At 39.8% G+C, this 102,351-nt stretch overlaps 4 protein-coding genes across 5 annotated transcripts; 2 read left to right on the top strand and 2 right to left on the bottom strand.

Moving 5' to 3' along the window:
* Positions 1 to 20,464: 20,464 nt before the first annotated feature.
* Positions 20,465 to 49,546, top strand: ACBD5 (acyl-CoA binding domain containing 5). 2 transcript variants are annotated; one of them, XM_014962062.1, is made up of 14 exons: positions 20,465 to 20,521; positions 20,729 to 20,886; positions 22,010 to 22,130; positions 23,646 to 23,718; positions 27,370 to 27,481; positions 27,614 to 27,646; positions 37,983 to 38,120; positions 38,884 to 39,084; positions 39,764 to 39,870; positions 42,751 to 43,027; positions 44,354 to 44,553; positions 46,107 to 46,157; positions 46,458 to 46,567; positions 47,556 to 49,546. In XM_014962062.1, exons 2-14 carry the CDS (start codon positions 20,811 to 20,813, stop codon positions 47,566 to 47,568), a joined length of 1,512 nt encoding a protein of 503 aa, XP_014817548.1. In that variant the 5' UTR covers positions 20,465 to 20,521; positions 20,729 to 20,810; the 3' UTR covers positions 47,569 to 49,546. The 2 variants fall into 2 exon arrangements, with proteins under 2 accessions (XP_014817548.1, XP_014817549.1); XM_014962063.1 differs by lacking the exon at positions 27,614 to 27,646.
* A 151-nt stretch (positions 49,547 to 49,697) lies between these two features.
* On the bottom strand, positions 49,698 to 69,882 carry MASTL (microtubule associated serine/threonine kinase like). Its single transcript, XM_014962061.1, has 12 exons — positions 69,635 to 69,882; positions 67,487 to 67,624; positions 65,901 to 66,040; positions 65,013 to 65,101; positions 63,568 to 63,674; positions 63,064 to 63,196; positions 62,321 to 62,493; positions 59,934 to 61,181; positions 58,112 to 58,250; positions 54,981 to 55,094; positions 54,790 to 54,891; positions 49,698 to 52,310 (listed from the first exon to the last, which is right to left on the bottom strand). The coding sequence occupies exons 1-12, from the start codon at positions 69,851 to 69,853 to the stop codon at positions 52,153 to 52,155; spliced, it is 2,760 nt and encodes a 919-aa protein (XP_014817547.1). The 5' UTR covers positions 69,854 to 69,882; the 3' UTR covers positions 49,698 to 52,152.
* Positions 69,883 to 73,534: 3,652 nt separating this feature from the next.
* YME1L1 (YME1 like 1 ATPase) lies at positions 73,535 to 93,939 on the top strand. The gene is made up of 19 exons (XM_014962064.1): positions 73,535 to 73,766; positions 76,168 to 76,299; positions 77,215 to 77,377; positions 79,180 to 79,278; positions 81,172 to 81,281; positions 82,454 to 82,604; positions 82,696 to 82,803; positions 83,610 to 83,692; positions 84,533 to 84,623; positions 86,568 to 86,720; positions 88,050 to 88,182; positions 88,690 to 88,752; positions 89,259 to 89,371; positions 89,716 to 89,871; positions 90,562 to 90,713; positions 91,565 to 91,691; positions 91,791 to 91,864; positions 92,500 to 92,586; positions 93,654 to 93,939. Exons 1-19 carry the CDS (start codon positions 73,737 to 73,739, stop codon positions 93,795 to 93,797), a joined length of 2,169 nt encoding a protein of 722 aa, XP_014817550.1. The 5' UTR covers positions 73,535 to 73,736; the 3' UTR covers positions 93,798 to 93,939.
* Positions 93,940 to 99,004: 5,065 nt separating this feature from the next.
* PTCHD3 (patched domain containing 3) lies at positions 99,005 to 100,904 on the bottom strand (the record flags this gene model as incomplete). The annotated part of the gene is made up of 2 exons (XM_014962043.1): positions 99,005 to 99,605; positions 99,661 to 100,904. Coding segments are annotated over 2 exons (1,601 nt in total), but the record flags the coding sequence as incomplete, so codon positions are not given.
* Between the last annotated feature and the right edge of the window lie 1,447 nt (positions 100,905 to 102,351).

Below are 102,351 nucleotides of genomic sequence, written 5' to 3'. Positions count from 1 at the left end.
AAAAAAAAATATTCCCCACCCCCGCTTTGCAAAGCGAGCCGGGAGCTGTAGGCAGCGCCGCGCCCACACCGCGCATGCGCAGAGCTGAGGTGAGGTGAGGCGGGGCGGGGCGGGCGCCCGTCATGGCCGCCGCCCGCGGACGCTTGTGGGGAGATGGCGGGGCCCGGCAGCCACTGCCCCGCCTGGCCCCTGCGGCGGCCGAGGGCGGCCTGGGAGGTGGCGGATCAGACTCCTGGGCTTCTATCTTTCCCCCGTCCCCCTCAAGAACGGCCCCTGCCCCACCAGGGCTGGTCTGAGGCAGCGCCTCAGAGGGAGGAGGAGGCGGGAGAGGCCGTAAGGGTCTGGGTGGGAAGCGCTGCCCGGGTTATCCGGGCTCCCGGCGGGCTAGGCCTTCGTAAGGTGACAACAAAACTGGTAAAACGATAGGAGCGTCGCGAGTGGGGTTAATTAATCCCTTCCCTGGGGGCTATCCCAAGTGGGAGGGAGAAATACTAGATGTTTGTGTAGGCCTGCCCTGAAGTAGTAACTGACAAATAGCATTTTTCTCGGTTGAGTTGCATAAGAACTTAAATATTTGGCTGAGGTAAATACATTATTCCTACGGCTCTTTCACCTCGGTTGTTAGTCATAGTTCGGGGGCTCCTCTGGTTGTTGGAAAGGTGTGGAAGATAAGGGTCTGGTGATTATTTAGTACAATCTTTCTTGCATGTGGTTTTGGGATTTTAGTGGGGTTTTTTTTGTAAGCAGAATCCCGTTTCTGTGATCGTACCAGAAGAAAAGCCAATAACGGCAGGTGGCTTCTGTGCTGGGATGTCCAAGCCTGCCTTTGCAATGAGTAAGAGGGCCAGAAGAAGCTGTCTCCAAGGCCAGTTATTCACGCCTTGGCTTGCTGTGCTGTGTGTTCACAGTTACAAACGCAGCCGGTATCAGTCCTTGCATTTTACTCGTTGTCCCAGAGAAACCCACAGCGGTGAAAAGTTAGCATGTTTTGGAAAAAAAATATTCTTAAATTATAGTCAGCGCAGACTGCCTCATCTCTGCATAATCGTGTGGTATTTTGCGTTTCTTCTGGCATCTGTTGGGAGCACTGAAAACTGTTTTCGTCAGGATCCTGTGGTATACATTCTGATGTCCCTACGTCAAGGTGGAGAGAGAAAAATAGATCTCCCTTTCCATCTGAGGTCAGCAAAGTCCAGCATCTTAGTCTAGAACCTGAGGATGAATGGTAGGGAGCCTGGGGAGGTCTTTGCAGCTGGAGTTACAAAAAAAAAAAACCCTGGCTAGGAACAGCTAGACAAGTGCTGGGAGAGAGGTTTGAGTGCTGCCTGGGACAGCAGAGGAAGGAGCTGGTACGTTCACAGCATGTTGTGGGATACAAGTGCATCTACATTGCTACTTCTGATGTTTAATTCATTTGGCAGCTTAGCAAAATGGTTTCCAAAGTGGCTTCAATAACTCTCTTTAGGACAGCATGTAATTTCCAATAAAACATTTTATTTTGGGTTCCAAGTATCCTTTTAATGTAAAATAATTAAATTTTATCGGCAACAGTATTGAGATATAGACAAGCTTTTAATGGGTCCCAGGGCAAGTGCGATCAGAGACCATCTTGGGCACTGTCTTCTCCTTGTTTCCAGCTATCATAATACAAAGAGAAATTTGATTTCTCTAGTCAATCTGGCTGCAAATTGCTTAACACCCATTGGCTTGGATGAGTCTGTAATTGCCTGAAGATCACAGATTGACTTCATGGAAGCTGTTAACATCCTCAAATGTGACACGACTGTTGTCGGTTTTTCTTAAAATGTTATTGCTGCCCCGGTGCAAAGAGACAGCAGATGTGTGGGGCCTGGCACATCAGCTTTTTTCAGTATGAGAAAAATCGGTGGTGCGTGTTTTGCTAGATGTATTGAGCTTCACTTTGGTGGGCAACCAAGCCCTACAAGCAGATGGCAGGACAGCAGCAGAGCAGGGCAGTGCTGGCTCCCGGGAAACGCACCCACCTCAAGCAATAGAGCAGAGGCTCCAGGAGGGCTCACAGCCCCTTTCCCTCCAGCGGATGTCGACCCAAAAGGCCTGGCACAAACCAAAAATCCTACCCGATTCTACCTCAAATTGCGCTCGCGACTCAAGACCTTGGAAGACCGCGTCAAAGGGCGCCACCTTGTGACATCTGCGTTGTCACTTCTCTTCAGCCTTCCTGGCACAGCCGGGGGTTACCCCGGTGCCTGGCGAGTAGACCTGGGCTAGATATGGAAAGACCCAAACTGGCTCCACGCTGAGCTAGGTTGATTCCAGCAAGACTTTTTCACTTCGTGCCGTACAACCAGGGCAGTACTGCTGCAAGAAGCACTGGGAGTTGTGGTGTGGACCTGCTCAACTGATTAGATCAGCAGGCCTTATTGGCTCCTGCCCCACGCTAACCCTCCGGCTCTCAAAATGACTCTCTGCAGGGTCAGTTGAGTGTCTTTGCAGTGTGCTCCTCATGTCTGAGGTCCTTGGAGGGTTTGACTCAGATGCAATAGACCCACGAGTGTGCATGGTGTGTACACCGAGTGATTCCAAAGTACCCGAAAGCACAGTGGGCATTTGGGTAGCTCTGCAAGTGCCAGCCAAATGTAGCAGAGCCAGCACTGAGCCAGAGCAAATAAACCTTGGACCTTTGCTCCAGATACTAGTGTGCGTCTGGACTGTATTCACTGGGTTTTTCTTTAGAAACTATTTTATTCTGTTTTGGTTTTTTAGTTGTCACACTTTTCCATTGCTCCAGACAATAAACTACTGGTTAGAAGGAAAAGTTAACTAACTTTCTAAAGATACTTCAAGTGCACGAGCTGAGAATGAAAATTTTCCTGTCTGGGGCAGCTGGACTAGTAAAGGAAAACATTTAATGCTGCTCTTCAAGCTGCACCCAAATGATCGCCTGAATGAGTTCCCATCCAGAGGAAAATGTGCTTATATTATACCTCTTAGTGTCCCAACTGTCCAACCAAGATTTGCTCCTACTCAGTGGGGCACGATGATCTGCAGGGGCAATACTGTCCTTCGGGGACATAACCCGTTTTTGACCAGGAGAGAAAAATGTGACTATATTCTACACACATTCATTTAGAACAGCGTCAAAGTAGCAGCATCAAAGCAGCTTCTCCTGCATTGTAATTTGTGTAGCTCTGTGACCATCTATTCCCTTTTCTAGGCATAGATTGACACGTGTCTTTGTTTTTCCCTTGGGAAGAGTATTTGCTTCGGTAGTGCTGATTGGAAAATAACTATTTTTTGTTGGACTGTTTCTCATCTGCATCAATTCCTGACTCGGTTGGTTCGCTGCACAAACGCTTTTGACAGCGCAAGGGATGAGGGGGCAGCTGGGAGCACAGAGGACATAGGGGCTGTTCAGATCAGCCACATCAGCTCTGCTGCCAAATGCCAAGTCCTATGTTCTTGTAAGAAAATTTTGTTGGTTACAGTGATACACTTACAAAAGTGTGGCTGTAATGGGAAAATCTTGCATGAATACTTAATGCTTTTTTTTTTTTGCTTTTTTTTTTTCCTGGGAACAAAAGCCACCTTTTTGGTATTTCTATACCAAATTAGAAGTAGTCACTTGAGAAGCTACATAACTCTGTTGGTTTGCCTTCCTCTGCTTTAGATCTAGCCCCCAGAGCCTTACTTAAAAACTGGAATAATTAGTCATATTGATATTTCAGTTATCATCACGGGGTGTCTGAGTGTTGCGGAGATGAATGGGGCTGTTCCCGCTTCCCGGGCTCTCCGCACTCTCGTGGGCACCTCCGGGTGCCCTTTTTTCCAATTAACACGATTAAGGTTTTCATCACGGCTGTAGCAGCTGGGGATGCTCCCTCCTGCCTCGCCGAGGGAGCAGGGTTTGGGGAAGGGCTGCATCCCCGAGCCTGGTGCGGGGACCCCATGGCAGCCCCCTGCCAGTTGCTAGGCAGCCGGCGAGCTCCGCGCGGCACAGCCAGGCAGGCATTGCTAGGCAGCCCGAGCTGCCGGAGAGCACAGCAATAATAAGATTCAAAATTGCAGCTTCAAGAATGCACAAGATAAGAGCGGCACAAGAATAAATAGTTTTACTGTATTTTGACATGACCTTTCTCCTCTAATGTATTTTCACTCGGAGGATTTGCCTCCCGTCTCCGCCTCATTTTTCATAAAACTCTCTCCTCTTCGTCCTTCCTGTGTGTTTATCTCTGCGCCTCAGCAGTGCTGTGGTGTCAACAGTCCTTCCTCTTCTCTCACCTCCACTACCATTTTCTCAATTTGTCATCTCGCTGGTTCCCCTCCCATGTTCTGCTGGATCCCCTGCCCCTTTGGCCTCCTTCAGTTTGGTCTTTATTCTTTCATGTTTCTCAGCTCAGCCTTCAGCCACCAGACTTGCCTCCTGACTTTGCCTTTCCATTTTCACCGCATCAAAGAATTCCTCCTGTATCTTCTGTTCCCAGCTCCCCATCTAGGTCCCTTCTGCTGCCGTCCCTTCCAGCTGCCCATCACAAGGTCGGGTTATCTTCTTAATCCCTCAAAACACTGGCAAGGCAGAGATGGCATCCACTGCCCTAAGAGCATGGGAAAAGTGGAGTATCCGGACTGTGATGCTGGAGACATACATGGACAGAACCTCAAGAAAGTCTATTTCTTTCTTCTTAGACCTAAACCAGGTAACATGGGTATTATGTGACAAATGCCAAGATGGCTTGCTTCTTACACCAGCAACAAATGAGGCTATAAAAACATTTTGTTATAAAAACATTTTGAGGAAGGGCTGGTTTTGAAGCAACCACTTCAAGCATGAGGTGGATTTCTGGCAGTAATCCTTTTTATTAGCAAATGTTTTATGGCTGCCTTTTATTTAATGGCTTTGGGGGGTAGTTTAAATATGAAAAGAATCAATCCTGTTGCAAGGTGTAGGCACTGAGTGAAAGTCAGCTTTCTGAATAGACCCGTGCAGGTTTGGCCCACTCATTAGAAGGCAGGTTGGAATTTCCTGATGAAATAGCTGTTTGTTGGAGGATGCCAATCCTTTAAAATGGAAGACTTTCTTGATAAGTTTATATGAAATAAAACCTTCCCTGGGAAAGGTTTCTCACCCTGTATAGAACTTCTGGTCAAAAGCAGAAAGAGAGAAGATTGCCCAGAAAAAAGCAATATTGCGATAATGAGCAGTGAAAGGGATTGTAGCAAATCCAAAGGCAAGTCTCAAGTCTCCCATGTCCCTGACTTGGACGTGGGCACTGAAAGGTGGATGCCCCGTGCCAGCAGCGTCCTACTCATGTAGCTTTTTGGCGTGAGTGTCTCTAGCAGGAAAAAAAAACACTGCTCAAGCTCTTGCGAAATGTTTTGAAGTTTGAAAACACCATTAACACCATTTCTGTTCCGTTTTGCACTGCTTGATAAAGGCTGTGAACAAAATGTTCCGGAGTGAATGCATGTACCTGTGGAGCCACCTCAGGCTTAGCGGGGCTTATTGGCTCAGACATTATTCACAGGGTCATCAGGAATATAACTGCTTCCTTGAGATATAGAGCCTAAGATGGCTTTGCAAATCCATGCAACACTGCAAAAGATGCCTTGAGGCCACTGGCTAGTGCCGAACCCAGAGATAATAAGCTTTTCTGGACTACATTTACTGTATACGGAACTGAAGTGTCTCTCTTTGGTGTTCCTTGGAGCATCTCTAATATCCAGGTTTTTCTCTTCTCCATCAGTTCGTAGTCTCCTGTGATCCCAGATAATGGAGAGTTGACTGTAATAAATCCATCATCTAGTTTATATGCACCTCAAAATTGATTAGTCCACACTTACGGCTATACCTAACTGCAATCTCTAGCCCCATTTATTTCCTATCTTCAGTACTAAATTTCTGAACATTAATTGGATGGGTAAAAACCAGAAAGCAGTGAACATTTATGTTTCAGTTCTCAGTGTTTCAGAGCTAACATTTGATCTATCTATATGAATTTTTGAATTTTATTATCAATTGAAATTATTTATGCATGTCCATTTTTATACTAAATAAAAAGAAATCAAAGACTCGTCAAAATGTGCTTAGCATAATTCAAAGCCTTCAAAGAATATATTACTGTGAAGATAATTTAATTGCACAATTGCAGTTTTTCATTGTATTTGAGCAAATGTGAGCATGGATAGGAATTACTTTTATATACTTTCTATTTAAAAGATTGGTGTCTTTCCAAGCCCCACAGTGTTTTTGATGCAGATTAAAAGCATTTGTATTCTGTACTGATTAATTGGTGTGCCTCTTTTGCATTTAAATATATACTTCATTGAATTGCAGCTTTCCATCATAAAGCAGAAAAGAAAAAATAATTAAATGATAACATCATGCTACTACAGAAAGAGTGCTATTTTCCCAATAAAAATAAATATTTGACAGCAATTCTGCAGTGATAATATTTCTCAGCACAATGTTTGGATGGCAAAATAAGGCACAGCATAATAGTATTTCTTTTTCAACAAGTGAAAACACATCACAGTTATTGGGTCTGTTCCAGCTCCCAGTGAAACAGTAAAGCTTCAACTGGAAGCAATATTGAGGCTGTGGGGTTCAGCAGTGTTTGAAAAGGAGTCTCTTCAATAGGTATTGAAGGCAAAAGGAATGGGACTGGATGCCCAGCAACCTTCAGATGCAGTTGTCTACTAGGAAATGATTTCCACACTAAGATAACATTGACATCCTCCTTGGTATTGTCCCAGCCAGAGCCCAAACACAGACTGTGCAGATAATGAGGGTAAAAAGTCATTAGGCACAGACTAAGGCTATTCTCTGTTGGGAATATTTAAAAATAAATCAGGCTATTTAGTGCAATCCAATGGAATTTAAAGGGTAAGCATTGGCTAGTCAGAATAAATAGGGGGTTTCTTTCCTGTTACTTTTCATTGCATAACAGGAACAATCTCTTGTGCCTATGAGATTGATTACATGTCTCAAACTTAGTTTAGATACTAATCAATCTCACCAACTACTTATTGTTTCCTGTAGCATAATGCAGTAAAAATTGTCCTTTAATTACCACCAACGAATGTTACCTGCAGTGAAAGCGAATATGTGCCACTGGAAAATGACTTGGTTCAGAGGGCAGCAAATGCAAATCTGAACTATCTTTATGATGCACAGGCACAATTATCAGTGAATATGTAAATTACCGATGGCAGCTTCCTGCTATGCTCAACTATTTGATGTCAACATTAGCTGCGAATGTTTCAATTTATTTGGTCATAACCATAATAATCCCACATTATTTTTTCTGGCCAGTGTGTTTCCTAAAGCGTTGGGATTTTTAAACGCTGTCATGTAATAAATACATACTTACTTCATATTAAAAATGTTTCTAACATTCTTTAAATTAATTCTGAGCGTGAAGTGGGTTAATTATGCTTGCCAGCACTTCTCTTTAAATGTCTGAACCTTCACTCTGTACATGATATGTTTGTACTTCTTAAAATGTCTTTGGTGAGCCTATCTAAATTTTTACATCAATTGGAAGATGTCTCATAACTAGGTATCTTTGCTTATACACTAAGGAAAAAAAAATATATTTAATACAGTTCCGACTGCAAAAGAGATCAAGATGCTGTTTTACATGGAAGATGTAGTATAGACACCTCATTGTGCTGTATGTGAAATTTGTAGTTAAGTTTCCCCTTGTAATGCTTTGCTTTTAGTTGCTTATACCTTTGTCAGTCTTAATTTAGCCTAATAGCACATATTTCTATTTCAGACTTTTTTTCCCCCTTCAGGGAATTTGTGAGAAGGAAACAAGAAGAAATGCATTCTGTTGAATCCATTACAAATCTTTCAGCCAAGAAATGAAAGCCCCAGCAGCTCTGTATTTTGAATGAGGACGTTCAAATTTGGCACAAGGCCATATTCAGGGACATACCTCCTGCTCCTCCTGAGAAAACTTGACATTTGGGTAATTACTAAGTTTCTAAAAGCAATATATTTCCAGTAGAGTTTTTAAGAGTTAAGAGACATCCACTGAGGAACTGGGTTATGCTGATGATGTTTCACTGTGCATTGCAAGGGCCAAGGCATTTTCTCTGCATTTATTCATTTGAATACACAGTATCACTGTGATGGGTGATGGTACAGAGGGATTGTGTCCCCTGGCACCTGGAACATAACAGGAGGACAAGTTCTGGGAGAAGAGAGTGGAGAGGTTTGCAGGAGCCAGGAAGAAGGGGCACGTACGGGTGTGAAAGGGGAGGAGAAGAAGAACAGGTCAGAGGAACAGTGATGAGATGCAGGTTGTTTAGGCACGTGGTGTAACAGGATGAGCTGATCCTGGCTGAGGAGAGCACTAAAAAAATAGAGACACTTCCCACACAGGATGTAGACTTGGATGCAGGAATTTATTTTCTCTCATTTTCTCACAATAGTTGACAGAGAACTGTGGACCACAGGCTACAGGCACTGCCAGTTATTCCCGCTACCTAAATGGCATTTGCTGTAGAGCTGAAAAGCCAAATCTTGATGTTAACTGCACACTTAACTCTTAGTAGGTTGAAATGATATATTGACCAGTTAATTATCTGGTGAGTGCCATCATCCTATAGCCTCATAGACAATATGATATTTGGCTGGATATCATCATACGGGCCTTCCTTATCCTAGAAATTTGTTCAAACGGACTCTCTTTTGAAACCTCTTTTGGTTTCCAGTGGAAGAAAAAATGTTTTGTCAAAAAGAATTGGGCTTAATATCTTTGCTGAAATGGCTAATATGCATAATTTTTAATTATTTTTATTGTGTGGCCTGAAAGGTTCCTTATCTCATTTCAGATACAAGAATTCAGTATTCAAATCCTTTCTCCTTCTGCATTAGGGGAAGAGCACCAAATCTGATACATGGTACTTTATTCAAAGGCATTATGTCTTCATAACTGAAAAAGCCTCATTTCAGTTAACTCTTGGTGTTATTTACAATAGCCTCATGCTACAATAGTCTATTAGAACATGAAAATTGCTATGAAGTGATTTTCCAATTACAATTCTGTGGTGGATATACACTACATTAACCTGTAGGACAAGCCTGTAGCTTAAGTCATTCTGTTGCTACAGTTTAACTGGAAGCCAGGTGGTGTTGGCTGAAGTAGCAGTGAGACAGTCTCAACCCTGCTGGCCTCCAGCGTGGCCACCACTAGCCATGATGCTGGTAGGTACTAACCCTTCCCGTGGTGTATGGCAGACACCTGCGCTTTCTGGCTCGGACTATCACTTATTTTACCCCTCAGGCAATATTAGTAAGAGTTAGCAAATGGCAATGAGAATATTGTGTATAGCAGTAAAAGATATGAATAGGAAGGCCTAGCAGGCCATCCAGTCCTTCTCTTGAATATGGCAAAATTGTCCTCTGTAACTTCACAGTCCAGCTTTTTGTGCTCTCTAATTTTAAGTGTCCCCACTGAAAACGGCCTGGAGCTTCCAATACATCAGCTGCCAGACTGTGCCACAGCCTGCCATGGTACTGCACAGTTTGTACAAGGCTGAGGGTGACATTGCCATACGACTTCTCACAGATTTGCATACAAATGTACTTTTCAAAGGTTTAGTAAAGCCACGGGGGAATATATTTATTTATAAGTGCCCAAGAATAAGGGTCACAGCAACAACCTAACAATTCATGTTTAATCCATTGCTAAGGCTTATTCACAAGATAGATTGTATAAATTATGCTGGCCAATGCATAACCATTTCTGTGTGAAAGTTTTTAATCAAATAAAAGGAAGCATTTTGTCTCAAAATAGCTCACAAGTTACAAAAGGTAAAATAACCAAAAAGGTTATTTGTTGTGAAATACAAGGGTTTGCCTTGTGCAGGGTAATACCAAAACAACTATATCAATTTCTAATTCATGTCTTAATGTATGTCAGAAATCTCACAATGGCAGGTTGGTTTTGTGTGCTTGCCCCCTGCAAATTTGTGTAGGAAAACTTCAAAACAATGAAAGAACATGTATTGCCCTCAATTGGCATGTATTTATTTATTAAAGTGATATGCCAGTTGTTTTACATAGTAGTGGCTAAAAGTGTAAACTGTATTTGATATAACTCACATTTCTTAACCTTCTCTGTTGGTTTGTAGGAAGAGATTTTGTCACATGAGTGTGTTTTCATATAAATCAGTAATCTGAAAGTTAATTTCGGGACACAAAGGCACTATATTAGTCTCTGATTCTAGCTGGAGGGTTGGTATGAATGATATTTTTTCCTTCTCGCTATTCCTGACATTTAGAAATCTTCTTTGATATTTGATTATATTACTCTGTAATTAATCCAGGATAATTTAGCATATCTTCTACCAATTAAAGTTATTTAGTTTTGCTCAACCATTTCTCAACATCATACCTGTAGAAAGGAAAGGACTGTTTACTATAAAATCTGTTTACTATAAAACATACTGCCACGTCTATTATTCAGGGAGGGACACGTGTCATGAATGAAATTCCGTCACAGCGGGATGAAAGGATTGATCCTATCTACCTAACCCAGATGTTTAGGACACACCTGATGTCTGTGTGGGTGTGAATGAATGAGGGTGTCTACCTCATTAAATAGAAAAGCACCAATAAAACAAAAAATGTGCTCCAGCAGGACAGAAATGCCTGTTACTGTATTGCCAAAGCGCTTCCGTTCAGCTGGAGGAGCCTGGTTCCTCACTACGGGATGGTGTAACTAACCCTGGTGACACCACCAGCTGTGCCATCACCATGGAGGTTTGCATCCGTGCAAGAGGTTTGTGCTGGCACGCTTTTGTAGCCAAAGCTTGGCCATCTTCACGCAGCCCCACCGAGACAAATCTGTGCTGAAGACTTGGGCAGCACCTGTTTAACTGCCCCTGGTTTTACTCCGGCTGAAAGGAGCAGAGGAGCATTTAGGAGAGCAGCTCCCGGGGCAGATCAGGGGGCAGCCAACAGCAGCCTGTGTTCACGGAAAGAGGTTTGAAAACGTGTTTACTTTATTAAAATGTAATTTAACACTGTCAATTAAAAGAAGGTAAAACTTGAAAGTTGGTAATTTGTGTCTATTTTAATTCCCAGCCTTTGTCTAAACGGGGAATTCAGGGCGAGTTGAGACCCTTGTTCTACCACCGTTCTGCTCTTTTGAATAGTGTCTGATCTGTGAGCTAATCTGATAAATGAAGACGTTTTGTGCACACATGGTATGCATTTTAAAGAGCTTCAGGGTGTTAACAAACTGCTCCGAATATGGTGGGCCCCACAAGGAAGCACGTTACTTGAGGCACACGAGAAGGAGATGCTGGAGGAAGTAAAGATGGTCCATTTGGAGTGACTGATCAGGCACCACAGAGCTGCTTTCTAGGGTGGGCGTGAGCCTTCATTTACTTTTAACACAACTGTTTTAAATGTGTTTTCTCAAGTCATTCCCAAACCCTCTTCTATACCTCTTTTCAGTAATGTAAAATAACTAAATCTATTGATGTGGGGATTTTTCCTGCTTCTTTGTGCCCCCAAATTTCCCATTCCAAGACATGCAAGACAACTTCAGATTTTCAATATCTGCAGGCAAACATAATTGTTTTATAATTTTTGTGCCTATTTATGGTGTTACCATCAATTCCTTATACCAGTTATGCCACAGAGGTTCTTTAATGAAACACACCGCATGATGTTTTAGTGAGGCAGACGACAGCATCCAGCAAACATGAAACTCCTTCACAATGATTCAGAAAATACCCATCTGTGAGTTCTGCTGCGAATGCAAATCTGGGTCAAGAAATAATGGTAATGGCAGGTGGCAGAAGAAAAACACAAGGCCAGAATTCCTGACAGCCGAGGGCTCCACCTTGTCAATGGACACAGGACTTAACTTTACTATCACAAAATCTGTGGGATGCTCAGGAGGCTGTGCCTGAACATGTGCATCATCACAGACTTAGCACATCTGCTATTTTGTCTTTAAAAGACAGGTATTTGGGCTGTGGTTACAGTAGTTTAATCTCTGTATTGTGAATATCTCTCATGCCTTCCTCTGCCCCTCACGCAGTTTTGGATTTGTTTATGCAGAAGAAAGGGGGAGCTGTGGTGGGAGTGGGGTCAGGAGGTTTGTGCAGCCAGGAGAGCACCCCCTGCCACGGGAGCCATGGCACAGCTCACCTCATCAAGGGAGAAACAAGCTCTCTAGTCTCTTCCTTTGATCTGGTTAATATATTGCTTTTACCTACAGCTCATCATGTATCCATCCATTTTATACATAACATCACTACTTTATATATTATATATGTACAAATAAATGTGTATAGAGTTGGTTATTGCATTGGTTCCTCCATTATAAAACAGAAATACGTTTGTGTACTTTCTCCAAAGATGTAAATATTTTTAAAACTTCTTGAAAAAAGACGTCAGTAAATAGTGTCCACAGTACATTTAGCATGACATAGAAATTTAGACTTCGGGATAGACAACCCTACTAATCAAAAACTGTAGTTTTTTAAGACTTACTTTTTTTTTTTCACAACTACCATGCAAAAGAATGAGAGCACCCCAAAAGTTAAGTGACAAACAAGCAACAGCCCCCTCCTGCAAAGGTTAGAATCAGACTGAGCTGCCTATAATGCATGATTTGCTAAGGTAGCTGACAGACATTCATCTCAAGGGTTCATACAAGTCAAAGGTAATCTGCAAAGAAATGCGTAGCGCCCTTTTAAAAAAAAAAAAATCTTTAGAAATTCAGAGCCCCTTCCACCTGTAGGACTTTGAACAGACAGTGAAACTGTAAAATACCAGGAGAGTGAACAGAGCAACAAAAAGAGATCTTTAATCACAGTGTTTAAAACCCAATTTTTTAATTTGCATTGAAAGGAAAATCAAGGGAGATCTACTTATGTGCCGGTTATTAATTTAGATCTACTTAAATCAGCATGTACAGATTAATCACATCCAAGAGTTTTAAATGAGCCAACAAAGATCATTATGGACTGTTAATATTCATTCTCAGTCAGTTTCCAAACATTGGACAAGTTCCAGAGCACTGGAAGAAAGCAAAAGTTGTGCCAATACTGAAAAAAGATATATAGGCATTGTAGTCCTATCAACTTAATATTGATCCCAAGTATACAACAGAATGACTCAATGATAGGAGATTCCATTAAGAAAGAATTAAAGAAGGATAATTTAATTAATGCAAATCAATAGGAATGTATAGAGAAGTATACATATATTCAGGATAATGCAATATCCTTTTCTGTGAGAATACAAATTTGATAGATAAATATAACTGTGTTGTAGTAATGTATTTATACTTCTGTAAAATATCTGACTGCATAAAATTTTGATTGAGAAACTACAATAAAAATTAAAAAAAAATATTGTAAAAGAAAAACATTATGATGTGTATTAAATTAAAAAATTACTTCAAATGTGGTCATAAAGTATGTACTAACCTTGACTCCATGTTTTAACTTATTTTGAATAACCTACAAGAAAACAATACAATCACTGCTGATAAAGTTTGCAGAGAGCACAGTGATTAGGAGAATGACAAATAATTAAAAGAACAGTCTGGCATGCTCGAATAATCTGATAAGCTATTTGCAAAAACAGCATCACTGAATACAACCAAATACCATTCCATAACTCTGACCAAAAGCTTTAAGAGTAGACACTTACAATGTGGGTCCTCAACTACAAGCAGGGCATGAGGATCCTGTGCTTTGAGGCCTTCATCTATCTCTACATCCAAAAGGCTCAATGAATTCTGAACATACAAATGAGAATATTGAGTTTGGAGAAGGCAATACCTCAGTCTTCTATTACCTCTAATGTTAATTACTGCATAGTAGTATTACTGGTATTACTGTATAGTATTATCTGTGATTTACATATTACTGTATAGTAGTATCTGATTCAAGAAAGATGTTAAAATATTGGAAAGATATAAGAATGAAAGAATAAATTCACTGGAGTGAAAGCATCACTGAATTCAATTCTAAATAAACGAAATCAGGGGGTTGCTTGATTTTTATTTATAAGGATTTGTAGGATTGTTGGAGAACCCTTCAGGAGGATAACAGTGAGCTCTCTAATCCAGCAAACAAAGCTACAGAAAGATTAAAAACTGGTAAGAAAAGCTACGCAAACAAATAGAAGAAATATGGCGTATTTTGTTGTTCTGTTTCTTTTACATGGCAAATTTCTAGTGCTAACTTAGGATTTCAGGATGTTTTAAAGTCATCTGTATGACACTGCAGACTTGGGCTTTTTAACGGGTACATCTTTGGTTGCAGACTTACAATGCCTCCCGAAAGTGCCCTCTGCCCCCTGTCAGATCCCTCAGTGTGACAAACAGGCTGCACCGTAACTGTTGTCACAGTGACGTGGCTGCCCAGCTCCCTGCTCAGTTTAGGGCTGCTTTTCTATCTTTATCTGCAGCAGAGTGACTTGACCTTTAAACACCTCTGGTTAGCTGCATTCAAAGACTTCTGGGGATTCAATGATCATTTTTGTTTCATACAGCTCACTTGTCTCTGTTTCTTGGGTTTTTTTAGAAACGAACAATAATTTACTTAGAAAACTATTCAGCAAGTTATTTGATTTATTTTTCTTTTAATACTTTGGGGGGAACAAAAACTGGCAGCTGTCTTTTCTCATTAACCTTTCTGGCTTTTACAGAAGCTTTGATATTAAGCTTCTCACGCTGAACATATGTTATAGTAACCAGAACATTCTAGTGCAAGGGAAAGTAAAAAAACACTTAAGACAATAAATTTCCTAAGTTTTCATCCATCCCGTTTATTCATCCAATAATCTTCTGCTTAAGAATTCCCAGCCTAAGAATTAATTCTCTGTTTTAAATAGCAAAACCCAGGAGGTTCTGATCTTGAGATGCTGTACGTTGCTGTGGTTCAGCCCTCTCCCTCACCTCAGTGAAACGGACAGGCCTCATCACCCCAAAACTCTGAGGCAGAGATGACTCCTTTATTTCAGTTGAGCAGAAATGATCTAACAGTATAAACTGAAACAGTTCCTGAATGTCAGATTTCTTTCTCAATAAAGCTTCCCAGATAAACTTCCTTGGATAACGCCCTGCACCAGACCTGACGTGAATATGAGAGTGAGGAAGCTGTGGTTTATAGCTGGATAAAGTCTATATGTCTGGATGGCACTGACTTCTGTGCAAGTCTGTTTTCATGCTAGGACTCACAGCAACAGAGCTGGGTGCCCCCGGGGATTGTAATGAAGTGGTGGTCCTGTGCTGAGATGCCCAGTTTAACTCGGTCTTAAATCCTCCTGAGAGCTTGTTTGTTGGAGTAAATCACTCCAGCAAATCACCCCTAATCTGTTAGATTAGGTTGTGGAAACCCATTGACCAAAACCCCAGTGGTGTATTTTCTGCCTGATCAAATATCCCGAATGATAGGCACGGGCCTAAAAATGCTTGAGTTCAGTGATCTCTGTCAGTCGTATTCCAGGTTTTGCACACTGGGAAACGTGTGCCATGAAAACATTTCCACAAAGCCATTTTTCAGATTCGCTAGAAAGAATAATAACCTTCCTTTTCTCAAATTTTAAAAGAAAACATAAAAACATGCATAAACTAAGGGTGTTTGCTTTTTCCCTTACAGATATTAAAAAAAAATAAATAAATCACAAGAGCTGTCTGGCTATAAATATGCCATTGCATAAGCACATTAATATGATACAGTCACAGTATTTTGTTTGCTATTCCCAAGAGGCAAATTACACAAGGATAGGCTTCTAAAACTTTAGCAGCAGTAGTTGTGAAGATAAGAGGCACAAATGTCAAAACAGAAATAATATACCAGACATAGTTTGATTTTTCAGAGCCAAATTCTACTCATTTGCATTATGGAAATGGATAACACCATAAATAGCCCCAAATCAACCAAGTAGCTCCAAATTTATATCCCAGTAAATGACAGCACAATTTGACCTCCGGATTTTGTATTTTTTACTGAAGGGAAAAGAACATGTATTTGTTGGGAGCCGTCTGCTCCTCTTGTTTATAATAAGACACAGTTTGTCGTTGCTGCAAGATGAAACCACATGCTTTTCAAAGCTCAGTTCATGGCTGTGTAAGGGAACAGTTCTTTCTAAAATATGCAAAATCTGAACAATTCTGTTATAACTATCTGCTGGCTCTACAAGAATAATACCTTGAGGCAATGAGCAAAACTGAACTTTATTAAAAAATTCATAAAAGAAAGGAATAGTGAGCTTGGATAAAAAAAGAGGGGCTTAAGACACAATATGGCACTGCATTATACTTTAGACCTGCAAAGATATAAACCTGTAAAAGGTTTTGACTTCATAAATACTGTGTAGTTCAACGCAAAGTCAAATGCTGTTAGATGTCTTTGGAAGTATGATTGTATTTTGTTCTTCAAAGAGCATTTTATGGAACGGATCTAAGGATATACTTTTGTTACTGCATCCACTTCTTTGAAATACAAGAGAAGTGGGAAGGCATGGGAGAAACAAAAATGCAGCTCAGAATATTGATTACTGAAAGACATGAGATACCTGAAATGAATTGCTCAATAGAGACTTGAAATGGGATATATTACCTTTCATGCCTTTGACAAGATGGGGCCTAATCCTTAGGCAAAGCAGCTGCCGTTAATAATGGTTAAAAATAATTCCATTACTTAATCCCCAACTGTGAAATGAATTGGTATTTCTAGTCGAGTTATTAAGGGGTGTATCTGAACCTCGCAAGGAAACTCCCATCCCCAAAAGCTTTCTTTCTTGTGTCAAACTAGTCCTTTGCCCAAAGGGCTTTTGTGAAGAACAGGGATTGGCCTACTTCAAACTTCAACTGCTGTTTTTGCCATATTCCTGGTAGGCAAATAGTTCTCTTCCTCCAAAGCTGTCGATTTGGACACAAATATTCTTCATTATTTCATTAAAAAATCCTGTAAGTAAATGTCATTTGATACATTACCCTTTCTAATGTAAACAATTCCTTATGAAATGCTCTACCCTTCGTAGACAACATCTTTCCATTCTTCATCAGCATGTAGATTTGACTGAGAAATTGTAATGCTAATTTAGTTCTTCATAATTATGACTATTAGGTTTTAAATAATTCATTCTCCCTTCTCGCTGGATTAGATACTTCAAAAAGTAAGCTTTTCTAAAATTACACGCTCTTGGATCTGGTAGCTTACAGAACTTGCTCATAATGCATATAAGACTATGGTCTACTTTCTTAAGAAACATTTTAAAATACTTCTGTAAAATACACTGCTATGATTCAGACCCTTGAGGGAGCAATAGGCATAATTGGTTCCAGTTTCGGCTTTAACTGATTCGTTGTCCCTCAAGTAAAATGAAGGTGCTCCTCAAGCTGGACTGGCGTGTAGCTTGGCACTGGAAGCAACTGCTAGAAAACTAAGACAGAGTGGGTCAGAGATGAGAACAACATGAAGGGACAGTGGCAGCTACACACAGCACACAATGAGGATTGTAAGGTAGCTCAAAACATCAGACTTTGATAGACGATCCACAGCCATGACACCACTGGACTCAATAACCATCCCTAATCCATCTGTGAAGGGTAGGTCCAAGGCTACACTCAGGATCACGCTTGTGTGCCTTTTCTCCAGGCACCCCATAAATCTACTCCTTCAGGGGCTACAGCAGCATGCTTCCATACAAGATGTTATGTGCCTCAACATTGCCAGGACTGCCTCATATTAGTGATTCACAGGCTCTCCATAAGTAGATGGTGAAACCGCAAGTGAAGAGAAGTGTGAGGACAGCAAAGCACCCATGGTGTGTTGTCACACATAGCGCTCATCACCAAATCACACTGGTAGCAGAGGACCATGGCCTCGCCTCTCTTGCACCTCAACTGATGGGCATCACCAGTCAGTCATTCTATCACAGTTCCCAGTGTTTAGCTTCTCACACATTGGATCAAAAAAAGAACAAGAGCTGGTCATACTTCTGATTGCCTCAGAGACCCGGTGAAAGACAGTCCAGTTCAACACATAGATTATAATTAGATTTTACAAGCATGTGATCACTCCCAATAGGTACTCAGCAGAAAACAGAGAAATATCATATAATTTTATTCCTTAAAGAATGGGGTCTAGATCCTCAGCTTGAGATAAAGCTGCAGATCCCTTCCTGGATGTCTGCAACAGATGAGAGGGTCTCCTTTACTACCTGTACTCCACATTTGATTACAGTTAACCCTACATGGAAGTCTCTGCAATGAGAATGCAAAAAGTCTACATAGGGACAGGTAAGAGCACTGCTAATTAGTATTATATATGAGCATTTAAATTAACTAGTCCTCTGTGATATGTTCTCACAGGCTCACCAGTGCTCAAAATTTGCCTCTCATTTACTATTTCATCCTTGTCTCAGGGCATGATGGTACTGATTATTTTGGGTTACTTCAAGTGCCTCATTCTGGATCTGCAGATCTCACATTCTCACACATCTTCAGTGCAAAGAGGGCAGCTTCTGTTTCTGTGCAGAGCCATTAAATAGGTTGGCATTTGCATCTCTTTTAAAGCCTACTTTCACTGGAACTCTGGTAACATTCATTACAAAAATGCAGCCTGCATTTCTTTTAAATCAATTAAAATGGCAAATGTCGTCATAGATTTTCTCAGGTACATAGAATTTACACATCAGCTAGCCTCACAGGAGGCCCTTAATTTTTTTATTACTTTTTTGCAATTAACTCCTTGCATGCTCAAGGAATCCATATTTATACAGAGACCCACTTATCTTCAAACAAACACTTCCCTTTGATCTGAGCTTCTGTCATTCCTACCTTCACGGATAAAAAAAGATGATAGATCTTAGTATGTAGCTCACAAGAGCTTTAGAAATCTAGCACTCGAAAATGAAAAATTCAGAGAAATTTATCTGTAACATTCACGTGAGTGTTCGTAACAGGGGATGATCAGCACAGGGAACCCCCACACGGGTTTGCCCGGTGCGGGGAATCCTATTTGAACACCTCTGGAAGCGTCAGCTTCTCCCCAGCAAAGCTGTGGTCTGGCCAGCTGGCTGCTGACCTTGTGAAATGCGTGAGTTCAGCAGAGCAGGGGCTGATCTGCTCTAATTCCCTCTCTCCGGAGCTTTTCTTTCCCACCAGAGGGCATACACTGTGAGCACACAACTGCCTCCAGAGGAATTTAAAATATATATTGTGTACCAGATAAATGAACTGACTCGAATGCCAAGATTTTGTACTCGATTCTATTCAAACCCTGTTGCTCGCTGGGTAAATTATTCCACTTGCTACAAAAGCAGTTGGTTTAGCATACTTTTGTTTGACTTTGTGGAGCGCCGGGCGCGCAGTGCTGTTGAATAAGGCCATTCATTTATTCAGCTACTGGGCTGGCTGGTGGTTCTGTACTGGTATTCACCCTTGCCTCCCTCCAAATACCGGGGGAAGAAGTTACTCCCCGCGTTCTAGGCTTTTAAAATCTCGTGCCTAAAATTTTAATGTCAACAGAAGTCATTAAAGCTATAACAAAAATATATACAAAAATACAGTGGTAGTTGAGGTGAATGAGCTTAGGTGCGGGCAGGAGGATGGCTGGGAGGAGGAGGGGAAGCAGCAAAGCAGGGGGTGGCCGAGGGGGGAAAGATCTGGGGATACTAAAAGGGTGGGTGTCAGGAGGATGGGTCCAGTCTTTTTACAGTGGTGCCCAGTGACAGGACAAGAGGTAACGGGCACAAACTTCAACGTAAGAAGTTCCATCTAAACATGAGGTGGAACTTCTTTCCTGTGAGGGTGGCAGAGCCCTGGCAGAGGCTGCCCAGAGAAGCTGTGGAGTCTCCTTCTCTGGAGACATTCAAACCCCACCTGGACACGTTCCTGTGGGACCTGCTCTGGGTGGCCCTGCTCTGGCAGGGGGTTGGACTAGATGATCTCCAGAGGTCCCTTCCAACCCCATATCATTCTGTGATTCTGTGATAACCGAGGCCCATAAAATGGGTGGAATGTGGCACGTTTTAAAACGTTCATCACCACGTAACTGTGGGTGTGCAAGCAGGGAAGAGAAGGGGTAGGATGAGGAGGGGAGCAGAAAAGAAATAAAGAACCAAGGAGGGGAAAAAAACCTGACAAACACGAAGCAGGTGAGCGTTTCCTCGCTGCGCACCGAGAGGCTCCCCGGGATCCGCGCCTCAGCGGCTGCTCGGGCCTCAGGACGGCACCTGCCATCACCCGCAGCAGCTCTCGGAGGCCCCTGGGACCAGGCCGGACCAGGCCTTCTCCTGGGCCCCAGCCCTGCCTCCGGGGCCGGCCGGCCGCCTCCGCTCTTCGCTGCCAGGGGCTGGCGGGGGGCCCGCGGCCCGCGGCGGGAGGAAGGGAAGGCGCTGAGGGGTAGGCGGGCGGCGGGAATGAGCGGTGAGGGGCCCGGACTACATTTCCCAGCGTGCCCCTGGCGGCCTCGGGGCGGTGCCGGGGGAGGGGAAGGGAAGGGCAGGGCGGTGGGAGACATAACATGGGGGCCTAAAGCCGGGACGAAGGTAGGGACGGGCTGTTGGCTGGGTCGGGGCGGGGGGGTGTTGTGGGTCGTGCTTGGTTTGCGGGGTGAGGGGCAGGGCGCGCTGTGGCCGGCCCTGCTGGAGGGACAAGGGCCCGGAGGTCGGGGCGGGGGCCGGGCACCCCGCCCCGCCGCTAGCGGGGGGTGGCCGCCTGTGGCCCGGCGCCTCTCAGCCCCTCTCCCGCCCCAGTCGGCTGCAGGCGCCGCGCCGGGGGAACGCTGAGCTGAGACCGCGCCGGCAGCCGAGCGGGAGGCGGTGAGGGGACGGGGACATGGCGGAGACCGGCTCCGTGCACGCCACCAGGTTCGAGGCAGCCGTGAAGGTGATCCAGAGCCTGCCCAAAAATGGTGAGTGCGGCCTGGGGAGGGGGGCACCGGCGGCGGCGGGTGTGTGTGTGTGTGTGGGGGGCAATCCCGGTGGCATCGGTGCGGGGCCTGGCCGGTACCCGCGGCCCGGCCGGGGCAGTAGGGCCGCCTTCCCTCAGCCGGCGGCTGGAGAACCGCTAGAAAACCTCGGTCTCGGTGCCGCCCACCGCTGCTCCTTGAAGACACGGCGGTTCGGGGGCTCCCGGGGTTCCTCAGCCCGGCGGGGAAGGGCCTCGGCCGCCCCGCACTCCCGGGGCTGGTGTGACGGCCGTGAGTTCCCTCTGCTGAAACACCTCATGGAAAAGAGAAAACCAAAACCAAACAAAACCAACCCAGAATGTATCTTTTTGGTAAGAGTAATAAAAGTAAGGAAGTTGGTTGTTACGTACTTCATAATTTCGGTCTGTCGAAGGACTAAGATAAATGTCACTGTCAACTTTTCCTAATAACTAGAATCCAACCTCAAAGTGTTTGATATGACAGGTTTGTTATGAGTCTGCCCTGCCAGCTGTTACAGTTTTGTAAGCATTTCCTACCTCTGCAAAAGTGTGTTCCGCAAGGAAGAAAAGAAAAACAGGAGAAACAGTGAAACTGCTATTGAAAGTGCTGTCAGATATCCAAAGTAAACAAAAACACTGCTGAAGGGCTGTGTTTTGGGTTTGTTGTGTTTGTTTTGTGAGGGCTTTTTTTGTTTGTCTTTTTTTTTTTTTCTGTGTAATTCTGGAGTCTTTCAATAAGTTACTGTTTGTAACAGTGAAGTGACTTCCAAGGTATTTTGTTTACTAGGAGCTAAACCTGTCCCCTTAAAACTGAGTGAAAGGACACTCACTTTATTACTTATTACTTTTTTTTTTAATTCGATTTGTGGATTCTGACCTGAGTAGTAGCAAAGGTTATAGTCCCTTGAACTCTGTCAAAAGTAAATGTTGTCAGTGGTGCTGGGTCATGGTAGATGAAATGAAAATGTTCTTTGAGTTAAATTGTACTGCTGTCAATTGGGCCATAACAAACTGCAGGCTATTTTCTCACCGAAATACTAAGCTTGTAAAATGCTCATTAATAGTCTCAATTATAATTTAATTGTATTTTAAAATGCTTTCACTAGGTTCATTCCAGCCAACGAATGAAATGATGCTCAAGTTCTATAGCTTTTATAAGCAAGCAACCCAAGGACCCTGTAACATTCCACGACCTGGATTTTGGGATCCAATTGGTAGATATAAATGGTAACTTTTAATGAGTTGTTGTTTTAGGTTTTTTTGTTTGCTTGGTTTTTTTTCATGCTCGGAGGGAAGATGTTTAGAAGAGTGGCACATGCAGAAATAGTTTAGTGGGTTTATTTCTTTTTTTTAAAAAGAAAAGCTTGAATTCATTTTCAGTCTTGTGTTCCAACTTTCTATCTCAGATAATCTGTAACTTCTCAGAGGTGCAGGTGAAGACATTCCCTTGGGTTTTGCAGGTGGGCAGGTTTTTCTTGGGCAACCACCATCATGGTACCTCTGCACTGTTTATCCCGTGTTATAGAATGAGATTGTAGGTGCTCTGCAGAGTGAGCGATGTGGAGCAGTGTCTGGAATTCTTCCAGATCGAGTTCTCAGGTATGATGTGAGCCTGAGGTAGATCAGTGCTCACTGACAGCCAGTGATACAGCTTCAAGCTCTTGGGGAGAGGTCTGGTTTATGTGTCTTTCTGGTTTGTCTGCTCAGTGGCAGAACTTCCCACTGTCTGTATTTTCCTTGTGCTGGGAAGATTTCTGATTCACCAAATAGCTAAGATCTGTTTGAGAAGCCATGTGAAATGCTTTGCTTAATATATTTTAATAATGACTTGGCCTGAAGAACAAGTATTATTGCTGTCTTTATGGTCATGGCCTTCTTGGGATCTGTGAAATTATTATTCCTATGGCTTTTTTTTTTTCCCCTTCCTCCCCAGTCTCCCCAAGTCAGGGTGAAGGGAGTATCTTTGCAGAGGACTAGGGCAGTAAGCTTCCACCCAACCTGGCTGGTTGTAGCTGAAACATGAGCCACCAGCCTTGGGGTTTTGCTGTAAGTGGGACAAATACTCTGGCAAGGGACAGCGTCAAATCAAGTGCAAGACTGTGTAAGGAAACTTCTTGTTACACTCTGTGTTCTGACAGATTCCTTGTGCAATGCTGATAAATTTGATAGGACTTTTCTGTCTTGCAGAGTTGTAGCTGGGGAGATTTTTTTAGGTCAGAAGTAGCTGCTGTGGTAACTGGGGATGATGGCTGAGCTACTGGCCTAGCAGACTGACATGTCTCCCCCCAGTTGCTAAACTTGAAAAAGACAGACTTTTCTTGTAGCCTATTCTAACTTGATGAAAACTGTAAGTGCTGGCTGGAGTGCCAGTGCCTGCTCTTTTTCTGGAGCAGAAGGTCATTAAAAAAATCAGCCTAATCAAAAGGGAAATATGCATGTCTCATATCTGGGCTTGTTAACAACTTACCAGGTACAGGTTCATAGCTGGGCAGTGAGGAACCCTTCAGGCCCCAGGCTATCCAGTTTGTTGCTCCTTTGTTGATGTACCACTATGTGATTATCCTAGCAAATTATGTATTTGGAGTTAAAAAACCAAAAAGTTGTGAACTGTTGTTGCATTTTATTTGTATCAGAGAAACTTTGGGCATTACATAACTGACCTACTTAGGGCCAGGCTGAAAAAAATCAAGTAGGCCTTGAAGATACTGAAAATGTATGAACGTACGTGACTTTCTTTCCTAGGGATGCTTGGAGTGCCTTGGGAGACATGTCCAAAGAAGAAGCTATGATAGCCTATGTTGAAGAAATGAAGAAGGTAAGTTTACTAATGAGTGGAGGGCTTCTTCTAAAACAACTGTTTCAGAAATAAATTAAGGAACCTGAGGAGGTTCTTGCTGACTACTGCTGTTAAAGCTTCAAAGGAGTTATTCCATATGTGAACTGTTAGATTTCAGTACTATTCCAATTGGCCAGGGGGGAGAAGAAAATTGTGTAGTTTCTTCCAAAGCTATAGAATTTGAGTTGTTTTAAGAGAAACACGAGGGCTCTAGCTGGTATGAAGCTTGAATGACAGAGCTTAAAGAGAGCAAAGTATTGAAATCATGGTAAAAGGGGCAGTGGGGAAAACAGTGGAAGTTAACAACAAAAGAAAAGCTGATCTACTTCAAACTGCCTCAGTTCTCAGAGTTCAAAGAGGTACGTGATCCTTATCTTGGAAAGGGGAAAACCCCAACTTCCCAGAAGGGCTTCAGGAGCAAGAGTCTCACTCTCATGATGAGAGACATGAGTATAATCAAATATATAAACTTAATTATCTTTGATTTTTCAAGAAGAACTCAGCAACCTGAATTTTCTGTACTTGTCATTAAAATATTCCTTGTACGTTACAGTTGCAGTGAAACAGTTAGAATTGAGTAATTTGATCTGCCTTTTTTGGAATAGATGTGTAACTTGTAAACAGTCATAGTTGCTGCAATTCCTGCTTAATACTGTATTAACTAAAGTAAGAATTCAGAATTAAAGTTTCTTTTCTTTTATTAACTAACCCTTTTCACTGCGGTCTTTTCACTGAAGCCCTTCTAGGTGGCCTTTCTAGTTGAAAAATTATTTACTGTCAATCCAGATATTATAGATTACAATTATACTTCTAAGGTTAGCATCGAGGAGAAAACATAAGTTTATTCCAAATACACTTGCTTTTTTCCTAGGCCACTATCTTGACATTAAACTCTTAACAAGTTTAATGATTGATACAACAAAAACTTTTACTAGGCAGGGAGCTGGAGTCTGACTACTGTTCTTTTTCCTATCTGCAATTTTGGTAATTTAGTTCCTGTTGGTATTACTGTAGCTGCTTTAAAATGAAAAATAAACAACTACAAAAGCCACAGGAGGCCAAATATTCATTTGGTCAAAAATCCCACTAAAATTTAATATTCTTTTTGAGTGCATACCATAAGATTTAGCTCTTCATTTCAAGTCTCAGATTCAAAAAGTATTAATACTTCAGTAGTATCTTATTTTTTTCAATGCAGTAATTGGTTTGGTCAGGACACTAAAACTAAGTGAAACTGCAATGTTTGTTCTAAAAAAAACTCTAGTAAGTCTCCTGTGAGGAAATCTAATTACTTGACCCTAATGAAGCACAAATGTTCTGCCTCTGTACATATTATATGGGGGGGATTGGAGAGCAAGACTTCTTTCCCTTCTCAGCTTTGAAACTGGGGAGTCTGTTTACCACGCTTTGGTGCTGTTTCAGCTCTCACATTTGAAATATTAGCTTCAGCTTTTCCAACCTGATTGAGTCTAATTGAAATGTCAATTGGAAGTGCATTTCAAATGGCTCCACTGGGTTGTTGTATCAGCAGGCACTGCGCTAATCCTTGTGGTGTTCCTGGGGGCATCTGCTGTTGCTGCATGGGTGTCTGTGACTTGGGGGGAAAAGAAACCTGCTCGTATATTGATACGACAGGACTGTGTTTAAGGGTCTATAAGACTGCCATATTCCTACCCCAGCCCTGGGGCGTGTCCCTAACATTTGCTTATTATGTTTGGGCTGTGCGTGCATCAAATGACCCAGTCACAGGATACTTTTACTGTGAACTTGTTTGGTGGTTTTTTCCCTTCGTGTGGAAGCCTTGAAAATCATGGCTGTTGAGGAACATGTCTAGATGAGATTTTGAGGTGCTTGTGTGAGATGACCAAAGGTGTTTTAGCTAAGATGAATCTGACCCCAGGTGCATTTCGTTAAGGTTAATTTATCTTCCAAGTAGCCTTTCTGAATTCTTATGTTGCAATACTGTTTAAACTACTTTATTTGCATTTCAGATGTATTGTGGTGTTATGTATTAGAAATGAGTGATATTTTAGCATAGAGGTGTTAACACTACATGGTGTTTCTAATTTAAGATAAGAGTCTTCATATATGAATTGTGTGATATCCAAAAAAACCAGTAATTCAGGATACGTAATAACTTACTTTGCACTTTCAAATTTTAAGACTGCATATTGTGCCTTGTGTATAAGTAAGCATTTCATTTTGTTTGTGGAAGTATTTGCTCTTGCTCACCTAAAAACTAGCAGTTACAAAACTTTAACAGAAACTGCAGTAAGATTATAAGAATTGCTTGAAGTTGCAGAGAGTACGTTGAAGTCTGTTTAGAGCAGGTGAGGAGCAGTTATGTGCAGACATCATACAAATGGATGTATGAAACAGTTTAGTGTAGAGTATAGAAGTAAATACATAGCAAATGCAAGTGTTATCCTAGAAAAGGATTCTTGTTTCTCTCAATGCTATTGAAGTTAAAGAAAAAACATGGAAAAAAAAGACACAGTTGTCCTGTTTCTGTTTCATATCCAGCTCCATGTCTGAGCACTGAGCATTGCTCTCTAACAAATATGAAATGAATTATATACACAGAATAGATCAAACTGCAATGAAACTGCAGTTTGATAGGATTGTTGTCTCTGGGTATCCTTGATTGGTTTTTAAGTGTTGACTTGTTACCTGTCTGGAGCTCCTGCTTTGTGAAGTAATGCTGTAGCTTTTGCTTCTACTGCTTAGTGATGTGTTTGGGGCTTTTGAGCAGCATGTTCTGTGGCAACCTGTGCCTCCCATCTGTTGCTTTCTTGGCGCTCTTCTGCTGGAGGAGGTGTGCTGTAGCTATTAGTTTGCTTCTACCTGAATCTTTTCCTATAGCTATTACCCCCTTTAAAAAATAATAATCTATTATCTATCAATCTATTCAATCTATTTTAGGTTTAAGATTTTGCATTCCTATTAGATGATCAAAAGTATTGGTTTTGTAACTTAAAATGAAGACACTTTTATCAGTAGAAGAGCTCTAAATGACTTCAAGACCAGAATTAGGTTCTAGTTTGCTCTGCAAAGTATGTCTTTTGTGCTGTCCCAGTTTTGCTGTATTCTGTCCACTTTGTGCTTGGGTTTAGATAGACCTGGTGGGGCACTTCTGATCTGTTCCTTGCATTCCATTGAAGATGACAAGGTTTGACAAATATACAGAATCCTCTAAGGAAAAAAAAAGTCTTCCAGTTTCATTTTCTCTGTGGGAAGGCTTGTCTATAAAATAAATTGCATCAGATAACAGCAGCCTGTTGAACTTTGAGTTGGTTTAGTTTGAAACTGCTGAAATAATGTAATTGAAGTCTATTAATACTGTACTGAGGTGGTCCTTTAGTGATGGCAAATGCATTAGCTCTTTTATCTTCTCTTCACCTAAAAAAATGTTAATACAGCTAGTTAAGAATTTTATGTGGTGAATGAAGTTTGTTGTTTTCATTTAATTAAAAAAAAACCAACCAAAAAACAACAAAGCAGAATAATGTGTGAAGTGACTTAGAGAAATGTTACTAAGTTTTACAATGACCAGCAACTTCTAATCATTTGAAATGAATGAATTGTTGAAATGCTGTTTCATAAGATGCTTCATATTTTGGACTTGTGCAGATTCTTGAGAGTATGCCAATGACGGACAAAGTTGAAGAATTACTACAAGTAATAGGCCCGTTCTATGAAATAGTAGAAGATAAAAAGAACAGAGGATCTGACCTAACCTCAGGTTCGGACAAATAACTTACTTTATACTATTAATAATCACAACTCTAGATTTTTTTTGGCGGCTTGTTGTCTGTAAATGATTTTTAAAGCTAAATGTTGCATCTTTCTGTTCATTTTCTTTACCGTATGGCAGTTCGAATGGAGAAAGTCTCTAAGTATTTGGAAGGTAGGAATAATAAATTATGTGTAAGTCCATCTTTTCCATTGTGTTGGTGCTGTAGTAACGTCCACTTCTGGGCTTGCCACCTCATTTGTCTGGATTTTGGGGTTTTTTTGCTTTTGAGGTATAAAATAAAGTTAGGCCCAAGAAGCTGCATGTTTAGTCCCTGTCTACAGGCTTTTTGAGCTGCTTAAGGAAGCCTCTTCCTGAAAAAAGGAGAATATTTGAAATGACCAACCAACTCTCCCAACCAAATCTAGTTTCTGCTGTTCTGTCAATAAAAGGGACAGCTATTTGAAATGCATACTGCTACATCCTGGTGTAGCTGTGGGTTATCAAACTGCATGCAGAGCTGGTAATCCAACTCTGTCACCTGATCTAAAATAAAATGTAAAAAAAATCCACAAACAAAATCCATGGTTTTTTAATTGTGGTTTCTCTAAATCATACAGAATCTAAGATGGGTTTGTGAAACTTCCAAATTAAGTTTTCTGAGGCTTAAGTTTATCAGAAGAATATCTATTTAAACATTTTAAATCTCTGGCAAGTGGCAAACCTAGTGGTGTCATAGCTACATAAAAATCAGTGTGCTGATTTTTATTTAGCAATACCATTGTGAGAATGTTTTGATAGTAACAGTTATTATGTTACAGGTAATGTGTTCGTTAGGTTGTAATATAAAGCTTACAGTTGTTTAAATCTGGCTTAAAATTACAGTTTTGTCCTATTGCATTTCAATTTTTGAAACCACTTTAAAAAAAAAGTAAACCATAGCACAAATTAATTGGTTTAATGTGTTTAAGAAATAGGAATCAGCTGTGTAAGTTGCCTTTTGTGTATGGCTTTCCCCCCCAAGTCCTTAAAGGATCATAGTTTTGATTTTGGTTTTGGTATCAACTGCTAGAGAAACAGAAATAGTTTTTTATTGTTTTTGAGGAAAGGTAATGGTAGAAGTTTTTAAATGGCCATTTTGAAAGCTGTATGGCTCCTTTTCTTGACTAAAACAGTGTATGCTTCGTATCTGGGATTTAATGAGTTTGGCTGCAGCTGGATTGAAGGGCAAGATTGTAAGAGTATCAGTAGATTCAGGTCAGTGATCTGTGTAATACGGATTTACTTGGACTTGGTGTCTGTGGCACAGTGCCAAAAGCCACTTCTTAAAAAAAAAGTGACTTATCTAGGTGAACAGAGAATCATGGAAGTTAAACTGTACCTGTTTCAATAACGGATTTAGGGTATTTGTTTTAAAGAGGCAGCTTACACATAAGGCAGTAAATAAAACAATATCAGATTTCAGCTTTGTGTTGTTCTGTCAGTGTTGTAATAAATCTGGTGATGTGTTGTCATTTGTGTAGTTTAAAGCTGCAACATCTAATTATGCCACAATGGATTAAGACATAATTTTCGCAAAGTCTATTGTATGTTATAACTTCACCGTTGCATTTAAGACTTCGAAACCCTTTCTTCAGTGCTCTCACCACTTTCCCAATTAAAAGTGAAGCTGGAAATAATTATTACTATTTACAGTACAGGTCTCAAAATATTTCACAGGAAGCATGAGTACCTTTGGTCTTCTAGATACATGCTAAAGAATAGAACCAATCTGCCCAACTCTGTGTAGGCACTGGTGAGAATACTGATAAAAATTGATATGTGGTTATGTTTTGATTGCATTAGTTCCTCCAGTCCTGTTTCTTACCCTGCCCCCAAACTGTAGTTTCTGTTGCAGAAGTTGTCTTTTCATGGGCAGGCAATTGGTATGTTCTGGAAACTGGGACCCTTCTCTTGCGTCTCTTACTTCATGCTGTGCTCTCCCTGTCTTCTTGCCTATTCCATTTTAAATTTGCCTTCCATCAGATTTTAATCTGTATGAAAAGAACTGTCTAATTGTGTAAGAATTGCACGCCAGTTCCTCAAAATCAACAGTATTCTTGAATTAGTCAAAGAGATTGTCTGGATGTTTAGCGTACCTCAGCTGTGGCTGGTGTATCGTCTCCAGCAGACTGGCCTCAACAGAAACCTGTAGCCTTTTAAAATGGAATTTCTGCTCCTTGCGGTTTCATTGAAAATGTTAAATACAAACAATTGAAATACTGTCTCCCTGAATCAATAGAGCTTGTTCAGTCAGTAGTCTATTTCTGACAGGTATGAAGTACTTGTTTAATAGAGAAAATTGATGGGTTATTTTCAGGTACATAAAATACTAGACATCAAAGAAGAAAGCGGGCTCTTAGCTGTGATAGTGCTGCAGAACAGAGCAGGTAACTGGCAGTGTTACAGAAGGACCCTTTTGTCTACAGCTGCTGGAAGAGTAGAGGGAGGACAGTCCAGTAGGGTGGAGGTGCTTTAGAAGAGCAACTTTTTAACTTTTTGCACTTGCTAATAAATGTGCAAGAAATCTGACATCCAAGGCAAAAAAACAACAAAGCTTCAAAATACTATTGCTCAGTGAATTTTACATTTTCAGAATGGGCATTCAAGCTTTCTTGTTATGTTATACCTGAAGAAAGCAACGGTGGGCTAGAATTGGCACCCTACTGATTTGATTCTGGGTGAACTCATCCTTCTGCATGTCTCCTTGAGGATGTTTGTGGATGTCGTCTTTTTTCTGAATGTGAGTAAATCCAAAGAGGGGAAAGAAAATCCTTACCTGACAGGCCCACACTAAGTTATCGTGACAACTAAGCAAAGTATCTGGAAATTGTTCACAAGTTATTCAGTAGAATTTTCCTGTGTATACCTTCTGCTTTGTGACAAGGCATTTATCAAAGGATCATAGAAAGGTTTGGGTTGGAAGGGACCTTAAAGATCATCAAGTTCCAACCCCCTGCCCTGGGCAGGGACACCTCCCACCAGACCAGGTTGCTCAAAGCCCCATCCAGCCTGGCCTTGAACCCCTCCAGGGATGGGGGATCCACAACTTCCCTAGGCAACCTGTTCCAGTGTCTCACCACCCTCACAGTAAAATATATTTAATATATTTTAAAATCCTACTAAGTAAATATGACCCTTTGCCTTTATGCTGAGCCGCAGCACTCCTTGTAAGCCTTTGTGAGGACTAAACGTTGCCTCCAGTAGTGACAAGCTGGGCATTGTGGAGGCTGTGGAAAGCTTCAGCATTGCAATACTCCCAAATTTTGTCATCGTAATGGGTGTTTCTCTCCTGAAAACCTTGCTCCCAGCTGTATTGCAGTTGCAGCAGGTGAAGCCCTGTTGAAGCGAGGTGAGGGCACTGCCTCAGCAGCAGCTTGTGTGGATGGCAGAGCCTGGCCTGGCTCACAGGCAGGTGCAGCTATTGAACAGTGTCTGCCTGCATTGGACATGGGAGCTAGGTTTAAAAGACAATATTCACTGAGGTCTGTGTGCTTTTAGAACAAGCAAATACATGTAAACGTTTCTATTTCAAAGGCAGTAGTTAGTACAGGACATAGGTAAGCTTGGAGTGGATTGCACTTAAAAGAAAAACAAAACCAACCAGTGAGTCTGTTCTTAATTATTACTTTCCTGGTAGAAACATTTATTCCTGCCCTTAAAATGTAGTATATTTTCCAACTGCTTCTGTAGATCGCGTATGATTAGTTTCTCTTTTCAAATAGTTTTATTTTCCCAATGAGCTTACGTTACTTTAACATTTTTGCTTTGTAATGGAGCATTTGGTGGCACACTCTTTCTGCTTGTGTATGGGCCTTTTCTGTGAAATACCCTGTGTTTACTTGATAAGCTCACTTTTTTGTTTTGGCTTCAGATGTACTTGCTAAACTCATTTCTTTTCTTCCTAGGCTTTTTATTGAATTCAATGGCTGTGAATTTCTTTTTTTTTTTTTTTTTTTGTAAGAAGAGGGAAAAGAGCTAAAATCCCTATTACTCCAAGTGCTGTGGTTTAGTAGGTTATGTTGAATGGGTGGCAGCAGCACAGCTAGGGGTGCATTAAGGCAGAGCACACATGGGGAAGAGGAGCTGGTGGGTGGGTGAGGGAAGTTTTTAAAATTTCATCCTTTAAATGTTTTCTCCTCTTCTAGTTTCCAATGATAAGCTAATAGCCGTAATTAAGGTTAGAGATTATATTCAGGGAGGTCAGTGTGAAACTTATTGACAAAAAATATTTGTATAGTGTCTCAGTAATATAATAGCTTACCTTCAGAAACATCTAGAACATTCTCTGCAGCATTTGTTACAGGATTAAGGGCTGGGCCAGCAAGTGCCAAAGTCAGTGGAGAGTCTCAATGAGATGTGGATCAGTCTCTCAACAAGCTGTGGCTTGTTCTGTTGCAATATATACGTGCTTTAGGCTTTCCAGTTCAAATCTGAGCCTACTTTGTGAATCCACTTCAAACGGATGGTTTTATGCCAGTGCTGTCTAGCAATCTTGGAAATTAGGGCAGAGCATCAGTATAGCTCAAGCTTGAGGATCTCAACAGCTCTTCTGTCATACAGAGTAGCAGAGAGTATCTCACCACAGGGTGAGCAGCAGAGTATCCAAATGTGAAAGTGAAAAAAAAATAAAATTGGTTTCTTTCAAAGTGGAAAGAGCTAAGAGAAGCTTTCTTCCATGAAAAGAAAAGCCTGTCTGTATTCCATTTCATGCTGGATAGAGTCAACAGTAAGAGTGTTTGTGCATAATTGGTTGTTCAACCTGGATTTTTTTCTTCCAGCCAGTCAACAGTTCCCTGCAAAAGGGAAAACAAGGTGTCAAAAGCTCTTCAGGTTTTGAGAATCTGGCAGATGTACCCGCTTGCTATAAAATGTTGGTGTCTTATATTTTAGAGGGCTCACTTGTAGTTAAGATCTTGTGATGAGAGAACTGAAATCCCCATTTCTCTCAGCTCTCTTCTACAAAGTAGCAGCAGACAGAGGTATGGGAGACTGGGGAAGAACAGATGTTAGTAGTTGTACCTTGATTGCTCTCAGAAAAGTGCCCAGTGGGCATGGGCTGGTGTATCATAACTTTGTTTTAGCAAAAATAATGACTTTTATCATAGCTTCTAAGATGTATGGAGAAGCCATCTGTCTTATCTGTGAGGCTGTGTTTAATATGGGCATTGTGAAAGGCTGTTCAACTGGTAGGTTTGGAGTAGGTGGCAGGAGAATATAATCTTAATGTTGTTTTGTGGTTGTTTCTTTCTTGTACTGGGCAAAACAATTTTTTGATTCAGGCTACAGTATTATAGACCAGAGTTTCTGGGCTGCAGATGACCCAGCAATAAGGTTTTCTGTTGCTTTCAAGCATAATTCAGTTTTCTTTATGGGGTTCTGAGTTTACTACGTTCATGTTTTGTATTTTCTGGGACAAAACTCAAGACTCTAATGCTCCTCTCTACTTGCCACACGAAGCAAAAGTTCTAAATGTTGATTATCTCTTCCACACAGAAGAGACCTTAGCAAGTCCTGCTCATTCTCCCAGAGGGAAGTAGTACCAGACACGGGGACATCCTGGATCCTGGAATGACCTTACTGTTCTTGCAAGTTTCTATAAATATCTAAGAAGCAGCTATTCTTCATGTTCATTTTCACACGTGATCATTGGCTAAGGTGTTGACAGTAAGTTGGCAAAGCTGGATCCATTGGTCTCACAGCACACACACCACGTAACTGAGCTGTGTGTGCTTGGTGGCCCTGTACTCTGATGTCCAGTGTCCTTCATGGAGCTACCTGCCAGTGCTGGGAATGCCCGTGGGGCAGCTGCTCTTCTCCCTGGGCTGCTCTCTGTCAGGAGATTCCAGGCAGGTTGTCGCTACTGGCAGAAAGCTGAGGGGTGACAGGGAAGGGGGAAATGTATCTAAGTCAACCCAAAAACTTGGTAACCTTATTTATACAGAAAGTATTCTGAAAATTCAAGGAACAGGTGCTGATGATATGGATGGAGATGAGGAACTCCATAGATACTGAAGAGAAAAGTGTAAAGGTCCAGGATGACTAGTCACTAATCCTAAATGCTGTATTTGCAAGTTAATATAAATGTCTGAGAAGCTGCTGTTTTCTGTGTCCTTATCTACAAACGATTGTTTTGATGTTTATAAATGGTAAATAAAGACATGAGTATTATTGATAAATGTTGTATGAAATACAGTGTTATCTCTTAAAGCTTGAAAAGCACATAAACAGAGAGAGGAATGCTGACAAAACAAGGCTGTAGTCTTTTGGAGTACATTGAAAGAAAAATAAAAAGGAGGACAGTCTTTTTCTGTTATAGTAAAGTTTAGGAAGCCTAAACAACAAAAAAGGAAAACTGTGTAGAGGAAGATCTGGCTGTCACAATCTGTGTGCTTGTGCTTAGGGAATACATTTTTCAGAGAACTTAATGCACTTAAAAGTGATGAAACAGTGGTAAAGTAAAGAATTTTATATTTTCTGTCTCTATTTTTGACAGACCTTTCTAAAAATCTTCTTATTTGTGATGGCAGCTCATCTGAGTATTGGAGAACAGATGTTACAGAGCAGCCTGGGCCCCTGGAAATTTTCTTTGTAGTGTGCTATATTAAGAGGAATGGAAGGAAATGAGGGTTATAGAAACCCTTGCTCTTCTAGCTGAAGAGCTTATTGCTCCCAGATGCTTGCATCTATCCCTCCTTTCTCACTGCAATTGCTCCTTGCAATTCACTAATTCCTTGCAGTATTGGGTACATCAGTTTCAAAAAGCAGTTGGAGATTTGTGTAACTGTGTTGGAAACAGCAGGACATGGTTGCATAAACTTGGAATTGAAGCAGGGAGCCTACTTGGATCTGTAACAAGCATGAAACATCAGGTAATGAGGGCAAGGAAAGAATTCTAGTTACCTGATTATCAAAACAATTTTGTACAGCAAAAAGGTCTGAGACATAACAAATTTTGACAAAGCTTGAGTCTACTTGCATATAGGAGTGCAAAGAGATCTCTAGAGAAGGTGACATTATACATATAGGTCATGGAAATAATCTTTCAGTGGCTAAGATTTTGCTGCTGTTGAGCAGATAGTAAAGCTATGGTATTTTACAAAAGCATATCATTTTTATTAAATGATGAGGGCCTACACAGCTAGTTAAATGTTTTATGATGTTTCACCTGCTGCTGTAGACTCTCTCCTCATCATTTGCGAAGGCTTTTGTGAGAATACTGCGCTGTGCTGAGCCAACCATCACTACAGCTCCAGCAGTGCTTGTTAATTTTGTATAAGAATTATGTACCTGTTCAGAAAATCAAAAATACGAAAAACATGCCAGGCTGGCTTTTCTTTGTAAAATGACCCTTCAGTTGGGGCAGATCCGCATTTACGTTCCGAACTCCCATCTGGGTAACCAATTTCCTTGAAATATGTGGGGAGTTAGGAATCAAATACTTATTTTTGAGAAACCTGGCCCCAATATACAGGTCACTGAGAAGGACTGCAGTGCTGCCTTTAAAGAAATATACATAGAATTGCTCTTAGGAAATCTCTTAATAGAGCTGGCACAAAAAACCAAACATCTAGTGAGAGTTTGTAGAGATCTGCATGTCTGTTCTTCACACTTCCATCTTGCCATTTTCTTTTGTTAAATCCTTCTTCCCTCTGTTTGCATGTTGTTAACTGTTAAACAGGTCTCACTATATAACATTAATTAAAAAAAAAATAATCCAGGCTTTTACAGAATGTAACTCCTTGTATGGCTACAGAGCAGTATGGCTTTGATTTAGAAAACTCAAATCTCCCAGTTCGGTGTTGTAGGCAGTGAGATGAAAATAATAAACCAAGAGGGATTTTATAGTACCTAAACAGAAAAAGCTACTACTATTTTGCCTGCAGCTGAAGTGGGTAAAGGGGAAAAAATAAAGGGGTGGGTGAAGCAAATAAGTTTTTAAAAGCTTGCTGGACTTGTTTCATTGGTGTTAGATGATAAGTTCCTCAGGGAGTAGCCATCAGCCTGCCACCAGGGACTGTAGAAGTCACTACCAGTTGGCTTTTTAGCCCTATCACCCCCAGTATTAGTCATCATCACTGGTTTCTTATCAGACAGAGTAACGAGAATGGAAGCAAACCGGTTTTACCATGTAGTAAGAGCAATTGGGGATGGGCCTGAGGAGGATAGCAGTTTTAGGGTTCTGAGGAAAGGTACACAATTAAACATAGTATTTAAAGTGGCCAAAACTCTGTACAGTGCTGTGTGCTTCAGCCCACATCAAAGCCATGCCGCGCTATGGTCTTTAGTGCTTCAGCCTGCATCAAAGCCAGGCCGTGCTATGGTCTTTAGGAGTGCTGTTGCTAAGAATGACTTTGTGGAAGAAATACAATCCTGATGGATTTCAGTTTTTCAGGTGTCCCATGGCATGGTACCAGAAACCTGTTACCAGTGATACTTTCTCTCAGTTCCACCTCTTTGGTTAAATGTATACAACGTATCGCTCAGAAGTTCCCCAATTAATACTCTCTTTATGGAAATTAAGTGAAGAGAGAACATGCTTGAATGTTCCAAGACCTTCCCTTCAAAAGGAAAAAAAGTAAATCTTGACAGGAAAAAAAAGCTTATAGTCTAGCTGGAGCTTTTTACAATATCCTGGGTAAGGTGAGGAGGTTTACAGTTTGAATTCGCCTGCCTTGGCAGCTCAATGTTCCTCCTAGTCTTGTCTTTCCTGTTTACTCCCACACTGGGTAGGACACGTTGGATGATTGTGCCCCCACTCCCTTTTTGTTTCCAAGGGAAGGTGATGCCTGCCTTGCCCTGCCAAGGGAGATGTCTGGGCTTAATGCTCACACTGTGAGGACTTAGCTGCTACCTGTTCCTCCTCACACTGCTGCTTCTCAGAAAAACATCTGGAGAATTGGGTATCCCAGTAAATGAAACATGCTTATGAGAAATAAACTGAGAATATGTTGAGAGTTTTCTTTTGTGAAAGAAATTTTCTTGCAAATAAGGAGTGTTATTCAGGAAGGAGAAAATGAACATGTGATTGTTTATATTCTTGTAGTCTACAAGACAGAAAATAGCTTTTCCAGTTGTCTTTTCACAATAAAGAAGCACAATTTAATCTTCAGAGAAAAGTTAAATTAAATCAATCCAAAACAGTGATGCAGGGTGCCCACCGAAACCTGACCTTGCAGTAAAACTAAGATGGATAGGTTATTTAACATATTCATTATTTCTATGCAAGAAGTTATTTTGCCTTTTTTTTTTAAGCACTATAGATAAGCTTTGAAACTAGAGGAATGTGGGAAGGCTCTTCGTTGCCAGATTAAAACAGAATACCCTTAGCTCTAAATTACCATGCAGCAAAGAAACTAGTGGAGCTGGTTTGTCAACTGCAGTTAATTGGATATTATTTTGATGATTAATGTTAAGCCTAAATATAAGAATTAATCTTTCAAGGTTCTGGCAGGGGAACATAGAAATTATGCAAATGGAATACTGTGGTGACAATTAAAACACTCAGAATTCAGCCTTGGAGTCAACATGTAAGCTGTGCCAGTGTCTCGCAGAAACTGTCCCGTGTTTTTACCTTAGTCACTCTGTCCTAACGTAGGAGGCTTAAATGATCATCGGGATGTATTTAACCATATATTTTTTACAGGAGGTGATAGGACCGTCCCTTAAACTCTCAGTATTTTCTAAGAATCTTTACCTTTCAATTCTTTGTACAGTTAGAGTAAATTGTTTATAATCCTTAGAGTGGTCAAAGATGTGTAAAACAAGGATTTATTGTTTTATCTATTTTAAGATATGTATTTTTTTAATATTTATGTAATTAGACATGCAAACAAATGCTCAGTGTATTTATTTCATCATCTTTTTCACTGCAATCAGAGAATGTATGTCCATATGTCCTTTGCTAGATAAAGGCCTGTGTTAACTTGAGTCTTCTTACCGCATTGTGCATCTGTCTAAGTTACTGCAGGGATATTGTACAATATTTACAGTATCTTCAGAATCCTGTTGCTCACATAATCAAATAGAATGTTTCAAAATTTGCCTTTGAATTGAGAGCAGTTTTGAAGCATTTCAGCCAAAAGGGGAACTTCTATAAAAACGCTGACTTCTGGGTTTAAAAGAACGTGGCCACATCAGTTTTAGATAAAAGATGACTGCAGCTACACCATAACTATGGGTAACAGCCTTGATCTGACCTGGGTAGTGAAAGTGGCCTGCTGTCTCCTTCCAGTAGCTTTCTCAGAATCCCAGAACCTCCTCACCAGTAGTCAGGCACCCTCTGGTGAGCCACAACAGAGAAGCATTAAACCAATTAAAGAAAAGCTTAGAGAAATAAAGCTGGCATTATTTGATACATCTTCTAATATGGAGATGCTCTCCTAGAACTGCGCATAACAGGGGGGCGGGGAGGGTTGTATGTTTGTTTCTTTTAAAATACATCTTTTTTTCCGCTTTTAATTTTTCTTAGACCTTAGTAATGTCATGAATTCCACTCCAAATATAAAGGCTGTGAATGGAAAAGCTGAAAGTAGCGATAGTGGAGCAGAATCAGAAGAAGAAGGGCTTCGTGAAGAGGAGGAAAAAGAACTGCAGCTAAATGGAAAGGGTATGTTTTCCCCACTTGGTCCATTGTATCTTCCTAAGTCATTCTTGACCAGCTAAGTGACAGTAAATCTCAAGGGATGATGAATGCTTTACTTCTTAGGGAAAATTAGATGCAAATACATGTGGATGTGCTTGTTAAAAACGGCACTTTCTCAGCCTGGGTTATCAGATTTAGAACCAGTACAGATCCGTGAGCTTCGCCACGCAATTCCTGACTGGGCTAGAAACTTCTGTCGGTAGGTTTGCTAAAAGTCTATATCCTGTATTGTTTTGGGGTTTTGTTGCCAGTGCTGTTTGTAAGAGCTGTGAATGGCTGTGGGGGCTGTAACAATAGAATTGAAAATAACTTTTTTTCTCTGAAGAGAAAAAAACCCAGAACTTTCAGTGAGATTCCATTAGGGGTTCCATAAAGGGTTTTGAGAAATACCAGCTTCAAGTGAAAACAAAATGAAATAACATGTTTAGAATTCTATGCAGGTTTTTTTCTCCAAGGACTTTAGGATAATTATTTAATTTATCAGAGACCTACTTTGGATTTGCTTATTTACATTTTAAATATCATCTGCTCTTTATGCAAATTACATTTTATATTTACACTTTTTACAAGAACAGAACAATCCCTGCAAATGTGGATCTTTTATGTATTTTGTTCTGCAGATGCATTATATGTATAGTCCATTAGAAAGTTAGCTACTTGAAGAAATATGTTTTGAGCTATTAGGTGCGTACATTTCTATTTTCAAAGTTTTCTTGTTCTTTTACAGACTATAAGAATGTGAAACCAGAATCAGCAGCTGCTAAGGATTTGGGAAGTATTGTTGCTAATGGCTGTTACACGGATGGCCTTACCCCGGAGATGCAGAATGGTGTCCAGACCAAATCTGCCCTGAATGGCTTGAACCCAGAGGATGAAGTAAAGAAAACAGAGCCCAGCATAGAAACAGCTAATAACAATGCTCACCAAGGTATTGTCCTTGCAAGACCATGCTTTCATTTGCACATGTTTTTCATGGAAAATATTTCTTTCCTTGAAAGCTTAATCCTGGGATTCAGAGACTAGCAATGGTGTCTTTCAGTTGTAGAAACCTGAAGAAAGAATACTCATAAATAATCAAATTTAATACCAGTTTAAAATAAGAAAGAAAGATGAATTCAGAGTCAGAGAGGCCCAAAATCACAGAAATACAATTGTTTTCTTTTAAAATCATTGTACCACCTATGCAACCACTATTTGCCTTCGAAAGCTAATTCGTAGTGAAGTGAAAATTGCTAATACCTTATTTGTCATTCTCAAAGGCTGAACATATTATAGATACCAGTTTGTTGAAACTGATGTCTTAAATATATAATTTTAAAACTACTAGATAACTTTGAGCTTTGAGAGTGGAATGAACAAGGTAAAATGAAAATTATCAACTTCTAATGCAGAAATGTCAATATAGTGCATAGTTTTCCCATTAGTAAAAGTTTTATATAATTCCTAGATTAATATAACCTCGTTATTCAGAATCTAACTTTAGGATGACAATTGTAGATAAAAGGGGCATGAGTTGAAGCTCACCTAGACATTTTAACTCACTGCTTTACCCTTTCGTAGGATTGGCTCACATTTAAAAAACCTCTGTGTGTCTCCTTTCTGTACAGGTGCAAATGAAGAGAATACTGAGGAGTTCTCAGCAACTCAGCACTTAACCAGTGATTCAGACAGTGAAGTTTATTGTGACTCTATGGAGCAACTTGGACTAGAAGAGGTAGAGGCTTAGTATTCCTTGGTGTATTTTGAAACTGTTAGGCTTATTTTTAAGTAGGTTCCTATCTGTCAGGTGAACCTGGACATGCAGAGGTGAATGGAGAAGCTCATGCACACCTGTCTCCTGTTTGGACTACTGTTTTTTGCTCTTCTTGTTGTTGGTCTTTTCACCACTTGGTTACTAGTGACCTAAAAGCCTTGAAAGTTTTGCCTCCTATCTGTCAGGTGAACCTGGACATGCAGAAGTGAATGGATAAGCTCATGCATACCTGTCTCCTATTTGGACTACTGTTTTTCGTTGTTATTCTTGTTGTTCTTTCACCACTTGGTTAGTAGTGACCTAAAAGCCTTGAAATTTTTGCCCCCAGAGAATTTATGTGAGGGGAAAGTATCGACAACAACATTGCAAAGAAACAGCTGTCAAAAACAGTATAAAGAAACTAAAGGCTGTGTTCACAAATGGTCTCTCCCTCATGTAGGGACCAGAATCCAGCTATCTCTAAGACACTTCTAAGAGGGTGTCTTTGTCACAATGAGCTTTTTGTGTGCCCTTCTGGCCTGATGAATCCTGCATTTGTTTCTTAAAAAAAATTAAGAGCGACCCTTGGCAGGTGGCCTGTAGGTTAAGTGGGGCTGTGTTCACAAATGGTCTCTCCCTCATGTAGGGACCAGAATCCAGCTATCTCTAAGACACTTCTAAGAGGGTGTCTTTGTCACAATGAGCTTTTTGTGTGCTCTTCTTCTGGCCTGATGAATCCTGTATTTGTTTCTTAAAAAAAATTAAGAGCGAGCCTTGGCAGATGGCCTGTAGGTTAAGTGAAGGCCTGAAAAGTGGCTTAGGTCTAAAAAAAGTGGGAGATGACAATGAATTCTGGCTTCTTTTGTACTCTCTTCAGCTCCAATGTACATCTCTGACTTGGAGATGACAATGAATTCTGGCTTCTTTTGTATTCTGTTCAGCTCAATGTACATCTCTGACTTTGATATAAAAGGTGGGCACTAACTGTGCCAGCTTAATTTTGACTGAATTTGTACTCCTGCTCATTGTCTTAGTTCACTTACTGGCTTGGGCCTCCTTCAGAGATCGGGCTAAGTGTGGACTTTGTAGATTGTACTCAAACACCTGGTTTCCTGATTCTGGGGAAGAATAGATGAATGATAACATGGGGTCAGAAAGACTAGTAAGCACTTGAACTTTTGACTGAATTTGTACTCCTGCTCATTGTGTTAGTTGACTTACAGGCTTGGGCCTCCTTCAGAGATCTGGCTAAGTGTGGGCTTTGTAGATTGTACTCAAACACCTCGTTTGGGAAGAATAGATGAATAATGCATGGGATCAGAAAGACTAGTAAGCACTTGAATATTGCATCATTCTCTTGACTAGCTGTTTCTTGAGGATCCTAGAGAATTCCTTTTAGCAAATCAAAATTTTAGCCAGTAATGAAGCACGTTGGGAAAGGTGATCTGGTAGAAGTGCTGCAAGGTCTCTTATCTAGGTGATTTCCCAATCATCTTGTGTATTGTTCAAGCTTGTTTGAGATTCTTTAATTGAAGTGGGTGGATAATTTGTCAGAATTTCCCAACCTGCATGAGAAAAGTTCTAGTTTTGAACAAAATAACAAATGTTCAGGTATATGTAAATAAATATACAAGTAGAACTACAGATGGATCAATTAAAAGTAGAAGAGGTTCGTTTAAAGAATTAAATACAGCTTTTTATTGGGAAAGATGTAACAGACACAGTCTTCAGTTCTGATGATCGGGGTTTATGAACTGGTATTTGACAAACAGCATTTTGGCAGCAGTTTCCATTTCTTTAACCCCTCTTTTTGGTTATTTTGGTTTCTTCATGGAGTTATTTTTCAGCTGAGGTCCCCCGTCGGCTTCAGCATATACTTGTGCAAGTGCTTGTCCTTGCACTGAACAAAGAGTTGCTTGAGCCACCTTAGGGCAGTCCTGTTTCAGGACATGTAATTGTGACCTGACCAGTATCAGTATCTTCCTGCAGCACGGATTTTGAGTGAGAGGTTGATGGGACACTGTGCCTTTCTTTTGTTTGGTGAGAGGTACAGGGTGCGGCCCAGCTGTTTGGAACAGGTTGATAATAAACAAGGTGATGTCTTTGCCGTGAGCGTAAACGCTGCCTACTCGAGGGTGCTCCTGGCACCTGACTGCTGACAGTGTGGCTCTCAGATCCGAGTGGGGACACCACTTCACTGTCTAGGAAGCAAAGCCAATTTTACAAGGGAAAAGCAAACATTTTCAGATCTTAAATGTTCTATTTTAGAGATTATTGGGTATTACTGTATGTTGGAAATGCCTAAAGTAATGCCAGGTGGTATTGCTCTTTTGAGAATATTTGCCTCAAATGCCTTTTCAATTTGAAAAGGACATTTAGACAATAGTAAGCACATTCTAGATGAAAACAGGGGCCTACAGGAGAGCTGGGGAGGGACTCTTTATCAGGGAGTGTAGTGATAGGATGAGGGGTGATCGTTTCAAATTGAAAGTGGGGAGATTTAGATTAGATACTAGGAAAAAATTCTTTGCTGTGAGGGTGGTGAGGCACTGGAACAGGTTGCCCAGGGAAGTTGTGGATGCCCCATCCCTGGAGGGGTTCAAGGCCAGGCTGGATGGGGCTTTGAGCAACCTGGTCTGGTGGGAGGTGTCCCTGCCCAGGGCAGGGGGTTGGAACTCTATGATCTTTAAGGTCCCTTCCAACTCTCACCATTCTATGATTCTATCGGTTCTGTTAAAAGAAAAGTATTAATTCTGGGCAAACTATTTTCTTAAAGTGAAAGTAGAGATGATGCTTCTTCCTTTTTATTGGTTAACTGTCACATTTTACAGAATTTAATTACTTGCTAATGTTAATTTGTAGCCCTTGGAGAACATCACATCAGCTAAAGGATCTTTAAAGCATTCATCCCATTTCTTGGATGTAGATCACAGTCTTCTGTTAGAAAATACGGATTTTCCAAGGAACACTTGCATGACTTCTAGGAGTCTCCAACCTGGAGATACAGTAGAGGGAGCAGCTCAAGAGCAAGGCGAAGTCAAGTGTGGAGGAGAAGATGGCAAAGCCAGTAATGGAGGCCCTCACAAGGAGAAGAAAGGTGGAGAAAAAGCAGATTTTTACAATGTCAGAAGAGGGAGAGGTACTGTGCATGCTGCTTTTGTTTTCCCCACTCTCCTGACTGCCATAAGTTACTGACAAGTGAGAAGCATTTGTCAGCATTGTCCAGTAAGATGGTCATGCCATATAGTGCTTCTGTCCTTCACAATAAAAATAGATAACAGAATTATAGTTACAGTAGGTAGCAATCAGTTTTGTCTTCAGAGTATTTATTTCATTCATAATAAGTACTACAAGAGGATTTTGTTGTGCTGTGAAGGTCTTGTATAAGCATATTGGCTTCTTCTGTTTTGGCTTACCTTAAACTCCAGCTGCTGTTTATGGCATCTGTCTTTTTAGAATTGTAATCTTCAGAACCTGTCTATGGGTGAGAAGAGTGTATTTACGAGTTATTTGTTTTGAAATGCATGCGCATTTGTAGCTCTGTGGTGTCTTACTTGAAACCATGGAACATCTTGGGAAGGTCTAAGTGACGTATTGTTTTCTGTATAATTGGAGTATTAGCCACACCTTGGAGTGATTCTGATACTGATTATGATTCTTAATCACACGTTAGTCCAAATGTTCAATTTATGTTGGACCTCTGCTCTTTTTAATTCTGTGATACTTCTAATACTGTCACCGAGGAGCAGTACTATATTCCGGTGGTACGATCTGTAATGTCAAGGATAAAGTTTATTTTTCTTGTACTAAAAAAAAATCAGAAAGTATTTTATTTACATATAGCATGCCTTTTGCATGGCATCTAGATGTGATCAGATGCAAAAATTAAAAAGAAAATCCAAATATAACATTTACGTCGAAAACTATTATGAAGAACATATTATAGTTTAACCATCTCCCCTTCTCTTCTTATTTTACTTATGTTTGCTGCTTGCAGGCAGGAACATGATGGGCTGGCTGTAGATAGTTTAAGAGCAGTATTGGTTTCAAATAATTATCTTTTCTCATCACTCTATTCCAGTTTTCTTTGTTTTCCAGCTGGAGACTGCACCAAACTTAAAACACCCGTACCCTTGGTAATAAGGCAGATCTTACTTTCTTGTTGCTAGGGCAGCCTTGACTGCTGAACTTGACTGAATGTGAATGAATGATTTTTTTGCTAAATGTTTATGCAGTTCTAGGACCTTGAATGATACTGTCACACGGAAGCTGTAGGGAAACAAACATCTCAAATGATGTTGTGGTGACCTCTAACTGCTTTTCAACTGTCTGAATGTAGCCTGCGATGAGGAGTACAACACTCAGTTTGGGAGGGAGAGAACTGAACAGTTAGAATTAATCATTTTCAGTAGAGTTGGTAGCCCATTCTGTGGTTTATGTATCTATTTCTTCTCCCTCAACACAGGGCATAGGCTTCAGCCTCTGGGAGATGGCTCTCAAGGTGGCCAGATGGGCAGTGGAGGGGACGGAGAGCGCTGGGGATCGGACAGAGGACCCAGGGGCAGCCTCAACGAGCAGATTGCCGTGGTGCTGATGCGGTTGCAAGAAGACATGCAGAACGTCCTCCAGAGGCTGCACATGCTGGAGGCGGTTACAGCCTCACAGGTATTATTCACTGACGTTATCTGATTACTCTTTAAAAATTTCCTTGGATATTTATATGCTTTTTCAGATTAAAAAATCCGTCAGTATTTTCTTAAACCGTAAAGACATTTCAGTTATATTCTGTAGTTTATTCCAACTTAAAATTTCTTATTGGTACCTACACTCAGGAACACAGTTCAGGACTCTTGTACATGTAAACCAAAACATGCATTTTTGACCTAGAAATTAACCATACATTTACTGATTTGTAATCAGACTTAGCCATTGTTACGAATACATTACACGGTCGCTATACAGAGATTCCATAGTTAATGCTAGTAATACAAGGTCCCAGATAATTTCTGCATCAGTAGGTCTCAAAGGATTTTCAAAGGAAGTTAGAAATTGTCTTAATCTTCCAGACTGGTAAAAGTTTGCAGGCAGAACTTCTGATTCCATTTTTCAGTTAGCAGAAGACTGATTCTTCATAGCATTTTCTCCATTAAGTAACCCAGCTGTCTTGGATTTTCACATCATGTGTACAAGAAAGGCAAAAGAAGTCTTAAGCAAGTGTAGATATTTATTGATGTAATGTTTCTTTTTCCTTCTGTTTCAATGGAAATACTGTATATTTGGAAGAATAGAATATGCTGTGAATATGGCTGGACCTAAAAATGTTTGGTTTTGTTTGAGTTGCTGATGTATTTTGATCTACCTTAGAATGAGAACTGTACAAGTAGTACCCTGTGGGGTGCACATACTCCAAATCTAAGGCAGCCAGGGAAAAGGATTTATTAAAACCGTGATTTCGCTCCATCACAGCTACTCAAGAATCTGATGTTTGGGTACAGATTGATTTTCTTTTTTTGCCTGAGCAATATATGAAGAAACAATAAAAGATTCTTCCCCAGCAGTTCCTGCTGCGCTTGCTACCCTTACCTGCAGAGAAACAGAAGCTGCTGTTTCACACTTACATAAATTAAGAAAGACCTAGAAAACCGACTGCTTTGTTTTTGTGGAAGCACAACAGTGTATGGAAATAGTCTTGAAAAGTTTCTGGTACTTCTCATTTTCTGGATTGCCTGAAAGGTTTGGAAGAGAGTATTCTCTTCCCTTTATGCTGTTAGACATGCCTGTAGCTATAGCTCAGGGCAGGCTAAAACAGGGCTTTTGGCCTTTCTATAGACTGGTGTCATGTAATCATGCAAATTAAGCTGCTGGGATTTCTACTCTGTGTTGCAACTGCAGGGACTGGAGCAGAGTTGAGAAAGTTCCAATGATAAGCTGGACAGGGAGGCCTCGTAAAGAGGTCCAGTAAGTGATACTAATTAATTTTTTAACACACCGAGATGTAATAAAAATGCTGTAAAGAGTAATGGAAACATGAGAGGCAAGTTGAAAGTGAAGTGATGAAAGGGGGTTGCGTGGGGATGATTCTGTTCCTTAAATTTCATATATACAGATTGCAAAGCCTTCACAAGATGAAAAACTCCATATTCTTATTTTGTGAAGTAGAAACAATTTAATTGCGGTTTCCTTTTATTTTACTCACCAGCTTTTGTTTGTATTTAAAGGCAAAATCTGCAACACTACAGTCAAATTATCAGACTGCCTCCTCTGACAAGGTAAAATATTTTTTCTTTTCTGTTTGTAAAAAGCAGTGTGAATAGTGACAGAAAATGAGATGAATGTTTTATATCTAGCTCTTAGTATGCGCTTTTCTGATCATCTCTCACTTGACTAGGAGATAAAAAATAATCTCTGTCTGAAGAAGTTATTTGATAGATTAATCCTTTTTTGTTTGTTTTACCAGTATTTTCTACTTTGACACTGCAGCATTTGAAGTGATTGAGAAATGCTTATGTGGTATTCAATACGTGCATACAGATTGCTGACTAGATTTTGTTTGGTTTTGTTTTCCTTAGAAACCATCATGGTGGCCCTTTGAAATTTCTCCTGGTGTTTTAGCGTTTGCTGTTGTCTGGCCATTTATTGCCCAGTGGTTGGTACATGTGTATCTTCAGAGAAAGCGAAGGTAAAGACACGCATTCCATGGGGTGTATGTACTGCGTTTCATCGGTTTAAAGCAATACACAGTACATCTTGTTATTTAGACAGGAGGTAAAATACTGCCTGTGTGCGTAAGAGGAATCCAAGGCTGCGCTCTTGATAAGGCTTTGACCATGTATCTGAACCATCAGGTCATTATCAGGGAGCTTGAAAATAATTGGTTTGATAAATCCTGTTTCTTTGAGTTCTTTCTTTCAAGACGTCTTGCTCAGTGTTCCATTGTATGTGGCTCAGGGCTGTGAGGATACCAGGCTAATTGGTTTGATAAATCCTGTTTCTTTGAGTTTTTTCTTTCGAGACAACTTGCTCAGCGTTCCATTGTATGTGGCTCAGGGCTGTGAAGAATTGGATGGTACAGCAGAGCCCTTGGTGTGGTTACGATGGGAAGGTGCCAGTTTCAGTCCCAAGAACTCAAGCCAAACGCGCAACAAGAAATTCTGGAAGCTCAGAAGTGCTTTCCGTTAGCTGGGAACTCTAGGAGGGGACATGTATAGTTTTCTTTGCCTTGAAAGTTTCTCAGCGTAGGAAAGTATCGATTAATTTGACTTTATATGTGGTATGCTCAGAGATTTTTAGAACGTAGATTCAGCTCATGATTTTAGAACATTCTGGTTGCACATTTTCTGGAGTCATTGGAAAACCAGCTCGTTAGTGTTGATCTGCTGAGCCAGGGGCACCACTCTGAAGAATTTCATCTGCAGTTCAGAATTCTTAGTGGTATTTTGTACTTCCCGGTGCAAGTTGTGCCAGTTCTATAAACTTGCAGCTTGTTTTGTAAGTTAAGGGGGTGAGTTTCCAGGAATCTTGAAGCAGCGTTGTACTTTAATGAGTTGGGAGTCATTCACATCACGCATCACTTTAATGGATTGGGTTTTTTTTTATTTAGATGATGAATGAAAAATCATCTCATATGTGAAGGCACATTAAACTAATTTATTTGGTTCCTCTTCTAGAAAACTGAATTGAGAAGTCATGACTTTGCTTAAAGACTGCTAGAAGATTGCCCTGGAAAGCGAAGGAATTCTGAATTCTCATAGAATCTCAGGATCTGGGATGACGTTCCTTCTGTTATAGTAATATTTTGTACTACCTTTGAGCTCAACATTTAAGGACTAACAATATTGAAACTTGAATGATTCACAGCTCCTAGGTTACAAATAAAGTAAATTTAATAATTCCATCCTCAAACCCATATGAACATTAATTATTTTGGAATGTGCTTGCGGATGGGCCTTCAGTAATTACTGGTCTTGCTGATCTCAAATGATGAAGAGAATATCATCTTTGTAAAAGAGTAAGTGAAAATATATAGAACTGTCACTTTAATAGAGAAAAAATTTTACGGTCACAACATCCCTGCCTGTTTTTCCACAGGGTTACATATGCTTAGATGAAAGCACTAATAAACTATGAATTCAATACTTTGTAAGCTGTTGGAAAAATGCAGTATAGCTCTGAGGAATTCAACTGGTTATTTTTGCTGCTAAACCAGTGTGGGGCAAGTTTCCGTGTCAATTGGTCAGAAAAGAAGTTGCATCTTTCATTTATCCTTTAAGGTCATTAAGAAGATTTGGGAATTGATAGATGTCTTGTGAGTTAAAGCCATTAATGACAGAGGGACTGTCAAATATAGGTTTGGAAACCGTGTGCGGTACAAAGGATCCATCTAAAGAGGCTGCACCTTATATTTTTAACTTGGATAAAAGCTTGTTTTCACTGAAATACATAGTTTAGGCACAAGGTGCTTTAAAAGGAGCTGAAAGCAGCTCTGTAACTGTGTCTCTAAGATTTTAAAAACCTCAGTGCACTGTAAGTTTTTAATTGTCAGTTTATGTCAAATTAAAATAAGATTTAATCTAGCCCTAGGCTGTTATGGACTTTGCCCAACTCACATTAGGAAAAATATCCGTTCTGGTATTTCTTTCTCTCTTATCCCTCTACTTCCTTTCAAAACAAAACTTTTCAGCTAATTTTGGTGCTGATTCTTTTTTTTGTTTTTCACAGAGTATTTATTAACCAATATACAGATGGAGTTAGAACCTGTGAAGTTTGCTTGATTAAAGCATGCTTTACACATAGTTTTAAAATGAATTAATATATAAATTGTCTAAATCTCTGGAAAATGGAAATGCATTAACATTAGATTTGACAGAAAACTAAGAGATTCATTTGCTATAAAGAGTTACATCGTAACATAACCCATCCTTAAGATCTGAATCTTCAGAAATTTCACCATGTTATAGACGTGCTTTCATTCTCCACCTGGACTATGTATTATAAGTAATTCTTGAGGAAAGTTATTTTTTGTCCTTCCTGAAAATCTTTTATAGTTTGGAAAACATTTTTCATACAAGCTATACTGTATAAAAATGTAATCACAGAATTTAATGTTTGTTTTACCAGAGCAATTTTAATCTTGTATTTAGTTAAGTACAGGGGCTTTTTTTAAGTTACTCTTTCCCTCTTCTGATTTCCTTCTTGTAAAGCTGAATTAAAAATTAAAACGATCAGAACCTCTTTGAAGACTGCTCTAACACTCAGAGGGTGAGTTTTGGCATGAGATGTACTGAAAACTCAGGTTTGAACAAAGCTTGTGCTGGAAGGGAAGTTCTGCTGTGACCTGAAGCCATTGTGCCTGTAGCTTGAATGTCCCAGAGTGATTGACTTCCTATCAGAAACTGATAGAAATGATCCTACAGGAAGGACACTCGAGCTTGAAGGTCACTTTCAAAAACCCCCTCCTGAAGCAGCACGTCTTGTGACAGGATGAAGCAGCCTGGAGTGCCTGCTCCCAGGTTCATAACCATGGCACATGTAGGTCTCTTGCTTTTAGAGATGGTACAGACAGGCTTAAAGGTACTTCACTGTTAACTTCCCGCTGAAATAAATGTAGGCATATGCCATCCTTGTTATTTATTCATGTTTCAATAAATCAATCCCTTAATATTTTGTATTTTATCTTTAACTTTCTTAACATTTAGTAAATGCTGTACATTGGATGCTTTGGCTGTACAGAAGAGCCAGCTGGTACATTATGAAGAGGCAGCCTCGAGCTTAAAGTTGTAACACACAACATCACTTTTATAACCTGCAACTCAGAACTGGGGTAGCTCAAACTCACCCTCATTTGGGCACTTTTCTAGTTAGCTGGTATTCCATCTTAAAGGTAAGGGCAAATAATTTCTATAACTTGCCCAGATACAAAGATACACAGCTTTAACTTGGAGAAAGCAGCATAAGCAGCTCATTGGTGCTCAGAACCAGGCTCTGCTGTTCTGGCTGGTGCTCTCCTCGAGAGGGCTGGCAGCCACAACACTTCTCACAGCACCAGAGACATCTAGACCCAGCTCAAAACTGCACTTCTGAAGTATGTGTCCAGCTCATTTCCTGCAGTGAATCAAACTTCATCTTCCCTCTGGTTTCTCCAGAGCACACCTACGCTTTTTAGATGTTCTGCCCACTAATAGGAACAGAGCCAGGTACAAGTGTGTGTTCCAGCCTCAGGACCCCCTGTCTTTGACTCAATTTGGTTACTGTAGAGGAGCAGACTCCCAGCAGGGCTTACAGACCACTTAAGGACTCTGCTCTCCTGCCACTAAATACGCTGGGGTAGCTCATAATAGGATTGCAGGAAGGTGTTAGCAAGTTCTGAAGTGAAGGGCATAGACACCTGGATTAGGTATTTCCCTACTTAGAACCACTGTCTTTGCTGGGGAAAGGGGCAGTGTTACTTTGGGTAAAAATCCTCCTCCCGCACCCCCCGCAGGATCAAAAATATAAGACAGTTTAAAGACAATAAAAGAAGCAGCAACAGCAGGATTGCATTATTTTATATATTTACACAAAATGTGCAAAGTTTGGTGGGTTTTTTTTTTGAGAACATAGTGGAGAGCTAAAGAATACATTTTACTGTCAGAGTAACCCCAGGTGAAACCTGACCATGCTGAAACTGGAACCCAGTAGCTCAGGAACAGCCAGCAGCGTTTCAGTGTTGGGCAGTGAAAGGGGCAGGCAGAACTGTCCATGATGCTATTTCTCTATAAGCCAGTGTGCCAGTTACTGACCTCTAGCTGGACACAAGTGTGCTAAAAACTGCAATAAACTGAGCTGTTAGGGGTTGTTCTAGGAAGACTTCCTTTTTCTCCACCATTCCCGTTCCTTTCCCAGCTACCTGAGGGAACAGCAGGAAGCCCAGCAGACACTGTGTGCTCAGAATTCCATCAATAAATCTAGTTTTCCAAGAAGCAGGGCAATGAAGGGACAACTCACTCCCCCTGCAAGAAGGATCAAGTTCATGAGACTCTAAAGCCACTTGGCAAAAATCACGAGCAAAATGCTTGACTTCTGGCATGTGGCCACTGGCTGCCACCGCCATCTAGCACAAGTGATCTTTATCTAGCAAGTACAAACCTAAAAATCTTCAGTAAGTCAGCTGAGAAAGATACCTATGCAAGAAAAATATTAATGATCTACAAATAAGTCTCTAAAACTGAGCAGATGCAACTTTTATGTTGCATCTGATTTAAACATACTTTTATGTTGCATAGATTTAAACATACTTCTCCCTAATTAGGACTTATAATACTGAATATCTACTTGTAACTTAGTTCTAGTAAAATCAAAGATCTAGTTGTGAGTTCACAGAACAGTCTTAATTTGCAATGCACTATATTCTTTAATACACAGCAGCTTCACTATGAATAATACTTCACTTGTTAGATAATACTCAGGTGATTTTTTGTTTTCTATTGTCTGATGAGTGAACACAAATCACAGATACTTGTTTTAAATAGAAAATGCTGAGTAATTGCTAAAACATAGGCTGTACAATTCATCTGCCTATAGCAGATGAGTGGTCACAATGCAACAATTTAAACTGAGTTGCCCCAAGTATCCTTTCCCTGCCCCATTTGTCTAGGGAAGGGTACTAACCAGTGGAACTACTGTCATCTCACATGCCACATCCAGCTGAGTCACCTTTGCACAGCACTGTCTCTTTTAACCCTTTATGGGATAAGATAAACAGAAGTAACATGTTCCAATGCTGCGTTAACATTTCCCTTTTCCACCTTGAATAAAACCATCAGTTTTGCCCAGTGGATATATATTCAAACTGGTCAGAAAGGACTACTCCCAGACAAGACTGCCATTACACTGAACCACCAACAGTTAACTTCTCATTAGATACAAGTAGCATGCAATTATGTCCTTTCCCTATTACATTTAACTGGGAAATAACTTCACACATCCTAACTGGAGTTAAAAAACAAAGCCCCATCACTGCCAAGCATTATTGGCTCCAAGAAACACAACGCTCTGGCCTCTTAGTAAGGTGCAGGAAGTGAGATAAAAAGTAGCACTAAGGAACTTAACACCAGTGGAATTTCGTACAGTAGGTTCACTTTAGAATAAAGGATACAATAATAAAAACAGACCAATAACTTAAAACACACTCTAAACATGGCAAGGAAACTTAGTTAAGACCAAACTAGTGTTATAGAGTCACCTGTAAGTGTGCACAGACATGGAAAAAGTTCACTTATCTTGATGCTATAAGCTAAATCCAGACACAGTCAGGTGCTGAGCATTATTCCTTGCTTCGAAGTAAGAGGTATCGGTTTCATCATCCGGCTGAGGTATAAAGGGCATGGTTTGGTTCTGTAGGTTATCCCAGTCCACACCATGAAAGAGGGGGTGATGTTTCAGTTCTGAAACAGAAGTTCACATAAGCATTATAAACTACCTTTTGTCCAGGCCCCACAGTCACTTTGTTCCCTTGATGCACAGCTGTCAGTAGATTTGCTTTATTTTGCTGATTTGGAAACTCATAAAAGCGCAAATTGTAATTGGGTGTTGATTACCCCCAACCTCAGGGGGATCAAACTACTGTCATGCCAACTAACTGCCTTCCCCAGCCAAGGAACCTATTCTACATGGCACAGAGTGGATCCGAGGTGCCCTAGGGGCATTTCTCATGCCAGGGCACCACAGAAATTTTAAGCATCACTTCAAGGTCTAATTTTTCCAAAGTTCTGTGCTGAGTAGACACATAGGAGTCGCTCCAACCCTCCTCCACTCCAGGCCACCTGCCTTTTGCCAGCCCATGGAGCAGCTCTCCTCTGCTTCCTACAGTCCCCTCTGGCCTACCACCAGCCGCAGAAGTCTGAACACCCTCACGGTGAAGTTACCACAGACCACCAGATTCCTCCTTCCCAGCCTGAAGGTGAGATAACAAACCAAACTGCAAGACTTTCCAATTCAAGAACTCCCCCTGCCTTGTCCGTTGTGACCAGGAGGTGACTTCCTGGCCCACAGGATCTGATGTGTCTTCTGCATAACCTAGAAACACCACTCCCTGATGAAAGTGGCTTTGCTACTTCGATTCAATCTAAGAAAGCACCTTTTCAGCCAAGTGGGATAAAAACCCCACATTTTTATTACCTGCACCATAAAAATAATTCAAAAATAAATAGAAAAAAATAGGACAAGTAAAAAAAAAAAATCACATTTAGGAGGAGCTAGAATTTCAGCCAAAACAAACACTCACTACAAATTTTTAGTTCTAAGCACATATCACAAGCTTTTTTTAGCTGATAGACAGTAAGACATTAACACTTGTTTATTATTTCTATATTATCTGGTCAAATAATATGACAATACTAAAGCTTATTTTAGACAAAAGGCAATAAATCAGAGAATTGATCTTCTAACAGCTTCAGCAATCATACATGTAGCAGGACCCTGCACAGATTCACTGTCTCAGAACTGTATGTAGTTCTGCTCTTAAAGTTCTCACGTACTGACAGCTGTGTGCAGCTGAGAAGCTGAGCAGACTGCAGGGTCTTTGCCAAAGCAGCATTAATGTGTACCACAGCTGGCAGGCAGCTTCTGCCCACATCTCTGAAGGGGAGGGTAAAAAACAAACCCAAAAAATTTTAGATACCAATGTTCTCTGCCACGTGCTGATTTAAAGCTTCTCGTATCTGGAAAGACTGAGCTTGTAGAAGCACAGCAGTAGGAAATGACATAACTGGGATTTCTCAGTAAATCAGGGACGATAGACAAGTGGAGGGAGAGCATGTGTGTTGGGGAGGGGGGAAGAAGATGACAAACTATGATGGAAACTCAATTACAATGAGAAAAACTTGATGGTTGTCCTGGAAGCTACTCATCCAACATCACTTCAGCAGCCTATAGCTTGGATAAAGAGATCAGATAAAGCTAAAAGGTCCTGACAAAGAATGAATTTCCAAGAGCTTCAGATTGGAAGAAACCTTTATGTCATCTAGTTTAAATTCTTATGCAGGACAAGCAATTGGATTTCACTCTAATATCCAGGAATAAAGACAATAACTTGCGTTTAAAACATCGTCAAATGAAGACATCAGATGCTTTTGGGAGACATTAAAGAGCCACAGATTCCCCATTGACACCATGATCTTCATTTATAACTGTTTTCCCTCGCTAATTTGATTTGGCCTGGTTTTAGCTTCTAGACTTTAGTCTCTTCACAAATAAGAATTTCCAAAATAATTTCCTTTACACTAGAAATCTATTGACTTCTTGGGCAGTTCTTCTAAGATTTCTTCCTCTTTTTCCAAAAGATCTCACTCTAAGCTTCCTTCTTGTTATCAATTTATTGTTTTTTTTCTAAGTTACAGCCACAATAGCAAATGTTTAAGTCCTTCTACCAGAGACAAAAAATTATATAGACTTTGTGTAGTACATACTATCTGACTGTGTTCCCCTATACATTTAGTAAAGGCAGGCTGATTCCTAAGAAAAAGCTCCTTTGAAATAACTTTTGTAGGAGCCCAAACTATAGGCTTTTAATCAAGGTTCATAAAATCAGTTAGGTCAAAAAAACCCAAATACCTGTTACTGAGTTAGATGAGCGAGCTTTTGTATGTCAGATGTCAAACACTAAACACCCATAGCAGAACTACATTAAAGCAAAACAAAAATTCAATTAAAAAACCCAAAACATTCCACCCCAAAAAATTTCCTACTTCAAAAGGGGAAAACCATCAAGAAATACAGAAAATACCACAATTTGTTAAGTGTTCAGGCACTATACATGGAACCTAAATAGATATTAAAGTTTTAGTCTAAGTTTCAGGAGGAGGACATCACCACTTTGAAATTTTTAATTAGTTACAAAGAACACAAGATAGTTTCAATACTAACCCTTCAGTCCAGCTCTCTTAGTACTGTCAATTGTCAGAAGAATATCTATGGCATTTTGGGCATTATCAGACAGCTTTTCTTCACCCTCAGGCCAAGGAATATCTACAGACAAGACACAGATAAGTCAGCAATTCAAACCATAAAACAAGCGTTGGAAATACATACTTTCCCTGATTACTGAAGCAGATTACCTCTTTTCAAAATATTTTGGAAGACTTGTGCTGGTGTTTCATCATTAAAAGGTGGAATTCCAGTTAGAAACTCAAACAGACAAACTCCAAGGGCCCACCAGTCTACAGCAGAACCTGATAAGAGAAATCCAGGTCATTACACTAACAAAGATTTAATGATATTTGCAGAGATTTGAAGATTAGCCATGGCAGAAGCTGAAGAGTGTTTAAATCCTGCAAAATTTCTTGAAAGTAAAGACAAAATAAGTTGTACTTAATAATCAAGCAGAAGATTAAAAATATATTAAAGGGCTTTTAAAATCCAGTCTGTTCCTCAATTCATTTTAGATAGTACTGGGGTATAAAAGCAAGGAGACTCTTAAGAACAATCTACTTACTAACTCCTATCACAAAGAATCCAGGAGCCAACTTCTCCAAGAGATTGTTCTGTGATAAGAAACAGTTGTCTTTAAAAACTACTCTAGAGCCTAGATGAATGCTCCATGTTCTAACATTCATGTTGTATCTTTCTCTTGGTTCTTTTAGAAAACTCCAAGAATTCAAACTTGGAGTCTGAACTTAGTTTTCATTCATCTAAATTTAGATCAAAATATTGGAAGACAGCTTGCAGAGAGGAGCTGGCACACAAGCAGCTTGAATTACTTTCCATTACACTAAAAGTTGATTAGGGCAATGTCTAGTTATTAGCTATCTCTCCTTTGCTTTTAAATAATTTGGTTTTCCATGTTCAAGGGTGTTGTTTTGGTTTTGGGTGGTTTTTTTTCCAAACTCATCTTATTAACCCACTTAAACAAGCAGGCAAAGCAATCCCAGACACCACTGCATGCATTCTAAGCTTTCTGCATCTTTAAGCCATGCCCACTCCACTGTATAAAGAACACTTGCTGAAGGAAAAAAAAAAATTCAGAAGAGAATTAGTGTAATTTTTCATGGCTTTTTTGGCATATAAAAAAATTAAGACACCTCCAAGCTAAGAAAACAGGTATTTTCAGCTATTTCAAAAGGACTATTGTCTGAGTTTAGACATGCCGAATACTGAAATGTTTAATTAGTAATCTAATGAACTTCTAGCAACTTTTAACAGCAGTAAGAGTGCCCCACCAAGCTAAGCATATCGTAGCAGTGAGATCACATTCACTGTTGTTAGAGGTACTTGGATGTTCAGCTAAAATATTCCCAGCTTCAGCCAAAGTCTAATAAGATCACAGCTCTGAAGAATGTAGTAACACAAGCAGCAATTTTCAGTTTCAGCAGAAATTTTTCACACCCAAAGTTTAACTACAGATTAGATTAACTCCCACCATATCCCTGCTAAATCATGCCTATCACTATTTGAAGTAAGAAATAGAAATATCAGGTCTTGAGCATCTGATCCTTCTTCACCCATACGCAGAATAGTTCAGACTGATCACAAAGAAAGCAATAATAAAAAGTGTCTCTGGTTTATTTCCCATCACACAATTTCTTTAAGAATGCTGACTTTATTCCTGAAGTATAGGCTTATGAGTGCAAATTTCAACAATCTAGTCACAGTGATACTGCGTGGAGTGCATATTGGACACATCTTTCTACATAGAAAGATCGCTCACCCTAACAATTATCTTGGAAATTGTGATCTAGTTATACTTTGACTGGTTACAGTTATGCTGAACACTCCATTTCTGCACAGTCTACAGCAAACTCACCAGAGATCAGAGTCCCTGCATATAAAAAGACAATGAAGCAAGAACATTACAATTATTGCAAAAAGCTGTAACAAATACAAACATCAAGTATTGATTATGATTCCTTGATGGCACAGCAATGCAAATTTTTCTTGAGGTAGTAACTCAACAATAAAGAAAGGTAGCAATGTTAAATCTAAGTTACAAGCTATTTTAGTTGTTTCTAACCTGTTATAGTTTATGATTACAATGACTTTTCCAAGCAAGTTAACAACAACAGAAATAATTAGTAAGGGAAAGTTTTGGGTTCCAAAGCCAGAAAACTCTGGCTTTACTGAAGGTAATGGAGATTTGACATTTCCTGACATAAATCCCAGGCTCTTTGCAAGTTATCACTGAAGTCCTGAAAACACTCAATAATTGCATGGAGGTCACTTTGCAACCAAGTTTCACATTGTGGAAGTAGCATTGATTACATTTCCAAACTATTACCCATTTTTAATGCCTGCCAAATAACCAGGATTCCTAAATGGAAGCGCAAAACAACAACCACATATGTTTAATAATTTTAGTTAGTTGAATTATTAAATATCTTCATGCAGTTTTAGTTAATATATATTGGCTGCAGACAGCAGAATTCTACTGTTCCACAGATTAGTAATCACTATTTCTCAATGAAGATCTCATATAGTTTTTCTAAGACTATTAGCTCTACAAAATAAAAATATACCTTTGAGATGGAAATAAAGTGTAATTATAAATAAAACAAATGTATGAGGGATACATTGCACTTCTTTCTTGTTAGTGGTTCTTACAAGTTAATTGGAAAATATTTCAGACTTTTTGTTAATCTCAGTGGTGCTCAGGATTTGAGCCAAAGAAATTCAGGCACTTTCAAGTTGTGCTATCACATTTTCTTACAGCATTTTGCAAAAAAAGTATTTGATGGCTACTACTGTCCACTTAAATGAAAGATCCTACCAGAAATCTTAAGTGTTTGATGAGGTCAGTCAACTGAAGAACTGACTTTAATGCAACTCCATGAATTTGTCTGAATGCACATAACACTAATATAAATAAACATGGAATACATTTTAAGAATAATTGGAGGCTTAATCTTTTCATACTAAATTTCACTAGTTTCATGTATCTCCCCCCTCTTCCGCCTCCCTCAAAATCTTTAGGGACACTCAGGATGACCAAGTTGTAATTCCAAGGCACACACAAGTCTTGGGCTGCCTAAGCACAGCTTCCAAAGTATTAGATTAGCAGCAGGCAAGACCATGTGAGACAGTTAAAACCTCTGGTCACAGGGGGGAGTACATGGAAGGAGCAGCTGAAGCAAACATGGTATTTTTAAAAAATTCCTCTTGTATTTCTTAAAGGGTTTAGAGCTCTAGAGACATTTAGAACTGTAAATATGTCACCTTTCAAGTATTTACAAACTCCATGGTCGGTTTGTCTTACCATGAGGCTTTGTCAAAAGCAGCTCAGGTGCCAGGTAGTCTGGGGTTCCTAGGATGCGTTCACCTTCTACTGGGGCAGCTCCTCTTCTTACACTCTTTGGAGTCCTATACGGCGTGCCAGCATCTCCCTGACGGGGTGTCTTAAGAGATGCAACAAGGATTTCAGATGTCAAACAAAACCAGCAGAAAAACTCTAATCTCCACTTTTAGTAATGGGTGTAACAGTAGATACTTAAGAACATGTCACGAAATGCAAGTTCCCTTAAAAAGTATATATGAAACACGCTTCCATTTCATCATATCAACCATATTGAAATGTAAGCAGTCAATCTATGCCTACTCTTGAAGGCACTTTTCCCTTAGTTCTTCCTCTAGTGTCAGATCCACAAGTAATGTCTCCAAGAAAACCAACCCAACCAATCTTAAAACTCCTTTCAAATTCAAATCTGAAGATAATGTCAAAATGGCCTTCAATTTTAGCACTGAGTTCTTAATATTAACCAGTGAATAATTAAGCATGTATATCAAATACCTTTAAAATAAAAAGGAGAATCCTGAATTTCTCACATATTACATACCAGATGTACTAAAAATATATTAAATAAACCCTTTATTATTTAACCTGTATCCTATGGGTCACATAATGTCTGCAGATGAAGTTCTGCTCAGGTTAGACTTAGTGATGCTACACAAACCTTCTGAAAGTAATTTGGGACATTATTTGAAGATACAATACGCAGGCTTGCAAAGAGATCAATAAATACTTGTAGCCAATAGCCTGACTGCAACGATTTTCTGTTACGACCTGGAGATACTACTACATTATCTTGCAGACACTCTCGTTCTTTATTTTGCAATATACCCTTAATTCCCATATATCTTGTATAATTTTGTTTCCAACTTTATCTTCAGTGCAGCAGAGATCAATTCACTATCACTATGCCAGAAAGGCTGTAGAATCCACTATTAAAATAGAGAATAGGTAATCAGGTCACAATGAAGTGACTTTAAAAAGAATTACAAAAGGGGCAATGGCTTCAAGCTGGAGGGGAACAGATTTAGATTGGAGATTAGGAGAGGGTTCTTTACTGTGAGGGTTGTGGAGCACTGGAACAGGTTGCCCAGGGAGGTGGTTGAGGCCCCATCCCTGGAGATATTCAAGGAGAGGCTCGATGAGGCCCTGGGCAACCTGGTCTAGTTGGGGGTGTCCCTGCTGACTGCAGGGGGGTCGGACTAGATGACCTTTGGAGGTCCCTTCCGGCCTGGGCAATTCTATGATTCTATACAAAAAAGGCATACTCCTGTTCATATCTAAGTTACAAAAACGTATAATGCCATCAGTCATTTATTTCTCAGGAGATGAAGTGCATACTACTCTGGCTCCATTTCAGCTGAATACAAGCTAAGTTTCATAGCCAATTAAAATTTTATGCAGATGAAACAGAAGCTAGCAGTTCAAAGGCTTTCCCCACACATAACATTTTTACATGTCCCCCTTTTGGTGACACCAAATCATTCAACACAGTGCCAGTTCTGCCAGAAAGCTTTAAATCCTAAAACTAGAGCCTAAATAGCTGGATGAACCTGTTCACTGTAAGACCTAAGGACTTCCCAGAAGGTGGTCAGACAATGCATGTTGAGCCTGAGGCAAACCAGTGGACATTCAGCTATTGCTCTTACAGAAATTATTAATTTGGCTACACAAGTGCAATAAGAGAAAGCCTGTCAACAAAGATCACTTTGACAGATTACCTCAAACTACTCCAGTTCTCCCTAAATCAACAACTGAAATAATTTCAGATCACTAATATCTCCTTCCATACCTGATAGACCCTATAAGGTCTTCCTTTCTGTAATGGAGTAATAGCTGTTGGGTAAGAGCCACTACAAGCAGGTGAAAGATCCATTATATCTAAGGAAGCCATGCTACATGGCTCAGACACGTTGGATACATTAATTGGACTATTATAACTCCGAAAAACAACAGCATTTTTTTTAAAAAGATTCAGCGCTTCCATCATTTTTTCTGAAGGAGAAGATACTGTGTCAAGATCAGTTTCTTTCATGTGTTTTTGGTCATTATCCTTTTCATGAGGCAATGGTGTGCTGTCCTGGGCAGTATGCGCTTCCCCTCCATTTTGTGAGGCATCTCGGGACTCTGGTGATGTCATTAACATGCCTTCTGGTTTTGGCTCCTCAAAGGAGAGGTCTTTAACACTCTTGTCCAAGTCTAAAAGCTGCTTTTCTAAATGGCTTTCTGTAGCGGACATCTCAGGAAATGATAAGTCAGAATCTGCACTGAGGATTCCTAAAGGCTTTTCATCGTCAGTGCCCAGAAAACTTGAGTTCATATATTCCTTTTTATCATCCTTTTCATAGTCTGCATCCAGATAACACATAAGATTTTTGGCTATAATTGGAGTAAGTGATTTTTCTGCTGTTTGCTGGTTACCAACAGAACTCGTAACAACTTCCTTGCTTTTACAGGTGTCACCTAGGCATCCATCATCACAAAGCATTAAAGACTGAATTTCTGTTGTCAAACCTGTCCTTTTGTTTGCTGGAAATTCTGAGATCTGACAGCCACGTTTATATTCAGCATTGGTTTTTTTAACATAGTTAAGTTCCTGACAAGGACTAGTGTCAACTAATTCAAAGCTTCTTTTTACACCTGGCTTTTCAAAAATTTCCTCCTCTTTGATAGGCCTGACAGGTTCATTCTGCCTTGAAGGTGAGTGTTGTTGATTGGAGGCTTCTGCTGTTTCATTAGTTGTATCTCTTCTATTTGTGAAGAGTTTTTCTTCCCAAATCTTATTTTCTGAAAGACATTTTCTGACTAAACCTTTCACATCCAGTGTGGTCACAGGAGTATCTGTTATATCAGGATGTTCACTTTCCAACTTCTGCCTACTGCCAGAATCGTTGCTGCTGATGGGAGAGATGGCAGACTCCAGTTCTTTTCTCTTTAAAACTTCAATACCTTTGCTATTCAGCAATTCTACATTCGAAAGGAGAGCTGACCCACTGTCACTTGGTTTGCCTGTTGTGGAACATAGTTCCTCTTCACCTTGCTGCAAATGAGCACATTAAGTTTTGAGTATCAAGAAAAATAGGGTTACAGCATTATAGAAATGTGTCCTTTAAAATACCTTGTTTCTACTTCCATAAAAAAACCCACAAATTGGCAAGCATTATTTATTCCTTATAACCACTAGTAGTGACAAACCTGACATAATACATTAAAAAATCAGAACTAAATTAGGGATAGTTTGACTTTAAGAACGTAAAATAAGCTTGCTAGAATAGAAAACACAGTATTTTAAAATTCTTAAGGAAAAAGAAATACAGCAATTAAAGCTGTATTTGTGATTTTATGTTAAAAAGTTAAGCTACAACTGTTCTCCATTTCCAAGAAACCCCAAACGAAAAAACCTCACCATACTACCCTGTAGCATATTATACTTCAGAGTGCCAAAAGGAAAATCTGATACTACTACTACCTTGGTAACACAATACTAAAATCAAGACTTTGGGAAGTGGACAGATAAATAATTATAAGTTATTTTAAACATAAGGTTTTGTGTGAAATCCAAATAGGAACAGTGGCACAGCCACATTTTCTTTCAGGTCTGTATTTGTACAGAATTTCATTAACAGTTTAAAACAGGAGAAAGTATTTTGTATCAGCTATAATTGCTGGTGTGAGGTTAGTTTATACAAAACTTTAGAAACATAAACCTTAAACATTTGCAATTTTTAATAGCTAATAGAAGTTTGAAGTGTATTGCGTTTATTATTCCCCCCAAAAAGTTCTGCCTTTTAAAGAAATTATTTTGTCTATATGTTGAGCTTATAAAACTATAGGGACAAAGTCAGCTTCCAAAGAGCCAGTGCTCCCAGCATTGCCCACCTGGTGAAGACTGGGGCTAAATCAGTGCTGTTCAGTCAGGCCTTCTCTTTCACTCCTGTGCTGCAGGCTACATGCATTTGCTTTTCCTGCTATGTTGCACAGGACTACTATTTGTTTGAAGAAAAAACAATACTAGTTTGAACCTACTCAGCAAGGATTGCAACCTCTGCTCCCTCTCCTGTCGGAAGGCTTCTCTACACTTGAAATAACTGGGGGAAGTAAGTAGAGGAGATCTGCAACAGTGCACATACAAGTACAAGCCAATTTTAATTTACAGCAGGAAGATGAAACAGTCCTGACCTCTACATCTTTCTCCCACCTGGGGCTGCTGCAGCATTCTGATTCCATACTGGACAAGTATGTGTTCAACTGACTACTGGCACTGGAGGTACCAAACCTTTTTCTTGACTGAAGTACCGTAGGAGTTAAACTTCTCGCTGGCATCACAGGAGTTAATTGAGAAGTATCAAGATCTTGAGAGAAAAACAAAATGTTGATACATATAGGCAACATACATCAACCAGCTTCAGGCTGTCAAGCTTTCACATCAAAGGAAGTTATGGAAAGCTATGCAGGACATAATTTCTCTTGTCATCTTTTCTATATAGTCAATTCACTCATTTTTTTTTAACTAGGGAATTTAAAGAATTTAAAAGCAATATGAACTTTAGCAACATAATAACCTTCTTTCTCATTTCAGGTTAGAAATAAGAAAGCAGCAAGATAAGACAATTTAAATGAAAGCACACATTGCTATATTAAATAATTTTCAACGGAAGTATGCCAAAAATTGACACTTTCTGTAAAGCCTTAAAGGGTGATCTTGAAATCCGCCATTGTGCATTTGAAAAAAATAAATTAAAAGATGACTTAAGTAGCATAGATGAAAAAGCATCAGACCTTAAGTACTGGAGGAATGGTAGACAGCAAGACACTGATGAAAGCACACCTTTTACCAAGTGGGTGCAAGCTACTCACATTAAATTAAAAGACCTCAGCCTTACAACAAGGGTATTACTTAGTACAAGGTTTGGTATACTCACAGGTTTTGAATAATTTAGCTGAAAGAGGGGTATTTTCCTTTTGGACCATAGGTAAGGGAGAAGCCAGACCATGCAGACTGTCAGATGATTGACTTGAATTGCGCTCTGGCATTTTCATTCCAGCAGGAGTATACTATCGAGCAGGAAGAAGCAGAGTTAAAAGTTAATAGAGCCTGAAGAAAGCATCCAGGATTGAAAGCATGACTTCACATGACTTCACACATTCTTTATTACATTTGCATTGGACCTTAGCCATGCCTACACACATTCTTTATTACATTTGCATTGGACCTTAGCCATGCCTATTTACCAAGTTTTTTGAAGCACAACTGATAGTCAGCCATTTGAAATATAATCCAAGGTAACCACCTCAGAACTTCAAGGTACTGGAAACATGTTAGTCATTCTACCAGCTGGTAGCAACGATAGCCTTTTAACTCCCCATTTAAGATAGTAAGTAAACTAAAATAATGAAGTACTTTAAAGACAGCAAAAATTACTTACAAAGCCCAGTGAACTAATGAGGGACAACAATTGTCCAGGAGTACGTGAGTAGTCTTGTTTTGGCTTTGCCATTGATGGTGTAGTAAGGATATCTATCATATTTATCTCTAAAACAGACAAAAGAAAAATACGAAGCAGGTCAGGTTTTCCTTTTGCTATTTGCAAGATTGCAGGCTTAAGTTTATCAAGAGGGAAAAAAAATAATTTAGTCACATACTGAACAAATATACAAAAGAAGCTACCAGACCCAAGTGAAGACATACCCACACATTCTTATTCAACACAAGCTGTTTCTTCCTGTACGTCCATCATAAAATTTCAGTTTATAAATACAGAAACTAAGAGTCCAATTTCTTTTCCAACACACTATGTTGGAAGTGTTACATTTCTAACTTGATACCAGCTTTAATTTTGAGGTAGCAATTCCAGCCTATGGCCTGTGGGCAAAGATGCTAAGTTTGATTCAAAACCTACCTTTTCTCCAAAAGACATCTCAAAAAAAAAGCTACAGACAAATTTTTCATAGCTGAGAATCTAAGCTTAGATGCCATCTTTTGCTCACTAGATGTAAGCAGGCTTATAGCTTACAAATGTTCAACCAGACACAATCTGTCCCACTGGAACCTCTCAATTAAAGCATTGTATTATAGAAAATACAGCATACTTTGGACATTCCTCTATGCTCTTAAAAACCATGAATCAGAAACTCCATAGACAGCTCTGATTTTATAAATTCCTTTAGCTATATAAAAAGGAAGTACCCACCAGCAGCTGTCTCAAAAAACTAAACTGATGCTGTGCAGCATTATTTTGGTTAAAGGGTTAGAGGCACAAACTAGTTCAGGAACTGGTTATTCACCTTAAGACCTGCAGCTTATTGCTTGTGCCAGACAGTCATTTGACTATTCAGGTGTATTTTCTGCTTACTTGAAAATAGTATGTTCACATGCTAAAGTACTGATTTATAATCTTTTGTTAGGGACTCGCCACCTCCCCCTGTCTCTCACATTAACGTCTGCAGAGTCCAGGTTCAAATCAGAAATTAGTATCTACAAGGACAGACAAACATGAACTGAAGGACAGAAACAGCCAGAGATATACCAAGAAAAAGGCTGAGTTACTCATTCACCCTTTGAGTTCTCTTAGTGGACCTCATAGAAAACTTTGAGACCATAGCCCTCAAGAGAAATGGCTCTGGATCATATTTCATAGATCCTTGTCCCAAAAAATAAATATTATAGCTTCTGAAGTGCAATGCATAGAGTAGACCCTTTATTAGCATGTACCTTATCAGTGCTTACCTATTAGAAATCAGGTATTATTGCAACATTTGGGCTTATTTGATCAAAAGCTGCCCTCTACGGGTATGTAGAGCATTCAAGAATATAGGTATGTGATACAAAAATACATTCTAATACAACCAAAAAGATACAGACAACTCTTACCTCTGTTCAGAGTAACTCTGGAAAGCCCAAAGTCTGTCAACTTTATATGGCCCTGATTAGAAATTAGCATGTTGTCTGGCTTCAGATCCCTGAGGACATGAATATAGTTGAAGTTAGCAAAAAGACAACTGTGCAATATTTAAAAAGTTACCTGATCAGAAACATCAAATAGAAGACACGGACTGTAGCTGTTTCTCAGTAACATCTATTAGCCAGCAGAAGATTCCAGTTGGAGGAATACACCAAAACAATTAAACATATCTAGCACTAAATATTGTAAAATGTCTCAGACCATGTAAAACCACCATACATGTCACAAGAGTTGCACATTTTATGTTTCTGCAGGTTTAACAAGTGCTCTTGATAAGTAGTACCATCACATTGACTAATATGTAGCTCCTACTCGTGACGGTACACATGATAAAGAAAGCCTCTAGCACAAGTTCTCTCGTTTGCTCTCTGTAGCACTACTGAATGTAGCAAAGAGCTCTCACTACAGGGAGAGCATTAGAATAGCCAGTGTCCCTTTGTCCTACCATTACAGGCTTGCAGTATCCAGAGAGTTCCTGAACTAGCAGTTGTTAATTAAAAGCCACAGAGAGAGAAGACCTAGAAGGCAGCATAGTTGCTAATACACCACTGTACCGGGTGAGAGCAGGCAGGGGAAAGCAGTGTCTATTTGTCTGCTTATTATATACAGACAGATTCCATTTTAGGTATTGTTTCATGACACTGCTGCAGTATTCACATGCAAAAAAAGCATCCAGAATCTCTAGCAAATGAGGTAGCTGTTACTATGACATGACTGGTAATATGTTTGAATGAAAAATTAAAAAAACCACAAAGTACCAAATATTTATTTGGAAGTAAAAAAAAAGTAGATTTTACCTGTGGATTATCCCATGCCTGTGAAGGTAGTCAAGAGCCAATGCTGCTTCAGAAATGTACTTAACAGCCATTTCTTCATCAAAATATCCATAAATATGAAGAAGAGACTTGACATCTCCACCAATAAGGTACTCCATCACCTGCCATTCAAGTGTTTTAAATTTAACAATTTAAAACACATTCCAAGTTTGCAAATAAAATATAAGATAGCTTCCCCCCATCATTTCAAAAAGTGTCATTTCCAAGAGCAAAAGCTGGTAGAAACTTCCTTGTGCAAACTTCATTTCCCACACACCACTTTTCACTTGGTTAAAATAATTAGAGCTTCAAATGACATCAAACATTTTCTTTTAATAGACCATTCACTTATGTTAGATTATTTGCCTAGACTACTTTCTGTAGTCAGTTCTCAAATAACTACTGTAGTTAGCTTTTTAATTAACTTCTGAAAGATTTCTATATTATAGAAAATAAATTCAAAGCATTTCTGTGAAATTCCAGGCTTGAAGGCAAAAGCCACCGATAACTTTTCTGTACTGATCAAAGTACCTCAATGATTTCATTTTGCACGTGTTTATACACAATATTAAATTCACACCCAAGTGAAATGAGTGCAAATTTCCAGAAACTTCTACAGTAAGAGTCACTATGTACTAACATGAAACAATGTTAAAAAAAATCAGACACATCCAAAAATACATACAAACCCATACATTATCATGGCCCACATCATATTCATAAAAAAAAGGACAAGTCAGCAGAGTTTCACAAACTCACTCTTGAGTGACAAAAATTAAATTTAAGGGGTTTTGGTCAAGAAATCTCACCAGTACTAAGATTCCAACATACAATACTATTCCATACATGTGACTAGCATCTCCTTTACAAATCCTTCACCCTGAACTCCTCTACTCCATCCAGCAGTTAACCACAATTTCAGAAAAATAAGCCTCCATTTATACTCAAAATCCATTGTAGCAGTGCATAGCAACCTCACCTTAGAATTTAATCAAGCTGTTCACTGCGTGTGCTTACAGCAAAACAGACAAATATTGTTAGAGCCTTTGTAGACAGTATAAATCCATACTAGTTTCACATGGAGGCAGTATATAAAACCATATTCAAGTCTTACTGTACTCCACCATGCTCCACATGGGCTAGCACTTAGTCTTGCCACTCAGTTACCCTCTTGTCATCTAGGCCAACTACCATAATGAATTTTGAGCACAACTAGTAAAACAGATTTCCTTCCAAGTGAGCCACAGGGTATCTCTCAGTCACTTGGATTCTGCTTGAACAGAATGGTTTCTTGTTTTGTTTTCCAGAAGGCTTACATATTCCTAAAACAGATTAGCTGTTAGAAAAGATTCTGCTGTAATAAAAAAAGAACAGAGGTGGAAAGATATCAAAGATACCGGGGAAGAGTTCAACTACTTCAATTGTTTGACCATTCTGAGAAAGAAAAAAGTAAAAGTGGCTAAGAAATACCCACTCACTACGATAAAAATACACTTTCAGGCATGAATATAGTTCTGCACTCCATTTTCAATGCTATCATAAAACACCACAGCCATTTATTTACTCACTAAGTAGATGTTACTAGCCGACTGAAGCGAGTAGTATAAGTGCACAATGAAAGGACTTTTACTGAGAGCCAACGCATCCCTCTCTGCCTGGACCTGGTGAACCATGTTTTTGTTGATCATGTCTGCTTTTTTCATCACCTGAAAAAACAAAATCAAGGAGATAAACATTACTTTTTTTGCTCAACCCACATTCTTCAGTCAATTCATTTGTCTCTATACTTGAAAAACACATACATATAAAACAAAGCTGTAACTTCATATACAGACATAATTTTAAACCACAGGTTTAAAACCTTTTTCATTGCTCTCCTCCTAATTCAGTCCTGAATGGAAATCACACTACCAATATTTACTGCAATTGCACACACTGGAAAAATCAGTGTTTAGGCTGTATCTGAAGTTAAGCTGCCCCAAGTTAATCCTCTTATCCACAGTACACAACTCAGAACCAGAATAGAGTGTTTAATATTTAGACACTTGCTGACCAAATCTTTCAATCTCTTTGGGGGCTAAAATATTTGGCTTGAGGACTGAAAATAGAGTGTAGCAATAAGCTGTCCCATCTTCATGTCCTCAAGTGCAAGACTGCAAGTATTCCAGCACCTAATTCTTAACTTTGCAGAGAAAACAAGTGAATTTTCGCTTAGCTTAAAATTTACAATCAAGTCACCCAACAAATATCAGTGTTCTTGGGAAGAAGTCTCAAAGGCATGCAAGTCACAATGAAGAAATAACAAGCTTAACTGTGAATTAGGCTCCAATTCCTTATTGAATTACTCCACTATCTGTTGATGCCCACTCAATATTAATCTTGCAGAGAAGATGTACAGTAGCACAGCTAATATGTATTTAGACAAGTATTGCATACACATTGGAAGTTCGCCCACATTCAGCTCCTTTTTGTCCACATATGTATGGTGATATTAAAACAAGTTTAAATTAATCCATTCTTTATGCAACACAATGGTAGAAAGTTGAGTCTACAGCTACCACCACCATTCAATAACAGAATTTGATAACATATAAAAAAAACAAGACAGAAGTGTAATTTGATACTTGACATTTGATAAGTGTCAACCTTAACTGTAAGCTTATTTTGCACATATTAAATTCAGCAGTTTGAATAAGTCTCACTGCAATAGGGATGAAGGATTTACACAGAGGCTTTTTGGTCACAATACTTCCAATAAACTTATGTAAGATACTAAAGTAACACAATTGAACCACTTTATTTACAGCACTTAAACTGTAGAAAATTAGTCTCCATGGCTACCACTACTATTATCAAAGTTGATACAAAAAAAATTCCAAGACATACACAGAACATTTAGAACACTTTTAATAAGTGTTGGCCTTAACTGCACAAATACTCGGCACATTTTAAGCGCTGTAGCTGTGAACAATCCATAAACTTCACTGCAATAGAGTATTTGCACAAAAACTTTTATCTCAAAATGCTTACAATAAAATCATGTAAACAGCATACAGCTCTGAACAGCAGTCACTTTTGCATGACTTTTTTCACACTTCCTTTTCTTTGTGTACTACACAGCTGTTTGTAATCCTTTTAATTGCAAAGTCAAGCTTGCACAAACCACCAGTGATGTTTTTACTACTCACAAGCCTAGTTTTTAGTCTTTGTGTATCAACATTGAAAGTGCGGATTGTTTTTTAACAAAAAAAAAAGTACACTCAGAAAAAAATCCTTTTTATAGTTTGCTCTGTATACATCTGAGAGACAGCCTATTCATTCACGAACAAATGCAAAAACGCCCTCCCAGTGGCACGACAGCTGGAGGGATTCAATTATAACAAGTCTTTACAGGCACGAAGCGAATTGCGAGGCCTTTGGCGCAGTTCCCGCAACATTTAAGGCGCTTCTAGATGCGGTTGCCGCTACCCTGGTGCCTCCTGCCCAAAGCCTCCAGGCAAACAGGAAAGCCAAGAGGAAGCTGAATGCAGCCGTGGGGACAACATGTACCCCAGGCTCCTGTTAGCCCCCCAAAACCTCAAGTACAAGCCAGGGGGCAACCGGGCCCGGCCTACGCGGGAGGGTTCCCTTTCCCACACGGGGTTAAACCAAAGTGAAGGGCGGCAGCGCCGTGACCCCCCAGCAGGAAGGAGGCCCTGTGGGCCGCGGCTGCTCACCTTCACGGCGTAGAGCCTGCCCGCCTTGCGGCCCAGGTAGACCTTCCCGAAGGCGCCGCGGCTGATGGGCTTCACGATGGTGAACTCCTCGATGGAGGGGGGCCGGGGAACCTCGATGCGCCGGGGGCCGGCAGTCGGGGCGGCAGTGCCCTGCTCGCTCTTCTTCTCCTCTTCCTCCTCCTCCTGCCGCCCCTCAGCCGCCGGCTCCATCGTCCCCATCTAGCGCCCCGGCCCTACTGCCCCGCGCTGGGTTCAAAGCGGCGCCCGCCCCGCCCCGGTCGCCTCACCGGCCAACGGGCGGGCGCGCGACAGGAAGGCGGGGGCTCTCGCGAGACGCCGCGAGCGGCGGCCGTTGGGGCGGTGCCTGCCATGGCGGGCGGGGCGCTGAGGCGATGAGGAGCCGCCGGCTGCGGGCAGCTCCCTCCTTTCCTCCCGCTGCCGAGCAACGGCGGGACCCTTCATGAGCCCGCTATGGAGGGGGCCCGCCGCCGTTAGAGACGCCATCGCTGCGCAGGCCTGTGTGTGGTGGCAGGTGCCCGCCCTGCGGTCTCACCCGGGTGCTGTCTGGTGAGGAGTGGCCGCAGTTTTGCTCACAGCCGGAAGGAGTTATATGTTTATTATTGGCACAGACAAACTGAATAAAGTTGGTGGCAATGTTACCGTCGAGGTTTGTGAGAGTTGCCCTAGTGCTGGTATTTCTGATGGGCTCTTGTCGCTATCTCTGGCTGAACCACTTGGCCTCATTGCAGCCTGCCCAGCTTCACCAGGACTCCTTAAAAACGTCCTTATTCTCTTGATTGTATATAGCGATTTAAAAAATCCTATAGCGTTCATTCCATGGTGGTTTGTATGTTGTGGTGGTTTTTTGTTTTGTTTTTTTTTAGAACATTCATTATGACAAACTGTCAAAGCTTTGGTCTAACTAATAACTCCTCAAACTGTCATCAAGGTTTCCAGTGGTGCAGTAGGTTGTTATGAGATGAGAGACTGTCCTCTCATTTCCGTGGGATGCTTGAAGATATACAAATTGAACAGAACTCGGTGTGAGACATTAGGGAACTGAAAGGTAATACTTATTTAGAAAAAACTGATTTTGGTCCCACATATTCATTTTCTCATGTGCTTCACTGACATTCTCTCACATTGGCATATTCATGTGTTCCAAGAGTTGTGCCTCCACATGGTGTAGCTGTGATGCCATGTGTGCAATAAGGACCCACCCAGTCCTTACTGTCTCTTGTTGTCCCCGGGACTGGTGAGGACAAACTGCTTTCTGGGCAGATTTTTATCATCAGGAACTAGAATAATGCAATCTGTTGCTTCCCTCCAATTCTTGATTACTTCAGCCTCTATTAATCCTAGGCAGGGTGGCTCTAAGTTTTGTTTCCTTATTTTGGGTATCTCCATGACTACATTCTGCCTTCTTGTTGAGACAGCAGGGAGATGGGTGGCATTTACAGCGTACCATGACCCCGTGCTCATCCTCCTGTTCCCAGATAACAGGGCTGCTGACAAATCACCCCTGACAGCCTTATCAGAGCCCAGGCCGCCTGATGTCAGTTTGCACAGCACAGTCCTCTGTGTTTACCAGTTTTACTGCTCCCGGGTGTGCTCTTGGTCCTTCTTTTAACCCTGGCCTTACTGTTTTAATGTTGTTTTCACATATATGTTGCCATTCGTAATTCATGATCACCAATCTTAACTCTTCTGTCACAGTCTCTACATCAGCAAAGAGCCAGCTTGTCTTCAGAGGTCAGTGCAGAACTATGGGTCTCTACAAACACGACAGATCAGTCTCAACAGACCCTTGTTTTGATTCAAGATACAACCACTTATCATCTGATACTGCACAGGGAGGCCTTGCACGTACCCGGGAGGGAGGGCTGCTGTCCCACACATCCCAGCAATACATGTGTTTTGATGAGCAAATGTAGAAAACGTAATGTTTTAAACTAGCTTTCAACAGTGGTATTAAATACAATTTATCACTGGCTGTATTTGCGATTCAGCTGCAGCATTAGTTGGGCTGTGTCTTGTTGATGGCGATTTCAGCAGAGGAGCCCAGCCCAGAGCAGGAGCAATGGCTTCTTCTGGTGGCATCACACACCCTCATCGGGTTATGCCAGTTGTGGAACTCCACCATGGGGCAGCCCATGTCCCGCTGCAGCCTGAGCCCAGCCAAGAGAGGACCCAAGCCTTCCCTCCAGGCAGCACAAGCCCTTCTACAGCTGCATGAAAAACTGCTTCCTGGGGTGGATCCAGGTAAATACTCATCAACTTTTAGGATTTGTTGAGTTTTAATGTGGTTGTTGGGTGAGGTTTCTGCCAAATCAGCTACCTTAGCCACTTGGCTGTGATCATGAGAGTACGGGGGGAGGCAGCACTGTGGCTGCGCTGAGCCAAATCCGTGGAACTTGGTGTGGGGTGGCACTTCCAGAGAGGAAAAGAAGAACAGTGGTCAGGTAATAAAAGGGAACTATAATAAAACCTCCAAATAATTGGAGACCACACGGAAAAATAGCACGAGGGATGAATTAAAAAAGATGACTATCAAAGACAAAATTCTGACTTATGTAGAAGCATGTGCCCATAATGTCTTCATTTAGATTATGTTTTATCTCAATGTGAGTAACACTGTTTAGGTTATTGATACATATTTTAATTTGTAAAAGTTTCTTTCTACAGGTGGTATACCCTAACTCCCTGCAAAATATTTTCAGTACTTCAGGAAGGCACCTTGAGTAGTGATGGTAACCTAAACAACACATGTTCATAGAATCACAGAATGGTCAGAATTGGAAGGAACCTAAAGACCATCTAATTCCACCCCCCTGCCACCTCCCACCAGACCAGGTTGCTCAAAGCCTCATCCGCTCTGGCCTTGAACCCCTCCAGGGATGGGGCAGCCACAGTTTCTCTGGGCAACCTGTTCCTGGGTCTCACCACCCTCACAGGAAAGAACTTCTTCTTAGTATCTGTTCTAAATCTACTCTCTCTCAGTCTAGAAGTTACCCTCATCTTGTCACTCCACTCCCTAATGCAAGAGTCCCTCCCCGTATCTCCTGTAGACCTTTTAGGTACTGGAAGTACTGAAGGTCTCCCTGGAACCTCCACTTCTCCAGGCTGAACAACACCAACTCTCTCAGACCGTCCTCACAGCAGAGGGGCTCCAGCCCCCTGACCGCGTCACAGAATCACAGAATCTTCTAGGTTGGAAGGGACCTTAAAGATCATCTTGTCCAACCGTCAACCTGACTGACAAAAATAGACACCCACACAACAAACAAGGAGCATCATCGCTAAACCATACCTCCCAGCACTACATCAACCCGTCTTTTGAACACCTCCAGGGATGGTGCCTCAACCCCCTCCCCGGGCAGCCCGTTCCAATGGCTGATAACCCTTTCAGTGAAAAAATTTTTCCTAATATCCAGCCTGAACCTCCCCTGGCACAACTTGAGGCTATTTCCTCTTGTCCTGTCGCCTGTGCCTTGAGAAAAGAGACCGACCCCCACCTCTCTCCACCCTCCTTTAAGGTAGTTGTCCCTGGCCCTTCTCTGGATCCGCTCCAACAGGTCCCTGTCCTTCTATGTTACTTCTATCAGTGGTTACGCTGACAGCGACCCTCCTGCCGCACCGCCACCCCCGCGGGACCGGCCTCTGCGCTGTCTTTCTCTGGGGAGCGTGTGGCCGCCCCGTTTCCCACCCCCACAGCCCCTCTTTTTCCCTCAGGAATTCCTCCCCGGAGCACCCCCGGTACCGGTTTCGTAGCCGGGGAAGGTGGGAAAACAAGGGTTGCTAAGCAACCTGGTTTGTGAGGCGGTGGCTGCGCGCGGGAGGGACGCCATTAGGGAGAAGCGACCCGGAAGCTCTACCATCTCCGGCCGCTTCCGGGAGAGCCTCCGGCCCGGTCACTGCCGGTGGCGGGGCGCGGCCATTTTCCCGACGAGCGGAGCCGTGGGGCCCTCCCGCTGGTGGCGGCGGCGGCTGCCACAGCGACCGAGCGGCTCAGGCTGACAGGCGGGCACGGCTCCTGCGTCTGGGCGGGCGAGCGGAAGAGGCGCCTGTGGTCGCCGCCGCCGCCGTCGTCCCCGCCGGGAGGATGTTTTCCTTCTCTACCGTGCAGCCTCAGGTGAGGGGGGTGCCGAGATCGGCGGTGGGCCGCGCTCGGGGGGCCCCCTCTCCAGTCGGGGGGTCCGTTCCGTATGCGGGTAGAGTCAGTGGGGCCGGGCAGAGGCACCGGGGAGGCCGGGGCGGTGTGGGCCTCGGCGGGAGGAGCCGAGATCCCGGCTGCCACGTTTTCGGGGCCTTGGCGAGTGTCGGGCGGGCGTGAGGTATCGAGGTGCGGGCGGCGGCCGGCTGGGGGCACCGGGGGTCCCGGGGGAGAGGGGCTGGAGGCGGAGGGGGGGGGCTGCAGCGGCCACTGGGCTTCTGCCTGGGGAAAATGTGCGCAAACGGAGCGGAGGAGAAAGTAAAAGCTTATAAAACCTGAAATCCAGAAGTAACCTGGAGATGGCGCTTTTTAGTAACTGTTTTTAAAGTGGAAGCAAGGAGAGAGGGTGTGTTATTACAGCTAAAGTTGAACTGCTGTTAATTGTCACGGCTTATTGTGAAAACCGGAAAGAAATGACTTAGAAGTTATAAAGCTAGTGGAGGAAACGTCCCTCAATTATTTGTTCTGTAGAACAGTTTGGCTGCAATTAGGAAGGCATCTTTTATTAGACAGCCAGTAGGACGGGGCTAGTGGGTTTTACGGATTTTATTGTGAACTATTGGTTTTATTTTTATGTTTTCTGTGTGTCCACCCCCCCCAAGCGTCCCCCACACCTCGTTTCTGGGGGATTAGTATGGGATAGTCTTATCCCTCAGTGGGATTTGATTGTTCTTCCCAGATGTGGAGAATGTGTTAATTGCTTTTGTTAGTGTAGTGAAATGCCTGAACTTGTGATGCTGTTTTTAGGAACGTGTCATCCCACCTTTCCAGAGTGAGAGATGCAGGAGGAGGAAAGCTTGGTTAGCGGTTGGGATGGCAGCTTTGACCTCAGGAGCCTTTATGGTTTTACCACAGACTTCTTTCTCAGAGTTTAATTATAACTTTGGACAATTAGTTCAGAGGCAGTTTTCATGTCTCACAGCATTATCTCTCTTGATCTTCTGTCTAGTCAACGCAGAGGTGGAAGTTCTTGTGGAAGGATATTCATAGGCAGAGGACTAATCAGGAATTGCAGTCAGGTATTGTTCAGCAGCAGGAGCTGCACCCCAGCTCTCTTCCCTAGTGATGTGTAATGAGACTGAGGTGTTCTGGAAGTGTTGGAATTATTTGTACCATATATTACTGTTAGAGGAGGAGTCCTGATATGTGTTGCATCCAGGCTTTTATACTGATTCACGAGGTGGTGTAACTGAGCTGACTTGGGTGCTGCCAAACTGCAGAATTGACTGTGATAGATGCATATGCTTTCTTTAGGTTAGTTTGGTACTTAGGTATGCTGCTAAAGTGGGATCCCAAGGAAGAAAACAAAGAAAAAAAATTTGGGAATAACTTGTGTAATGCAGGAAAAAATACAGATATTTCATGTTAGGAAAGCATTACTTTGTAGATGAAAATAGGTGTTGTTTGGAAAATATTTGGAAAATAATACAGGAGTCAGTTGTACTTAAGAACAGGGATCTCTGAATTAATAAGATGCTGATAAATCCTTATGATTCAGTGCTATTCAAAAGCAGTCACTGAACTTTCCAGCTTGATGAGATCTGTTGCCTGAGTAACTGTCCAGGGATAATCAAGAATTTACTATGCCATAATATTGCATATTAAGGCCTGAAGTTCAGACCTGCCACTGAATAGATGGAGTAGACTCACCATTCTTTTTCTGTTTATGTTGTTTAAAGAATGTTATTTCTCTTCTGTGGCTGTGAAGTCTTGTCAGAATGGTGATCTTGGTTTTGCCTTGGTGAACACCAAAACAGGCTCAGGATGATTGGTTGCATCTGGTTGCAACAGCACATATCTAACACAGCAAACAAGTCATACATTAAAAAAAAAAAAAGGAAAAACATTGAAAAAATACTCTGAAGGAAGTGTTAAGTGTAGTAGCATTTTTTCCCCCTGCTGTTTCAGCTGAGAAAAATGTATAAGTTGTCTATTTTTTTTTTGTAATTAAACATTGTCTTAAGTGCAAACTGAAGGCAGTTTACATCTCCTAAGTGTTAATAATCTCTACCTACTTCTGTCTTTGCAAATCAGGTGATTATTTTCTTTAAACCATGCTTATGTTTGAAAAGCAGGAAATGTAGCCTCTTTTTATTTTTTTTCCCCTCTTCCGGACCTGGTGAGTTTCTAATCCATCATGCATACTTAAACTTTTATCTAACACTGTGGTGTTGAAGAACCTAAGTTCATGTGCTTTACTATGAAGTCCTCAGTTAAAAGGCAGTGTACAAGATATGCAATTATAAGTCAAGGTTTGGAATGGAGTGATGTTTAAATAGTTTAAACAAGTTCAAATAGTTTCCTGATTTTTTTTTTCCAGGCTACTGTTCCTCTGAGTCACCTTATCAATGCCTTTCATTCACCAAAAAGCTCCACTACTACCGCCAGCACAGCATCTGTACAACCTGTCCAGAGAGACGCCTCCCCGGAGCATGATCCTCAGAAGAGTGAGGTACTGAAAAACTTTGTAAAAAGTGGTAACTTGTTTTTAAATGAAATGAATCCAAATAGTATCATTTTAAGTGAATATTTGACTTGTTTTATAAAATAATGTAATGTGACGAAATGAAACAATGTTAACATGTAGAGTGTAACTTTTTAAGAGAACTTCAGTCTGTTGGTACAAAAATCATTATTTGAAACTTGAAGCCTCTCTGCTGTGAAGTTAAAACAGTATTTGGAAGTAGTGAAGCCTTCTACAGGGTCACAGAAAATACTACTTTTAAAAATTTGTTTCTTTTAACCTCTTCCTTCCCCATCCCTATTTCAGAAATTTTCCAGACAATTATTAAGCTGAAGTAGGAAGGCTTGATCCACTGCTTTAAACCATGTGTAAAAGTCAGATTATGTTTAAAAATGTATTTGTACTTATTTTGAGTATAAGTGGACCAGAAGTAATCTACCCTAGCCTTTAGAACTATGTTTATTTAAGAAATCCCAAGGGGGATTTTGCTGTTTGCTCATTTGGGTGAAATATCATGGGTGGATGTTGCCGTACATCCTTCCCCTCACACTCTCTGTTTGCTCTATTGTGAAGAGTAGAAAGTGTTGAAAAACTGCATTTTCTTCTGTGCCTGCTTCAATCAGGGAGCAGGAGGGTTTTAAAAAGACTGAGTTGAAGAAAATATACTTGTCATAAATGTACTGTGACAATGAAAATATCAATGTACGCAAATGGAAAAGTTATTCTGCATTGACAGTAGCAAATATTTTTTCTTTAATCATGTCCTTTCATTCCTTCTTCATTTAGAAATTTCAGTCTGAACTGTGAAACATATGTGCTGTATTGTACCAAAATTCTTGATTTTTTTTTTTTCCCCTTAAGGTAATCTTAAGTAAACTGTGAATGTTTATTTCTGTTTTGCAGTCTGTACTTAATCTAAGAGATCTGGGACTGTCTGATTTGAAAGCTAACCACTTCAAAGAATTGGTGAACAGGTTGCTTCCTGGCTACTGTGCAGAAAACAAAGTCTCTTCACAGTGGCATACATCGTACGTCTCTGCTGAGTCCTTCTTCGAAAATAAGTATGGTATGTTTCAGAGTAGTGTTTGTGAGAATTTATAAGACTTATATTGTAAAAGTGAGCACAGTTATTCTTTAGTTTAATCTCTTGTGCTGTAGGTAACTCATAGTTTTTAAAAAAATCTTTAAGAAAAAGAATATTAGTGTATTTTTAGTTGTATACGTATTGCCTCTGAAATGGTGCTTTTGAATCTTGGGAATTTTAGAAAACTCAACACAGATTTTGGGATTTCTTCAAATTTGGATTTGAAGTTGGCTGCTATTAAACTTGTCTGAACTCAGCTGTAGGACAAGTTCATTGTCTCTTAAGAATGAGCCTGAATAAAAATACAATTTTTTTCCACCAGTTTGTCTCACCAAATAGAAGAAATTAGATTTTGCTAATCTGCAAATGTAACATAGCTGACATTTGAGATGCTGCCTATATAGTATTGCAGTTGGGAGAAGGATCATAAGAATAGTATCTCAGGGCTACTATTAAAGTATTAAATTGAATGTGTGGGATATAAAAAAAATTAGCCCAGAGGCAGTTTCGTGAATGTGAAGAGGGAAGTTGCAAATGCTTCAAAGCTTTGATAGATGGACATGAATGCTCACCAGACTGGTTGTTTCAGTCACAGCTGAAAAGGCAAAGTTATAGGTGGAAAACTGCCAGAGACAAGGGAGATCCTAAATCTTCAAGAAATACTTCTGGTGTAGGTGACACTGCGTGCTATCGATAACTATTGATATGTGTATGTTGTGCATAAAGTGAGAAGAGTATTTATGTTTTTTTTAAACTAATGTGTTCGTAATTATGTTGTATTAGATTATCCAGTATGCAGTATTGTAGAAGATTGTGGAATATCCAGCATTGTAGAATTAACATTTAATCCTTTTTTCTCCTTTCCGTAGTTGCTCAGTATTTTAGTTGTTAGCTTGTCTGCTGTTACTACAATTAAAAAAAAAATAATAGGAAGATTGAGAGTTCTTTTTTGCTTTCCTAGATGTATCTAACTGGTGTAATAACTTCCTCAGAATATGTAAAATAAACAAAAAAACCCCACTCTTTTTGTGATTACATTAGCTTCTGAATTATTATGGAAGAGAGCACACGTAGGCTTGCCTCAGTTTTTTTCCCTCCTCCCTCTGCAGGTCTCTGATGTTTCTTAAGTAATTCTTACCCAGTAAATGAGGATGAGCTCTTTGAGCTTTTGGTAACTAAACAACAGATAAATGACAGTCCTCTCATCTTGCAGTCTATCCTGTGCTTGAAATAGTATCTGCTAATAACTTTTTCACCGTGATGCTCTTTATTTATTATTGTTTCTGTATTGCACGAAGACTGTACAATTACAGAGACTTAGTATAGTTTAAAATATTTTCATCATGTTATACAGTCTGTTTTAAAATGCCCGTGAGCAGTCTGTTGTCTGAAGCCTTTGAAAAGAAATGATTATTTGAATAGTGGTCTTTCAGCTTCATGAAAGTCCCTGTCCAGTCTAGATACATTTATTCATCTCTGTACAGATGTGCAGAGAGGTCCCTCCCAGATACAGCTTCATATGCAAGATTCTGGGTACTAATGTTTTTTTGGAAATTCTATTTAGAAAAAATCCTGGTATACTGCAAAATGCCTGACATAAGTTAATGCAAGTAAGTTCACTATCTATGTACTGGTAGTGGTTAATTTGTTTAATTACAGATTCCTGAAGGACCATAGTAAAATAGAATTAATATTTAAGAAAGAAAAAACAAGCTATGTGCAAAGTAATATTTAGTTGCCATTTAATATAAGGTGTATTTACACTTTATTGTATCTTTTTACAGGCTTTGTGGATGTGTTCAGTGTTTTACGCTCATCTTGTTTGTACAGACAGCATCCTAATCCCCTCCAAAGTTTCTGTTCAGATGTTCGGTGTTGGCCAGGTATAAAACAACTAACTAATCTCTATAGTATCTTTTTATTATGGGAAAGTATTTTTATTTTTGCTTTAGAGATTCAATCAGGAAATAACAGTACATTTCCAGGAGGAATTTTACATTGATACTAACACTTGAAATCATAGTTATTTTTGCATTTGAGTAGTATGCTTCCAGAATTAAGTTAGCAAACAGGGTGTAACTGTAGAATCTTATTCAAAGATGTCAGTATTTGTAGATTGTAGTCTTAAAAGGAGATGGATGAGCTGACTGCATTTGAATCGGTAAATACGTTGAATCTGATATTCATCCCAATGAACTTTCTAAGGTGTTTGGTGTCTGGTTTAAACTACTCCTGGATGTACAGTGGGTTGCATTAGCAAGAACATAACCAGGAGCTTAGGGAGTTCAGGTATTGTCCTCTGTTCAGGTCTACTGATGCTGCATTGGGATACTGTCTCTGGTTTTGTGTCCCATTGCTGAGAGAGAGATGCTGACTAAATAGAGATAGCTCAGTGATGGGCCACAAGGCAGGGTGCAGATATTCAAGCATTTAATGTGTGGGGGAAGCTGAAGGATCAGGGGTTTTAAAGGCAGCAGAAGAGAAGGCAAGGAGTGATCTAATTGCTGTTGGAGTCATATTAGTTACCCTTCTCTTGCACACCTTACAGAAGATGCAACAATTGACGAGTAAAATCAAAAGAAACTCCTGTTGGAAAATTTTTGCAGTGAGAATGGCCACAGTCTGAAACGGATTGTCTGGAGAGGTTGTGTTATCTTAATAGTAGAACGGTTTAGGTTGGAAGGGACCTTAAAGATCATTCAGTTCCAGTCTCCCTGCCATCAGAAGGGACATCCCACCAGACCAGGTTGCTCAAAGCCCCATCCAGCCTGGCCTTGAACACCTTCAGGGGTGGGGCCCCCACAATTTCTCTGGGCAACTGTCTCAGCACTCTGAAATTTATCTAATCTATATCTACTCTCCTCCAGTTTGAGACTTGGAGACTTTCAAAACTGAGCTGGAGGAGGTCCAGAGCTACCTGATCGGTTTGACTAGATCACCTCTGGAAGTTCCTTTTATCTGGTGCTTTTCTGTGATAACAGAAGGCTTAATTAAAACTATATAATTGACTGGTACTGGTGATTATTTTAAAACATAGCAGTGAAAGATGATAAATATTATTGACTTTTCTGATTTATGTGATAAAAGTCTCTATCCCCGGGTTTCTGATGTGATAGAGGATGACATATGGTGCTATAAGCTCACTGTGTTTAGATGGTCTCATTTCTTCTGTCAGTCTCAAAGTTAATAGCACACCTAAGCCATTCCAGATCTCTCCAGGGCACCTTGTCAGCTGAGCTTTTAGACAAAGCTTACCTTAGAGCAGGAACCTTCCTTCTCATCCTCCTGGATTAGCTTCTGAATGTTTCATGTTTATCAGCCTGCCTGGATTTAATTGGGCTGTATGTCTCTTCTGTTCCCTGAGGGGTTGATGGGGTTGGCCAATTACTTGTCATTCACAACAGCTACTCCTGATTATTTTAACAAAAAGTTTTATGGGGAAAATACCTTGCAAAACAGTAAGCGGTGTGCTTGCAAGTTTAGATCATAAATGTGGTTCATGACCACCTAACTAGCCATTTACAGTACTGAAATCTATTGGTTTATTTATCCAGTTTATTACTATTAGAAGTGTCTTTCATACAGTAGTCTGGTTTTTACTTATTTGGTCGGTCATCTTAAACAGGTTGCTGCTTGCAGTTCACTGTGGATGTTTTGGGAAGATTATATTCAGTCATATGATAGTCTTTCATGTAATAGTTTCTGAAATCTCTTAGGCCTTTTTTTTTTAGTGGTATTAATGGATAGTTTTTTAACTTTATTATTACTATTTTAAGTTTACATACAGTCACGGTCCTTTAAGACTTTGAGATCAAGAGCAAGACGTCTGCAGTCAACATCTGAACAATTCCCAGAAACAAGAAGTTCTCTTTCTTCACTTTTGAAGGTAAATATGATTAGCATTATGAAGTTGTTTGGGGCTTATTCAGACCATCTATTTCTCTTGAATGAACCTTAACAATTTACCATGGGTGTTTTGTTTCACTAGTATGAAAACATGTCTTAATTCAAAACTTGAGCTAATGAAAACCTACTGTTTTACTTACTAGTACACAGATTTGCTTCATATATCATCAATATAAAGATTTTTTAAAATTTTTTTAGGATGCTAGTTCCAGAGTTTTAAACTCTAGAAATAAAATACTTTGTATTCTGTTTTTATGGTTTTGTTAAAAATAGCTTGGACTCAAATTAAGTATTTGTTTGCAACAGAAATACAGCTAGTTTAACATATATGAATGTATATTTTTTTTAAGCAGTTCAGTGTGTGATTGATGCTTTAAGAATGAACTTACTTGCTGCTAGTATGTTTTTAAGATACAAAAATTTTAAACTCTGTGTATTTATGGGTTACAAACCCACATTCTTTTAATTCCACAGATAACTAGCTAGGCTTGGAGTAGCCAAGCACTTAACAGAACGGAGTTAACCTAGGTACTCTTTGCTTCTAATTGGTTGTACAGAAGGCAGACTAATTGAAGTATTTGATCTTACTGTGTGTGTAAATTAGCTTTGAACTCTCCCCTACTTCTAGGCATATGTAGTTTATTTCATCTGTGGACTAGGTATACCATGGATGAAGATAAGCCAAAGCTAGCTCCATCTGCTGCTCTTAAATTTGGTAGGGTGTATGAGATGCATCATGCTCCATCAAAAGATTGAGCTGTATCAAAACTATGTTTAGGAAGGTATTTCACATTTGGTAATAATTTAAATTGATTTTATGAAGCAAAAAACTTAAGCTAATAACTCCCACTGAATCCAGTGTACAAAGCTAGCTCTGTACAAATCTGCCTTAGAGTGCATTTTCTGTTTGGACTGGAGTCTGGGCTCTGAACGTGTCTCATTCAGCAAAGATCAGGGTGCCCCTGCTTGGAGCCATTGTTATTCCACACTCCAGCTACTGCCCTGTCTCATCTAACTAAGCCCATAGCACTTGAATTATATGCTTTTTAAATTTTTTTTTTTTAATCCCTCACCCATGCTAGTAGCCAGGTAGTAACTTAACTGTGTATCAAAACTTAGTGTATACTAATGCTACTGTGGAAAATATTTTAGGGCTTTATCCTGAGAAAGCGAAGAATTGATGTTGAAAACTTAGATACACTAATGAAAACAAAAAACATCCCAGAGGCACATCAGGATGCTTTTAAAACTGGCTTTGCAGAAGGCTTTTTGAAAGCACAGGTATTCCTGCAAAAAACACTTGGTAAGTTGTTTTAGTTCATGTATCTTGTCTTTGTATTCAGAAAGTGGTTTATTTCAGCCTATTTTAAATCTCTTTTTGTTTTCTTTTACAGATTCCTTAAGAAGATCACGTTTGCTTTCTTTCTTTCTCTTTGTTCTTTGTTTTTATCTTGCCATATATTCGTCATTTTTACCTGGAAAAGGCTCCTTTTCTGATGCTGGTTAGTTACCTTCTTTTTTCCCCACTGTTTCACTTGTGTTGTTTCTTCCTTCAAGTTTAGCACAAATTAATTGTGTTTTGACATTATGATTGGTTTAGGATAATATTTCAATGTACTAATGAAAGACAAGAAGTATTTCCTGCTTTTGGCTACAGCCTTTCAGACAATAGTGTGACAAAATGTCTATAGATACAAAAAGTTGTCTGTTAGTATAATTGTTTTAATTCTTCTGGTGAAAAAATTACATGGAACCAAGCAGAGAAGTAGTCAGATTATTCACCAATTATGTATTTGTCTTTGAATTTAGATGATGCATTTTCTAGGTCAGCAGTAAGCAAAATGGTTTGATTTTTATTTGTAATCACAGGCTAGTTTATAGCAGCTAGGTGCCGGCATGGCCAAATTGTCATTTCGAGAAACCTGTTAGGAATAGCAGAATGATCAAAGTCTGAGCTAATGTAAATGCAGAATTTCAGTTTCATGCTAAGTTGTCACCTGGGCCTCAAGAAAGGGTGTGCACAGAAACTCTGAAGAACAGCTTCTGGCTTTATGTACTGGTTTTGGGTGCAGGGCTTTCTGTGCTTCAAATGACTAAAAGCACATCACTGAATTTACTGCAAATATCTTAAATATTTTTTCTAATTAATTTTATTCTTGCTGGACACTTGTAAATGGAAACATGCCTTTTAAAAGGGCATATGTAAAGTTAGTGGCATAAAGGTACGCATTCAGGTGCAAAGTTCAGTCTTGGAATGAAATGACTTCATATGTAAATTTGTTGTTCATCATCTGCTGTTTGCTATTAGTACGCTTTCGAACATCGAGTATCTTTGATGCAGCAGTTGATCCAATCCAGTTGAAAAATGTCACCTTCGAGCATGTTAAAGGGGTAAGTTCAAAAGTGAAGTGTGTATGAGTTCTTGCTTAACTAATCGTTATGAGCCTGAAGAATGTCTTAACTCTCTTGAAGAAATTTCTTTATAAGAACCAAAGCCTTCAATGTATTGACCACTCCAAGGAGGGTTTTAACCACCCTTGTTCTTTTTTTACACCTTTGTGGCATTTAGTACCTTGTAAAAGTGCACTCTTGACTTGTAGAATCACATTTTTACAGGCTAGAATAGCAGAAGGCAGGCCATAAGTACCATATGAATCTATTTTTTTTTTTTTTTTTGGTAGAAGTTGACCAATACAAGAAGATGGTAATGCCATTTGATCATTTCTCTCTTGGTACCACCTCTTTCGAATAGCTGATATGAGGACAGGAGATAGAGATTCCCAGAAAGAAGCAGACATGTCGCTGCTGATGGGATAGCTTTTTGATCTTTCTATTCAGCTATTCTTTGCTGTCAGTGGCAAAATGAGGACCTCCTACTCTCCTGCACCTTGGACAAATAGATAAATAATCTCTAACTAATTAGACTGATATCACAATGTAGAATTTTTGATTCTATATTTGTCTTGTAGGTCAGATCTAGTCTTGACCTGTTTGGTTATTCCTTCAGTATTTCAGTGTTTACAAATTCCATTGAACAGTTCCAGGAAATAGGTTGAATTAAACTTGTGGACACTTGATATCCACAGAAATTCTCCTCTTTGTTCTGTTTTTGATCAATACAAAATTGGAATCTTAGATTTGTCTAAGTCTCTAATACAAATTCACTTAAAAAAAAGATGCAAAATTTTATAAATGCTTAGTTATATTTTGTGGTGTGTTTTTAATGTGTAGGTTGAAGAAGCTAAACAGGAATTGCAAGAAGTTGTGGAATTCCTGAAAAATCCACATAAATTTACTGTATTAGGAGGCAAACTTCCAAAAGGTAAGAATTATTACTCAGCAGAAGTGAAAATCATGTGTAGCCATCGCTCTCTTTGTAGCTTTGTTCTATACTGCATAACTAATTTACAGCCTAGCTTGTAAATACTTTTTCCTTTAAAAAAAGTATTTAACTAAAATGGGCCTAAATACTACTGTTGTATTTGGGAAAAATAATGAAATAATGTTAGACATAGGTAGTGCATTTCCCTGTTTAAAATATTTGAGGCACAGATGAATCTTCAAAGACTTCTTTATTAAGAAGCTTCTTTATTAAAGGATACTCTTAAATGAAGTACTTAGGGGCAGGGGAGCAGAGGTTAAGGTAGTTCTGTTGTGTTTCCTGTCTTACCTTCAGTTCCCCATATGTAGAAATTGGTCGTTCCTGCCTGCCCCCATAGAGAATTGGAGGTATCTGAGATATTCAGATACATCCAGGCATCTTTGCTGATTCTATCTTTCATGTGGTAGGAGTTCGATAGAAACATGAGGGGTAATAAGCTGTGACAGTGCAAAGCAGCAGATTGTAGATTCCAGCAAAAAGCCTTTCAAAAATCAAACCTGTTTCTCATGGTTAGCAGCCTTCCTTACAGGGTGAAGGATAGATAATTCTTTGAAGTCCCAAGTGAACCTTTCAAAGATGATGCACTGAACTACAAAAATTCTTCTTACTTGTCACTGAACATAACACAGTAAAAAAAAAAAAAAATTATTGCTAAAGATATGCATAAGTGGTGTTAATGCCTCTTTGAGTAGAACTTTATGTAGCCCAGAGGTTTTTAGGTGTATATTTTTCCCCCTCCTACAGCTGTCTCTATGATGTTAACTTTAAAAAAAAAAGTTAGTATCTTCCTGTGACAAAAATTCTCAACTCTGTTGTATCTCTTATCATCTGAGATACACAATGTAAGTTTAGACCTTATTGCAGCCTTTCAGTACTGAAAGGGGGCTTATAAGAAAGATGGGGACAAACCTTTTAGCAGGGCCTGTTGCGATAGGACAAGGGGTGTAATAGGTTTAAACTAAAAGAGGGTAGATTCAGACTAGATAGAAGGAAGAAATTGTTTTATAATGCAGGTGGAACAGGTTGCCCAGAGAGGTGGTAGATGCTCCATCCCTGGAAACATTCAGGGTCAGGTTGGATGGGGTTCTGAGTTGAAGATGTCCCCGCTCATTGCAGGGGGGTTGGACTAGGTGACCTTTGAAGGTTCCATCACACCCAAACCAGTCTACAAATCTATGATAATGAAAAAAGTCCAAGAAAACCCTGTATTGCAAATGAATATCTTGGGGTTAGACAAAACCTACTGTGCCTTCTTCAGTTAGTAAACTAATATACAGTAGTCCTTTATCTTGAAAGGCAGGGCTTTTACGTAACTGAATTGTTAGAAGGCCTGTATTTCTTCTGTCAGGACTTTTAGTGCTCGCTGACTGCTTTAGAGAGTACAGAAACAAATGTTTTCATTTAAAAGGATGATTAAGCTTGATCATAGTAGAAGGCTAAGCAAATCTGAAATACGTAAACCGGATAAATCTGTTTCCTGTTAATGCCCTATACTGTTTGGAGTCAGTTACTTGGAGTGATTTAATTTTAAAAAAAAAAAAAAAGGTTCCACTTGGAAATGGCTAGGAAGATGTCAGCTTGAAGAAGACACTGTTAGGGATTCAGCTGCTAAACTTTGCAGTAACTTTGTAGAATACTTCAGGCTTCTGTTTTTATTTGATAGTCTTACAAGTCTTTGTTGTTGTTTCAATATGGATCAGAGTGTATCTCGATCTGGTATAGGAAGCTTCCTCAGACAGCAAGTAGTAAGCAGTTATCTCAAATGGGATATTCATGGCTTTTTGAAGCCAAATGGAAAGTATTTCTTCTAATGCATAGAAGAAACAGCACTGGTATAATAAGATTGTGAATTTGGTGGGGGGTTTTTTATGTTTATCTTTTTAGGTATTCTGTTAGTTGGACCACCTGGTACTGGCAAAACCCTTCTCGCACGGGCTGTAGCTGGTGAAGCTGATGTTCCGTTTTATTACGCGTCTGGATCTGAGTTTGATGAGATGTTTGTTGGTGTAGGAGCCAGTCGCATCCGAAGCCTGTTCAGTAAGTTCAATGTCTGTGGGTTTGAAATCTTTTAATATGCAAGACTTGTTGTTTACGAGGTTTGATTAGGTACAGTTCTGGTTACTGGGAAGTAGTAGTGTATGAGACTAATAAATAAAACCTTAATTGTGTAGGTAAATCTCAGAATTGGGAGTATCCATTAACTAGAATCTTGTTAGTTGTCAGATGAAATTGTAGCAAAAATTATAACTGATGTTACAACGCTCCTAGAGAGAATAGAAGTAATTTAATTAGAAAGGTAATGTCCTGTAAACTAAATAGGCTATTTTAAGTTGTAATTTACTTAACAGTCATATGTAAATTATTGTAAATTTTAATTAAATTGTAAACTTAAGATAAAAAGTAGTCCTAGCCTTCTCAATTACTCCCCTCATATTTTATATTGTCTTTTTTCTTTATCTGAATTACAGCTTTATGGGATCACAGTGATCCCATAAAATGAAATATCACCAAGCTGAGATTTCCTTCCTCGTGCCCAGAATAAACAGCATTATAATGAAACTTTAAAAGTTAATGTTTAGGTTGATAACTTTTACACAAGAGGCTTTCTATTTTAAGTATGCAGATAAATATTATTGGGGAGAGGGGCATTCAACTTGTCTCTTTAAATGGAAGAATGATAGTGCCAGACATATACAATGTAGAAAGTAGCTTGCATTTGTAGAAGAGATGTGACTTGCTTCACATGGAAGGGATGTAAAATGTTACATGTGTTGTACCTTAAAACATGCATTTCTTTCTGTTGACTGCAGAAGTTTAGATTACTGTCAATTTTACAGATACGTCCAGCTGGGTGAGATGAGTTGCATCCTGGTCCACATATACCAGTTGATGATCTTAAAGTTTATTACTGCATTTTTATTTTGTAGGTTTAATACCTGTAAACTTGAGGGTGAGGCCTTCATTGTAAAGTAACAAACAGGTTCTATTAAAATCTTAGTTATTAGACACGTCACGTTTATTATTATTTTTATCTAATGGATCAATGTTTTCTTCCTAAGTCTATGAAATAAACTTCTGTAGGGAATTGATACAAAATACAATTAATTTCTTAATCTGTTTTACTAATTATTTCTTGTAGCATGATAAGAATAAGCTGATGTGGAGATGAAGAACCTTGCTTCTCTTTGTGTCACTTCATTTCAAAAATACATTTCATTTTTTTTAGACTAAAATCAAGACAATTCTGGTGATGTTTACTAGAACACTTTATAATCGAAGAGTAATAGAAATGGTATAATCCTAAATGACATGATACACTGCCTGTTCTTTTGTGTAGTTGAAATGTCCTGTTATTTTTCTTGTCAGGGGAAGCAAAAGCAAATGCACCATGCGTTATATTTATTGATGAGTTGGACTCTGTTGGTGGGAAGAGAATCGAATCTCCAATGCATCCCTATTCAAGACAGACCATTAATCAACTGCTTGCTGAAATGGATGGGTAAATATATGGATTCTTAGGCTATAGAAGGCGCTTGACTGACTGGTGTTTTGAATACTTGGGTGAATTTTTCTTCCTTGACAGCTTTGATGTTTTTCGTATGGTGGTTTGGTTTTTTTTGCAATGCTTTTAAGGATATCAATTTAAGATGCTCTTCTGACCACTTTCTAGTATTGCCAACAGTAGCCTCACTGTAAAGAATATAGAAGCTTCTAAGTGGTAGTAATACAATAGCAACAATTACTTTAAATAATTTCTCCATTTTTTTAGACTGCCTATATATCTAAAGGAAGAAATTCAACTCTGAGAATCAGGGCATGTTTTTAACCAGTTGCTGGGTTTAAGGTTCATTCTTGGATCGCATGTTGTGGTTTGACAGTGTGTTTTTGACTGGCCAGTTGAGCTCATCTGAAATAAGAAGTAGAAGTAGTTATTGACAAAAAAAAGGTGCAAATCCTGTCTCCAAAAGAAAACCGCCAATGTTATTACCTTTTTTTTTCTATACAGGTTTAAACCTAATGAAGGTGTTGTTATTATTGGTGCAACAAACTTCCCTGAAGCATTAGATAAGTGAGTATAATAATGTATTGATCATTTCTACAGAGCACGTATTAAAAAACAAACAAAAAACCAAAGTTGCTTGTGATAAGCATTAAGTGTTGTAGCTTCAAGTACTGAGTGTTATAGCTGGGGTATTTCCTCCTTAAAAAGGATGTTTATTGACCAGTTCTTGGCATTTAGAAGGTTGTTGAGTTAAATATGGAGAAATAAGTAACATGCTTCTAAGCATCTAAAATTTCTGGAAGTTTTTTCACTTAAATTGAACTAGCTGCATCCCCTGTTTGCAATGCAAAATTTTCAAATGCAAAAAATAAACCCTTTAAAATGGGTTGGTAACTAAACATCTTTCATCCGTCTTTTTACAAACAGATAAGAAAACTGAATTCTTTGCAATAGATGTAGTCTATCTAGATGTCTTTAGAAATATCAGATGGATTTTTGTTCCTTATATTTGTTAGTAACAGTTTACTGCAGCATTTTTTTAAGTCAATATATTAAATTGTCTTTTCCCTTAGTGCTTTAATACGCCCTGGTCGCTTTGATATGCAAGTTACTGTTCCGAAGCCTGATGTAAGAGGTCGTACAGAAATTCTGAAGTGGTACCTTAATAAAATAAAGTATGATCCATGTAAGTAAATCCTTTAATATCTTTTTATGTAACAATTTTTATACTGGATCAGCCCACTCGTGTAATAGTCCTTTATTCCATCAGCAATTGTGGTTTATCATGTCTCAGATTGTCTAGTATGTAGTCTTACAACAACTTTGTGAGGTCAGGGTTTCTTTCTAGTCCCCAGCAGTTCAGTGTCTTAAGAATTAGGCTTGTTTTGTTAAATGTTTTGTTTAATGCATTATTTTTAATAGAACGTGATGCTTGCTTATAATGTGATCATTTCTTGGTATTTCTTCATGATACAAGCTTTTTCAGGAGCAATATGGACCCTAATGACAAGTTTTTTTTTTTCCCCACAGCTGTTGATCCAGAAATAATTGCCCGAGGCACAGTAGGATTTTCTGGAGCAGAACTTGAGAATCTTGTAAATCAAGCTGCCTTAAAGGCAGCTGTTGATGGAAAAGATATGGTAACCATGAAAGAACTAGAATTCTCCAAGGACAAAATTCTAATGGGTAGGATTTTATACAGTAGATATGTATATCTTACAATACACAAGGGGTATTTTTTGAGATTTCTTGTTTCTTGATTTTTTTTCATTATTAAGACTTCTATAGAGAAAGAGCAGTTTTTATGCTGTTGTTTTTGGGGTCTTTTTTAAACAAGTTCTCTGTTAGTATATTCTGAATAGAACCTTCTGCGATCAGAGAGTAGTATGTAAAATCTAGAATGGCATACGTTCTTTAAGACTTGATGCTGCTTTTACATCAGAAGCACTGCATGTTGCATTTGAGCCTAGAGGAAGACACAGGCTTGATGTCTTACTCTTTCCCTAAAGGAAAGGAGAGAATAAGTGACCAGAAAGCTGAACTTCTGTTTAACTAACTTGTCGTGTGATAACACAAAACTTAAACATCTGAGACATACACTAAAAATCTGGTCTGTTCATACTTGAGAGAAGAAAAGAAATTTTCTCAGATACTTAGACTGCATATTACATCTATTTCTTTAAAAGCAATTTGTCTGTAGAGTATATCAAGGTCCACTCTAGACATTAAAATACTACCTGTAAACATTTTGCCCTTAATGAGTATTGGTTAGTTTTGCTTGCATACTTTTCCTCAGCTATTTTGTGCTCTGAGTATGTGTAATCTGTGGATTCTGGTAGTCGGCTGTACAAAAATGTTAATGTTCCTTCATTTAAGGACCCGAGCGTAGAAGTGTAGAAATTGATGAGAAGAACAAAACCATCACCGCTTACCATGAATCCGGACACGCCATCATTGCGTATTACACTAAGGATGCCATGCCCATCAACAAAGCCACCATCATGACACGAGGAACAACACTTGGACACGTGAGTATTCCCAGACTTTTATGTTGGTTTAGCATTTTGAGGAATTAGCCAACAATGCTATTTGTTGTAGTTATGTTAATGCATATTGTAATGTGTTAAAATACTCAGTTACGAGCAATCTTTTGGAAAAATCACTGGCTGTCTTTTCCGTGTGATAGAAAGGTGTCTGTTCTCATTTTGAAGTAAAGCAGCATTTCCCAGTGTAATAGTCCATGTATACGGGGAGAGAAAAGTTAGTGTGATTCTGCTGCAGTTAAAGTAGCACCCAACAGCAAAACTTTGAAGAATGTCTAAAGGACTGGAAAGTCCTTTAGAAACACTGCTCAACTCTACTTCTAACACGAGCATCCTTGATCAAGTTGCTCTTTATTCTGTGTGGCTCTTTCTAAGCCTAAGTGGTTCTCTACCTTCTTTCTAGCATACTTCTACCCTATTTTTTTCTATTCTGCCTTCAGCTGCCAAGCATTTGAACAGAAAAATATTTGTTATGTCTGTTTCTGTTGAACTCTACGCGAGTTAATGCGTTCAGTTAAAGAAAATCATTGACCTGAGTCCTCCAGACAAGTTGATTTGTGCTCAGTTCAGGTATAGGGAATAAGGAGATATTTCTGTTTCTTCTGGTGATAGGTTTAAGCTGTTTAACTTTGTGATGTTCATGGCCTGTAGAGAGGCAATTTCAGCCTGGAGGGAAGCACCTCCACGCAAACCTGGTGAGTGTGTAGATTAGGAGGAGGACCAGAGCTTTCCAATTGTTGCATAAAAGCAAGAAAAATATAATCAGGAATATTTTTCAGGTTATTTCAGTATTTTTTCTGTTTATTGTTACCTGACCACAGTTCCGTATCTTACAGGTATCCTTGCTCCCAGAAAATGACAGATGGAGTGAAACCAGATCCCAGTTGCTTGCACAGATGGATGTCTGTATGGGAGGAAGAGTAGCTGAAGAGCTCATATTTGGAAGTGACCACATCACAACAGGTCAGATGACTGGTAGTTAAAAGAGCTTTTGATCAGAGCCTGCAGACTGGCATGTTTAACTTGGTTTCAATAACCAATGTAAATCTTTTGGCTATCTAGGTGCTTCCAGTGATTTTGACAATGCTACTAAAATTGCAAAGCTGATGGTGACGAGATTTGGAATGAGCGAGAAGGTAGTATTTATTAAGTATTTATATGGCACAAATAAAATGTTCTGTTCTGTAACTACATGCCTATTTGGCTGTCAGTGATCACTGAGGCTACGTAGTTCTGGCAAAAAAAGAAGGTAATCCTTATGACTGGCCCTGCTATAGAAAACTCAAGTGAAAAAAACAATATATTTGACAGTTTAAAAATTAACTTGAAAGATCTTCACCTCAAAATTACCTTAAGTTACTAATGTCTGCAGAAAATGTTTATAATAAAACCAAACATTTTGGAAGTGAGGATTATCTTGGTGTTTTGGGGAGGAGGGGTGACAACATTTAGTATTCTAGACTTAGAAACTTCTTTAGTCATCTTTATTGCTCCATCAAGTGTTAGCAGTCTAGGAATTTCAGGGTTTTTTTTTAATAAGAAAATGCTTCATCAGGAAACAGTACTGTGGCCTGTTGAAATAGAACTCTGCGGTGACTAAATTGTTGATGCATAGGCTTCTTGTTTTGCTTCTGTTGCAAGCATTTCAGCAAGCATTTGATTAGTGTGTTTATTTGTTTGCACGTGGAAGCAATAGGTGAGGAAGCTGTTACTGTGTTTTATGTGTATTACTGCAAAAGTGGCAAGAAAAAGATATATTTTTGTTGTTTAGCTTGGTGTCATGACCTATACTGACACGGGGAAGGTTAGCCCTGAAACCCAGTCGGCGATTGAACAGGAAGTAAGAACACTTCTACGGGTAAGATTCGCTCCCCCTCTGCTCTGATACATTTATTTTGAGATGAGTTGAGCATCAGCTTACTTGATTATTCAGTTTGGTAACGTATACTGGGGAAAATACACAGGTGGGTGCAAGTATTCCCAAGTATTTAATGCAGCTGCAGTTTGGAGTCTCTGCATATCACAACTTTGTGGTGATTGTCACGTGCAAGTAGTGAGAAACAAGTTGGTGGTGTTAGGTCAGGATTTGTATTTTGCCTGTTCAATTCATAGGAGAAAAAGTATGGCTATAAATTGTTGTAGAACGGATGGGAATGTTTTGTGTTAGTCCCACACTTCATGACTTGCAGCTAAATGATTTTGTGTGGAATCACAGGGATGGCTGTATCAGATCTGAGTGTCCTGTTCCTCACAGTGATCAGTATCAGATGCTTAATGAAATTTGTAACATTCAATAATCACGGAACTTCCAGATCACTGTTCTGAACTTGTTTGGTACAGGCAGGAGAATTATTTATATCCTAACATTTTAAATGGTTAACACTTCTGCTGTAGTTGTTTTTGAACTGACTTGGTCACATAAGAGCTATCTACATAGAACTAAAAGTTAAAGTTGAAGCTGGTAATGCTGGCAGCGTGTATCTACTCGGAACAACTGGTCAGCTTTCTAAAAGTGCATAAAGCTTTGGGATTTTTATAAGTTTTTAAAAACTTCAGTCTTTGAGGAACATTCCTTGAATGCTTATTAATGTAAGATCAAATATTAATTTAATCAGCAACTTTTCAAATGTAGTAAGTCTCTTCTAAGTCACGTAAAAATCCGAAGGTTTGTCTCTGGATTTTAATTTTAATACTACTTTGCAAAATGCAAAGCTGGCATAAAGTTTGGTGGTTTGTTGTTTGTTTATTAATTATGCCAGCTAGATTTTAAATCTTTGTGAGACAGGAGCTGTGCTAGCTATGAAATGTAAGGCACAACTTTGGGTGTTTCAAGCTGTATTTACCTGAAACTTTTTTTAAGTGGAATCTTGCTGTTGTTTTGTTTCAAAGTATTAAAATCTTCCACTTTTTTTTTTTTAATATTAGGACTCCTATGAGCGAGCAAAGAACATCCTGAAGACTCATGCAAAAGAACACAAGAATTTAGCAGAAGCTTTATTGAAATATGAGACTTTGGATGCCAAAGAAATCCAAATTGTTCTGGAGGGAAAAAAGCTAGAAGTGAGATGATAACTTCTGGGTTACAGCAACTGATCATTTGAAGAATGTACATCTAGCAATGCAGTAGTCTTACGCAGCATAGCCTTTTTTTCCCTTCCTGATGTGTGTATGGCATTAGTGACACTTTAATATTAATCCTGTCTCTTGTGGGCTTCTGTTACTCCTCTATTTGTGTGTCTTATTCTGATGAGACACAACAAAATAAAGCAAGTTCCTCATCCTCTGCTCCCTACGCTCTTCACACAAGAAGTTGTTCAGAAGGATAAATCTCAGGGTTGAATTCAGCATTTTGGTTTAGTCAAAGGTGTTGAAGCTGAGAAGAAAAACATGCAGACATCCTGGTGTGTTTTGGCATAGCTTCCTGGGTCATCCTGCTGCGTGTGCGTTTGAAGTGATACCCCACAATACGTGCTATGGAATGTTTCATGGATAGTGACAGATCGATTTGTAAAACAGTAGTATGTATTCTAACTCACGCTCATACTCTGTTTGAGACTAGAGATCACTTTTTAAACAAGAATTCTTAGGTAAAAATGTAAGAAAACATCTCTTAAGAACGAAGCGGCTACACAGTGCATCTCTGTTCAAGGAACTTGTGGGAGCTCCATGTTAGAAAAAAACATTAGCGATTGCCTTTTCAGTGTTCTTGGGGTTAAAATACACACATGTATGGCTGGGAGAGAAACTTTAATGCAAAACCAACAGGCTTACCACGTCTAAGCCTCTTTGGACCATGTTTTGGGCAGAAACGTGGCAGGAATAAGAGAAATACCTGTGACCTCTGATGTGCTGCTGACAAGATTCTTAGATAATTTTTTTTTTTCATTACTGCAGTAGCTGGATAACAGTGCTTTGACAGTGCTTTTACACTGCTGGAGATCCTACAGAACTAGTTTCTACTAATACTATGTATGGGTGTTTGATAATCCAACAGGTAATTTCTTCAAAGATGGTAATACAGCTCACTAAAGAGTAATTCAGAAAATGTTTGAAGCATGTGTTGTTTCAAATAACATTCCCAGTTCTGTTCAACAGTAGAAATAGGGAAATAAAACCTTTTCTTTCAGGCCTTACAGAAACCTCTGGAAATTCTAAGATAATGAAACCAGTTTTGAAAACAAAAGCAGAAACACAGAATCAAATGGAAGTGATTGCTAGCAATTATATGCCAATGTTCTTCTGATCTCATGGAACTGGTTTTTAGGAATACTGCATCTTGATCATAATCTTTCTGCACAATTAATTGCAGACTTTTGGGACTATAAAGGCCCTCTCTGCAACAGAAGTTTATTAGCATATTAATGTTGAAGGTTACCATACTTGGACATCAAAGTAGTAGTTTCCATGTGAATGGAAATTGGTAGCTACACTTGAAACTAGAAGGCAACATAGTATTTTAGAACTTTCTGAGTGTAATGCTTGATTATAACCTAGTTTTTTAGTAAAAGCACATGCATATTTTTTTCTTTCAAAACCAGGATAATTTTCTATTTGCCTATTTTTGTCAGCTTACTATAGTGACATCCCAGTGCAGTGTGGGAGAACTTCCAAATGTTATCAACTGATATACCAAATGTCTAGGCTGACTAGTTACAGTTGTACATGTATTTTAGAAATATGCCAACAGAAACAGATATATACTGCATACTTGGCATCTTGTTTTGGAGTAATAAAGGTTAATTTTAATTATGCATATTGGTTTTCTTTTTATTCACTGTAAATTGTTATAAAATGTAATACCAAGTTCCCTACAATGTAAATTGAGGTGTATAAAACATTTAAACTTGTAAATAAATTTAAGAATGATGGCAAAATTGCACTCTCTCTAATTAGATTTGCAGGGAATGTTCTTCCTAGAAATTCTGGCCTTTTTTTTTCAATTACTGCTTCAGTAGTGGGACTTGGATGGAAGCTTTTCCCTCTAAATAATAATGTGAGTCTGCATTTAGAAACAAAAGCAAAAATAACTTTTCACTTTTGAAGTCACTAAATTCGTTATTGAATGATCTGCTTTGGCAGGTAAGTCCTTAAGGTCTTATCTTATTCATTCAAAAGCTTCTTGCTTTATGCAAAGAAATGAGCACAGTCTCAGGAAAGTGATTATCTCATTGGGCCATGTAAGAAGACTGTTAGAGATTACCCATCAAGTGTAAAAGGTATCTCTGCTTTCTGGCCACCTTGCCAGCAGAGGTGTTACTGGAGAGTTTGCCATTGCAATGCACTCAATCATCTAGGAACAGTTTCTGTGGGGTTTCAAAGAAACTTGGCCTATTTAGGCACTGGGTGTGACCTCTGGTGTTCTCAGGTACATCCAGGAGCCGAAATTTCTCCTCACAAAATCACTGGCCAGGTAGGAGACCACAAAGGCAACTTCCAAATGTCAGTCAGATGGTGAGAATAACCTGGGTTCCCTTTCAGTACCCAGTCTGACATTGAAAACAGGGCAGAGCGAGGTGCTTTGATGAACTGTTTGATTTCTAAATAGCCCATCATAAGCACGCTGGCACATAAAATAAGAAGTGCAGCCTAAGGCTTGATTCTGAATTTCCTGCACTCCCAAGGCTGACTTATGCCAGAATTCTGCCATCTAAGCTTAATAAAAAGAAAACAAACTTGTAGTGAAAGATGTGGCCTGTTTTTTCTGGCTGGCTAGTACTGTGTCATGAGTTGTATCAGCTGAAATGTCAGAATGATTTATTTATTTTTTTTTTAATCTGGATCCCTTAAATTGGCTGTGAAAATAGAGAATTACACCACTGGTATCTGTGTGCTCTCTTGATCTCAGATATGTTTCCTAGAAGCGAGGAGAGCTATTTTTGCTTCTAAAACACGGCCAAAGAAGAGGGTAAGGGTGAGAGTACTCACTAAGTAGGCCGCTTGCTCTGCTTCCCTCAGAAGTGGATATCCATTCTTTTTCCAGGAGCATGATGCCCCTTCCCTCTCGTTAGTATTTATTAAGATGCTTTTCTCTGGTGTTGGGTGATGTAAATGCATCATCTGCTCCTTTGGCAGCTTCACCAGTGCAGAAATGGCTGTATCGTTTGCCATAATAAAAGTACAAATATGGACATTGAAACAATCATCGAATTGTCTAGGTTGGAAGGGACATTTAAGATTATTGAGTCCAACTATCAACGCCACTAAACCGTGTCCCTCAGCACCATGTCTATGTGTCTTTGAAACAGGTGATCAAGTTAGTTGAGCACGACTTGCCTTTCATAACCCATGCTGACTGGGCCTAATCACCTGGTTGTGCTGTACATGCTGTGAAATGTCACTCGGAACAATCTGCTCCACAACCTTCACCGGGACCAAGGTCAGACTGACAGGTCTCTACTTCCCCAGATCCTCATTCTGGCCTTTCTTGTGGGTGGAGTGTCACATCTGCTAAGTGATGTGATACTTACGTCACCGGGACCTCCCCAGTTTGCCAGGACTGACTGCTCAGAAACGATGGGAAGTGGCTTGGTGAGCACTTCCACCCACTCTCTCAGTATCCTTGGGTGGACCCCATCTGGCCCCATAGACTTGGGTGTGACTAAGTGGTGTAAAAGGTCCCTCACCATTTCCCTTTGGATTATGGGGGCTTCATTCTGCTCCTTGCCCCTGTCCAATAGCTCAGGGAGCTGGGTACTCAGGGAACAGCTGGTCTTACTACTAAAGACCGAGGCAAAGAAGGCATTAAGTACCTCAGCCTTTTCCTCATTCTTTTTCACTATGTTTCTGCCCCTGTCTATTAAAGAATGGATATTATCCTTAGTCTTCCTTTTACTGCTAAGGTATTTATAGAAACGTTTCTTATTGTCCTTAACATCAGAAGCCAGATTAAGTTCTAGTTGGGCTTTGGCCCTTCTAATTTTGTCCCTAAACAGCCTCACAACATCTTTGTAGTCCTCATGTGTGGCCTGCCCTTTCTTCCAAAGACCACAAATTCTTTTTTCCCCAAGTTGCAACCATGGCTCTCTCTTCAGACAGGCCAGTCTTTTTGTCCTGATGGCTCATTTTTCAGCACATGGGGATGACCTGTGCATATAAGACTTGCTTCTTCAAAAACATCCAGCCTTCCTGGACTCCTTTGCCCTTCAGGAGGCACTGAGACAGGAGAAGTGAGGACTCTGGAGCACGTTGTTGGGATTTTTGGGGGGTTTGTTTCATTTTGGTTTTTTTTAGATCTAGCTTTGTGGCTAGTGCTCTGTCCTGGATAACGCTGCTGGCTGGAATACTGAGATTCCGTGAGGTACCACACAGGCTGATGTACCACTGGCTTTTGACTTCCACCTCAGGAGCAGATTTCTTCTAAGACTGATACTATTTTACAGTCTTTGACTACCATTTCAAGAACTGCTTCTCCTTCTATGAACAAAACTTGTTCTTCAAGTCCAGAGTGTTGAGAGACTTTTTTATAAACATTTACCCATTATTACAGAGCTACATTCACGGTAGAGTATTTAGCAACCTTAGTAATGAAAAAACACACCCAAATTTGATTTGAATACCTTTCCAGGTAGGAAGGTTCCACAGAAAAACTGGTGTGAGAAGGAAACATAATATTCTTTGGAGACAGAAATTTGCAGGGCAGTTTAGGATACCTTTTGCAAAGAACTTCATGTAAGAAGTCTCAGGCTGTCGTAGGAAGAGGGGTGGAGGTAGTATGATTGGTGGTGGTGGTTGTTTTGTTTTAATCTCCACAAAGCTAAAAAGTCTATTGCTCTAGGACCTAGGGATAAAAGTAGGTATGGAAAGACACATCAGCTGAAGGGCATTTCTATGCACATTAAGCACTCCTCCAAAAATCAGCTTCATGCTTTACAGAGGGAGATAGGATGTGCCTTAATAATGACTGTAGTTGTTACTCTTCAGAGCATCTCCCCAAAGGTTTTATTTTCATCCATCACTTCAGTATCTGAGCAACTAACATAAAGTAGTATTCATATATTCATAGTAAAGTTTCAGGTAAACTCCATGTGGTCTCTGGCACTTTATTTCCCCTCCAATTTGAGAGGGTGTGCTCAGAATCAAATTTTTTTGAGAAGTTTTGGGGTTTGATTGTAATTTCCTTTCTTTTGGTGACTTGGTTGTTAACAGCTTTTTGGACAGAAAGGTGTCACTGTTCTTTGATAAATGCTTTTGTCACATTCCAGGTTCAGCCAATATTGAGTAACTGGTCACATAATTTCTTTAAGCTGATGCAGTGGTCAGTGTTTATAATAATTTTAATACATTCAGTAAAAAAGTCACAGAAAAAGGTTCAACAACATTGAAGTGTTAGTTAAGCACATACAAAAATGAGCAATGCAAATCCATTCTGTACGTTTTCATTTCTTCTGTTATTTGTCTTGGCTGGCTTTACGTAAGTTTTGCTTCCCTGTTGTATTTATTTTTCTGTCCTTCATTTTCTTCATTTCTTATATTCCCAGAAAGTCACTGCATTTTAATCTATATATATCATATTTAACTTGGTCACAGACAATCTTTAGAATTTCTAGACATAAGCTCTAGTTTCTTAGATTTGGTACTGTGGAGCGATCTGCCAAAGTTTCCAAAAAAAGTTAAAAACACTGGAATAAAAACAAGACCATGAAGACCCCCAAACAAAATAACAAGGAACAAGATCTTGAAAAATGTCCTAAAGATGTAGGTTTTTGCAAAAGCCAGCACAAAGACTCCCAATATAGTAGAAACTGCACCTTGTAACACTGGGTAACCTAGGATGGACAGAGCTTCGATTGCCCTTTTATTGGCTGATGATTCTCCACTCGTAACAAAGGCATAGGAAATATGAGCAGAAAAATCTACTGAAAACCCTATACAGATGACCAGGTTGATCATGGATATGCAATCGAGATTGATGTTAAAACCCTATACAGATGACCAGGTTGATCATGGATATGGAATCAAGGTTGACGTCCCAAAAGGTCATGAAACCAGCAACACCAACTATAACAGAAGCTATAGCAAAAGTCACCCACACGCAACACAGAGGGTTGGGAATAAGCAAAAGGGAGATGACGAGCATTGCCCCAGCAGCAATGATGACGTTTTGAACGGTGTTCTGCACTATTACCAGGAACTGATCGTAGTAGATGAATGCTGGGTGATACACCATTAATGGGATACTGCACTGCTTGGCTGTCTCTCTTAACTGATTGAGAAGATTCTTCTCATCAATGGATGAGGTCACGTTCACCGTCTGGATGAAGAAACGCGAAGCTTCTATTTTATCCTGGGTCTTGTTAATGTCCCACTCAAAACTGGGAACAATTTCGAACAGCACAGGTAAGTTATTAATGAAAAGAGTCTTATTGCTTATATTTATCAAACCACTTTCAGCAAGATTTGTGTATACTCTTAGCCATGACTCCGAGAAGTTCTTATCGACATAGGAAATGGCCTCTAAATTCTGTGTGCAGTTCTCAATGCCAAGACGAACAGTCTCATTCCAGTAATCTACGCTTTCAGTAACGACAACCATGATCCTGAATCCATACGTTGAGAAGTATTTGTTGTTGTCATCATAGAATGGAATAACATAAGAGTCATCACTGGCCAGATTTCGAAGATCGATGCCTTCCCTGACTTGAGTACATCCATAAATACTTACACCCAAATATGCTCCATACAGCAACACCACAAGTAGCTTGATCCACGTATTTGTGAAGAAAGGACCATAATACTTTTTAAAGAATGTGCTCATTGGATGTTCACTTTCTGACGAAGATGACTCCCCAGAACAGCTGCAGATACAGCAAGCATTGTACAAGCAGGACTTCTCAGCCTGACCTTTACCTACCTGCACAGGCATACACGTTAGCCAGTGTCGGTTTCCTTGCTCCCTTCTATGATTCAATACAATAATTCCCCCAAAGAAGGTCAGGATATATATATAGCAGAAGACAAAAGCTGTGCCTGTATAGAGGCAAAATGATCTCACGGATGGAAAAGCAGTCCAGGTGCCAATGAAGAAGGCCAAAACATCAGTGAGAGTGGTGATGGTCACAGAAAGTGCTGCTTCTGCATAAGTCTCGGCCAACCGAGACCTAACATCGGATTTCTCTTTTCTTCTTGAACTTTGTTCCCAAGCAGCAATCAGGATGAACATGTCATCAACACCAACTCCTGCAAGAGGGGAAAAGTTAATGCTGCATTGCAGAAGACAGCTTCCACTAACGCCCAACCAAAGCACAAAATGAATCGCGTTGAAGTCTGCATAAGATTTTGAAAAAGAAAGTTAGGCAATAACATTGCTTTAGTGCTGTGCAAGTTAAACAGATACAGGAAAACAGATCCTTCATGTGTAGCTGTGCTTATTACATTTCAGGAATGCCAGGTGACCTGATGGGTTGTTGATCCCTCACCCTACTCTGCTCAAGGACTGAGCACACCTAGTCCATCTCCAACAAGTGTGTTGCAGCTGCTGCCCAGGTGTCCAGTGACGTAGATTACATAGATTCTAATACATCACTTACTCTAATGCTCAACTATCCTTACCCCTGGGAGCGTCTCCTATTACCTCTGGAATCTCTTCTTCATTACTGCACCAAATTAGACCAGAAATTTCTTGCTCTGTCTTCAGCAGACAGGGAGAACAGTCGCTATCACACGGGAGAACGGTGGTCCCAGTTCTCCAGGGATTCATCTCTTAATGCTCTTTGCTCTCCACTGATCTTCTCTCCTGTTTTCTTCAAGCATTTATTCACGGTGTATTACTCAATTATCTTCACATTTATACTGAGGTGCCTGCATATATTACCCCCCAGAGTCCCGGGAAACCCTGCCACAAAGACTGGGTCCTAGGGTAGAGTTTTTGCTAAGACATAAGAATAAATGAGCACAAGTTTGAAAAGGAAAAGCCAGTGGGCTTCTCTCAGCTCTGCTCACTCTCCAGGTTTTAATCACAGACCTTTCACTATTTTGCTAGTGTTACTACATCAAAGGCTCTTCTATTCCCTGAAAATTAATCACAGAAAAAGGGAAGCAAGACCACGTGAACACAGGAGCAAGCCTAGGTGATACAGCTGAGCATAAAAGAATAGGTGAAATCACTATCTGCTGCCTGAACAGGCACTTGCCAGTAGACATGCAAAGATGAATTAAGCAGCAACTCAAAAGGTACTACGGGATGGCAGTGATCCAGGCTGCTTCCAGAAAACAGGCAGGCTTCAAAGCAATTAATCTGATGTACAGATAATTTGTTTGCTTAATGCAAGGAAGACAAAAGTTTGCATGCTATTTAGAAAGATCTGAAGAGATTGGCTTAAGCCCTTCCGCAGGCATAGAAAGGGGCCTTTCTGAAATTTAGAGCCTGTGCAATTGATAAAGAAATGAAAGCAATTGCAAAATGCATTTTAATTGTGCAGGAAACGAAGAAACAATGTGTCCCCTAAGGAGCATTTGCATTAGATATCTGGCATGACGCAGAGCCTCTATCAACCTGAGAGTTCCATGTGCTTTCCTCAGCATGAGACCAAGACCAAGAAAATATCCCATAAACCTTCTCATTTACAGTTTCATGCCACATCAGTCAAACTAAAGCAGGCATCATTTTTGGGGTCTGCCAGGGCCC

This window comes from Calidris pugnax, unplaced genomic scaffold (assembly GCF_001431845.1).
Source record: "Calidris pugnax isolate Ruff unplaced genomic scaffold, ASM143184v1 scaffold1030, whole genome shotgun sequence".
NCBI lineage: Eukaryota > Metazoa > Chordata > Aves > Charadriiformes > Scolopacidae > Calidris > Calidris pugnax.
The sequence above is the reverse complement of the archived record's forward strand: the minus strand, read 5'-3'. Positions and strand labels throughout refer to the sequence as shown.

Bases quoted from the DNA above. Each gene is read 5' to 3' on its own strand.
- YME1L1 (XM_014962064.1), top strand. From the start codon at position 73,737: ATGTTTTCCTTCTCTACCGTGCAGCCTCAG. The intron at 81,282-82,453 runs GTAAATATGATT...AAAATATTTTAG, and splicing joins CTCTTTCTTCACTTTTGAAG to GGCTTTATCCTGAGAAAGCG. The intron at 91,865-92,499 runs GTAGTATTTATT...TTTGTTGTTTAG, and splicing joins GATTTGGAATGAGCGAGAAG to CTTGGTGTCATGACCTATAC.
- MASTL (XM_014962061.1), bottom strand. From the start codon at position 69,853: ATGGGGACGATGGAGCCGGCGGCTGAGGGGCGGCAGGAGGAGGAGGAA. The intron at 65,102-65,900 runs GTAAAATCTACT...TCATGTCCTCAG, and splicing joins AGGCATGGGATAATCCACAG to GGATCTGAAGCCAGACAACA. The intron at 58,251-59,933 runs GTATGGAAGGAG...GCATCTCTTAAG, and splicing joins GACCTTATAGGGTCTATCAG to ACACCCCGTCAGGGAGATGC.
- ACBD5 (XM_014962062.1), top strand. From the start codon at position 20,811: ATGGCGGAGACCGGCTCCGTGCACGCCACCAGGTTCGAGGCAGCCGTG. The intron at 27,647-37,982 runs GTAGGAATAATA...AATTTTTCTTAG, and splicing joins AGTCTCTAAGTATTTGGAAG to ACCTTAGTAATGTCATGAAT. The intron at 39,871-42,750 runs GTAGAGGCTTAG...GTTAATTTGTAG, and splicing joins AGCAACTTGGACTAGAAGAG to CCCTTGGAGAACATCACATC.